Source organism: Mustela nigripes, chromosome 16 (genome assembly GCF_022355385.1).
Source record: "Mustela nigripes isolate SB6536 chromosome 16, MUSNIG.SB6536, whole genome shotgun sequence".
In the NCBI taxonomy this organism is placed as follows: Eukaryota; Metazoa; Chordata; class Mammalia; order Carnivora; family Mustelidae; genus Mustela; species Mustela nigripes.
Window position 1 is genome coordinate 21,632,225 of NC_081572.1, and position 122,032 is coordinate 21,754,256.

The following is a 122,032-nucleotide window of genomic DNA, read 5'->3' on the forward strand; positions in this document are numbered from 1 at the left end:
TCTCTCTCTGCCTTCCTCTCTGCCTACTTGTGATCTCTCTCTGTCGAATAAATAAATAAAAATCTTTGAAAAAAAAAAAAAAAAAAAAAAAAAAAGAAGGGCACCTGGGTAGCTCAGTCGGTTAAGTGCCTACCTTCTGCTCAGGGTCCTATTCTCAGGGTCCGAGAATTGAGCCCCTGGTGGGGCTCCCTGCTCACTGAGGATCCTGCTTATCCCTCTCCCTCTGCCGCTCCTCCTGCTTGGGCTCGCTTCCTCTCTCTCTCCCTTTATATTTCAAATAAATACATAAATAAAATCTTTAAAAAATATCTTATTGAGAGACCTGAGAAGATTTAAATAAGAGATACTATGTTGAAGGATTACAAGACATGATATTGTGAAAATGTCAATTCTTTCAAATTAATTTATGGGTACAATGCAATCCCACCAAAATTTCAATAGTTCTGTGTGAGTGTGTAACTTAAGCTGATTCTAAAATTTAATATAGAAGTGGAAAGGGACAAAATGAGCTATGATACTCTTGAAGAATGAGGTAAAATACTTGCTCTACCAGATATCAAGATGGATTATAAAAGCTATAATTTTAGTTTAGCATTAGAGCAGGGATAGAAAAACAGAAGAGACTGTTCAGACGTAGATCCTCATGCATAAATGAACATTTCATATATGAGAGAAGATTAGTGGGGAAAGACTAGACTTTTCAAGAAATGGTGCCAGGACAACTGGGTAACCACATGGATTAAAAAAGGAAATTTGATCCCTACCTCACATCCCTAATATATAAAATTAATTCCAGGTGGATTTTGGATCTAAATGTGAAAGTTAAACTGCCCTTATATTAACATTAAAAACTCATATTCACCAAAAGCCATCATGAAGAGGTGAAAAGATAAGCCACAGAGTGGGAGAAGATATTTAAAACACGTGTAACTCATAAAACAATAGTATCCAGTATACAGTATAGGGAGATTGTAAAAATCAATTTAAAAAGATGACTCAACAGACAAATAGACAAAAGTCTTTTACAGAAATTTTTAAAAGAGAAAATCCTGGGGCACCTGGGTGGCTCAACTGGGTTAAGCCTCTGCCTTCGGGCTAGGTCATGATCTCAATTTGTTCTTTCTTGGCTACTGAATTGTCAGTTCTGAGGAATGGGTTACTGTTGAAATAATATGGTAAATATATGGTAAGAAAATAATTTAGGAATCTCTTGGGTGGTAAAAGTCTAAGAAGAAGAAAATAATTATTATGAATCATTGAGTCCTGGGATCCAGCCCCGAATTGGGCCCTCTGTTCAGCAGGGAGCCTGCTTCCCCCTCTCTCTTGCCTGCCTCTCTGCCTACTTGTGATCTCTCTCTCTCTGTCAAATAGATAAATAAAATTTTTTTAAAAAGAGAGAGAAAAATCCTAAAATAATAAATAAATAAAAGAGAAATCCTAATGGATATGTTCAGTACTATCTACAATTGCAGGTATCCACTGGGGGTCTTGGAATGTTTCCCTCACAGATGAGGGGGGATTACTGTGTCTATATAATGGAATACTATATAGCAATGGATACAAATGAATTAATTCTATATGAGATTAATCTTTAGAAAGAATCAAGGCATAAAAGAATATATTTGATTCTCTCCACATAATGTTAAAAAATAGAGAGATCCAAAGCAATAGCATAGTATCTGTTTATCCAAACTCCACCTCACATTTCTAGCAGTCTTCATAAAAATGCTGACTCTGGAACTATACTTTGGCACCAGTCATGTTTCTGCAACCTCAGGGGCTTTCAGGCCTGCATAATTCATTATTGTGCCATAGCTGTCTGAAATTATATTACCTCCTAACAGTTACAATTTGTTCTTTCTTGGCTACTGAATTTTCAGTTCTCAGGAATGGGTTACTGTTGAAATAATATGGTAAATATACGGTAAGAAAATAATTTAGGAATCCACACTTGTGTGGTAAAAATCTAAGAAGAAGAAAATAATTATTATGAATCATTGTTTTTGGAGGAGGAAGAGGTGCATGGAAGGTGATGGGTTTCTAGGATGCTAGATTTATTTTTTCACTTGGGTGGTAGGTAGTTCAGATGTTTATTTGATAATTATTTGTTAAACTATACTTTTGTGTGTAATGCATATTTCTGTATGCACATTAGAATTCACAGTAAAAGTGGTAGAAGAATGGTGATGTTTACCATTCTACTTGAAGCTTTTTGTGTGTGCTGCAGTAGTGTAAACCCTTCCTCCATCTGCCTTCCGAAATCTTCCGTAGAGTCTACCACTGAAATAATCAAGGGACGAAGGGTTCTCAGCCACCATCTAGGTTACAATAGCACTTTACCAAACAATACTGTAGTAATCTGTCTCAAACACTAGTCTGTGCCCTCCCTGGTGAAAGAGACAGGCTATTGAGGGTTATGGTAAATGAAAGATTATTAACCGATGTATACACATTATGGTGAAAGCCATGGATTCCTTGCTGTACAGAATCATTTCTTTATCACAGGTTCCGCAATCTAATACAGAACCTTGAAATTGTTGATGTTTTATGGTTTACAAAGTTCTTTCTTATAAATTATATGACTACATAAAGTTACATTCTAAGACAGGTTGAAACTGGGATTAGTTTCCCCACGGCTGAGATGAGAAAATGGTCTTTGTCAAAGATATTACTAGAAAATGAGAGAGGCAGGACTAGAATCAGAAAGCCAGGGTCTTCCCACTGTAGACTGCAGGTTCTTCCTCACTTGTTTTCCATCATTCAGGACAGACATGTCTTGGGAGATGCTTTGAGGACCACTGAATGGTAGATTCAAACAGAGCTTGGTCAGAAGGAAAGAATAGAGAGGCGCAGGCACACATCTCTACCCTCAATTTAGTCATCCTCTGCATTTTAATTTGGTTGACTTTCTTCTAAGTGACCTACATACCAGAAAACTTCCACAGATATGAGGGAGGGTCCAGGAGCTTTTTAAATCAAAAGCTGTGTGATCTCTTTCTGCAAGACACAGACTTCAAGCTCCTTTGGACTGAGGTGTACTTCCCCTACTCTCTGAGTTGTTATGCAACGTCTTCTAATCAGTGGTTGGTGGTTAAAACCACTTTTTCTCTTTTTTGCTTCCTGTTTCCTTATCTCTTTTGTTTTCCAAACACCTTCATTGTTCTCTATTTGTTTCTGGATTCAGATACCAGATATCAATGTGTTACCTTGGGAGGATCCAAACCCAGAGCACACTATCTGTTTATCCAAACTCCACCTCACAGTTGTAGCAGTCTTCAGAAAAAACACTGACATTCTGAGACTACACTCTGGCACCAGTCCTGTTTTTGCAACCTCAGGGGGTTTCAGGCCTGCATAATTCATTATTGTGCCATAGCTGTCTGAAGTTATGTTACCTCCTAACAGTTACAATTTGTTCTTTCTTGGCTACTGAATTTTCTGTTCTGAGGAATGGGTTACTGGTGAAATAATAAGCCTGCTACAGTAAGAAAATAGTTTCCATTCTAAGCCACTGACACCTGCACAAAGCTGGCAATCTTCTGTTTTTTTTTTTTAATCCATTATTGTAACTTAAAAATTTTTTTCTTGAGATCAGGTTTTGTTTGACTGTAAAACTACTTCTACTCATAAAACTAAAGGTAATCATACTAATCTGTCAGTTTATCTACATTCTTCCTTCCGAGGGAATGAAGAAGCTTACAAAACCGAAGGAGGAAGGCAAGAAGGGCCCTGAGAAACATTTATCACATGCATGGGCTGTGGGGTAAGAAGAGCTTGCCAAGGATGAACACAGTTAAGATGCAAATATGGCAACAATCTAAAATGTAAAAGGATACTGGAGGATGAAAAACAAAATGTAAAAGGAGAAAATAGTTTCCTGGCTCAGGAAAAAGAAATTCACAAACTCAAGAGCAGTGCCTACATTCTGTGGGATTATCTAAAAGAGCTGGAGAAGAAAAGTCAAGTCACAGCTCATACCATCAGAAAGCAGAAGGTGGAGGGGCACCTAGGTGGCTCAGTTGTTAAGCATCTGCTTTTGGCTAGGGTCATGATCTCAGGGTCCTGGGATTGAGCCCTGCACTGGGCTCCTTCCTCAGTGGGAAGCCTGCTTCATTCTCTCCCACTTTCCCTGCTTGTATTCCCTCTCTCACTGTGCCTCTCTCTGTCAAATAAATAAATAAAATCCTTAAAAAATGTTATGAATCGTTAATTACTTGTTAAAATAAAACTTGCTAAGAAAGACAGAATAGCTAGTAAATAAGATTCTGGAGACTTCCCATGCCAACTCTTCTACTTACTAGCTGTGTAACTTTGGGCGAATTACTTAACAATTATGTCCTTCTGCTTGCTCTCTATAAAATGTGAATAATGAGTATGTACCTACTACGATGAACATGAGGACTACTGAATAACTACATCAAAAGCATTTAGAACAGCACCTGGCACATAGTGCTATGTATGTGTCAGCTGTTCTTTCCGAGCACATGGAGCTGCCTCCTTTGGTCCCCTGGGCATCTGTCTCTCAAGGATGGTTCTGGTGGTAGTTCCACCTTCAAGAAGTAGACATTTAATTCCTTTTTTTTCTTTTAAAGATGTGTTTATTTATTTGAGAGAGAGCACAAGTGGGGGGTGGCAGGGAGGGGGGCAAAGGGAGAGAGAAAGAATCTGAAGCAGACTCCCCACTGAGGGTGGAGTCTAACATGGGTCTTGATGTCATGATCCCGAGATCATGACTTAAGCCAAACAAGACTCAGAGGACCCTTAACCGACTGAGCCATCCGGGTGCCCTGAGACTTTAATTCTTAAGGTGACAGAGGTTTCCCCTTAGAATTCAGTCATTAAAGTGTTTACACTCAAGGCAGGAATCCATCAAAATCCTTGAGGAGAACACAGATGGCAACCTCTTCAATCTCAGCTGCTGCAACTTCTTCCCAGAAACATCGCCAAAGGCAAGGGAAACAAGGGCAAAAGGAACTACTGGGACTTCATCAAGATCAAAAGCTTCTGTACAGCAAAGGAAACAGTCAACAAAACCAAAAGACAATGGACAGAATGGGAGAAAATATTTGCAAATGACATATCAGATAAAGGGCTAGTATCCAAAATCTTTAAAAAACTTATCAAACTTGGGTCACCTGGGTAGCTCAGTGGGCTAAAGCCTCTGCCTTCGGCTCAGGTCATGATCCCAGGGTCCTGGGATGGAGCTCCACATTGGGATCTCTTCTCAGTGGGGAGCCTGCTTCCCTTTCTCTCTCTCTGCCTCTCTGCCTACCTGTGATTTTTGTCAAATAAATTTAAAAAAATCTTTAAAAAACAAAACAAAACAACTTATCAAACTCACCCAAAGAACAAATAATCCAGTCAAGAAACGGCCGGGGTGGTGGTGGTGGTGGTGGTGGTGGTGGTGGTGGTGCCTGGGTGGCTCAATTGTTAAGAAGCGTCTGCCTTCAGCTCAGGTCATGATCCCAGAGTCTTGGGATCAAGCCCCACATCGCGCTCCCTGCTCAGTGGGAAGCCTGCTTCTCCCTCTCCCACTCCCCCTGCTTGTGTTCCCTCTCTCACTCTTTATGTGTCAAACAAATAAATAAAATCTTAAAAAAAAAAAAGAAGAAGAAGAAGAAGAAGAAGAAATGGCCAGAAGACATGAACAGACATTTCTGGAAAAAAGACATCTAAATGGCCAACAGACACATGAAAAAGTGCTCAACATCACTCGCCATCAGGGAAATGCAAATCAAAACCACAGTGTGGTGAGTTACCACCTCACACCAGTCAGAATGGCTAAAATTAACAAGTCCGGAAAGGACAGATGTTGACCAGGATGTGGAGAAAGGGGAACCCTCCTACACTGTTGGTGGGAATGCAAGCTGGTGCAGCCACTCTGGAAAACAGCATGGAGGTTCCTCAAAAAGTTGAAAATAGAGCTACACTATGACCCAGCAATCACATTACTGGGTATTTACCCTAGAGATACAAATGTAGTGATCCAAAGGGGCACGTGCACCCTAATGTTTATAGCAGCAATATCCACAATAGCCAAACTATGGAAAGAACCTGTAAGTCCATCAACAGATGAATGGATAAAGATGTGGTATCTATATATGATGGAATACTATGAAGCCATCAAAACCCCCGAAATCCTGCCATTTGCAATGACATGGATGGAACTAGAGAGTATTATGCTGAGCGAAATAAGTCAATCAGAGACAGACATTTATCATGTGATCTCTCTGATATGAGGAATTTGAGAGGCAGGGCAGGGGATGTTAGGAATAGGGGGAAAATATGAAACAAGACGGGACCGGGAAGGGAGACAAACCATAAAAAACTCTTAAAATAAACTGAGGCCTGCTGATGGCTGGGTTATGGACATTGGGGAGGGTATGTGCTATGAATTGAGTACTGTGAATTATGTAAGACTGATGATTCACAGACCTGTACCCCTGAAGCAAATAATACACCATATGTTAATTTTTAAAAAGTTCACATTCTGTTTCTCACTTTTATAAAATTCTTTTTCAAAATGAGACAGATTATTACAAATAAAAAAGAATAATGCATTAGTCTGTCTCAGGACAGCATTATATCCATTAACCTGTGTGACTAATTCTTTTTACACTGATGAAGTAAAACTGTCCAAACAACAGACATTCATCCTTACTGGAATAGACACAAATTCTGGGCGTGGATTTGCCTTCTGTGCTCAGAATGCTTCTGCCAGCACCAGTGGACTCATAGGGTGCCTTATCTACCTTCCTGACATACCACACCACATTTTGTCTGATCAAGGAATTCACTTCTTAACAAAGGAAGTGAAGCAATGGGCTCATAACCATGGAATTAAATGGTTTTACCACCCCATCACCTAGAAGCAACTGGCATAACTGAAAGGTGAAATGGCTTACCAAAATCTCAGTTACAGTGTCAGTTGAGAGATAATACCCTGAAACAAAGGGGTTCTGTATATGTTTTGACTCAGAGATTAATATATATGGTGCTGTCTCCTTCATAGCCAGAATAGTCTAGAAATCAGAGGTGGAAGTAGAAGTGGGCCCTCTCAAAATTACACCTAGTAACCCACTTGCAGAATTTTTACTCTCTATCCTGGCAACTGTGAGCTCTACTGGTTTGGAGATCATTGTCCTCAAGTGGGGGAATGCTTCCACCAGGAACAACACCAGTGGTTCTTTCCTGAACTGGAAGATGAGATTGTCACCTGGACATTTAAGTTCCATATACTATGGAACCAACAGGCCAGAAACAAGGTAAGTGGTGTGTTAACTTACTGACTGGAGCGATTATCCTGATTACCAAGGGAGATTTGAGTTACTACATGATGGCAGCAAGGAGGAACTTTTCTAGGACTTAGATGTTCTGGGGTACTACTTAGTTCTTCCTTCTCCAATAATAAGGGTCAACAGAAAACTACATAGCAACAACAATAATTTAAAAAGGCGAACATAAGGACCCATACCCTTTGGGTGTGAAGGTTTGGGTCATTCCACAAGATAAAAAAACCAGAGCAACTGAAATTCTGGCTGAGGCCAAGAAAAAGATGGACTGAGTACTTGAAAAAGGAAGGCAAAGATAACAATTACAACCTCACGACCAATTACAGAAACTGCACATATTCTCTTTGCTTGTTATATTCATTATATTATTATTTTATATTCACTACCCATTTTCTTCTTCCTGATTTTTAGTTTATATTCAAGTTGTTGGTTGTGAATTTTACAATTTAGTCCTTAGGAAATGAATGGGACTATGAATGAACTTGAGGAATAATTAATATAGTCATCGATATAAACAATGACTGTTGGAACTATGTTTCATTGTATTTTTAGGAAATGGTGAATACTTGTATGATGGACCTTCTTAGGTAGAAATATAAAAGCTCTTTGTCAATGTACAAGTGTTCACAGGTAGTAGAAAGGTACATATGGAAGCTGAATAATCAAAGGGTTGCACCTTGTCAGTTATTAATTTATTGCCTCTCAGCTCCAAATATATCCTTCTTGTCTGTTTTATGAAAATGAATTTGGGTCTTGTAAATGTTTTCCTTTACCAGCTGGCACAGAATTAAATTTTGTCATAGATGATGCTGGGGAGATCCTAGAGGAGGAAAGGAATTTTCTTTCTGGTTCTAGATTGTTGCCTTGGCAGCCTCCCGAGACATTTCCAGTGTTCATATCCCACAGTGCATGGTGGCCAGCAATTTGGCAAAAGCCTCTCCTCCTTGTGTGGTTTTGTAGTTGAATGAGAAATTACCCCATGAACAACTTTCCTTGGCATCCCGAAGGGTGGATCTCTGGGAAGTTACAGAGAGTGAATTTCCAGCATCAGTGACTTCTGCCATTCAGTGACCCATGGTTGTGCCCCCTTCAATAAAGTCTGGATATCTGCTCTGGGAGATGGTGGCTCATTCTTGGACACTCTATCTCAGTTCTAGTGGCAGTAGCTGCTCTTTATATCTGCTATTCCTATATTCTTTAGGGTTCTCTTTATATCTTCCTAGTCAATTCCTTGCTATTCTAACTCCCTGTTATAATTAATACTTCTTTAAACTTTTCCTGTTCAAATTACTTCATGTTTTCTGTCCCCTAAGAGGATCATGACTGACTCACATATCTACAATGTTAATACTAATGCTAAATAACCCTATTATTAAAACCAGATAATGATATTACAAGAAAGGAAAACTGCAGACCAATATGTCTCATGAACATAAAAGCAATAATCTTCAATAGACGATTAATAAATCAAATCCAAGAGTGTATAAAAATAATTATATACCATGACTAAAAGAGATTTATTCTAAATATGCTGGGATTCTTCAATATGAAAATCAATTAATGCAATCCATCTCATCAACAGGTTGAAGAAGAAAAATCATATGATCACATGGATAAATGCAGAAAAAGCATTTGGTACAATCCACACCCATTCATGATAAAAACTCCCAGCAAAACTAGGAATAGAACAGAAATTCCTCAATTTCATAAAGAATATCTATTAAAAAAACTATAGCTAGCTGAGAAATAGGATGCTTTCTCTCTAAGATCCAGAACAAGGCAAGGATGTCCTCTCTTACCACTCCTATTCAATACCATACTGGAAGTTCTATTTAATGTAATAAGACAAGACAAGAAAGTGAAAAATATACAGACTGGGAAGGAAGAAACAAAACTGTCTTTGTTCATAGATAAGATGATTGCTTAACATAGAAAATCCCAAAGAATCAGGGCACCTAGGTAGGGCAGTCAGTTGAGTGTCTGACTCTTGGTTTCCACTCCAGTAGGTTTCCAATCTGGTTGTAATCTTGGGGGTCATGGAATGGAGTCCAGAATCAGGCTCCATACTCAGCGCAGAGTCTGCTCTGCTTAGGATTCTCTCCCCATCTCCCTCTGCCCTTCTCCCATGCACACACATGTACACATGCATCATGTACCTTTCCTCTCTCTCACAAATAAATAAATCTTTTTTAAAAAAAGAAAATCCCAAAGAATCAACAAAGAGCATCTTGGAATTAATAAGCAATTACAATAAGATCACAAGATATGAGGTCAATATACAAAAGCCAATTGCCTTCCTAAATACCAGCAATGAATATCTGGAATTTGAAATGCAAAAAATACAATGTAATTTATATTTGCACCCAAAACTTTAAATATTTAGACATAAATCTAAGAAAATATGTACAGGATCTATGCGAGGAGAACTACAAAACTCTGATTAAATAAATCAAAGAAGATCTAAATAAACAGCTATCCCAGGTTCCTTGATAGGAGGACTTGATATATTTGTCAGTCTTCCCCAATTTAACCTATAGATTTAATGCAATTCCAACCAAACTCCCAGCAAGTTATTTGGTGGTTATCAACAAACTGATTCTAAAGTTTATATGGAAAGCCAAAGATCCAGAATAACACAATACTAAAGAAAAACAAAGTCAGAGGACTGATACTAATCAGATTTAAGATTTACTATACAGCAATCAAGATACCATGGTACTGATGAAAGGATAGACAAATTGATAAGTAGAGCAGAAGAGAGAACCCAAGCATAGACCCACACAAATGTAGTCAACTCATCATTGACAAAGGAGCAAAGGCAATTCAATGGAGGAAGTATAGTCTTTTCAACAAATGATGCTGGAACTGGACATCCATATGCAAAAAAAAAAAAAAAAAAAAGGAATCTAGACACACAACTTCTACTCTTCACGAAAAATTAATTAATGTTACACTTAAATGTAAACATGAGATTATGTAACTTCTAGAATATAAGAGGAGAAAATCTAGATGACTATGGGTTTGGTGAAGAGTTTCTAAGTATGATGCCAAAATCATGATCTGTGAAAGAAAAACTGGTAAGTTGGAGTTTACTAAAATCAGAAACTTCTGTTTGATAAAAGACACTCTTAAAAGAGTGAAGAGAAAGAATGGGAGAAAATATTTGCAAAACATGTATCTGAGAAGGAATTTGTAGCTAAACTACACAAAGAACTCTTAGAACTCAGCAATAAGAGATTAAGTAATCCAATGAAAAAATGAACAAAGATCTAGACACCTAGCCAAAGAAGATATACAAATAAGCATATGAAAGATGCTCAGCATCAGATGTCATTAAAGAATTTCAAATTAAAACAACAATGAAATTTTACTACATACCTATTAGAATGGCAAAATCCAAAAAACAGAAAATACCAAACACTGGTGAGGATGAGAGGCAACAAGAACATATTCCTTGCTTGTGCGAATGCAAAATGGTAAACCAATTTGGGAGATGGTTTGGCAGTTTCTTACAATACATAATCTTACCATACAATCCAGCAATCACACTCCTAGATATTTATGCAATTGAAAACTTAAATCCACACAAAAACCTGCACACGAATGTTTACAGCAGCTTTATTCATAATCACCAAAACCTGGAAGCAACCACGATGCCCTTCATATATCCATACAATGGGATATTATTCAACAATAAAAAATGATCAAGTCACAAAAAGACGTGGAGAAACCTTAAATGTATATTGCTAAGTGAAAGAAGCCAGCCTGAAAAGTCTACATATGGTATAATTGCAAGTACATAACATTTTGGCAAAGGCAAAACCATAGAGTCGTTTAAAAAAAATCAGCAGTGTCAAGAGTTTTGAAGCAAGAGGGAGAGATGAATAGGTAAAGCACAAGGGATTTTGGGGGGGTAGTGTAACTATTCTGAATGAAACTGTAATGGTAAACACAAGGCATTATGCATTTGTCAAAACCCATAGAACTGTGTAACACAAAGAATGCCTTAATATAAACTATGAACTATAGTTAATAATAGTATCAACTTTTTTCATTAATTTTAACAAATGTATCACACTGATGCAATAGGGTAGTAGGGTATATTGGGGAGGGGTGAGGGTATACTAAACTGTATGTAGTATGTGCTCAATTATTCTATAAATCTGAAACTATACTTTTAAAACTATTTAAAAAACAAACTAATATCAAAGGGATCAAAAGAAACAACCTTTTTTTGGTCTAATTACGAAGGTAGTAAATATGCCTTTATGTCATATCAGAGTGATTTCAAACAAATTAATATACGGAAAGTATAAAGTTTTTATTATATTATACTTTGCTACTCTTCTTGACCTTAATATAGTCTTAGGTACAGAGCAAGAGATTCAGTCTGTAAACAGCAAAACATATTTCTTTGAAAATCATCCACTAATACACTTTCCTTTGTCCACTGGAGATATTAAATTCCTTCTTAGAAATGCCATGTCAACTATCTTTTTAAAGTTTCTAAAATGTATGTTTTCCAATGTTTTGGTCTTATTGGTCTTACTTAATCAATCTTTGATGCTCCGGGATGTGAACAAATTATGTTATGTTCCCCACCTCCACAAGCAAGTAATAATACTTTCACCTCTAGTCTTCATAATACGATTTTTGTTTGAAGTTTATGTGCAAGATTTAGCTCCATAAACACGGATGGAAACACAGCTCTGACAAGTAACATCAACATCAGGACTAAAAGTCCCAGGACTACAAACCACTGCAGAGGAAAAAACATGGAGTACATTATTATCATTTCGGTTAGAGGTATTTTATACCAGTAATATAAATCTGCCTTCAGTATCACACTGTTTCTATACTTATGTTACACTGAGTAATATTCAGCCAATTAAGTTGTGGAAGATTATTTGTGAGTTTGAAACATTTTAATTTGATGATCTTAAAGGTAGGAGAAAGTTGGAATCTTATTTTTTCAATATCAGCATTTTACAGTATCTTCTGTAATGTCCCATTTATGAGTTCCTATTTCTAGTTTTCTAGTTTCTGTTTCCAATTCTGTTTTCTAGATAGCATTATTCTGTTTTTTTCCGTCGTAGCATAGCAGCTTAACTCAGAACACTATAAAAATGTTTTATAACACAGAAGAGTGCATTAGGAAGAATTAATACACATAAAAATGATTATATTTAGAAATTTGGTCTTTGACGTTTTACTTCCCTTTAACTAAATATAACGTATTGTGAAAGAATCACTACATTCAATTATCTTAAGGGAATTAATAATCTATTCTTGACTATATAACCTAAATAATTAGATATTTAAATTTTATAATTACCGCAACAGCTAGCGCAATTACTGTGTAGACCTTCATTTTTTCCAAAGCCTGGACGACAGCTATCCATACGTACTACTTGAAAACTGTGGTCCACAAAATGCATAGCTGGTATAGTTTTATTAAAGTCGTGGTAGTAAATATATGCTTGGCTCCGGAAAAATTCTTCTATCCGATCTCTTGCCTAAGATTTTAAAATACCAGAAGTACAATTACTGAATTGTGAACCAAATTTATCCTCCAGTATCAGAGGCAATGAAACATAGTAATAAGCATGTCATGCTTTATCCAACAGATGAATTCCTGAAAAGTTGTGTGTTAATACTAAAATTAGTCTAGTCTTGACCTTATCAATTATTGTCAATTCATATGTACAATAGTTAAGAAAAATTAAATTGAGGTTTAAATAATTTGCAGCATGTCTATTTCATGTGTGGATAACGGAGAGTTCATTATTTCTAATTCCAAAGAGGCAAGCCAAATGGAAACCAAAACTGTTCTCTAATCAATATTACAAACCAGTGATGTAAATTTTATTTTTTGAACACAGAGTTTAATAATAACTAATACTAACTTAGTGCTTTCCATACGCCATGCATAATATTAAGGGTATGGGCTCGGGAACTAGGTCAGGAGAGTAAAGGGATTTTTTAGACTATGCCCTTAGCCTCTGAGAATGGCAGAGGGGAAGCAACTATTATGACCAGCAGAGACACAATTTTGGAAGAACTACTGTTTAACCTAGGATTACATGGTTGTGGGGCTGGGGCTGTTCTTCAAGCTGCTGCTTAGTTACCCTCTGGGAAACAAAAACCAGAGATCCATCCTTCCAACATAGAAAAAATACATATTACTAACTTGGGGAGCTATCTATTATTCTAGATGTATTATTCCAAAACAAAACATCTTGATAAAGCCAAGACTCTCTGCTTAAAAAACTGAAATAAAAAATCAATAATACTTTATATTTTTAAAAACAGTAATTTAAATCTACTTGCTTAGAATGTCTACTATTAATATTCACAACATGGAAAAATCAATTTTTGAAGAAATGTTTAATAAGAAAGTATTTACAAAAATTTTTACATAGTTTATTAATTATTTAAATACTTCCCCCCTACATTGAAATTCTCACCTGGAGGATATTATGATTAGTTATATCTTCACAGTCAGCAGAATCATTGCATGCACCTTTCCACCCTGGTGCAAAAGGATTAACTGGAGAGGAAAAAAAATGATATCGTCACAAAAGAATTCTAAAACGTTCCATCCATTCCAATAAAGCTTTGAATGCTGAATTCAGTATGTATGCATGCATGTGTTTAATCTATCTAATCCTAGTAATAAAGTGCACAATTTGAATGACTTATACATTATGATTTCACTCCATCTGGGGGCTAATCAAAGTAACTACAAGGCTTTAAAATAAATGGAAATCAATTTTGTTTGGTTCCTCTCTTTTATTAAGTTCTTCTCAAAAATACAATTTAAATTTTCAGGAATTTATAAGTTAAATATTAGCTGCATAGAATTTATAAAATGATAGTGACTTCTAAAAGATAAACAACAATATTGGGGTGCCTGTTTGGCTCAGTCTGTACAGCATGTAATTCTTGATCTCAAGGTTGTGAATTCAAACCTCACAGTGAGCATGGAGCCTACTTAAAAAAATAAATTAAAAAAAAAGGTAAGTAACAATATATCATTGTTTAAAGTAAATAATTAATATATTAAAATTTAAAACCTTAATCAGGCTGGAACCAACAGTATACTTTAGTGCTTAACAAATATTTAAGGCCTATTTGTAAGATATCTCACATTAAAGAAATGTTAAATTTTTTTTCTTACCTTGAAAGGCTATAAATAGTTCATGTACAAGGCCATGTTTTGGAATTTTAACAAAATGGCATTTATATGATGGTTCTACGACATGGCATGACAAATCAGAGATTAAATTATCCAAGATTTTCTTCAGCACTCTAAAAAGCAGGTCATTGTATCTTCCTTCACAAGACTTTGTGGTAAAACGTACAGCCATCTGATATGAATAATCAGGTTCCCGATAGGCTGTAAAAAATGATGAGAATAAAAACAATTGTGCTTACCATTGTGCTACTAAACAATTTGCAAATAATATGTAATATTAAATCTCATTAATCTTGCAAATTAGCATAGAAACTTATCTAGTAAGTTTTATGTTTGTCCTAAAAATATATACAAAACTAATAACTTTAATGAAAAAAAGTTGTTTTCTGAGAACACAGGCAGCAACCTCTTCGACCTCAGCTGCAGCAACTTCTTCCCAGAAACATTGCCAAAGGCAAGGGAAACAAGGGCAAAAAGCAACTACTGGGACTTCATCAAGATCAAAAGCTTTTGCATAGCAAAGGAAAACAGTCAAAAAAACCAAAAGACTACTGACAGAATGGGAGAAGATATTTGCAAATGACATATCAAATAAAGGACTAGTATCCAAAATCTATAAAGAACTTAATCAAACTCAACACCCAAAGAACAAATAATCCAATCAAGAAATGGCCAGAAGACATGAACAGACATTTCTGCAAAGAAGACATCCAGATGGCCAACAGACACATGAAAAAGTGTTCAACGTCAGGGAAATACAAATCAAAAGCACAATGCGATATCACCTCACACCAGTCAGAATGGCTAAAATTAACAAGTCAGGAAAGGACAGATGTTGACCAGGATGCGGAGAAAGGGGAACCCTCCTACACTGTTGGTGGGAATGCAAGCTGGTGCAGCCACTCTGGAAAACAGCCTGGAGGTTCCTCAAAATGTTGAAAATAGAACTGCCCTATGACCCAGTAATTGCACTACTGGGTATTTACCCTAAAGATACAAACGTAGTGATCCAAAGGGGCACGTGCACCCGAATGTTTATAGCAGCAATGTCCACAATAGCCAAACTATGGAAAGAACCTAGATGTCCATCAACAGATGAATGGATCAAGAAGATGTGGTATATATACACAATGGAATACTATGCAGCCATCAAAAGAAATGAAATCTTGCCATTTGCGACAACATGGATGGAACTAGAGCGTATCATGCTTAGCGAAATAAGTCAAGCAGAGAAAGACAACTATCATATGATCTCCCTGATATGAGGAAGTGGTGATGCAACATGGGGGCTTAAGTGGGTAGAAGAAGAATCAATGAAACAAGATGGAATTGGGAGGGAGACAAAACATAAGTGACTCTTAATCTCACAAAACAAACTGAGGGTTGCTGGGGGGAGGGGGGTTGGGAGAAGGGAGTGGGATTATGGACATTGGGGAGGGTGTGTCCTTTGATGAGTGCTGTGAAGTGTGTAAACCTGCTGATTCACAGACCTGTACCCCTGAGGATAAAAATATATGTTTATAAAAAATTAAAAATTAAAAAAAAAGAAATAAAAATAAAAATAAAAATAATTTTAAAAACTAGTATGGTACTGCCACAAAAATATACACAGAGATCAACAGAACAGAAAAGAACAGAAAACCCAGAAATAAACCCACAACTATATGGTCAATTTTGACAAAGCAGTAAAGAATACGTAAAAAAGAAAAAAGAAAAAGCTTGTTTTCATCTGATACATTATCTACTCAGTACAAGAGAAGAAATGGCTGGATATATAGATAAGTTAACAGTATCAGAAACAGTAAGATGGGGGAATGTCTTAATTTGCAGAAAGTGTTATTGTTGTCAGTATAGTCCAATGAAAAGGATGATCAATTTGCTTTTACAGAATTAAACATCAGTTTTGAATGACCTGGCAAAATTTTGGTAAAGTAGATTGTACTTGCATACCTAGATGGTGGTAAGTGAGAGGTTAAAAGAGGATATTTAGGACATACTATCTAGATGTCAATTTATGAGTTTGCATGGTCAAATATGCCAAAATACTCCGTAAGTCATAATAATTATATATAATAGGCTCATTTTCACTAAATTAAGAAACTATACACTTAATTCTTATCCAAACTAAATGTATAAATTAAAATGTGCCCATATTCTTACCAAAGATCATAAAGTCGTATCTCTGCTTTACTACTGTTTCTTCTTGAGTTTCTGCTTTGACAGTCTTATAAGAAAGAGTACATGAGTAAAGTCCAGACAAAGCCTCCTGAAAATCTTCCATCTTCAGCTTTCCTGTTTTAGTTATATTTATTTGATTATTTTCTAAACAGAAATAGTAAATTACTTGGTTATTTAACATATAACAATTCAAACATTATTTAGTAAATGGGATTATAAATAAACACAAAACTTAAAAAATTAATGGACTATTTAACTTCAAGAATTAAAAAAAATATGGGGTGCCTGGGTGGCTCAGTGGGTTAAAGCCTCTGCTTTTAGCTCAGGGCATGATCTCAGGGTCCTGGGTCTCTGCTCAGCAAGTAGCCTGCTTCCTCCTCTCTCTCTGCCTGCCTCTCTGCCTACTTGCGATCTCTGTCAAATAAATAAATAAAATCTTTTAAAAAAACAAAAAAAATATTAATTCTGTTATCTCTATGGAAAACCACATAAGTACACTTTTAAAATATATTTTGGTTTTCTTTAATTCATTTCTTGGCCTCTAATTTCTTTTTTTTTTTTTAAAGATTTTATTTATTTATTTGACAGACAGAGATCACAAGTAGGCAGAGAGGCAGGCAGAGAGAGAGGAGGAAGCAGGCTCCCCGCTGTGCAGAGAGCCCGATGCAGGGCTCGATCCCAGGACCCTGAGATCATGACCTGAGCCGAAGGCAGAGGCTTAACCCACTGAGCCACCCAGGCACCCCGTTGGCCTCTAATTTCGTTTGCTTTATGCTGGTAATTTAGTAAATGAGATTAAGGCACCCCTTAAAAGATTTTTTAAAAATTTGTTTGACAGAGAGAGTGAGAGAGCACAAGCAGGGGGAGTGCAAGAGGGAGAAGCAGGCTCCCTGCTAAGCAGGGAGCTGGACTTGTGACGCTGGGATCATGACCTGAGCAAAAGGCAGACAGACACTTAACTGATTGAGACACCCAGGTTCTCCAAATAAAAGGTTTTATAAAAACTTTTGAACTAATATAGCTCTGGGACGTAGGATAAAAAAATTATTGCTTCATCTTTTTTAATAAAGAGCAAATAAGGCACAGACCAAAATAGAACATGATTTACTCTAAGTATGGAGCAGGTGAAACTGCAGTTAAAATTAAATTTCAGTTTGTTCATCCTAATAAGTCACAGTGCTTTTCTTTAAATAAAAGTCCCTATCATTTAACAAAATAACTAAGATCAAATAAATTACCTGTTAATGGCTTTTCATTAGGCCCGATCCATGAGTAGGTGGGGTCCACTGTTTCTTTTTTAGCACGTTTAAAATCCATACAGGCAAGGATTGGGCTACTGTGATGTAATTTTACATATATTTTTACTGCGACAAAATAAAATGTAAAACAAAATTAAGAAATACACTTCCTGCCATTTTGTCCCAAAGACATACTGATTAGCTCTTTTTGGATTTATTTTAAAAATCAGCATATCATTATAACACTTAAAATGTTAATATAAATTTCTTCTCCTATAAGTTTTTAAAACTCTAGGCTGATAGTATTCTTTAACTATAGTTTTGTTTATAAAATGTACATAATTATAGTTTTGCTTATAAAAATGTACATAGTATATTTAATTCATTTTAATGTACAAATTCAGAACTCACTTGAATCACAATTCTTTGAAGGGTTAGTAGAATTGATTTAGAGATCAGAAAAGGAAACTATTCTCAAGATAATCACTGTCATCCCTAAGAGGAACTTGATATTTAAGTATAAACCTCCTCTTTTGGGAACAATAATTAAGCCTATGTGGGGGCATACTAGAAAGATTTTCTGCAGTTACCTATTCTGTTCGGATCTGGTAGAGGCACTTTGAACCCACGCAGTCCCACAAGATACTGATTTTAAGTCTACTGAATACCAGTATACAAAGAAGATACAGTCCCACAATTTGGGGGCGGGGGGTGGGAAAAAGGGGAAGGGCTCCAAACATGGAGAGATCCCAAACATGACAAATGCTGTGAACTGGCCCCAAATTATCTAAAGTTAGCCGCGTGACCAATTTTCCTTGGGGAGTGCCGCTAAGTGTCATCACCGTGATAAACGACATTTGAGTTGAGCCTTAAAGGATGTGTAGGAGCTCCAAGTAGAGGGACCTGCAGCCCTGGAAATCACTCTGTGCGGGCCCTGCGCGCTGCAAAGCAGCAGAGACACCCGGAAGTGAGGTGGCATCAGAGAAAGATCTGGATTGAAGCCCAGCTCCTTATGAGATGTGCGGCTTTAGCCCAGGGGATAACACTAAGGCATCCCTGTAAGGATGAAATGATGCGAGGGCGAAGCACCAGGTGGACGGCCAGTGAGCTCTCTCTCCCTTTCCCTTCGCTGGAAGAACACTAAGCAGGTCCACTGCACACCCGGGTCTTCTGATAAGACTCTGCGGGCGAAGAGGTCCTTAGTACCTGGGTGTCCCGGCTTGCCATAAATGAGGCCTTTCCCGGTACGTTCAGAAGAACGCTGCCATCCAGCTGTGGAAGAAAGAAACCACTGACTTTTTAGGTCGAAGGGGAGCGGGGGGCACAGAGTAGGGCAGGGCGCCGCGAAGCAGAGGGGGCAGAACTGGGAAGAGGGGCCAGGCGGGTGGAGGGGGACCGGGCAGGCGGGAGGAGCCCCACCTCCAGTGAGGTACCAGAGCACCGCGGAGAGTAGGACCCACGCTCGCATCACGGCTCAGGGGCTAGCTTCGCGGGAGGCGTCGAGGGTCGGGCTCTTTCCTACCTCAGCCCAGGCCCAGCGCCTCCCCATCTCTCCTCCACAGAGCGGAGCAAACCGCCGGGGTCAGCTCCCCTACCCGTCCGTCGCTACAGCCGGAGCGGACGCGCAGGAGAGCGCGTGCGCGCTCCGCCGCCTCGAGAGCGGGGGCAGGGCGGGCGCGTGCTGGGCCTGATCACTGGAGGCGAGCGCCCCGCCCCCTTTCGCGCGCATGCGCCCACCCTTGTGCGAGTGCCTCGCGCTTGGCGCCATTTTCCCGCGCTCTCTGTGATTTCGTTCTTTGAGTAGCACCCCCCTAGCCCTGAGAGAAGGAAAGAGTAATGTTAAGGAAGACAACCCTTCGCGGTTCGGTTATTTCCTTTTTTGTAGGCTGAAGACGTCCAGGAGAGGAACAGTGTGGATCCCATGTAGGACAATGGGGTAAGGCACGGAAGGGTGCAATTACATTAGAACTGGAGGGAGGGAGAAGCGTGTTAAGAATTTACTCCTTACAGGAAGCAAAGAGCCTGCGGGAATTTCTGGTGCCTTGCTTCTCACGAATTCTGCCTAAAGTTGTGTGCAACATCTTTTCCAAACTCTTCCACCCAATTTTTACCTAACTGCATTTTCTGCCCCCCCCGCCCCAACGAAGAACCTGAAGAACCACTCGTGCGCCAACAAGGCGTCCCCACCCTTTCGCACGCTAGAGGAACATTGAACCTTTAATTTTCCACATCGAGTATGAGACGGCGTTGGGAGACCCCCCACCCCATGCAAATTTGCTTAGGGTCGTGAAGTAACCTTGCCTTTGAAAAGGGGCCCAATCGAAAGGCAAGATTCCCCCAAGTCTGCTTTTCCTGTGGGGACGGATGACAGATGAGTAAAGATCACAGAGGTCGGAAAGAGACCATGCCCGGGTCTTCTATGGTTCTTTCTTGGCGACCAGTTTGGCAGCCTGTTTGTTGTCTATTTCTTAGCAGCGGGACACCCTCAGGGGTGGTTTTGAGTAGGCCGGTGGGTAAAGAAACCAAGGTTCAGACAGGGTGCAGAATGATTATTTTGGGTGAGATCAAGAGTTTTCAGTTTTATTTCCTTTGAGCCAAGTCAGTACTTGGACTATCTCAGATGGTCCAGGAGCAAACTTTGTCAGTGATTTCATTTTTAGTCACTGTTAATTATACCTACGTAGCTTAAGCCATGAGATGTGATTCAGTGAGTCAGATCCACCCATGTCGGTTACTGTGTCTAGATTCATGGTTTAGTCTCAACTGTTCTCTTCCTTCTTGAGGTGGTGATGATGAAGACAAATTTAGGGATTATCTTTAATTCCCTAGCAGTTTGACATTTCAGTTTTAGTCAAAGTACATTATAATCCACAGTGGGTTTTTTTAAAATTAGTTTCCCAGTTATTAGAAGCAATCGATTCTTATAAATACTGTGTAATAAACTTTGAATACTGTGACATGAGACTTAACCAAATGAGTAGTAGTAGTAGTTTGTTGAAAGTACCCCTCCATTCTTTTAAAATAAACTTCTAATTTTAGAACAGTTGGGTGGCTCAGTCCTTAAGCATCTGCTTTGGGCTCAGGTCATGATCTCAGGGTTCTGGGAGAGAGCCCCACATCCGGCTCCCTGCTCAGTGGGAAGCCTGCTTCTCCATCTCCCATTCCCTCTGCTTGTGTTCCCTCTCTTGCTGTGTCTCTCTCTGTCAAATGAATGAATAAAGTCTTAAAAAACAGTTTTAGATCTACAGAAAAATTGTGAATGTAGTACAGAGTTCTTGTGTACTCCCACCTAGTTTTCCCTACTAATGACATCTTGCCATTAGTATTGTACATTTCTCACAATTAATGGACTAGCATCAATACATGGCTGTTAAATAAGGCATCTACTTTATTTAGATTTCTTAGCTTTTACTTAAATGTCCTTTTTCTGCTCCAGAATCCCATCCAGACTCCCACACTACATTAAGTCATCATGTTTCCTTAGGTTCTTCTTGGCTGTGACAGTTTCTCAGACATTTCTTGTTTTTGACAACCTTGAGAGTTAATGACCATTTTGATGCCATTACCTGACCTTAACTAGTTAGGTACTTTGCAGAATGCCTCTCTACGGGAATTTGTCTGACATTTTCTCATTATTTTACTTAGGGCATAGATTTTTGGGTAGATAACTATAGAGATAAGTGCCATTCCCATAAAATTGTATTAAACGTACATACTATCAATGTATTTTATCACTGTTGACGTTACCTTGATCACCTGGCTAAGGTAGTGTTTGTCAGATTTCTCTTCTTCAAAATTACTCTTTTCCCTCCCTTACACACCGTACTGTTTGGAAGAAAGTCACTATCGAAAGCCCACACTAAGGAGTGGTTATTATGCTCCACCTCCTTGAGGGTGGAGTAGCTACATAAATTATTTCATCCACCTACTTTTTATTTATTCCCCTAAGTACCATTCTCTGGAGTCTGAAATACTTCATTTTGAACTAATTATTTACAGAGCAGTAACACGTTCCACTGCTAAGTATAATAACAGTTTTACATCCTTTTAATAACCAAATAACTATTCATCCTTAAACCATCCCTGTGAAATTTTACAGTTCCTCTTCTGCTACTTTTGATGTGCTATTTTTGCTTTTAGAAACTAACAAACAACAAATTTCCCCTTTCAATACTATAATTAGACCTGGTGTTTAGAGTATTTCTCCAAAATTGATATTATCCCACAGAACTCTAAACCATACAATCTACAGAGATACCTCCATGGTGTCATGATCTTAAAACAAAGACAATGCAAGCTGTTTACTCAGGAAAAAAAAAAAAATCACCCACCACACATAAATGTGTATGTATATTGATACACACACATGTATGTTGACCTTCTATACCAACCCATATTTAAAATAAACTAAAATTCATAAATTACAATATAGACACTTTAGTTTGTAAGTGTGGGTTTCTTCTGATATGGTCTGCTGATGCACAACCCGCCAACCTTAAGTCTGAAGTAGATTTGTATGCAGTAACAATGTAATTTTCTAACAAGGGTGGAAGTGACCTTTTTGAGAATCATTCACATGTTGTCCAATTCAACACAATGGATATCTTTATAAGGATTCACTGGAACAATGTCCCTTAGACTTCAATGTGAAGAAAAGTTCTGCTTTTGAAAAATTGTCATCCGGTCACTTCCCCTTTCCTTTTCCTATAGTCAAATTTGTGCTTTACCTCTATAAAGCAAGAAGGATACTAGGAAAAGATGTTGACTGGTATGTTTCTGTGCAGTAACATCCTTTAATTAATTTTACTATCTTATCACACCCTCCCCTTAGCTCTATTTTCTTTACTTACTTTTCTGATACATTGTATGTATGTATATGTATATGTTTTTTGTAAGCTGTCTCAGATCCTACTTGGAAGAAAGCAGAGTAGTAGAAAATAAACACATAGAGTACAGAGTACGTGAAAACAAAAGTGAGAGAATTTTTGCTTCCCGAAATGAAAAAGTTGATAAAAGGGTCCAAATCCCTTTGAACTGTCTTAGAATTTTCTGAAAACTTGGACCAAGAATTATCACGTGAAAAGAAAAACAGGAAGAAAAACACAAGACTTCAAACGGAGTGAGTTCTCTTTGACGATATTCATTGCTATCATCCCCGAATCTAGACCAATAGTTCCAGATCTTGTTAAATTTAAGACAAACCTCTTTGAACTTAAACGTTGAACTTAAGAAAACAATCCAGATCGTCCCTCCCCCACATATTACCCTCCCATCCATTATCCTTCTTAAATAGATACTTTGGGACAATTTACTGATGCCCCATTTCCATCCTATCTGGTTCTCAGGTTTGACATTCAAAAGGGGGCTGGAGGTGCGGAACCTCGGGCTCTCCTTGGCGGGCGTACTTTAAAGCCGCCGCCAGCCAGCGCCGCTGTAACCCCGCGCACCGGCCAGTCGCCGGCTCCTGCCCCTTTCAATCTGCGCCGACTCGGCTGCCGGATCCCGGGGACTCCCCACGCCGGGAATCTCCCGCCAGCTGCGCGCAGCGTCCCGGCGACGGCAGGAGCACGTGGAGCGGCCGGGGAGCCAGAGCGCAACTCCAATCCAATCCAGCCCAGCCCAGCCCAGCCCGGCGGCGAGATGGAAGGTGAGCCTCCAGCCCGCTTCTTTTCTAAGGGGTCTTTGAAAAGTTCGACCGGTGCACGCAGCAGAGAGAGTTCCTTCTGAATCTCGGTTTTGCTTCTATTTATTTCTTTTGTCAAAAGTAAATATGAGGTATTTCAGAAGGCAAAGCGTGTCGGTTCTCATACATCTCTCATACTGCCCCCCCCAAGCCCCCACCTAACTTTGGAAAGTGGTAACTTCTCCTCAGTTTTATGTCTTAAGGGTTGTCAGACATGAGGGGTCAACTCAAAGTCTGCAGAGGAAGAGTACTTGTGGGGCGTCCCTGAAATGGCAGCAAACTAGGTTGGAATCCCTGATCTTTTTGGATGCTTTTTTCCTCCATGGCTTAGTGTCCATTGGAATTATGCTAATCTGAGTGACTTCTTTAGAATGAAACGTGACAGTTTTTTTCTTCTAAGAGTTAATGTTATCATATGGGAAAGGTAAATTTTTATGTGGTTGGCACTGGTGGTTCCCTTGGAACTCTATCTTCTAATGATCTTTCTTTACCCAAAGCAAAAATCAAGCTCCATTTAAAAATTTCATTTGAATTAATTTTGAAAGTCGTGAAACTCCTCGTTTCTCAAAAATTTTACAGTATATACTTACTTGGGTAACTAAAAATTCACACTACTATTGTAAACTTCTCAGTGGTCTGTTCAACAAATGTTTGTAAAACCTTGAAAATGGCAGATGCATTTCAAGTTGGGGAAGGTGATGATATTTCGAAGATCAGAATTTGTGAGAAACATATTCATTGTCTTAATAAATGAGATACTGACATCTAATAAAAATGTTAATTTGATAAATCTTATGAATAACATGGATTTTTTCATAATAATCGAAGGATTTTCTGTTGTCAATTAACCTTGATCTTTGGCAACTCTAAATCTAGAATATATGAAGTTATTTAAATTTGATTAAATATTTTGGGATACAAGGTATAGGAGGTAGAGGTTCTCCCCCCCCCCCACAAACATAATATCATTGAATGCAATATTATGATCCTGAAGTATTTACATGGGTATGCTTACAATTTTTCTAACTGCTGTGGCCCATATAATTTTTTTTTTCTTATAGAATGCCAAACAAGTCAATGCGTTTAGTATGGATATGGAAACTTTTAAATGGCCATTATGAATAATGCTTCAGGTGTTTTCTCTTATGAAAAACTATGCTATTAAATTTTAAATTATTGAGGGTGCTCTAAAATTTGACATTGTGAATATTTAAAAATGGTTTATGAAGTGTAATTGTTAACATGTAAAGGTCTGGTTGTCCAAGAACGGGGAAAAATTAGGTCACTATACATTACGAAAAAATAATTTAAAAAACTCTCATGCTTTCATTATTATAGATGATTTGCTAAATTTGTTTTTGTGAAGTTATAAATTAATATTCAACACCATTTTTTCTTAGTCCTTTCGCTTCTCCAAACTAACATACAGAATAGTGTAAATCTGTGGGAAGGAGAATATTTCCTAGTAAATGTTAATACTCCTGAATTCATTTAATGTGAAATAAATAAATTACTAGCTTAATAGCATAATTTGGGATAGTAATGGCCCTAACAAACTTTTAGATAAGCCTGAATAAAGACTGTCTGAATAAGAAAGGAATGAACCCTTGTATAGAATTTGAGTTAGAATGTACAAACTATAAAGGGAGAAAGATGGGATATAGGATATAGGCAGTGATCAGTTGTATGTCTGGATATCTAGATTAAATTCATAGGTCCATAGAGATGGATAGTATATAGTGTGCTTAATGTAAAAACTTCAACACTTACATCAAAAAATAAAATTTAAAAATGATTAACGATGTGAATTTGGCTTTTCTATCATCAGGTCCTTGAAGATGGAGTAGTCAATGTAGTAAAATATCTAGTTTATTATAGCTAACAGATTGACTAATCTGGCACATGTGCTTGATATTTAAAATATTTTTTATTATCCTGACATTTTGGACTCAAAATACAGAGATTTGAACTACAGTGTATACCTCTCTTTTTTTTTTTTAAGATTGTATTTATTTGACAGATAGAGATCACAATTAGCAGAGAGGCAGGCAGAGAGAGAGAGAGGAGGAAACAGGCTTCCCGATGCGGGGCTCTATCCCAGGACCCTGGGATCATGACCTGAGCCAAAGGCAGAGGCTTTAACCCACTGAGCCACCCAGGTGCCCCTATACCTCTCATTTCTTGGCAGTATAAGAAAGTAGAAGACTTTATGGAATACCTTTATTTTCTGCCTAATTTGGTGATCAAATTAACATACTACAGTTTATTGTGAAATGTAAAGCTGTTTAGTTATTCATACTCTCAGCATATAAAAATTTTTTAATTCATTCTTCAGCAAACATTTATTGAGACATTCTATCTATGAAGATGTCAGATGACATAAGCTTTTGAAATTGAAATCTTGTCAATTTCAATTTCAAAATGAAAAGTTAGTACATCGAATAAATAACTCAGAAACTGTAACTCTTTTCTTTTCTCACAATCTGTGATCTGAGATATTTTCTATCCAAAGACTCTTGATGTTGCTAAATTTTGTTATTTGTGTTGTAATAGCAGTAGTTCTTCTATCTGTTATGGTTGAGAAATGAGGTTGTTCACAAATATAAATTTCATAGGTATTGACATGTTTCTTATTTAATATAAAACTTTTCTATTTTGGATAGAGATCTTTCTAAGTGTATTTATTACACAACTCCCTGTCTTATAAACAAAGTACACAAGAGATAACTTTATCTTGGTGACCCTGGGTTACTATTCTGACCATCAGGTGGTTTATTATTATTCTATAATATAAACTCGCGGGTGTTTTGAACTGTAGAGTTGAATGTCCCCCACACTAAATATTCCAGGGTTATTGAACAAATTTTGTCTTCTTCTTGATGTCAGCTTCTGCTTCTTTCCACATGGCTTTTGTGGAAGCAATTTTTCATTTCTAATTCCCTTTCTATGCTCTGGATGGTTGCGTTTACAGAGATACAGCCTCCAAATGGTGGAGTTTACTGAGCCCTCCATTATGAGCATATGAAGGATGAAATGGTAAAGTTCAAAAGAACAAAAGCTACAGAAAGGCCACAGGATCCTGATAGAACATAATTTTAGAAGATTCTTGTTCGTGGGACTCCTGGGTGGCTCAGTTGGTTAAGCCACTGCCTTCAGCTCAGGTCATGATCCCAAGATCCTTGGATCAAGTCCCGAATCGGGCTCCTTACTTGGCAGGGAGCCTGCTTCTCTCACTGCCTCTGCCTGCCTCTCTGCCTGCTTGTGTGTACTCTCTCTATCTCTGGCAAATGAATAAAATCTTTTTTTTTTTTTAAAGATTTTATTTATTTATTTGACAGACAGAGATCACAAGTAGGCAGAGAAGCAGGCAGAGAGAGAGAGGGGAGGAAGCAGGCTCCCTGCCAAGCAGAGAGCCCGATAGGGGGCTCGATCCCAGGACCCTGGGATCATGACCTGAGCCGAAGGCAGAGGCTTTAACCCACTGAGCCACCCAGGCGCCCCAAATAAAATCTTTAAAAAAAAAAAAAAAAGATTCCTGTTCATGCTTTCTATGATCCAACATGGGATTTCACAGTTTCTTCACTGAAGTCTTCAACCCATTCTGTACATGATTATGCTTACTTGTCCTTCAAGATTCTGCTCAGGCATCACACCCTGAAGGCTCTGCAGATGCCCTCCTTCTGATGACCTTCTCTGGTGCCTTCTGGTGGTCACCCTTCTGGTCCCTCACCTTCTTCCACCTAAGCTAAGAGCCTTTCCTTTCTGTGCCTATTTTTGCCAATTGTATTGAAATTATTTATTGATTTAAATATTTATTCTCCCTGGTCTTTCCTTCTAGAGGGCAGAGAATATGTCTTATTTTTGTGTACTTAGTTCCTGGAATAGTTCTTGGTTCATAAAAGAACCTCAGAGTTTGTTGCATTCAATTAAGAAAATAGTGCTGAGGGGTGCCTGGGTGGCTCAGTGGGTTAAAGCCTTTGCCTTCGGCTCAGGTCATGATCCCAGGGTCCTGGGATCGAGCCCCATATCAGGCTCTCTGCTCAGCAGGGAGCCTGCCTTCCCCTCTCTCTGCCTGCCTCTCTGCCTACTTGTGATCTCTCTCTGTCAAATAAATAAATAAAACCTTTAAAAGAAAAAAAAATAGTGCTGAAAAGCAACTTCTGTTATGTTTATTATGATGCCTTTTATTTGATTAATTGTTATGAGTAGTAGTTTATTGATGATAGCAATTTTTTGATAGAACTCAGAAAAATTTAAAGTACTTAATTAAACAGTATAATAGAAAAGAATGCCAAGAAAACAAAAATGTTATTGGTTTTATTGGCTAAACTATTCCTAAAATCAAATGTATTCTATTAACTTTATATTGACAGATTTCAGGATCACGTATTAGTCCATTAAAATATGGATCAAATATGAATAGAAATTAGCTTTCTCAGTCAGTAAGATATAGATGATACCATAAAATTAGCATACAACTTTCCAGTAATACCTTTTTATACATTATTATAAGCTTGTCAGCATATTAACTGTATATATTCACTTATTTAGGACTAAAAGATTATTCACACATCTTTTATTAGACATCCAGTGTTAATTGGCGCCTGACTCAAGCTGTAGTTCTAGATCATGTATGAGAGGAACTGAGAGATTAATACAGAAACCTGCCTGTAGTAGGTGCTCAATAAAAGGATTTTTTTGTATTAAGAATTCATTAATTATTTTGAAAAGAGATCCTAAACATCACAAGGACATAGAGATCACTCTGCTATCTAGCTTTTTAAAAATACAAATTTTTACTAACTGGTATATTTATTATTTTTTTAAAGATTTTATTTATTTATTTGACAGACAGAGATCACAAGTAAGCAGAGAGGCAGGCAGAGAGAGAGGAGGAAGCAGGGTCCATGCTGAGCAGAGAGCCTGATGTGGGGCTCGATCCCAGGACTCTGGGATCATGACCTGAGCCGAAGGCAGCAACTTAACCCACTGAGCCACCCAGGCACCCCCTAACTGGTATATTTATAAAAATTTAAAACCATAAGGATGACTCTAAGGTCTTTTGAATCTCTAAAAAAGAAATGAAATAATTAAACAATAATTAGATTTCTATTATATGTAGATTATTTTAAATATGACCAATGTATACCTTTTAGTTATTATTACTATATAATTATCAAAACACTTTAATTCCCACGATTTTGAATGAGATAATTTTTCAGCATTAATGAAAATCTACTTTCTGCATCCAAAATTAAAATTCTTAGAGTCCAAAGTAGTGTAGAGTAAATCAAAATAATATGGAGTTGATACTGGATTATAGTGGATATGTGTATATGTGTTCCTCTTAGAAGAGATTAAAAAAGTAGGTGTTTAATAATAGATCTGAAATAGAATAAAATGTGTTTATGAAACAATACTCTTTACTCACTGTCAAAAATTCAAAATCAGTTTATCTCCCAACTTTTTATATCACAAATGTGTTTATTAATATATGTTCTTAGAGCTGAAATTTTTGGCACATCAGATTATTTGTGGGTTTATACAGAAACTTTTTTTTTTTAGATTTTATTTATTTATTTGACAGACAGAGATCACAAATAGGCAGAGAGGCAGGCAGAGAGAGAGGAGGAGGCAGGCTCCCTGCTGAGCAGAGAGCCCGACGAAGGGCTTGATCCCAGGACGCTGAGATCATGACCTGAGCCGAAGGCAGAGGCTTTAACCCACTGAGCCACCCAGGCGCCCCTATACAGAAACTTTTAAAAAATAAGCAAAACTGAATTATTTCCATAGCATCACTGATGAAACAATATAAAGCTATATTTTCTACTTGTAACTCTTAATTATCTGAAGATTATTTAACTAGATTTCTTGCTTATTTTGGTAATTAATATAACTGTAGATCCTTCTAGACTGTCAGGTTCCAAAGGGTAAGTATCTTTTTATCATCAGCCCATTCCTTAGCACATAGTAGAACTATGGTCATATTAAATGAATAAATTAATGAATCAGTTGCCTGTGTGTTTGGTCTTTTGATTATTTGTTCAGCTTTTAGGGTAAAGAAAATAAGGAGAAGAGTGACATTGAAACTAATTTTGCTGGCTAATTTGTCAGTGGAGCTTTTAAAGGTTTGATAGAAGAGTTTAGAATGTTGGCTAAATCCAACAATATGAATACTACCATCTTTTTCTAATCCAATATTGGCTCTACTTTGGGCAGAATAATAGAGTGTCTTCTAACTTTTGGATTTTAAAAAAAATTTTGCTACATTCTTTATTTCAGTGAAGCACTGTACTTTCCACAATAAACTATTTCTTTATAACAAATGTTGTGATTCTTAAAATTGACAACATATTTCTCTTAATTTGAGTTTTCTATTGCAGCACTATCAGCTCACTTGCAAAGTGATACCTATTTGAAAGACTTTTAACTTATCTGAATATTTGGCACATCAAAATAGTTTCCTAAAATAGTCGTCATACAGAGTCAGTGGATATTAAAAAACGATCATGCTCATAAACCTGTAAATAGTTTATAGATGTGGAGTTACATCACAGCTATATATAATAGCTCTGGTCTGAAAACTGAAAGTTACTAATTTTTATGCCTAACAATTAATCATTTTTGTTATCATCTGCCTTTATCTCTGTAATTAGGAAATCACTCACTAATAGCCATTAATAGTTGATTTTATGCTTGCATACTATGTAGACAGTACCACAGATGTGCATCAGAAGCTAACTTGATTTAAATTTTATTTGACTTTCTTGAGTATCATTTACCAAATGCATTGAAGATTATCAATGTATAAATTTATACTTTGACCTCAAAATGAAACTTTTTTTTTTTACCAATTCTTTGAAACTCTTTGAAATATTAACATTTTATAAATGTGACGAGTAAGATTGTGGTTCCACACCTGTATTTTTTTTCCTGTCCATAATTGCGCATGTAAAATTATATAAGAACATCATTAACTCTCCTATTCCCTCTATTTAACTAAGTGCCCATAAAGGCTCAGACTAATGTGCTTGGAACATGCTTTTACCAGTGTAGTAACCAACTGCTCAATAATAAGAATGTGAGCATGGTAACCATGATTCTATATTATAAATTTTTTAAATACTTATTGTAAGGTTGGTTATTTCTTGCTGATTTTTATGTTCATAATTTAAGAGTGTAAAGATTAGATATTTTTAGTGACTCAACTCTGAAAGAAAGGTTATTTTTCCATCCTCTTTCAAATTTCAGGGAATAGTTTAAAAACTATTCTGAAATAATAAGATGAAACACTTGCAAGTGGTAACAGTTTTTATATATAAGCATCTTCATTTCTTTTCATATTGACAAATTAAAAAAACAGTAATAATGTATTTATTTGAAGCTGATATAAAGCTGCAAGTTTCATCTGTATCTATAGATTTTTGGTTTTTGTTTATTAAAACAGCTTATTGTTCTCATTGTTTCACCTTTCAGTAATTATTATATATTTGAATTTAGTGTATTGTATACTACTAAGATACTACTTTATCTGTTTTATGTATGGTAATCTATGTAAGATTTCATTTGAAAAATGAAGTGCTTCTTCAAGAAAAGTTTAAAAACTGCTGGGATAGAAACAGATCCTTTTTAACTAAGTAGTTTCTGGAAGCCACTGTTGTCTAAGATTCAGCAAGTTCTGTAGAAATTATGAGTATTAGAAATTAAACCCCTTCCCTTTGGTTCTACAACTTCCTTTGTTAAGACTAAGTTTCCTAACTTCATTTTGGTACTGTAAATACTATGCTGTATCATTCAGTCCTTGAGAAATAGCTGGCCCATTGGCCTACAAGAAATAGTTGTCTAAAGCAATTGTATGCCAGCAGATTCAAGGGGACCAGGTGAGAGAGATTATTTATAACTGGTGTAAGCCACTGATACTCTTCCTCTCTTGGTTTGAGAATCATTTCAGCAGGACAAAAGACTTCATGGACCATCCTGACCAACACACTTCTGCTTGCCACCATAAAAACAAAATTCCTCAGAATTAATGGGTAAAAGAATTAGGATATGTCACCATTTTAACATACAGGTAATCTAACTTAGGGATGGAGACATACTCTGTATAATGGAACAATAATGACTTAAAAAAATTTATAGTAAAAATTAGTGTAATGCTTATAGATCTTGTGGCAAGTACTCTATACAATGACACTGATATTATATGATGACTCCTTGAGGTATGCCATGGTCCATTCAACAAGAATTGAATGAGACCGGGAGGGAGACAAACTATAAGAGACTCTTAATCTCACAAAACAAACTGAGGATTGCTGGGGGAGGGGGGTAGGGAGTGGATGGTTGGGTTATGGACATTGGGGAATGTATGTGCTATGGTAAGTGCTGTGAAGTGTGTAAACCTGGCGATTCACAGACCTGTACCCCTGGGGCTAATAATACATTATCTGTTAATAAAAAAATAAAAAATTATATTAAAAAAAGAATTGAATGAGACACACAAAAAATGACAAAAATTTATTTTTAATCAACAGAACACGCTTTTATACAAAAATCTTTTGTGGGACAGATGCAAGGGTGATGTTCCAGTGAGATGAAGGAGAGAGAAACAACTACTGTTAGCCCTTTTCTTCTCCTGAAACAGAGTGGCACCTGTGGGAGCCCTCTGCCGTGGAGTTCCATATTCGTGGAGTTCCATAGAACCCATTTTGAAAACTATGGATTCAGACTCTTACATGGTTTTTTTTCTACTGGTAACCCTGTATCTAGACTTACTTCCTTCAATCCATTTTGAGGATTGCTGCCAAAATGATCATCCTAAAATATCAAGTTACTCCCCTACTGAAAAACCATTTTAAGGATTTCTTAGTAGAGCATTTAAGAAAATCCACAATGTAGCTTCAGTATACCTTGCCAGTGGTGTCCTCTGTCTCTACTGTTGGTGGGCTGGTTAGTGGTCTCTGAACATGCATTACTTTTCCTACCCTCTCATTTTTTATTGCTGTTCAAATCCAGCAAGTCCAAAAACGATTTCATCTCTTCAACCCAAACTAACTTCTCCTGACTTCCCATCACTGTTAATAGCATCACAATCTCATTGAAATCTTTGTTCATTCATTATGTTCTATTGCAAATGCCATCCCTTTTAGGAAGCCATCCTTCATTCCAGGTTGGAGTTTTTCCCTTTTTCTGAAACTCAGTAGCTTTTTATGTCTAATGACTGTCAGAATCTAACTCCATTTTATGGATAAACAGTATTTTTGCATCGTTTCAATACAGTCTAAATTGTCTAAGAATGAAATTACTATATAAATGAAGGGAAGATGATTCTTTATTATGTTCAGAGCCAAGGCTCTTTTGCCATTATTGATAGAACCTGTATCCTTCTGTATTTTTAGGTCTTGCATTCATGTTGATTCTACAAATATATATGACTACTTTATTATCTGTTCTAAAATAATTGTGCTGGTATACTTACCTATTGAAATACAGAATACTTTATTATCATTTTTCACCTTTGCTTGACAAATGTGGCTTTATTAAAAGCTTAAAGGAGTGCCTGGGTGGCACAGTTGGTTGAACCTCCAACTCTTGGCTTTGGCTCAGGTCATGATCTCAGCCAAGGATCAAGCCTCCTGTCACACTTCACACTCACGGTAGAGTCTGCTTGGGATTCTCTCTCCCTCTTCTTCTGCCTCTCCCACTCATGCTTTCTCTCTCTCTCTTAAATAAATAAATAAATAAACAAATAATTATTTTAAAAAAGGAAAAATCTTACATGTATGGATGGGCTGTATTTAATTCGTGATGATAAAAGAGGTATTATAAAATATTTTCCTAAAAGGAGGACACTTCTTTCCAGATCATTGGCTGTGTGGGCGAAGGTGGCCTGAACTAGGGGTTCTGTGTTGAGATGCTTCAAAGCCTTGTTAAAAATATTTGGGTCCCATTGAAGTCCTACTATACCCAAGTTTGCCAGATTTGGGTAGGAATGGGGTTGATGGACTTCATCATTTATGAAATCAGGAGTGCTGATAAAAGAAGTAAAGCCTTAAAAGCTTTCAATCCTGCACCTGTTCATGGTCACCATTAACCAGCTTTACTTGGAGTATGCATCAGATGGCACATTAGTCTGGCTATAAATCTCAGAAGCTCTGTTAGATGGGAACATGGAGTATTGCTATACACTTGTAGATGTGTTGTTTCCTTTGTGGTGCAAATAAATATAACCATGAGGTGCAAAAAAATAAACTAAAAAACAAAAGGGGGATACTTGGCCTTGGTAAGGTTGAAAACCGCTCTGAGTTTACTATACTACAAGAGAATAGCCACAGCCTAAATAAGATAATGCATATGAAAATCACCTCGCATAGTACTAGACATAAAGGTGAGGTCCAGCAAATGTTTATTTCAGTTCATAAGTCATTTAAAAGATCCTTTAGACCCTTGCTAATAGAAATAGAGTCTGTGGACCAGCAGCATTAGCAACATCTGGCAGTTGTTACAAATGCAGAATTTTAGGCCAGACATGATGAATTCGAATCTGCATTTTAACAAGTTTTTTGGGGAATTCTTGTGCATGTTGAAGCCTTATAAACATTGCCCACAGTTTGAAAAGTATCAGTGCAATGCAGCCATCAAAAGAAACAAAATCTTGCCATTTGCAGTGATGTGGATGGCACTAAAGGGTATTATGCTGAGTGAAATAATTCAATCAGAGAAAGACAATTATCATATGATCTCTCTGATATGAGGAACTTGAGAGGAAGGGTGGGGGTTCATGGGGGGAAGGGAGGGAATAAGTGAACAAGATGGGAACAGGGATGAAGACAAATGATAGGAGACTCTTAATCTCAGGAAACAAACTGAAGGTTGCTGGAGGGGAGAGGAGTGGCTTGGTGATGGACATTGGGGAGGGTATGCACTGTGAATTTTGTAAGACTGATGATTCACAGACCTGTACCCCTAAAGCAAATAATACATTATATGTTAAAAAAAAAAAAGAAAAACTAATGTTGTATTTTATGGTGACTAATGTAACACAATAAAAAAATTAAATTAAGTCATTCTAAAAATAAAATAAAATGGCTCCTCACTGCACTTTGAATAAAATGCAAACTCTGTCATTGTTTAAAGCAGTGGTTCTAGACCAAATTTTTAGCCTCAAGATTAGATTTTACATTCTTAATTTTTTTTAACTCCAAGGAGCATCTGTTTCTTTGGGTTATATCAATATTTACTGTATTAGAAATTAAAATTTAGACTTTTCTAAAAATAGTTATGTATTAATTCATCTAAAATAATAGCAAATCTACTACATGTTAAAAATATATACTGTATTTGTTGAAGATAACTGTATTTTCAAACAATTAGTGAGAAGAGTAACATTGCTTTACATTGTTTTTTTTAAACCCAACTCTTTAATGTCTGGTTTAATAGAAGATATCTGAGTCTTCTACCTGCATCTCTATTCAGCATATTACAATATATTGTTTTGGTTCAAGAATATAGAGAATGTTTGGTCTTTCCATCTGTGTGGTTAGAAAAAGGAAGAGTGTTTTAATAGCCTATTTGATAATTATAGGTATTCTTTCATTATATTAAACCAAAACTTGACAACTAATAATTTATATAGGTAAATTACAAGGTGGAATCTGAAAGTATATGAATAAACATTAAAATCCAAAAAAAAAAAAAAAGTATCAGTGCAGCCTATCATCAGTCTCATAGTAAATGTTGGTAGATCATTTTTATATATGTATTTAGCATATATTTTTTATTTAAATGCTGATTTTAAAAGATAGTTGAGTAACAAAAAGCTTTATAACATTTGTTTTTTATTTGTTTTGTAATACAATATTTATAACACAACCTAACCCAAAAACCAGAAATCTTCATTCATTATTCATTTAAAAAATATTTATTGAATGCCTATTATATGCCATGTATACAAAATATTGGCAATACAATGGTAAGCAAGATAGGCAGTGCTTTTGCTGCCGTTGAATTTATAGTTGGGTAAAAAAGACAGACACCTCCTCCCAATAAGTAAGTAACAAATGAAATAATTAAAATTATGTAAGTGCTCTGAAGGAAATAGAAAGAGTGCTAACATGGAGATTAATGGTCAGGGACATGGTTGGTGAACCTCTCCTCTAAATAAGAGGTTTGGTTAGAGATAGAAATTTGGTCATCTGCAGCACATAGGTGATATTTAATGCCATGAGAGTAGATGGGATCACCTAAAAAGAGAATGTTTCATAAGAAGGGGGCTCAGGGGGGACCTGGGTGGCTCAGTGGGTTAAAGCCTCTGCCTTCGGCTCAGGTCATGGTCCCAGGGTCCTGGCATTGAGTCCCGCATCGGGCTCTCTGCTCAGTGGGGAGCCTGCTTCCTCCTCTTCCTCTCTCTCTCTGCCTGCCTCTCTGCAAGCTTGTGATCTCTGTCTGTCAAATAAATAAATAAAATCTTAAAAAAAAAAAAAAAGAAGGGGGCTCAGGATTGGGCTCTGAGAAACATCTAATTTAGGTGGTCAGGCAGAAAAGAAAGAGCCAGCAAAAGAGAAAAAGAAAGACAGGAGGAAAACCAGCTGAGTGTAGTGTAATGGAATCAAGAGATAGGAGTGTTTCCTGAAGGAGTAGGTGGTCAGCTATGTTGAATGTTGCTGAAAAATCAAGTAATATAAGGAGGAAAAAGTACAAATTGGTTTTAGCAACATAAAACTTACTAGTGGTCTTAACAAAAGTGGTTTCTGTGGAGTGGTGGGGGTGGATACCAAATTTAAAGTGGTTAAAGGATGGGAATAGAGGAAGTAGAAATGTAGACCATTTCCCCCAAAAGTTTAGCTAGGAAAGAAGCAGAGAAGTAAGCGGAGCTGTTGCTGGAGAGAAATGTGCATCAAGAGATTTTGTTTTTGTTTTCCAAAGATGAATGAGAGTTAAACTATCTGTAGCCTAAGTTTATTACACACACACACACACACACACACACACACACACACACACCAGCACCACCACCACCAACAACAACTCCAGGAGCAAAATTGACACAAATCTTGAAATCTCAGTTCTCAGGGAGGTTTGATTGCAGTATTAGCTGTCACTGAATATATCTTCATATCTACTTGAACACATGCCATGTAAATATATTTCCTCACTGTGAGAATTTTTAAGATGTATGCTGTGCATTTAGTAAATGGTTGGTATAATCTGTACTCTTCTACAAAGAAGCATGAGAAAACCTTGAAATTTACTTTTTTCGAAAGTGGGAAGATAGTGCTATAATGGCAATTCTAAGGTCTGCGATTTTAGGTATTTGAATATGTTTGAGCGTTCAACAGATTTTTTAAAAATTAAGCAATAATTTATGCAATGAAGTACACATCTTACATTATATAGCTTAATTAATTTTTACCTATATACACACTTTTCTGATCAAGTTATGGAACATTTGCATCAGCCCAGAAAGTTCCATTATGCTCATTTATAACTTGCATGACCCCTTAGCCATAAGTTAAATATTATTCAGACTTCTACCATCATAGATCAGTTTTCCTGTTCTTGAGTTCCATATAAGTAGAATCATATAGTATGTGTTTTTTTGGTGTCTGGCTTCTTCTGCTCAACATACTTTTGAGATCTACCCACATTGTTATATTTGTTGGTAGTTAATTTTCTTTTATCATTAAAAGGTATTCTACTCTTGATGGACATTTGATTGTTTCCAGTGTTTATCTGTATTATGAACCTTCATATGCATGTCTTTTGATGGACATACACATTGATTTCTCTTGGATATAGATTTAGGGCTAGCATTTCTGGGTCATAGGTTAGGTATATATATAGCTTTGATACATACTGCCAGATAGTTTCTAAAGTGGTTGGACCAGTTTACCCTCCCACTAGCAATATTGGAGAGTTCCAGTTGTTCCACATCTTGCTAACACTTGTTATTGTCAGTTGATCTTTTAAAATTTTAGCCATTCTGGTGTATGTGTAGTGGTATTTCATTGTGGTTTTAATTCACATTTTCCTGATAAATAATGATATTTAATACCTCTTCATATGTTTTTTGGCCATTTGGATATCCTCTTTCCTAAAGTTCTGTTAAGTCTTCTGTACAATTTTTTAAGTTGGGTTGTCTGTATTTTTTCTTACTGATTTTATAGACATTTAAAAAATATTTTAGAAATATGTACTTTGGGGGCACCTGGGTGGCTCAATGGGTTGGACCTCTCCCTTTGGCTTGGGTCATGATCTCAGGGCCCTGGGATCAAGCCCCACGTCGGGTTCCTTGCTCAGCAGGGAGCCTGCTTCTCCCTCTCTCTCTGCCTGCCTCTCTGCCTACTTGTGATCTCTCTCTCTGTGTCAAGTAAATAAATAAAATCTTTTTTAAAACAACCACCACCACCACAACAACAAAAACAAAAAGCAAAAAAAAAAAAAAAAAGAAAGAAAAGAAATATGTACTTTGTCAGATGTGTATTGCAAATTTTCTCTCCCGGCCTATAACTTGCTTGTTTTCTTAATCTACTTGATAAGTCGAATTCTTAACTGTAATTAAGACAAATATATCAATTTTTTTTCTTTTGGAATTGAGTGCCTCTTACATCCTGTTTAAGAAATTTTTACCTACTCAAAGACCATAAAAATATTCTTCTCTAGAAATTTGATTGTGTTAACTTTCACATTTAGCTTTATTACCCACATCAAAATAATGATTTTTTTAAAAAAGATTTTATTTATTTACTTGTCAGAGAGAGAGAGAGAGAGAGACAGGCAGGCGAAGGGAGAAGCAGGCTCCTGCTGATCAAGGAGCCAATGCAGAACTTAATCCCAGGACCCTGGGATTGTGACTTGAGCTGCAGGCAGACGCTTAACTGATTGAACCACCCAGGCATCCAAAAGAATGATTGTTTTTGACTCCAGTTATTTTATAACAGAAACTATATATTTTGTGGTTATAAGATAAAAATCTTACTTGGAATATGTTGGATTCAATCATTTTAGCACTTCTCTTTTTAAGAAGCAATGACATGAAATGCCCATTCTTCCTTTTCTCTCTACATGTTTGTTTGATGGCACATGATATCTATGGTAAAATAAAATCATATTTATTTTTCTACAATTTTAGAGTAATTGACCTTTTAAAGAAAATAACACTAGATGTTGCATTGCTTATTTTAGCCCTGTGCCCAACAGTTTTTAATTTCCTCATTAGACATTTAATCTAGGGAGAAAATGGGATATTTTATTTAAAAAGAATAAGGTAGGAAAAACTGGAATGGTGATGTGGGTTGTATTTGATCTGGTGTCCCTACAGAAGTAACCTTGCTAGTTCTCAACTTTTACTTTAGCCCAAGGTAGAAAGGAAAGAAGTATTTTGGGGTTAGAGGAATTACTCTCATTTTATATCTTCCTTTCTCCTCGATCATAGTCAACTGAAGTGTTTGCAATATCTGACCTACTTCTAAAATGTATAATTTATATAGAATACTTTAAAACATTGTTTAAATTACTTGAAACTAAGTATAATTCAAGACATGAATCCTGCTTCTCTTCTTAATGTGTCTCTGACATCATACCTCTAGACAATTATGTGACTTTGTATTTTTTTGTCTTTGTGCCTTGAATTTGGTGTGTATAATCAGGAGAATAATAAATGCCACTGCACCTGTTTATCTTGCAGAAATATTGTGAGATAATATGAAATCTCATTTGCACCACAGGACTATGTGCTGAATGTCCCATTTTTGGAGAGCCAGAAGCAAACAAAACCAAGTTCAGAAGAAAGCTCTCACAACATTGTTAGGAACTGAGTGGTAGCATCTGGATGATAATTTATCCTGTATGTTTCCAGAGAGCTGAACTAGGACCCAAAATGGACATTTCAGGAAATTTGAGTTCAGCTATATTTAAGGAGGAACTTTTTAAAATCATTTGAGTTTTTCTGAAATGGAAAGGAATAACATTCTGTATTACTGGAAGTGTCTAAGTGGAGACTGTGCAACTCAAATGGGATATTTGAGGAAATTCAGGGGAAGAAGAAGCCAGATAGCTAAGATAACCGCTCTAAAGCTGATATTCTAATTTCATTGTTTATAGAGGTTATTTTTCATTATACATTATAATACTATACTATACATTATACATAATATTATTCTTGTGGTGTTAAGAATCCAGGAATGATTTTAAGTGGTAGTGTTAAGAGAACTGGTGAAAGACCTTTCAGAAATAGTAACTCATACTTCTGTTGCATTGCCACATTTACTGTACTGACTGTTACCGTTGCGATTGAACATTTTTGTAGTCAGCGTTTCAATTTACAAAGGTTTTAGTAAAAGAGAAAAAGTGAACATTTTATGTAAGAGAGAATATTTTTTTCAAAAGAGGCATGGGGATAGGCAGTCAGTTTACCGTTATGAAGATTAAAAGGAGTGTCAACACTGAGAGACAGCTTTCTGGCAGCTGTCAGGCATCAGTGTCGCTGGCAGCTGGCAAACTCAGTGGAGGAGTTCTCTAAGATTTAACATCTGGCTCTTCTTTAGCACCTCCACTTTCTACCAGGAGAACAGACCAGTGAATAGAAATCTGATTTCTGAAACTAAGAAGAGAATTTTGTTAGCTGGTATTCTTAATTGAATGGTAATTATAATAGTATTAAAATAAAGGCAAGTTTACAACCATTTGAGTTAAAAATAAGATTACAAATTTTGTTGCCAATATAAATATTTGGTTTTGTTCATAGATAATTTATAATAGAGCTAAGCGGTAAAAACTTTCACCCAGGAACTTTGATGAATTCTCAATTAACCGGACTGCTGTCATTTCCAAGTTTAAATTTTATTTGTAATCTACCTGCTTTCATTTAGCAGTACATAAATCGCTAGAATCTCTGAGAAAAATCTCAGTATCTTAACAAAAAATTCTAACAAGTGAAATTGTTTTCAAAGCCATCTTTGTCAATGAGAAGAGAGTCTGAAGGAATAAAAACAAATTTGAAATTGTCATCTCTCAGTAAACATGATGAAGGGTGGTTTTCAATACCGGTAGAAAACTGTTTGGGATTGCTAGTAAAACTTTGAAATTCTAGAGTACTTGGAAAGCTTCAGAAGACAGTCCAATACTTTTGTCAGCTATCTCAGTAATAGAATGGTTATACCTTTTATAAGATTTGTTATTTAAGACATAAGGTGTCAATGGATAACACTGATGATTTAATTAAATTGTATCAGGAGATTAGATATTTAGTTGTGGGAAGGGCAAGAGGGCAAATGATTGGAAAAGAGTGTTTGCTAGGATTTTCTGCTAGATTATAATTCTGGCTTTTATATGAGGTAAGAAGGGCGTCTGGGTGGCTCAGTTGGTTAAACGACTGCCTTCAGCTCAGATCATGATACCGGAGTCCTGGGATCTAGTCCCATATCAGGCTCCCTGCTCAGCAGGGAGTCTACTTCTCCCTCTGACCCTCAACTCTCTCATGCTCAGTCTCTCTCATTCTCTCTCTTTAAGATAAATAAAATCTTAAAAACAAATAAGATAAGAAAAATAGTTTTATCTAATGATAGCAAAATAACCCTAATGGTAATATGATGCTAAATATTTATTTGTACACATACATATAAGTATATTTTTAAAATATTGTATCTGGGTGTTTGGTATCATATAGTGTTTTATTTTTGCTTCATTTTTGTTTTTTACCCTCCAAAGAGTAACATTAATATTTCAAAGAGTATGAAAGGGGCTGTCTCAGTGCTTTGTATCTTTGATTACTGCATTACTGGAAACCATAACTTTTTCCTGAAATTCCAATTACAGGAATTTTGGAAATACTGGTAGGAGAAGGTCATTGTTGTTTCCTGACATAGTATCTTTAAAATTTTGCTTTATATTTAATTTTTATATGCCTTTTTTTTAAAGATTCTATTTATTTATTTGTCAGAGAGAGAGAGCGCACAAGCAGGGGGAGCAGCAGGCAGAGTGAGAGGCAAGCAGAGGGAGAAGCAGGAGCTCCGCTGAGCAGGGACCCTGATGTGGGACTTGATCCCAGGACCCTGAGATCATGACATGAGTCAAAGGCAGACTTAACCGACCGAGCCACCCAGGCATCCATAATTTTTATATGTGGTTTGGTTTAATTTTTCCCGATCCAGAGATTTACTGTTTGTTTTAAAGAAATAGCTTTATAGCGGTATCCCAAGCAATGGCAGGGTATTCTAAAATCTAAAGCAGAATCATTCAGTAGAACTTTCTGTGATGATTGAAATGTTCCTTATCTGTGCTGTCCAATATAATAACTGCTAGCCACATGTTCTGTTAAGTACTTGAAATGTGGCAGGTGTGACTGAGAAACTAAATTTTTTATTTTAATTAATTTACATTTAAAGTTAAATCACCACACATGGCTACTGTATTGGATGATATAGTGTTAGTATTAATAAAAGATCTAGAGCAGAGCTTCTGTAAAGGACCAGAGACAGTGATTGTTTTAGGCTTTTTGACTCATATAGTCTCTGTCACAACTGTTTGACTGCCATTGGAGTACAGAAGCAGCTATAGACAGCATATAAATGAAGGAGTTTGGCTGTGTTCCAATAAAAACTTTATTTTTGGATACTGAAATTTGAATTTCATAATTTTCAAGTGGCATAAAATAGTATCCTAATTTTTTTATCCATTTAAAAATGTAAAAACCAAAATAAGATAAAATAGAATGAAATAAACATGTAAAAGCCAGCAGAGGAGAGGAGGAAAAAAAGGTAAAAATCCATTCTTATTTCACACGCCATGCAGAAATAGGTGGTAAGTTGTAGTTTGCAGAACCTTGATCTAGAGTGTCCATAAGGATAAATAATAGAGATGCAAAAATTCATGTGTTTATTCAATAAATATTTATGGAGTGTCGATCATGAGTAAACACTCTTCTGGGACCTGAAGATACAGCAAAATAGCAATAAAAAATATAGACAAGGAGTGCGTGGTGACTCAGTTGGTTAAGTGTCCAACTCTTGGTTTCTGCTCAGGTAATTTTCTCAGGGTTGTGAGATCAAGCCCCACTTTGGGGTCTATGCTAGGTGTGAAGCTGCTTGGGATTCTCTCTCTCCCTCTCCCTCTGCCCAGCCCCTCCCAAATATGTGTGTATATGTGCCAGGTGGTGACAAGAGATTTTAATGAAGATAAATAAAGACGGGTAAAAGAGAAGAACATAATGGTGGAGGATGACATTTTTTTTTAAAGATTTTATTTATTTATTTGACAGAGAGAAATTACAAGTACACTGAGAGGCAGGCAGAGAGAGAGAGGAGGAAGCAGGCTCCCTGCTGAGCAGAGAGCCCGATGCGGGACTCGATCCCAGGACCCTGAGATCATGACCTGAGCCGAAGGCAGCGGCTTAACCCACTGAGCCACCCAGGCACCCCGAGGATGACATTTTTGTTAAGTTTTTAATTTTAATTCCACTAGAGTTAACATGCAGTGTTCTAGTAGTTTCAGGTGTACAATATAGTGATTCAGCAATTCTCTACATTAATCAGTGCTTACCATGATAGGAGTACTCTTTAATCTCCATCACCTGTTTCACCTACCCACCCTCTCCCAACCCTGCAATTCCTCCACCCATAGAGGACGATGTTTTATATAAGGTAGTTAGGTAAAGCTTGTTTGGTAAGGTGAATTTTGAGCACACACCTGAATGAAGAGAGGAAGTGGGCCCCATGGTGATCTAGGGAAAGAGCATTCTGGCCAGAAGGAAAGGTAAATATAAAGGTCTTGAGGCAGGAGTATGATTTACTTATCAAGTAAGAGAAGAGATGTAGAAAATAGAGGAGTTTTTTTTTTTTTTTTTTTTTTTTTGAGGAGATCTATACTTAAAATTAACCCATTTTGGAATTCTTCCATCATTGGCACCATTTATGTGTAAACATCAGCACAGGAAATTATATTTATTTCAAAAGAAATATAAAGACCCTCCGTTCTTAACATTCTAGAGGATTCTTTTGGAAAATATTTTAAAGCTATGTTGATGGCCATCATATTAAAAAAACCCTAGCAGACCCCATCAAATAGAACATTTCTGAGAGTTTGGACTAAAGTTAAAGAAATTACAAAATGATCCATTAAAAACTGAAAAGTTTTTGCTGTGCTTAGAACTATTTAACAGGTTCTAGTCTTCAGTTGGAAATTCCTTCACTACCCACTACCGGGCTTCATGTTTTTATAAGGACCTTTAAGTTTAGATGGAAAAAATGTACTTCAATCTCTTTTGTCTTTATGTTTTGTGGGGTTTTTTTGTTTGTTTGTTTGTTTTTGGTTTTTTTTAGTGCCTACGAAGAATATCCATGTAGCCTGATTATAATTGATTTTAATGTTTCCTTTATCTGAATACTAAGCTAGTCAGAATCTCCTTTTTCTCTTAGAAACTGTACTAAGTTGTTTCTAGTGTTATTTACAGCATACAAAAGCTGCTTGAAAAAATATTGAGAGCTATTTAAATGCCATTGTCAGAGACTTTAAAAGGTTCAGGGGACTGGGACCTTTTTCCTTTAGGTCACCAAATCAAAAGCCACCTTGCTCTGTAGTAACTAAAAGATATTTTCACATGAAGGTTGTTTATGTGAAACCTTTGAGCTAGTTTTCTTTCTTTTTTTCTCCTGTTACAAATCCCTTTCGTGTGCAGTTAAAAGTTTCACATTTAGGTTTTTCTTTTTTAACTTTTTTTTAAACGCTATCAAACTTAAACAAAAGTTGCAGTGCAGCACAAAAACTATTTTTTCAAGAATTTTGAGGCGTGGGGTGCCTGGGTGGCTCAGTGGGTTAAGCCGCTGCCTTCGGCTCAGGTCATGATCTCAGGGTCCTGGGATCGAGTCCTGAATCAGCTCTCTGCTCAGCAGGGAGCCTGCTTCCCCCCCACCTCTCTCTGCCTGCCTCTCTGCCTACTTGTGATCTCTCTCTGTCAAATAAATAAATAAAATCTTAAAAAAAAAAAAAGTATTTTGAGGCTAAGTTGCTGACATGATGCCCTATCACAGTTGAAAACTTAAATGTACTAAAGTGTACTACTTCTACATAACATAAAACAATGTCCAAATCTGGAAATAAACACTGATACATTACTACCATTTAATCCTCAGACCCTATTCAGATTTCTTCATTTGATTCTACAGTGTGAATTTACTGCAGGAGGAGTCAGCTCAGAATCACACATTGTATTTAGTTGTCAAGTCTCCTCACTCTCCTTCAGTCTGGAACAACTTCTTGGTTCCTCATCTTTCATGACCTTGACAATTTTGGGTATTACAAATCTAGTTATCGTGTCAAATATTCCTCAGTTAGAGTTCATTTTCTCATGGTTAGATTCATCTTATATGTGTTTGGCAGAAATATCACAGAAGTGATTCTGCCTTTTGTTATCAGATGGCACATAACTTTCATTTGTCCCATTCCTGATGATGATCACTTTGTTTAGTTACAGTAGTGCTCTTTTCATCTTTGTAATAATAAGTAATTTGGGAGAAGCGCCTTGAAACTATATAAATATTCCATTCAACATCTGACTTTCAGTTTACTTACTTATTAATGTCAATATGGACTCATGAATTTGTCTTTTTCAATAAGTTATAATCCAGTACTATCATTATTATTTTGATACTTTCCCTGTCTCATATTTGTCCAATAGAAACCCCTTCAAGATGATTTCTGTATCCTTTAACATATCCTCTTTATTCAGAAAGCACTTCCTTGCTTTGCAACACAACAAAATATTCCAGGCCCATCTTACACTGCCATTTCTTCAAGCCATTTCTCCAAGGAGCCTGGTTCCTTTAGGCAGAGAATGATATTTAGAAGTTAATACCTGGATGCCAGAAGTTGTTGTGGTGTCATTGCTCCCAGGAGCTCTCAGTGGACAGGGCTAGGGACTATATATATATATACATATACATATACACACATTTACATCTGTATTTTATATCTGTTATATAGAGTAGAAGTCATGTGTTCACACCAGTACTTTCATTTCCAATACAGTACCACAGGGTTTTTTGTATTTGTAACTCCCTCCTCTGACAGAGAAAAATCTGGCTCTTATCTTTGCTATATTTACTTACTGGATCAAGCCTCTTTGTACAATCAATCATCCATTGCCTCTATCATCCCTTCCTTAGCACGGATGCTTTTCTTACCTCATTTGGGTTCTGACATCCTGTACAATAGCTATGGTGCTATGTAGACATTCTTTTCAACTGCTCAGGCTATGACACTCCACGCAAGGCTGTCCCTAACATGTAAATGCCCTCTTCATTCCACTCAAGTTCTGGTATTTTACACTGGAGCACCCCTCTGCATGGAAGCTCTGCCCACTGTCCCCATGTAGGTGCATTGCTTAATCCACTTCGGCTCTTAAAACTCACACCAGACCACCTCTATGCATAGATATCCTATGTATGGTGCTTAGGTTCTGACTCATGCTAAACTGTCCCTTATCTTAGATACCTTCTTTATCCTTCTTCAACTCCAGCATTCCAGGTCAGGCAATTCTCCTGCCCGAATGCCCTCTTTAGCCTACTCAGGATCTGATTTCCCATTTGTCTGCTTTCCATATAGAATCCGTCCTTACCTCATTCAGACTGCCCATTCTATATGTCATACTCTTCAGGGTAGTTAGTCTCCAGCAGCCTGCCCTGAGCTCTGTCCCTTCCTTGCATAGATATTGCTCTCTCCCATCTTAGATTTTGACACTCCATACCAGTCTGCTCCTTTGCTTATTTTAAAAATATGTGTCTTTTTCCTGCCTTTATGCTTTGCTGCTATCATCTAATGGATACTCTGTTAAAATTTTAAAATTAAAATAGAATATAAATACAGTGACTATATTTTTCAAAACAAAAATTAAAATATGACCAGACAACAGTTTTGAATATTTGAAATTAATACTGTCCTGAACAGTTTTGGGTATATGATCATCATTAAACTAAAGAACAAAGAAGATTTTTCCAGCAATGGAGGAGTACCTCCTATTGACCCAGCCTTCCAACAGATAACAATGATAGATTCTGGACAAAATATGAAAAAAATCTATTACACGAAAGCATTGGAAAACGTCAGAACCAACCTGTTTTTATGTTTGTTTGTTTTAACCCAAGGGTAGGCACCAATTTTAGCCTCAGGGTGACCAAAACTTGGGTAGATAATCTGCAGTTACACTAGCTTAAGAAGCCATAGCAACCATAGAAGGCTGGGAAGTAAGGAGGGAAATCGGTATGAAAAAGGCAGATGGCTTTTTTTTTTAAAGATTTTATTTATTTATTTGACAGAGAGAAAGATCACAAGTAGGCAGAGAGGCAGGCAGAGAGAGAGAGAGGGGTAGCAGGCTCCCTGCTGAGCAAGGAGCCTGATGCAGGGCTCAATCCCAGGACCCTGGGATCATGACCTGAGCCGAAGGCAGAGGCTTAACCCACTGAGCCACCCAGGCGCCCCGGCAGATGGCTTTTTTATCTGTAAATTCTCTGGCTGCTCCAGATCTCTAGCTGATCACTGAACCACACATATATGGGGTCACACTCTGAGCAGCCCATCTGAGGCTAAAATATTGAACAGAGATTTATGCTTCTGCAAGATATCAGCTTGTGCCAATTTCCCTGGGACTATGAAAGTTCTCTGATCTAGAAAAATTCTCAATTCCAGGCATGCTAGAACATTTGGTTACTCTAGTTGCTGCTCACTAGAGACAGAATTTGAGTTTGAGTCTAGGCAAGTTAACTGCATGCTTTAAAAAGTAAAATAAACAAAGAAAAACTCCTATACTCTCCAGAGGAATTTAACAGAATCCAGAAATTCTGTAACATTTCATTTATGATGTCCAGAGTACAATCCAAAATCATTAAGTCATATGAAGAAGTAGGAACATGGGACCCATACTCAAGATAAAAGGAAATCAATGGTGACTGACGTCAAGATGACACAGGTATTGGAACTGGAAGAAAGGATCTTAAACAGCTATGCTAATTATACCCAAAGATGTAAAGGAAAATATGCTTGTAATGAATTAACAGATAGGAAATCTTGGCAAGGAAACTATGATAAAAGAACAAAATGGAAGTTCTAGAACTAAAAGTTATAATATCTGAAATAGAAAACTCACTGGACAAACTTAACAAATTAAGATGACAGGAGAAATAGGAAGTGCACTTGAAGACATATCAATGAAAGTATTCAATCTGAACAACACAGAGGAAAGAAAAGCCACTGGGGTTGGGGGAGAACGATACTCAGGGAATTGTGGGAAAATATTAAAAAATCTAACATACATGCAGTTGGAGTCCTAGAAGGAAAGGAGCAAGAGGATGGAAGAGGAAAAGTATTTGAAGAAACAATGGCTGAAAATGTCTTAAGTTTAGTGGAAAACATAATTTTACAGAAGTTTAGTGATCCTAAGTGGGATAAATTCAAATAAAATCATACCTAGATATATCATAGTCAAACTGCTGAAAATCAAAGATAAAGAGAAAATATTGAAGCATTCAGAGAAAAAGAATACATTATATATAGGAAAAAAATAATACAAATATCACTGACTTCTCATCAGAAACAATAGAGCCTAGGAAGTAGTAGAATGCCATCTTTGAAGTGCTGGAAGAAAACTGTCAACCCAGAATTCTGTATCAAGTAAAAATATCCTTTAAAATTAAAAGCGAAATTAAATAAAAATCTTTAAAAAGGGGTGGGGGCAATGCCTTGGTGGCTCAGTCTGTTGAGCAGCCACCTCTTCATATTGGCTCAGATCATGATCTCACAGTCCCGAGATCAAGCCCCATGTTGGACCCCACACTCAGTGTGGAGTCTGCTTGTCCCTCTTCCTCCATCTTTGTCACTCCCCCCCACTCCTCCCTTGCTGTCTTTCTTTCTCTCTGTCTCAAATAAATAAATAAAAACCTTTAAAATTGAAGGCAAAATAAAGATATTTACAAATAAATGAAAACCAAGAAAAATTGTCATTCACATAGTTCCATGACTAGAAATGCTAATAGAAACTCTTTTGACCAAAGAAACATGATATCAGATGGGAACTCATGTTTTCAGGAAAAAATGGAAAAGTACTAGAAATGTTAAGTACAAAGTAATAATTTTTTTCTTTTAATCTCTTTAAAATACAATTACTGTATAGATAATTCCTTTTATTCTCCTTGAGGTACTTTTTAGGGAGGATAGAGGGAGGAAAGAACAGTCCTGCTCTGAAGAGGAAATCTGCTAAAACTTCCAAAATGGTATCCTTATTAAATGCTCCAAATCTGAAAAAAATTTACTCTAAGTAGCTAATATTTATAATCCTTTTTATTTTCAGATACAAAACCAAATGTGGAACTGAAAAGCACTCAGGAACAGTCTGTGTCCACAGGTAATATCAGGTCTTTCTAGAAATATATCTTTACTGAAATTACCAAAGGTAGAAGAATATTCTGATCACAGTAAAAATGCTATGGAAGTATGTTGGAAAAATTTTGGTTGTCTCTTTCTGACACAAAAATAACTCATCCATTTAGATTACATAAATTCTTTGGCATTATTGGGCCAAATCACACCCTACTTAATGTTGATCACTGTTGTTTTTTTTCCTTAAAAAATTTTTTTAATGGACTGGTTTAAATAAAGACAGTTTTTGTTGAATGGTGTAGTAGCTCCTGTTTTATCTACTTGTGCTTTTCACTATAGATAGAGGTCAGCAAACCTTTTTGTGTAAAGGGAAAGTTAGTACATTTTTAGACTTTGTGTGGGCCATATATAGTCTCTGTTTCATATTCCTTTTTATTTATTTTTATTTTATTTTATTTTATTTTTTCAGTGTTCCAAGATTCATTGTTTATGCACCATCCCCAGTGCTCCATGCAATACGTGGCCCCCTTAATACCTACTGCCAGGCTCACCTAACCCCCCACACCTCTTTCCTCCAAAATCCTCAGGTTTTTTCTCAGAGTCCACAGTATTTCATGGTTCATCTCCCCCTCTGATTTCCCCCAATTCACTTTTCCTTTCTTTCTCCTAATGTCCTGCATGTTATTCCTTATGCTCCACAAGTAAGTGAAACCATGTGATAACTGGAGGAGATTATACTGAGTGAAATAAATCAAGAAGCGAGTTAATTATCATATTACTTTTTAAATAATCCTTTAAAAATATAAAAACCATTCCTACCTCCTAGGCCCATACAAAAACAAGTCATGGCTAGATTTGGGTCTCAAGCCATAGTTTGCTGACTCCTGCTCCAAAACAAACTATAAACATTTAAAATATTTTCCTAAAAATAACTTATATGTTTTCTAGATTGATTAACTCACTTTGGATAAAAATTTATGCTATATTACAAAATTTATCACTCAAGTATCTTTTTGTCAATTATATTATCAATTATAACCTTATATTTTAATTGAACCTGTACCTCATGTTAGTTGTTCAGGTGTGCACTTTATATTAGTCATTTTGAGCTTGAGAAAAGTGAGCTACTATTTAGAACAGTGTTTTAGAGTTCACAGAGTATATATTACAACATGCAGAAATGAGCAATTTAATGTGTTTATAAATAAAAACATGAGTCCATGATAACCATATTTTTAGCACTTCTTCATCATGGATTTTATGAAATATGTTTCCATTTTACTACTGGATTCCAGCAAAAGTCCTGCTCCATGTGTTCAGTCAAGGGTGCAGCTGAAAGGAATGCCACCCCAAAGTTTCTAGTCACTTCTCCTACTTCACCTAGCTTTAAAAGCCATAGGATTCAGTATCTTTGACTATTTGTTGTATGTAATTGTTATTCAATAAATATTTCACTGAACATTAGGGAGGACATTAGGAGTTTGATAGAAAGTGAATGAATTTTTAGTTTATTTCTTTTGATAACATCTTTTTAAGCTACCATGTTTGAATATGAAATAATACCAGCTACATATTCCTTTTTTTCTAATATCTAATATTATCAGTATTTATATAATATACAAATATATTTAAATATAGTTCTATTAAACTTGATTTTTAATATCTTTGCTATTTGTTTAAGCATGCTTTTATTATGTCTGTTCCCTTTCACTTATGAACTCCTGTAATATGTTATATTTCCCTTACTCCTTTGTCTGAGTCTACATTATAGACCTGTATTATCTCTTGTCTGAGTCTTGCATTATAGTTATGATCTTGTCTTATCTACATCTGTAAATTATAAGCTCCTTAAGGACAGGAATTATGACTTACTCATATCTGCAGCCTTGTCTGCATTTAGTAAATGTTCAAGGAAATAAAGGAACACGAGGGTCAATACATCTTCCTCAGAATCACATTTATAATGTGAACAGAAAAGGAAAATAAGTTTTGATATACTGTTGCTTATGGTTTTCTCTCAGGAAAACATGTTTCCCAAATTGGGTTATGCCAGTGTTGTTGAGCTCAGTATTTCTCAACACTACATAAATGCTTCTTGTTCATAAATAGCAGTAGTGTTCTACTGAATATTGTGAGACATCCCAAAAGAGAGAGAATTTCTGCCAGGAAAGAACGTGAATGCATTTTAACTCGGGTGCACCCTGGGCATATTTCTGAACCTCAAGAGTTTTCACATATATTCCACTTGGGGTATATATGAAAGGGATACTGGGTCATTAAGAGATTATGCTAAAATGGGATTCTTCTTAATAAAAATATTACATTTTTACATATAAAAATTTTTATATTGTAAAAATCCTTTAAAGTTGGCCTACACAATTAAAATTCTTTTTATCTCCTAGAAGGCCCAGTGATTTTGAATGACTATGATTTAACCAAACCACATGAAACAGAAAATGTGGACAGTGCAGAAGGCCCAACCAATGAAGATGAAGATCTAGGAGGTGAGTCATTGTTACGGACTAAAAATAGTTATAGATATGGTTGAGGCTTAATATATAGAAGAAATCAGGATCTCCTAAGGAAAACATGGATTTATGGATTGAGTTGGGAGTAATTAAGTTTTCTTCATTTTATAAGCTTAGTATTTAGGGGCTCCTGGTGGCTCAGTTGGTTAAGTGTCTGCCTTTGGCTCAGGTCATGATATCAGGGTCCTGGGATGGAGCCCTACATCGGGCTCCCTGCTTAATGGGGAGTCTGCTTCTCCCACTCCCTCTGCCATTCCCCCAGCTTGTGCTTTCTCACCCACTCTGTCTCACTTTCATATTAATTTCTAAAAAATATTTTAGAGATATTTTAAAATATTTTTTAGAAATTAATATTTAATTATTTGCCAAAGGATATCAGCAAACTTTGAGAATTTGAGGTGCTTATTCAGAGTTCAAGTATACCAACTTCATTTTTAAAATGTGTATTTGACTCTTTTCCATTTTAAAAATAAGGAATGTTCATTAGAGAAAGTTTGGGGTATTTCCCAACACCAACAACCAGTTCTCCAATTCTTCATACAGTAACTAGGCATCCAACAATCCAATTCAATTCTCTTACTAACTCCTGGAGTTAGCACAGAACCCACAGGTTAAGGGCTCAGTCCCACAAGACTGCCCTCACTTTAGACACCAGTTGAAACTACCAGGTCTCCACATTACCTGCACTTCTGTCCAGCTTGGTTATATATGCAGGATTTTTCACAACTACTACCTTCAATTTTAATAAGGTGCTAGAATCTAGGAAAACACTTTACTTACTATTATTAGTTTATTACAAAGGATAAAACTCAGATGGAAGAGATACATAGGGCAAGGTATGAAGTAGGAGGGGATGGAGCTTCCACACCCTCTCTGGGCACACCACCCTCCCATCGTGTTGGTGTGTTCACCAACCCAGAAACTCTCTGAAACTTATTGTTCAAGAATTTTTATAGAGCTCCGTCTTCAGTCCATCTCACCCCATCACTTTGTCTTTCTGGTGACCATACTGTCCTAAAGTTATCTAAGGTCCTTACCCCAAGTCATCTCATTAGCATAAACTCAGACGAGATCAAAAGGAGATTGTTATAAATAACAAAAGATACTCCTCTCACTCAGGGAATTCCAAGGGTTTGGGGAACTCCTGTGCCAGGAACCTAGGACAAAGACCAAATATATTTTTGTATTTTACCATAAGCTACCTACTGGTCTTTGACCATGAATCTCTTACAGCAAAAGGATTGTAAAAGTCAAGGTACTGGTAGAGTGCCTGGCTGGCTCAGTGGGTTATCAGGTCACATTATCAAGATCATGATCTCAAAGTCATGGGATTGAGCCGCTGTCAAGCCCTGTGTCTGGCTCTATGCTCCGTACAGAGGCTGCTTGAGATTCTGTCTCTCCTTCTTCCTCTGCCCGTTCCCCCTGTCCGTGGGCTTTAAATAAATGAATAGATGGATGAATGGATAGGTTAGATAGATAGATAGATAAAATCTTTTAAAAATAAATAAAGTCAAGGAACTGACACATTACTACAGTCACATTCAGTCATTAATAATTATTCCAGCCCAACCTGGCGATTCACAGACCTGTACCCCTGGGGATAAAAATATATGTTTATAAAAAATAAAAAATTTAAAAAAATAATAATTATTCCAGCCCATCATCGTATCATATGAAAATGTCTCCCAGGGTGAGGCCACTTAGATTTGCAGGCTTCCATTTGATTTTGTCAGGTTCCAAAAACAGGACTGGTCTCCGCAATATATAGCTTCCCCTTTTCAGCATCTGGTATAATTGAACTGAGAGACAATATACATTATCATCTTACTCTGAGCCTCTCTTAAAATTTTAATGTAATACTGGATTTCCTTCATTACCCTTTGATTCATTTCATTTTTATTCATTTCATTCATTTTGATTCATTTCTTTACCCTCAGCTACTATTCCGTCTTAATTTCTACCTGAACCTTTCCATGTTTGGAAGGAACTTTAGGTTTAATGGCTGCGCTGGTCTAGATTGCAGGCAGCAATACTAGTCTAGCAAGTGCCTCCCCCTCAATCCATTCTTGTTCCTACAGGGTAGAGGTACTCAGGTACAAAACCTGCTGAATCTTTACACCACTAGCAGCAGAGCTGGTTTCACTGTTATCTTCAGTTTGGGCAAAAGGATTGAAGGTATAACCTGCCCTATCAGGCCTTTAGCTATTCCAACATAAAGATTTAAAACTGTAGTTATGGTTTCTTGCCTGAAAATCATTTTGTTTCCAGCACTTGTTGCAGCCGTATCCCATGACTACTCCAACAAGTAGGAAAGAGAAAGTTGAGGTGATGAAGAAAAAAAAAATTGGGTGAAAGAAAAAGTATGGTCATCAAACCAGTGTCCTCTCCCCTTGGGAAGAATTATAATCATACCAATATATTCCCCCCATGGAAAGAAATTGCATAGTCACATTAGTGCCCTCCCCCAACCCTCTTCCCCAGATCCACCAGAAAAACAGGCATCCATCAGTGAGGATACTCCCTTAGCCCTGCTCATGTTGAGTGTGAGCACACATTCTTAAAGACATACACAAGCCCTTCATGACTACAAGTTTCCCTGTTTTAAACGTTTCAGCTGCCTATTCCAATTCTCTATGAAACTATTCTTCTGAGGACAATATCTCTCTGCCTGTCATTTAATATTATAGGCTATAAAGTGTATTTCTTGTCTTAAAGAAATGTGATTTGGTGGTCCAAATTGGTACAGTATCTTCCAATCCATTTTTTTTGCTAATACTCTGACCATTTGCATCTACCACCAGGTAAGCAATGCACAGTCCAGAATCAATGTCTAAAACCCATTTGTAGCCCTCTACCCTGGTTATTGGCATTGGTTCAGTATAATTTACTTGCTAGTGGAAGGGGCCTTCCCTCTGAGGACCCTTTCCCATAGACATAGGCTGCCTCTGTCTCTCTTGTTGGCATTTTGAGTGCAAAGGGAATATGTCCAGATTCAGCTCTCTGTATTGCCGTGTCCCCAAATGTCTCCTCCTTTTATGAACCCAGGTAGTCACTTCAAATAAGTACAGTGTGATATCCACTTGGTTCTAATGACCTTCCAAGCCTGGAAGGGGATTCTTCTGATGGGCATCAACATGTCCTACTTTAATGTACCCCTCAAATTTCTGTATGGTCATGCTTTCAAAGGGCATCCCTTTAAAAGATCAGTTTTCCGGGACGCTTGGGTGGCTCAGTTGGTTGGACAACTGCTTTCGGCTCAGGTCATGATCCCGGAGTCCCGGGATCGAGTCCCGCATCAGGCTCCCAGCTCCATGGGGAGTCTGCTTTTCCCTCTGACCTTCTCCTCGCTCATGCTCTCTCTCACTGTCTCTCTCTCAAATAAATAAATAAAATCTTTAAAAAAAAAAAAAAAAAAGATCAGTTTTCCTTCTGCCTATCCCTATGGCCAGGCCACTGGCCCTCACCCATGACTCAGGTAAAACCCAAAATGTAGACAGAGGCTTTTGTCATTGTTCTATTCCTCCATCACTGCTAGGAAAACAGCACGGAATTCATCCACTGAGTTGATTTGTTTTTCCAACTTCAGTCAGAGTGGTGGTCTTCCACACAGGACATTTTTCATTTACCTTGGAACTGCCACCCATAAACCAAGAAGCTCTTTGTTGTTCAGTCACAGCTGTCTATCATGCAGCATCCAAGTAATGATATAGCTTCACATTGTTCCGAAGTCGGTCCATAGGGGGAAAGATTCTCTGCTTGTGAGTACCTCCTGCTTGCATGCCTCAGGTCGCATAATCCTGTATAAACCATTTCTGTCTTATTATGGAACTCTCCTGGGCATTGCTCTCCCAAAAGCCTTAGAGCATTTCTGTGACATCACCTAAGACAGTATGTGTATTTCAGATGTTAAGACTGTTTTTGTACTGCAGTCATAGGGGAAGTTTCAGTTAATGTCCAATAGCAGGCTGCTAATAGCCCTTCAAATGGAATTCTCCATCCCATAGTCCTAACAGCTGCTGGGAAGCAATTTCAGGTTTTTTCGATAAACCCCAGTTTATGCTCCACATAGAGCTACCACACAGACTCTGTCCCCACCCAGCACTGCCACTTCTCACCTACACTGTGGACTTGGGCAATCTCATCCATCCCCATTTAGCATTTTGAATTAATATGACAGATTTACATGCCTTCTGTTTTATAGAAACAGTTAATTCCCTAGTCACACACAATATCCACGGCCATAAGACATTCAGGTAAGAGATGCAGCCGCTTCAAACATACTAGCTTTCCTCCAGACTTTTGTCTTAATCCTTCAACCCTTCCGTTCCTAACTGTGACCTATCAACAGGTTTTGGTTTTATAAAATGAGGTAAGGGAGATGTTCCCCAGTCAGACAAATATCCATTCTCATAATACTTTCAGGTAAAGGAGACACAATTTCTTCACATAGAGCCTATTTAAACATTCCTATTTCCATCTAAGCTTCCACCTTAATCCTATCAACCCTTAAACATTTCTATATTCTCTCAAAGTGAATATTCCTGATGGGCTTCACTAACAAGTTGTTTTGTTTTGTTTTTAAATTTTTTTTTTTTTTTTTTTTTTGAGAGAGAGACGGTGAGAGAGGGCATGAGCGAGGAGAAGGTTAGAGGGAGAAGCAGACTCTCCATGGAGTTGGGAGCCCAATGCGGGACTCGATCCTGGGACTCCAGGATCATGACCTGAGCCGAAGGCAGTCGTTCAACCAACTGAGCCACCCAGGTACCCCACTAACAAGTTTTGATACCACAGTGGATGAGGTTGCCATGTCAGGGAGTCCCAGAAAATTTTCTTCTCCACCCCCTGACCATTTTACCCTTTCATGTGCAGAAGGCTTTTCATCCCTAGTGAGAGGCTGAGCCCTGTCCCCTTTGTCATAACAAAGATTAATCTGCCTATTGCCTTAGCTAATTTCAGATCAGATTTCTGTTTGTAATCTTTGTCTTTTGGCTTTGTAAGTTCCTCTACACTGGAATGAATAGAGTGGACTTGTTTGGGCACTTTAATGGAAGAAGTCTGGTCCACCCAATCTTGCACAGTGTTGTCTTAAGATCTTTGTTTCAAACCCTTCAATGTCTGTTTCCTTTATCCTGTTTCTTAATAAAAATCTAAAGATTTTCACCCTGCTGAAATGAGTCCTTTGACTCTCCCCTTTCTTCTTTGTTTTGACCTTAACCAATGTTTCCTTTATTCTTCTTATTTCTTAGTAACCATTTACAATTTTCCACCTTGTTGGGACAAGTCCCTTGATTCTTCCTTCTGCCTTTCTTCATTTTCTCATTAATTAACTTAATGTTTTCATTAGCCTCTGTAAAACCCAAGAGGGGAAGCTAAGACTGCAGATTCACTCTGGTTTCTTCTACTGTTGCTTGATTTTGGAGTAGGAAGGTTACATGGGGTACCCATACAAAAGGGGCTCCCTATTTTGTGTTTTCTTAGATTCTGTGTTTGTCTCTTTGGAATCCATTCATCATAGGACCAGTTTTATTAATTGTATTGTCTTATTTTTGTACGCTTTGATATTTGAGGCTTTTATAGACTGGGGAAAAGACTGCTTTTCCCAGGGGTAGCCAATTCTTACAGATGGCAGAAGGGTTAACCAGGATCATGCTTTTCATATACAAACCAATCAGTCCAGAGCCTGTACCTCCCAACTATCTCCTTACCTATTTCTCATATACCAAGCTAATATTTCCCTGCCCAAAATCATCCCACAGCCAAGTATATCAGGTAACTAAAGACCATTCTGTGTCCCAAAGTCTTCCAGGATTATTCAAAGCAGCCAATCCTAAACTGTTTACTCTGCCTGCCTTGCCTTTTCTCAGAAACTCCAGTAAAAACTCTGGCCTAGGATATCCTTAACTGCTCTTTTCTGCCTCCTGACTGACACTGGTGCTTTCCAGCCCTGTGAGGGCACTACCCCTCTATGGGTCCTGTGAATATAATAAACTTCTTCCTTCCAATCTTTGTCCTCATCTCCTCCTATGGCTTTACTAACTTTACCATACCATATCCAATATGCACATTCTTATAACACCCCCTTAAAGCACAGCATTTATCATGACCTTGGGAACAGGCATATTTAATGAATTAATATCTCTGTTATCGTAAAGCCAGTCCCATATGGCTTACATACAAAGTTTATCAGCTGTTTCATCTGGATGTTCCACTGGCATTTATAGAGGGAGTCAGATAGTCCTCTTCTCAGAGTAAAAAACTGACTCTAACAGTGGCTTTCATCTAATCTACAAGGCTGCTGAGCGTCTGAATCACATACAGCCATCTGATTATTCCATAGTGTGCTGTGGGTTGGATATCAACCCAAACATGCTTTTCTTCTCTATAGAATCAAAACCAAATACACTTCCCCTAAATTAGTCACTCTTTTTTTTAAAAGATTTTATTTATTTATTTGACAGACAGAGATCACAAGTAGGCAGAGAAGCAGGCAGACAGAGAGAGAGAGAGGAGGAAGCAGGCTCCCTGCTGAGCAGAGAGCCCCATGCAGGGCTCAATCCCAGAACCCTGGGATCACGACCTGAGCTGAAGGCAGAGGCTTTAACTCACTGAGCCACCCAGGCGTCCCTAAATTAGTCACTCTTACTGTCCATTTTAGTAATGGTTCTTCAGGAGCTAATGATACTGATTCACAAAATGAGACAGCCCAGCCCTTTCAACACTATATCCCCTCGATTTTGCCCTCCAACTGTGTGAACTATCTTTTTGGTGACCAGAGGCCTTAGAGGTACTCTTTATTGTTCCCTCAAAATTTTACCTTTTGGGGCAGCTTTGAGCTTAGTATCTGAAGCTTAAAGTGACTGAAGTCTGAGCTTGGTCCAACATCAAGGTTTGATCTAACACTCTTTTTTCATTTCATTTTAGTTAATTCAGAAAACAGTAACCAATTTAACTTTTTTCCTGCTAGTTTGCATTTCCTTATGCAGCCAGTGAGCCAGCTCCACAGGAAGGAGATCCATCTCTGAAAACCCTTGGTAATTTTACCTTTAGTCACTGATCATAACACAGCTGCTTTTCCATAACATGGGTGACCATGTGGCCAGGAATCAGAGGTTCCTCCTTCCTTGCTCTTCTTTTCTCTTCCCAAACCACATGTTTCCATGAGCCCAGATTGTTTTAACAAATCCCACCCCTGACACCAATTCTGGGATTTATTTTCCAACACCAATAATTTCTCCATAAACCAAATGGGCATCCAAAAATTCAATTCAATTCTCGTAATAATAACTCCTAGAGTTAGCATAGAACCCACAGTTGAAGGGCTCAGTGACCTCACTTTATTTTATTTTTAAAATTTAATTTATTTGAGAGAGAGAGAGAGAGGAAGAAAGCATAGGCAGGGGAAAGAGGAGGGCAGAGGGAGAGGAACAAGCAGACTCCCCACTAAGCCGGGAGCCTGATGGGGGCTCAATCCCAGGACCTCGGGACCACAGCCTGAGCCAAAGGCAGACACTCAACCAACTGAGCCACCCAGGTGCCCCAGACGGCCCTCACTTTAGACACCAATTGAAGCTACCAGGTCTCCACATTACCAGCACTTCTGTCCTGCTTGGCTACATATGCAGGGTTTTCCACCACCATCCACCCCAGGTTTGATAAGTTGCTAGGATGACTCACAGAATCTAGGAAAGCATTTTTCTTACTATTACTAGTTTATTATAAAGGATACAACTTCATGAGAGCTCCATGCCCTCTCTGGGCACACAACCCTCCATCCTCTTGTTGTGTTTACCAATCCAGAAACTCTCTGAATCTCATTGTTCAAGAGTTTTCATAGAGCTCAATCTCCAGTCCCGTTCCCCCTCCCAGAGGTTGGTGGTTGGAGCTGAAACCTTTAACCCTTAGTCACTTTGTCTTCCCAGTGATCTTCCCATCCTGAGGTTATCTAGAAGCCCCACCCTATGTTCATTAGCATAAACTCAGGTGTGATTGAATGGAGCTTGTTATGAATAACAAAAGACACTCTTAAACCTTGGGAAATTCCAAGGGTTTTAGGAACTCTGTCAGGAACAGGGGACAAAGACTAAGTATGGCTTAATATTTTACCACCTTTTAGAAAGTTCATAGAATGAAAAAAGAAAAACTTACCTCTCTCCCTACCACCCAAAGATAGTCTTTATCAGCACTATGGAATACTTTTAGGTTTTTTTGTGAATTCTGAGCACTATATTTATATTAACATTGCACACGTTTTATGCTAATATTTATGTTGATAAATCTGATCACTATTACTTTATGAACGTCACTCAGATCTCATCTTAGATGTCAATTTTTTCAAAAGATTTTCCCTGACAGCTCAGTCACTATTTTAACACATTCCCTATTTTAATTCTCTGCGTGGCACTTACCATGGATAATTTTGGAGTTTTATTTATTTCTTTATTGTCTTTCTCTATCTTTTATGAGCCAAGGTCTTGGGCTTTTTCACTGCTAGTATTTATAACACTTAGAATAGTACTTGGCCTTCTCAAGATCTTTTTCTTTTGTTTTAGATTCTTAAGGGACCAAGAAATATAGTTCTATGTCTAAAACTTCTGAGATTCAAATCACAGCTTCAACTAACATTCCAGCTCTGCCTAGCTATACATTCATTTGTACCAGTTCTTAACCACAGAGACGAAAAATGCTGCCTGGCACAGGATGTGGTCATTTGTGCTGAGGAAAGGCATACAATGTTCTACCAACTTCACCCTGCAACCTCTTGAAGATGCTATCCATGGAGTCATACTCATAATGAAGCAAGTGATAACTCTGCCTTTGGCTTGTATTTTTCTGAGTTAGGGTTTCTGAATTTTGATAGGTGATGCCATTAAGTTTATGTTTGGACCTTTGGTCTGGAAATTTATAATTATGTTAGAAGTCACTCTGGATTCAGAAGTAGCCTATGCATTTTATGTTTTCAGGTGGTCAGAAAAAAAACACAGAAAATTAAATACTCAGTCATTCCAATTTTAGTATACTTGCTTCTGAAGTAAGCACCAGATTAAATACTCAAATGAATATATTGGGATGCCTGGGTGGCTCAGTTGGTTGAGCAACTACTTCGGCTCTGATCATGATCCCAGGGTCCTGGAATTAAGTCCCACATTGGGTTTCCTGCTTGGTGGGGAGTCTACTTCGTTCTCTCCTTCTGCCTCTGCCCCACACCCTCTGCCCCGGCTTGTACACTCTTTTTCTTTCTCAAACCAATAAATAAAATCTTTAAAATAAATAAATACTCAAATATAAACAATAACAACAAAAAAACCCAAACAACTCCATTTAATAGTAGGAATTTAAAAGAAATATTGTAAAAACCCATGTGATATAGCACTTCCATAGGAATCCATACAATAGATTCCAGGCCTCTGCATTTTGACCCTGTTCCAGGAGTACATCCAAGGAGAAAAAAGAGACATTCAGCCTCTGTGGTCCACTCGTTTTGGATCATCTTTGACTGTTATAGCTTCCAATGTCATTTCAATCTCCTTACCTCCAATTCTATGTCAGTTGATGAATGGAGTATCAGTGTATTTTTCCCAGGTGTTAGGGATCTAAGAGTGTTGTAACATTTCTTGGTAGAGACTAGAAGATATAATCAGTCATTCTAAATAATTTGGGAAAAACAGAAGAAATGGCTTTTTCCACTAACCCTGATTTAAAAAGAAATGAGGGACACTTGAAGGGCTCAGTTCGTTAAGCATCCGACTCTTGATTTCTGCTCAGGTCATTATCTCAGGGTTGCAAGATCAGGCCCCAAGTTGGGCTCCAGCTCTGTGGTCAGTTGGGAGTCCACTTGAGATTCTCTCCCTTTCCCTCCCCCCCCCCTTACATTCTCTCTCTAAATTAAATAAATCTTAAAAAAAAAAAAAGAAAGAAAGAAAGAAAGAAACGAACAGGCTGACTTTAGCTTTAAAAGATTAATCCTTTATTTCACAGTTAAGCTCCAAACTGATTACTATTAATGTTGGCACTTAATCTGAGTCATATACCTTTGGAAAGATTGTTACCAGGACTCTACTTTTTAAAAACATAAAATATTATCAGTAGATACAAGTTATACATGCTAAACTGTAAAATAATAGAACTGAAAAGTAGCATTGGGGCACCTGGATGACTCAGTTGGTTAAGCAACGGCTTTCAGCTCAGGTCATGATCCTGGAATCCTGGGATCCAGTCAGGCTCCCTGCTCAGTGAGGAGGAGTGTGCTTCTCCCTCTGATCCTCCTCCTTCTCATGCTCTCGCTCTCACTCTCTCTCAAATAAATATTTTTTTTAAAAAAAGGAAAGTAGCGGGCGCCTGGGTGGCTCAGTGGGTTAAAGCCTCTGCCTTTCGGTTTAGGTCATGATCCCAGGGTTCTGGGATGGAGCCCCACATCGGGCTCTCTGCTCAGCAGGGAGCCTGCTTCCTCCTCTCTCTCTCTCTCTCTCTCTCTCTCTCTCTCTGCCTGCCTCTCTGCCTACTTGTGATCTTTGTCAAATAAATAAATAAAATCTTAAAAAAAAAAAAAGGAAAGTAGCATTGCCTGGAAGAAGTTATGTGTGTTGCATAATAAAGTACTACTGTTACATTCAGCATAGGGAAACATTAAAACTAATTAGGATTATACTTTCAAAGATAATTAGACTTAGGGGTGCCTGGGTGGCTCAGTCTGTTAAGCAGCTCAGGTCATGATTTCCAGATCCTGGGATCAGGCCCTTCATTGGGCTTCCTGCTCAGCAGAGAGTCTGCTTTTCTCTCTCTTTCTCTCTCCTTCCTTGGACCCTCCCTACTGCTCATTCTCTCTCTCTCTCAAATACATAAAAATCTTTTAAGAAAAGATAATTAGAGGGTCGCCTGGGTGGCTCAGTGGGTTGAGCCGCTGCCTTCGGCTCCGGTTGTGGTCTCAGAGTCCTGGAATCGAGTCTCGCATTGGGCTCTCTGCTCAGCAGAGAGCCTGCTTCCCCCTCTCTCTCTCTCTGGCTGCCTCTCCATCTACTTGTGATTTCTCTCTGTCAAATTAATAAATAAAATCTTTTTTAAAAAAAGAAAAGAAAAGATAATTAGAATTATACCTTTAAAGGAAATTTAGCTATCTAAAAGCATGCTTTAGAGGATCCTATTCTATTTAAGTTTAATGAAAGCATTTTTTTAAGTTCTCCAAAAAGTTTTAGAAATTAAGATCTGTCCTAGAATGTTTTAAACTCAGAATATTGTAATCATGTCTGATTTATATGTTAAAGAAAATGAAATTTCATCTGTATCTTTCTAAGTTTCCAGCTTTTAGAAAATTATTTATAGAAGATTAAAAGTGCTCACTTTATTTTTCTCTTATGGAAAGAAAACTAAATTTTTTAGGGGGAAAAAGTGTTTACCCAGCTAGAAGTATTGAGTGAGAAACAAAAAATATTCAGAAAAAAAAAAACTTCTAAAAGATACTAACATTTAACATAAATTCACTTGTTTCCTATCATCCGGATATTGACCGTTTTTTAGAGTTTTTGTTGTGTTAAGTAATCCCCAGGCCTAATGTGGGGCTCCAACTCACGACCCAGAGATGATTTTTTTTAAAACTATATATTCCTATGAGCTTAGTGCAGGAGTTGGCAATTTTTTTCTGTAATGGGCCAGATGGCAAATATCTTGGGCTTTGTGACCAAATGATCTCTGTTGCAGCATCTCAATTCTGCTATTGTATTGTAAAACAGCATAGAAGATATATAAATGAGTGTGCATGGCCATATGTATACCAGTAACCTTATGTACAAAAGCAGGCAGTGAGTCAGATTTGTCCTTTAGATCATAGTTTGCTGACTCTTGGCCTGATGTAACATTTATTGTGTGATGAGTTAAGAATGTTTTTGCTCCTTGAAGGAACAATGATCATGTAAATATTTCAAAAGAACATCAATGGGGAGTCTAACGCTATTATTTTGTAAAGAGAAAAAATATATATCACTAACAGCTTTGTTTATCTTATACATAGATTAGCTCCTTATGTAAATTAATTGGTCACAAATAAAATGATCTGTGGATTAAATGTGTTACCTCTTAGTTGGTTTTAGTTGGTTCATTGTTTCTTCTTGAAAATTTAAATCTAATAGACTAATACACTGGAGATATTTACATCAATTCAAGTTTATTTCTTCCATGAGACCTCCTTGTACTATCTCAGCTCCCTCAAGTGTAGTCTTAGGGCTGAGTTTTTGGAGTGTGTTTAATTAGTACTTGCTTAAGCACCTAATTATACTGTGTTTGAAACTGTGCATGACAAACTTTCACCCCATTACATTATAAGCTTTTTGAAAAAAAGAGCCCTAATAGCCCACATTTATATCTTTGTAAAAATACCTACCCTATAAAGTAATGTAATCAAAGTGGATTAAAAACACAAGAAATGAAGAGGTTCAGAGTTCTTTTTTAAGCCTGGCCATTGACTCCTATGAACTATTATTATTTCTCTTTTCAGTGACCAACCACAACCCTCATCAGACTAATCTTGAACAGTAGGAAATAACCAAGGATCTCCAAGTCTTTTGGTTTTGTTTAGCAATTTGATGAGTGCAGGGGTACCATAGGCACTTCACTGAATACAAAGGACATTGGGACCTTTGTGTTGGACCTAAAATGTCATTGAGATACCATAAGGTCAAAAGCAGAAGTTAAAGAAATATTTATAACATACTGTAAGAAAGAATATCCCTATTGCTTGTATGGGCCCCATGTTCCCCAAGGAACACAATAAAATATAAGCCACTGGACTTCAGGGCTAGAGGTCAGAAGTCTCAAATCAGGATGTCAGCATGATCATGCTCCTTCTAAGGGCTCTAGGAGGATCCTGCCTTGCTTCTGTCTAGCTTCTGCTGGCTCCCAGCAACCCCTGGTGTTCTTGACTTGTGGCAGTGTGACTCCAACCTCCATCTCCTTCAGGGGCCTTCTTCTCCTTTTCTTATACAGAGAGCAGTCATTGGATTAAGGGCCCACCCTAATCCAGTGTGATCTCATCTTACCTAATAACATCTACAAAAGTCATTCTCAATTTCCTGGCAAACATGAATTTTGGGGAGACACTTCAACAGACTATACTTTTTCTCTCTCATCTTTACAACTATCAAATATGCCTGAAATAAAATAGATGAAATAGATTGCTTTTTAATTATTTGTACAGTGTTATTTTCTATTGTGATACCTTAGATCAAAGATAAATTTAATTAGAAAGTCTGCTGAAAAGAAATTCTTCCCACCTCAGGAGATACAGCTCCTGTCTTCAGTAGCTTTCCATGTCAAAGTCTGTCTCTTCAGAGGTGTACAACATTTTTGCGCTCATGAGAAATAAAAACTACTTTGATGCTTCTGAAAGGGGGAGGCAGAAAACCCAAGCCACATTTGTGGTTTATGGATGCTAATTACTGCTACATTTAGATGTGTGAAGGAGGGGTCTATGGCTGGAGCGAGCTGGGAGAGACCAAGTGAGCCTCGCTGAGGCGCTCACTGAGGTTCCAGTGGTACTGCTCAGCACACGCAAATATATGCTTCAAAAGGAAGTGCCGTTTTTTATCAAAATATTACATCTCTCAAGCCCAGATCAAGACCTGTCGCTCATGGGATGCAGGGGTTATCTTACAAAATCAGCAGTGCTTTGCTGCAGAAGTTCACTCACAGGGGATTTCTGTAAGTGCTCACAATGGGCAGAGGCTTTACCGTTTCTACTGTGTCAAACGGGTATGTTCTTTTGGTGACAGAACACCTCCGTGAATTTTTTAACAAAAAACATCTCTGGATTCTTTTTTTTTTTTCTTTTTTAAACCAAGCTGTGTAGCACAGTGAACTAAAAGGAACTTAATAGGAAAATATTTGGCATCTGCAAAGGAGGAATGGGTAATTGTAATGGTTGACAGAAAAATAGATCTGCTCACTGTCCTTAGTGGGTCCTTGAAGACTCTTTCCCCCTTTCTTTTGTGTGTTTTTTTTTAAACTGTGGAGCAATAGTGTTTGTACCTCCTTGGAGTAGAAACAAGGTGCAAAATAAAATGTAAATTCCGGTCCAGTTATTTAGCTGTGTGCATGAAACACCCATGTGTGCCTGATAATTCTCATAGCATCTCATCTTGCCTTGCAAGTTCAGCTTCTCAAACTAAGTTTGGCACCGGGCATGGTGACCTGGGCCATTGTGTACTCTAGTGCAATTTGGTAATCACACGAAGGCACCCTGCTGAGGAATAAGTGAGGAATCCCAGTGGTGTGCCTGAGTCAGCTCATAATCGCTTATTAAACTTTCAGGAATTTTGTCAGCTGGCTGGCTTCATGTTGGTAGTTTGAATTCAGCCATGGTATTTATACCACTGACATCAGCAAATGCTACAAATAAGCCCTTCCCCCAACTCTGAGTTGGTTTTTGAGCACTTGCTAGCACACCACCAGACTGACTGAATGAAATCCTGTTCTTCCTCCCTAGCTCATCATTTTTCATAATTTGTCAGAGGGGAGCTTTTTCTTTTTTCTTTGGTAAATTGCGTGAAGGAAAACAGTGTTGGAGATGAGAAAAGTACATTTTATCTTTAAAGAATGAGGATCACATTACTGTAAAGTTAATGAAATAATAGGAGTTTTTTGGTAGATATGGTTACAAAAAGCACAAAGCAACAACAGTGAGGTTTAGATTAGACACTACTGACCATACCTTAAACTTACAATGTCCCAAGTAATCATGAATCAGTTACTTCTTTCTGAATCCCATAACATAAGAATTTTAACTTGCTCCTGTACTTTGTCTACCAATGAGCTGACAACATGGCAAGGGTAGAATCTTCTTCAGTGGTACTATTCTTTTATGCCAGAATTTGGGCTATATAGTTAATACTCAGTATTTATCCATTTTTCTTTCTGCCTTACCATCCAGCCATCCATTTATCCATTCATCCCCTGCATTGTTCTAAGTGCTCACTAAATAACTGTCAGTCAGTTAAGCAGAGTAAGGAAGCGCACATGTGAATACATTTTGGCATTGGGTCTCTTTTAGCCATCAAACTGAGATACGGGAAGACTTTTCAAAGATTAAGTGGGTGTGGATAATTTTAAGTGAATCAATTTCCAGGGGTTTCAACTTCAGTATGTTCTCTTTCCTAAATCTGATCTGCCTTGTAAGACTGCTATAGTTAAGTTTCTTCTTCCCCATCTCCCCATTCACAATGATCCTTCTCATTATCCTTCACAATTATCCTTCTTATAAAAGAAGGACACATCATTCACCTATCCCAAACCTTACTCTTTGCCCTAATGTGTAAATATTTCCAAGATGCCACATAAAGGATCAATTAGATAACTTCTTTAATCAAACTTTTGTAAATCCTTCCTCCTCCATCCATCTCATTAAAAGATACATTGCCAGGGTGCCTGGGTGGCTCAGTTCGTTGGGCAACTGCCTTCGGCTCAAGTCATGATACTGGCTGGAGTCCCAGGATCGAGTCCCACATTGGGCTCCCTGCTCAGCAGGGAGTCTGCTTCTCCCTCTGACTTCTCTCCTCTTATGCTCTCTCTCATTTCTCTCTCTGTCTCTCAAATAAATAAAATAAAATCTTTTTTTTTATTTTTTAGATTTTATTTATTTATTTGAAAGAGAGACAGTGAAAGAGAACATGAGTGAGGAGAAGGTCAGAGGGAGAAGCAGACTTCCCATGGAGCTGGGAGCCTGATGTGGGACTCGATCCTGGAACTCCAGGATCATGACCTGAGCCGAAGGCAGTCGTCCAACCAACTGAGCCACCCAGGCGCCCTAAAATAAAATCTTAAAAAGATACATTCCCAACAAATTTTACTTTTTATATTTAATAATTATTCATAAAGATTTGTAACATATCTATATGGTTTTAATCAATTATATGCTAATAATTATAATAACTCAATCCAGAAGAAATTTTTCTACCCCTAGCACTTCATATTAACAAATATTTTTATTTATACATACATATATTGTTGTTGCTGTAGAAAAGTATGATAGGATGAGCAATAAAGATTCAGGCATAAAAGAACAGTATATGGGGCGCCTGGGTGGATAAGAGGGTTAAAACCTCTGCCTTCGGCTTGGGTCAGGATCCCAGGGTCCTGGGATGGAGCCCCGCATTGGGCTCTCTGCTCAGCAGGGAGCCTGCTTCCCTCCTCTCTGCCTGCTTGTCATCTCTGTCTGTCAAATAAATAAAAAAATAACATCTTTTAAAAATAAATAAATAAAAATAAAAGTACAGTATGTGGGGTGCCTGGGTGGCTCAGTGGGTTAAAGCCTCTGCTTTCAGCTCAGGTCATGATCCCAGGGTCCTGGGATGGAGCCCCACATTGGGGGTCTCTGCTCTGCAGGGAGCCTGCTTCCTCCTCTCTCTGCCCGCCTCTCTGCCTACTTGTGATCTCTGTCTGTCAAATAAATTAAAAAAAAAAAAGAAAAGAAAAGAAAGAAAGAACAGTATGTAAGGGGGCTCTTGGGTGACTCAATCAGTTAAACATCCAATTCTTGATTTCGGCTCAGGTCATAGTCTCAGGGTTGTGAGATGGAGCCCCATGTAGGGCTTGGTGCTCTTTAAGGAGTCTGCTTGAGAATCTCTTTTCCCCCCAGTTGCATGCACATAAGTGCAAAGGGGTGTATGTGCGTGTGTGTGCATGCACTCTCTCTCTGTCTCTCATAAATAAATCTTTAAAGAACAGTACCTAAGGATGAAGTTCAATGGGGAAAGTGAAACGGATATAGAAGTTCAGGGAGAAATTTTTCTGGTTTTTTTTTTAAACTTATTTATATATTTTTAAATTTATGATGGAGTAAATAAAATTACTAATATTTATATTTCATTGGAAACATTTCAAGGAGTGCATTAACAGTTTAAATCATTATTATTTATAGTAAACAAAATTTGTATTTGTTTAGAAAATGTTTAAACTATGATGAAAAATTGTAGATGTCAACTTGATTTCCACTTAATATCTGCTGTGTATAAGGAAGAAACATAACTTTTCAAAAATTCTTTTTAGGGTACTTGAGCCAATAATTTGAAGACCAACCCCTGTCATATAAAGTATAGACAGTGTAGCACAGAGGAGCCTTCAGTTTAAGCCTCAGCCTATTTAAAGGCCTAATACAAAGATTCTCAACCTGAAATCTCAAGATTTGGGAAATGTCTCAAAACTATATGAAATTTTGTGTTTATGGGCATGTGTGTATTTTATCTAGGCCAAGAGTACAGTTCTCATAGAAGTCCATAACTCAAAAGATTAAAAAGCTCTGACCAAGGTATATAAGGTCTTACAGCTTCTAGACTTTGTTGTTTTTATAATAGTTCCATATGTAATGGTCTATAGAACAGCTTCCAACATAAAGAATTTTGGATCGGCTCTGTATGTATATAAAATAACATATACTTATTATAAAAAATCATGAAATAGGCATAATCCTCCTTTCTCACTAACCTGAAAGCTATCGTAGGGCAAACTTTTGATTTTATTTATGGGTAAATCAAAGGCCTTTTTCTTAATTTTGATAAAGAAAGTTACAGATGCTTCATCCATAGAAAAATTCCAGATGGAAATTCTGAAAACAGTTTTTTAAAGAATAGATAGACAGCATTTACCCCTGATGATTCTGTTATATGGCATCTAATTTAGCGCCTAATACTCAGCAGTCTAATAATAGGTTGATGTAGTATTCAGGCTTAGAATTAGGAAGTTTATATTTGGAGGTGACTGACAGCACAGTAGTTTGAAAGCTTTGGATTTTAAAGTGTCACACACACAGCAGATGAGTGAAGATGTCAGAGCCAAGCCTAAAGGAGGACCCTGGTAATCCAGCCCTTGGTGTATAACCTTCAAACACCAATAAACAAGATTATCTGGATTTAACATGTGACCTTTCTCATTCTGACTGGTTAGGTCCAGATGTTTTCTCATTCAGCTGTGTGGTTGAAATCTGCTTTTTAACTGACTGCAATTGGATCTAGATTTGAGGCTGTAGAAATGACAGTCTTGAAAACTCTATTCTGCAGGGGGTGATGCTGTCTAAACAGTAACATATGGAGACCGATGGTTTAATAATTAAAAATAATTTGTGACCTTACCCTTAATAGATTATTTAATTATGTCAAGTGAATAAGTAAAAATGGGATCGTGGTAGATATTTCACTATATTAGTCAGTCTGGTGGCATTAAAAACATTGACAAGATTTGTTAGAACCAGGCTTTCTTGCACCTGCGTCTATAGAAGCAGAAATCCTAGTCATGCCTTTGTTACCCTTAAGGAAGTTCATAGCAGCCCTAGAGAAAACAGGAAAGGCTCTTTATTAGCTTCTCTTAAGTCAATCTAAGCTTATGGCCATACTTCTCATTCACCAAAATTTGGACACAATTTACTGTCCCTTTATTACGTCCCTTAATTGCTTGGAGCCCAGGACTATTCCTGGCATTTTGTTATGAACTGTTCCTTACAATCATCTTGATTTTCTGGGTCTAATACTTCAGGTTGTACTAGTTCCGTCTCTGAGATGATATAAAAAAGATTTTTCTTTATTTTTTCTTTTCTCATGGGAGAACTAAACTCTCATATCACTGAGTAAACCCTCAGAGAGCTTCCCCATGTGATTTTATACTACTGCTGACTTGTAGGTCAGGAATAGTGCTCATTGATTAATAATCATAGCCTAGTAAGGCACTAAATTATTAACAGAATAGAAAGTGAGACATGAAAACATAAAAGTACAAAATATGATAAAGAAAAAATGTAATTAGAAAATCAGGATCTTTATGGATTCTAGCACAACTTAGGAAAATAGCAAAATCAGTAGTTACTTAGGTGTTCTCTGAAGTTGATAATAAAATAGTTAAGTATGAGAAATGTCCTGTGAGGCCAACTCTTCGAGTTGGTTTAGAAGTCTTCCCTACTGCCAAGTAACAGATGCACCTTGTGTTTTTTAACACAACACTTATTAATTTCTGTGAAAAGGACATGATTTTAGTTACATGGGAACAAAAGGGGTTAAAGATAGTCTCATGAGGATTTGTCATAAAGGCTCAATCGTAGACCAAAAGCTACACTTGTCACAATGCTTCTTGTAATAGTTGGTAAATGAGTAACTAAACTCTACCCTCTTAAGACAGAGTCAGTATCAGTGTAGCTAAATATCAGTTGTTGGGTTTTTTAAAAATATTTTTATTTATTTATTTGACAGAGAGAACAATCACATGTAGGCAGAGGGGTAGGTGGCGGGGGGCTGTGGAGCAGGCTCCCTGCTGAGCAGAGAGTCCAGTGCGGGGCTAGATCCCAGGACCCTGAGATCGTGACCTGAGCTGAAGGCAGAGGCTTAACCCTCTGAGCCACCCAGGCGCCCCGGTTTTGTTTTTTTTTTTTAATACTTATTGAGTTTTTTCCCTTAACAGCTTTAATTCACATACCTTTAAGTGTTCAAGTCAAGGATTTTTTGTAAATTTACAGAATTGTGCAACTAGCACTGTTTTGGAACATTTCTATCATCCAAAAAAAATCTCTAGTCTGCTGTGAATCCCCATTCTTACTCCCAGCCCCAGGCAACCTCTAATCTGACTTCTGTCTCTATAGATTTACAATTGCTGGACATCTTGTATAAAAGGAATGATACAGTTTTTTTGTTGTTGTTTGTTTTGTTTTTTAAAATATTTATTTATTTCTATACTATATATTTATATATTTACATATTATATATTTATATATATATTTTTTTAATTTATTTGATAGAGAGAGAAATCACAAGTAGGCAGAAGTAGGTAGAGAGGCAGGCAGGAAGAGAGGGAGAAGCAGGCTTCCCGCTGAGCAGAGAGCCTGATGGGACTTGATCCCAGGACCCTGGGATCATGACCAGAGCTGAAGGCAGAGGCTTAACCCACTGAGCCACCCAGGCACCCCAAAAGGAATGATATAGTATATAATCTTTTGCTTATGGCTTCTTTCACTTGCATAGCATATTTCTTTTTTTTAACTTTGTCCATGTTGTTACATGTTTCAGTACTTCGTTTCTCTTTATTTCTGAACAGTATCCTACTGTATTGATAAAATACATTTTGTTTATTAATTTGTGAAATAGTAGGCCTTCTATTTCCATTTTCTTGGCTCTTATGATCCTGCCATGAATATTTGTGTACAAGTCTTTGTGTGGACATAAGTTTTCATTTCTTTTGGGTAGATACCTAGAAGTCAAACTGCTGGGTTGTATGATAAATTTATGTCTAATTTTATAAGAAACATCTATATTGTTATTGATTGCTATATAACAAACCTTAGCAGTTTAAAACAATACAAATTTATTATCTCAGGAATACAGGCATGATTTGTTTGGGTCCTCAGCTTCTTATGAAGCTGCAGTCAAGGTATTGACCCAGACTGTGGTCTTATCTGAAGGTTTGACTAGGGAAGGATAAAATTCCAAACTCACTCATGTCATTGTCAGGATTCAGTTCCTTGACAGTTATTGGAATAGACTTCATTTCCTCACTGTAGGTTGGCCAGGACAGCCTTCACTTCTTTGCCATGTGGATTCCCTAGCGTACTTTGTCAGAGAAGCATACGAGAAGCACCAGGGAAAGAGTGAGAACAAAATGGAAGTCACAGTTATAATCTAACAACAGGAGTGATTTCCCATCACTTTGACCATGTTCTTTTTTTTTTTTTTTTTTTTAAGATTTTATTTATTTATTTATTTGACACAGAGAAAAGGAGAGAGAGCACAAGTTGGGAGCAGCAGGCAGAGGGAGAGGAAGCAGGAAGCACAATGAGCAGGAAGCACAATACGGGGCTTGATCCTAGGACTCTGGGATCATGACCAGAGCTGAAAGCAGATGCTTAACTGACTGAGCCACCCAGGTGCCCCACCATGGTCTTTTAATTAGAAGCAAATCATCCAGGTCCAAACCACATTCAAGGAGCAGAGATTGTACAAGGATACGAATACTAGGAGTCAGGGATTGTTAGAAACATTTTCAGAAGGCTATCAGCCAAATTTTTTTCCAAATGACTATACCATTTTACACCCCCACCAACAGCAGATTACAGTTCCATTTTCTCCACCTCCTTACCAACACTCATTGTTGTCTGTCTTTTTGATGATAGCCATTCCAGTGGGTGTGAAGTGGCATTTCATTGTGGTTTTAATTTGCATTTCTCTAGTTACTAATGATGTTGAACATAATTTCATTTGCCGATTGCTCATTTGTATAATTTCTATGGTAAAATGTCAATTCAAATATTTTTCACGTTTTTAATTGGATTATTTGACTTACTATTGAATTATAAGATGTTTTCATTTATGATTCATGTTTTTGATATCATATCTTAGAAATCTTTGCCTAATTCAAAGTCATGAAGATAATATGTGTCAGCTACTATGCTATATTTCTGTACATTATTTTGCCTAATGTAATTACAGTAACAACCCTGTTAAGGGTAGATAATATCATCATTGCACAAGTGAGAAAATTCACAGAAATCAAGTGACTTGCTGAGATCATACAGGCAGAGTACAACTTGAACCTAGATGTCATCTTACTCCAAAGCCTGTGCTCTTTCATCAGAACTTAAAAAAAAATTTTTTTAAATCCATTTTCAGTGGGCAAAATAAGAGTGAAATACTATACTGTCTTTTCCTTGTAATTATCAGTACCCATTCTGGTGCTATTTGAATACCGTTAGTACAAACCCCTCTATTCGTGATGATTGGAAGTTGCCTTTTGAAATGAAGAAAAACTTATACTCCAGTTTACTGGTTAGATTCCTTCTAGTTATAGTCTTCCAGACAATATTCCCTCCACTGTTTCTAGTGGAGCAAGGATGCATCTTTGCTTGCAGCCTTGAAGTGTGTTACTGGGCAGCTGTTAAGCAGTTGTTAAACTTTACCCCCAGGGACAAGCCTGTTCCAGTGACAAGATAGCTTATTCCCTAATGGGCTTTTAGTGTTATACATTCACCTAGGACAAATCAGTGCTGAGTCCTTCCATGTTTCTTAGCCAGAGAGAAGAGAATGGAGGAAGCATAGAGGAGGAAGAGTATTAATATGTAGCAAATAGTAAATTTTATATTATTTTTTATGTATTCTGTTTTAATTGATTTAATGTTAAAAAAGAGCAAGAATCTTTTCATTATTGATCCTAATATTAATTTTCCTCTCTTTCAAGAACCCTTTATGCCCTTCAGGTCAGGTTGGCATACCTTAAGTTAGAAATACAATTTGTTGTTGCTGTGGCCTAATACGCTAGCCTTGGGCAAAATTGCAATATGTGCAATTTTTTTAAAAAGTCTCCAACCTTAATTTTGTATTTGAAGCAAAGAACAGGATAATCATTCACCCCTTCCTTCCTTCTTGCCCTCTTTCCTGCCTTCCTTCTGTTCATTTGGTAAGCAATTGCTAAATTGTGTGCCTGGCTCAGTGCTACTATATGTTAAGGGTGTGAGTGGAATAATATACAGACATTGATATCAAGCAACCACTATGTAGAGGGGGAAAACAGGGACTATCAGAAAGAGCAGATTTAGAAGAGAAGTCAAAGGGAGAGAAATAATGAGCTAGGTTGCAACTCGTTGAGTGTGGAACAAGTGTAAGAAATTTAAGAAGTGATTGGAAATATCTGTTGGACTGAACAGGGAAGACTAGGCTGGAAATATAGATGTTGGAGTCATCAGCCACAGAAGGTTGGATCAGGAGAATATGTAAAGTGAGAAAACAAAAGGTTGAAGAAACAGACCTGAGGAAACCATTGACACTTAATAGAAAGAAAAAGAGGAGTAGACAGAGGAAATAAGTAAGGTAGAAATGAATCAGGCAGGAATAGAACTGAGGGAAGAGGTTCAAGAAGCAGGAACTGGTCAACCTATTCCAAAGGATGGCATCCTGTTCCAAAGCAGGGAATAGTGGAGATAAAAGCTGACCACCATGGGCAAAGATGTAAGCTAGAGGACTGGTTATCACTATGGGGCTTGTGTCTTTTTCTTATGTACATGAGAAGAAACTCTGCATACTATGTATCAGCCTCAGAATGTTGTAGACAAATTAGAGAATGGTACAGAAAAGTGCCCTATTCCTTCTTCCCTGCCTGGCCGCCTTCTTCTTAAATTGATTCAGGCTGATCAAAGAGTTCATTCATTCATTCATTCATTCATTTAACATCTATTATAAGCCAGTCCTCTGAAAGATTCTGGGGACACAAAATATTATCAAAACCTGGCCCATGGTTTGAAGATACTCCTAATCTATGTGGGGAATAAACTAACTGTCATGTAACACAACACATACTATGCATACCAGGAAGTTATGTTGTAGATATGGAGACATTTTCATTCCTTCCCTAACATATGATCCTGAGGTTGATGTTGTGACAATCAGAATGTTTTTAGCCAATTTAACTGTATTTGGGTGATAATTTTTTAGTTTTTCTAAGTAGCATATTTTAAGGTGCTTTAAATTTTTTGATTGAACTCTGTCAAAAAATAGAATATTCTATACAAAGGAATTATAAAAGAAAAATAATATTTTTCCTCTGGGTTTATAAATGAAGCGTCTACCACGTAAATACCTTAATCTATCTCTAGTAAGTTTGGGCAGCATCTAAAACTGCATCTTTTTTAGATTTTCATTCATTATTTTCTAATGGATTGCTGTTATTTCTCAGAAATACAAATATAAAATAATATAATATATAGGTTACATGATCAATAGGAAGAGTTCATAGTTACAATGGACAGAAATGAAAAAGTCACTACATTTATATACTGTTTCATAGTTTAGAAGGAACTTCCACACATCATATTCTTCAGTCCTCACAACTGTAGATGAAGAGTTCACCCAACCACATATCTGAAGAGTAAAGTTAGGCCAACTGAGCAGTGGGAATCTCACCTACTGCTGATATGTAGTATATTCCTGTCATTAAAAGCAATAAATATCCTCTTGTTCTAATGGGGAAGTAAAGCATTATACTGAAATTATTAAAATTATTTTTATTATTATGGCAATGAATAATCTATTTTATAGTCAGATAATAACACGAAGATTAATGTTATTAGTAAAACGGAGGGTGGTTCCTTTGCAACTGAAACTTTCTTCATGTTTTCATGCTAATGTTCTTGAATTTGAAGTGACATGACTTAGTAATTACCAGTTTAGATTTTTTAAAGGCAAATTTGAAAGTCTGATGAGAATATGTTTTAATGCAAACTTTAACTAAACCAAGTATTACCTAAACTGCTTATCTCTTATTTCACTACTAATGAGATATTAATATTTAATCTCTTAGTGGTCTGATTCACCCTTTCCAGTTTTTTCCCCTAATTTTTAAATACATGTTTTAAAAATTAATGGATACCTATCATTTTAAATTTTAAAAGAAGAGAAACATGACAACACAATGGATCCTGTAAATCAATGCCCAGAAGTTTTGCTTTTGTTGAAGCTTTATAATTTTACGGGTTAACAAATACTAGAACTTTGTATTCTTTAGTTGGCAAAATATCATTGGTTTTCCCCCCTCCTCACTTTACAAATAAAAATGTAAATTAGAAAATGAAAATGACCCATGATTTCAGTGTTCTTATTCCTAATACAAAGAGGCCATTGTGGGAAAGGATTAGAGATATTAATTTTATAAGGAAGACTGTTTTAGTTTATCTATTTCTAAGGTATTGGATGATAGCAACAAATTCTGTAGACTAAATACCTACCATACATATATCTCCCATTTTGCTCTTTAGTGCTTCAAGCTTCTAAATCCTATTAACAGCTGTCAAAACCTGGTAAACTATTTAGATGCTTTCACAATTTGTTTAATTGGATAGTTAGAAAATGGCATACTAGAAAAGCCCACCCACCCTACCCCCCCTTTCTTTTAGCCTGGCTGAACATCTGTAGCATTAGGGCCTCATTATCTCTGAATTGGCATAGCAAATCAGTGGCATCATTAAAATGCCACATTAAGATGATTAAGCTTCTTTGTTATCCAGTTGACTTTTGCATGTGCTGAGGATTTCATGGTTATGACCCCTAATCCTTGTAAAACACTTAAACAACATCACCCTTTTGTGTCTTCCTTGTCTAACAGCCTCTATCTTGTTTTGCCTCTTCTCACAGTATCTCTGGCAAACTTAAGGCTATCACTCTAAACTTTGTCGTTCTTTGAGTTGGATTCTGAGAGCCCGTAATTCAGAGTGGAAATTCAGAATCCCCTCTTTGCACTGGGAAATTCCTACTAACATGTTATCCGGGACACCCAAGTTGTCTGTTCCATTTGCCATCTTTGATAGGTTCTTCTCTCCAACTGAGCATTTTATGTGCCTGTAAAAACAAACTGAGGCACAGTTGGCTGAGACTGCTATTGCCCCTGAAGGATTTAGATTTTGGATCCTTTCCAAGACCCATTGTTTTTGCAATGTCTCAGGTGAAACCAAAAATGTCTACTCTGGAGTGCAAGCCTTTCATGTGATAACCATCACCCCAGGAAATGAAACCATGTGCATCAGCCCCAGTGAGCCAAGCCTTTGTTCTCTTCAGCCTACAAAATTCTCTCTGGGGGGTGTGTGTGTGTTAGTGTGTGTCATCTTCCTAAGAGGTCTCCAGAACATAGACAAAGATGGGAGCAATTGTACCCCAGAGTAGCTCCTTTAGGAAGAAGTTCAGTTTAATCTAATTTTCTATGGGTTAGATTCAATTTAGACATCTATTTCCCCCCTCTGGGAATGTTTAGCAATTACCTTTATCAGCAATTTGTGGTTTGGTATGTTCTTTTCTCCACAAGTTCACTTAGAAAAAATTTACTCAGGAAGCCTTTAACATTTTTTAGTATGACATACATCATACATGCAAAAAGGCAGATATAATTACATGTATACTTTAAAGAATAACAACAAAACAAGCATCCATGGACCCACCACCTGGCTTAAGAAATAAAATATTGCTAGTGCCTGTGAAGATTCTTGATAGTATTTTAAGTGACAATTTAAGTGTCTAAGAAACATGACATGTATTATAGGAAACTGGAATTTACAAAACTAAAATGGGAGATTATTCACATCACAAAAGTTGTATTCGCTTCATAAAAACTTTAGGGTATTTTGGAGCAGTTCACTATATCCAAGTATTTCTTGCCAGATCTTTTAAGATTTTTGGCCTTTATTAACAGTTCAAATGTTGCTAGTCACTGACAACTGAAAATCAAAGAAAAATGAAGAGAAACATCTCTGAACGTGTAATGTAAATCAGTGGAACAATATTATCAGTTTTACATGTAACATTTTATGAACACATCAACTACATTAAGGTGAATCTGTAGAGATTAATGGCATCATGCTATATACATAAAGTTGAGTGAAGTGGGTATAGGAGAAAGAATAGAAATGAGAATTTTTTTCTATGTTAGGATATCGAGGAAGACTGCATGGAGGAAATGGCATTTAAATAGCATCTGGAAGTTTGAATAGAATATTGATGTGAGGGAAGGGCATTTGGATGTTGGAAAGACTAGAAAACAGGCTTGGAAAATTGCCATTAAATTGCTGCTGTAACTTCTCAAACTTTAATGTGCATAGAAATCCTTGAGGATCTTGTTAAAATGCAAATTCTGATCAAGTAGGTCTGGGGTGAGACTTGAGAGTCTGTGTTTCTAACAAGCTCCCAGGGGATGCTGGAACTGCTGATCCAAGGCCCCCATTTCGAGTAGCAAGGTTCTAGTATAGAGAAAAGGTTGATTGAGGAGGAATGAGATGATTGGGTAGGCACAGGGCAGGTTCTGGACAGGCCCTTGAAGGTCTTGCTGAGGAGTTTGGATTTTGTTCTATAAGCAAAATGAAATCATTGAAAGTTTCTGAAAAGGAGTTTTAGTGTTACAGGATGATTAATCTGGAAATAAAATGTATTATAGAGGTCACATACACTGTGAGCCAGTTAGGAGGCTAATGCAGTGGTATATTCGTGTACTAAGTATTTAATGTGTGTGTAGTTTATGCAGAGCATTGCATCAAACTGTAGAGCAGCTGTGCTTTTTTCTGCCCCCATCCCATCCCCCTGGAGTGGCAGTTCTTAAAGTCCATTTGTACCTAAGATTTACCTGCAGAGCATAATTTTAATGCATATTTCCAGTCTCCACACCCAAATTAGTAGGTCTATGATGAGACCCCCAACATTTCTATCTTCAAACCACAAAGCCTCTGGTCTCTACAGATACAGGTCAAGTAGTGTCAAAGGGGATACTGAGTTTAAAAAAAAGGGGGGGAGGGGGGCGCCTGGGTGGCTCAGTGGGTTAAAGCTTCTGCCTTCGGCTCAGGTCATGATCCCAGAGCCCTGGGATGGAGCCCTGGGATGGAGCCCTGGGATCAAGCCCCACATCAGGCTCTCTGCTCGGTAGGGAGCCTGCTTCCTCCTCTCTCTGCCTGCCTCTCTGCCTACTTGTGATCTGTCAAATAAATAAATAAACTCTTAAAAAAACAACAACAACAACAACCTGTGTAGCTTCTGACCTCAGATAGCTTATATGATCATATGGGAGATGAGGTGAATTTATAAGTAACTCAGAGAAACAAGAAACAGATTATTTTGCACCTGGAGGGGATGGAGGGTGGGTAAGAAGTAACATACTAGTATTGGCTTTAAAGAATCTTTAGGTTTTGGACCCACCTGTGGCAACATTGGGGAAAGACCTTATAGGCAGTGGAAATAATAAAAGCAAGAATAGGGGCCCCTGGGTGGCTCAGTCATTAAGCATCTGCCTATGGTCATGATCCCAGTGCTTGGAATCTGGGCTCCCTGCTCAGTAGACAGCCTGCTTCTCCCTCTTCCACTCCCTGCTTGTATTCCCTCTCTTACTGTCTCTGTCATAAATAAATAAAATCTTAAATAGATAAATAAATAAATAAAAGCAAGAATATTTAGAAGTTGTTTAGTTTGGTTAAAGATATATGAGTATTCAAAATAAACATTACAAAGACAGGTTGGGGCCAGATGCTGAAAGGCCTTTTTTTTTTTTTTTAATATTTTATTTATTTATTTGACAGACAGAGATCACAAGTAGGCAGAGAGGCAGGCAGAGAGAGAGAGGAGGAGGAAGGCTCCCTGCTGAGCAGAGAGCCCGACATGGGGCTCGATCCCAGGACCCTGAGATCATGACCCGAGCCGAAGGCAGAGGCTTCAACCCACTGAGCCACCCAGGCGCCCCGCTGAAAGGCCTTTTAAACTCGGCAATAGAGAATATTGAAGAATTTTGACAGGGTCATGATATGACCAGAGCTATAGTAGAGGAAGGATAGTATGGTAGTATAGTATAGGATGAACTGGGAAGGAGAGAGAAAGGGAGCAGGGAGAACAATGTGGAGGGTAATCAGAGATTACCTGAGATCCAGGATACTGGGAATACAAAGTAGTGGGGAGGAGAAACAGATTGGAGAGAGGATAAAAAATAGAACCAATGGGTGATTAAGTGGGGCGCAAAAATAAGACGAAGGAAAGATGATTGTAAGGAGTCTAGCCTGAGTAACTGGGGAGATACCTATGGAGTCCTTTGGGAATGAAGGACTGAAGAAGGGGAGAGAGATTACACCTGCATATGTGTGTGTGTGTGTGTGTATCTGGATCAGGCACACACATTTAGGAATTAATCATATATAAAACAGTAGTTGAAGCCTGAAGAGTAGATGAAATTACCACAGGGGATAAGATGTCAAGGGAAGGAAAAAGAGCATTACAGGTAGTGTTTAGGAGGCAGATGGAGAAAAAGAGATAGAAAGAAGCAATCAGAGAGGTAAGGAAAGAAGTTACAGTTTCACTGAACAAATAGGAGTATAGAAGAGGAAGGAATGATGGTCAGTAGTATAAAGGGCTACAGAGAAGTTGGGGAGAATAGCACACAAAAGGCCATTTGGTATAGGAATCAGGAGATGACTTATAATCTTCAGGGGAGCAGATTCAGTGAATTCAGTGAATTGTGAAAGTGGGAGCCCAATTAGAGGGAATTTTACATGAGATTTGAGAATATGGATATAAAAAGCATAGCTTACTTTTGTAGTAGATCTGTCTGGAAAGGAGTGTTGAGACAGGATGAGTTTGGGTATGATGGGATGAGAGGCTAGACCAAATTGCAATAGGAAACAGAAAAGAGGAATTGTCACCAGAGAGCCTGAGGAAATAGAATTTATAGGTCTTTTTTTTTTAAGATTTTATTTATTTATTTGACAGAGAAACAGTGAGAGAGGAACACAAGCACAGGGAGTGGGAGAAGAAGTGGCTTTCTGCCTCAGAACAGAGAGTCCAACATGGGGCTCGACCCCAGGATCATGACCCCAGCCGAAGGCAGATACTTAACAACTGAGCCACTCAGGCACCCTGAATCTGTAGGCCTTGAAGACTGATTTGATGTGGAGATTTAAAGGAAAAGGATTCCACTTTTAAGACTTGGAACGGGAAGAAGGAAGATGCCACTTGGAATTATAATGAAGTCATAAATTAGAAACAAGCTGGGACGCCTGGGTGGCTCAGTTAGTTAAGCAGCTGTCTTCGGCTCAGGTCATGATCCCAGGGTTCTGGGATCGAGTCCCACATCGGGCTCCTTGCTCGGCAGGGAGCCTGCTTCTCTCTCTGCCTCTGCTGCTCCCCTCCCTACTGTTCATGCTGTCACCCACTCTCTCTCAAATAAATAAATAAAATCTTTAAAAAAAAAAAATTAGAAACAAGCTTGGGTTCAAACATGACAAGTTTGATTTTAGACATACTTTTAATATTTTCAAGGGATACTAAGTAGTAGAATGCTCCCCTTTGATTCCAATAAATCTTCCCAAGAGAAGGAGATTAGTGTCTTCGCTGATCTTTGTGGTGGGCTCTGTTTGGAGGCTAAGTGCTACACCCAGTAATCTCTCAGAAATCCCATGTGTATCTCAGTACTAATGTATTCTAATATTCAATTCTGTGTATCTTTACATGGTAAAGCATGATGAATTGTTCATCCCCAGTAACCATACAGAGAGGCCATTCAGTTCTTTCATCTACAAGTAGTACAATTCCAAAGACAAACCAACAACTGTCCGAAGAATTCTTGGTTAAATACCAGGGACTTTTCCTATATCCTATCCATGTGTCTCTTATCTTTCCCTCAGAGGTCTGTGTCTCAAATACCATCTTTTTTGTTCTACAGCTAAATCCTAAGGGACAAAATCCAAGATTTTCTCTTGAGCCGGGTCGGTATAGTATTTCAATTTGATGTCAAACCCATTAAAGACCAAGTACTGAGGGAAGGAACAACTCTCTTTTGTCCTGTGTTTTCAGAAAGACCTCACACATTTATCTTCCTAGTTTTTAATTGTCATTGTCCATGGATTGGCCTGGGTCTGTTCATATTAACATTTTATAACCAAAATGAAAAGGATCTTCTTTCTGCTGGCCCCTATCTGCTGTTTTTGGTTTTCAGTAGCTGAAGTTTTCCGTTGAGGTTCTTTTAAACGCCTACATGCAAACTGAAGAGCACTCAAGCTTTGGTGGGATATCACCCACAGCTGGAGTGATGAAGGAAGGGAGGAGGGTACAAGCCTCAGGTGCATCCTTCTTTTAAATTTTTTTTCTTAAACAAAACCTCTTAAGCAAACAAATTCTATCTGAAAGGCAGGCAAGACCTATCCAGAGAAAGAAGGGAATGAATCTCTCTCCATGTAGGAAATGGATATGAATTCATATGTGACTCAGATGCATTAAATGGGCAAATTTTAAACATGTTGGACTGATCCTACAGCCCTACATCTCTTCTAAGCAAAGAGTGAAATGCTATGAACCATGAACCGTGGTGAGAAGCAGAGGAACAGTGTTGCAGCAATGGCTCCTCGGTTGGTGGTTAGGCCCTGTCTTGCTCTATTAAGCAAACACAGTTAATATAGATAAAAGGTAACCTTGATAGAAGTGAAAATTGAAACTTGAGTTGAAGGTAGCAAGCCAGGCACAGCTGCAGTTGTACTTCCTCCTATGTGGCAACAGGAGCTGCACTTACTGGTGTTTTTTGGAAGGGATGCAGTTTTTTAAAGTATCTTTTGTTCAGTGTTTTGGTTTTTAATGTCTACACCACTGATGGGAGAGTGGAATATGTTAGTAAGAAGCCACCTAGACTTTCTACATCTAGTGTGTGAGGTCAGCATTCTAATCACACACTGGCTGTTAACTGACTGTGTAACCTTGGGCAAGTCACTGAAAAGATCTCTGGTGCCAGATTTTCTTACCCAAAACACCAAAGGGTTGGACTAGGTGATCTCTTCCAGCCAAAGACTCCACTGATTTATGATTCCTCATGAGGAAGCATAACTTCCAATTTCTAAAAATAAATGTTGGGAAAAAGTAAGCATTTATACAGCTTATTTTATATATGAAAATCCCTGGCAAGTATTTATTATGATTTTATCAGGCAATTATTTAGGTGTTATTAGTGTCACTACATAAATTTGCCTTCTTCACTTCTTATTTCTTCAGCTTAAGAGTATTGCAGCTTTTTGTAAGACAGTGCCTGGTCAGCTGAATCATGTGGGCCAGGCCCTCCTCTCCTGTCCAGTCCTACAGTTCTAAGATTTTGAGTTCCACCTGCCCTGCCATGGGTGTAGGTGTGCTTCCCCTTGCTTAGGCTGAGCTCCATTTACCTATGTCAATGAAAGTGACTCCTTAGAAGAGTATGTTAAAGAATTACTTCTCTTTTTATCTTTCTCAACAGTATTTCACTAGTACAGCCAGCTTCCTCTATATACAAGGTTGTCTCATTATCAGTTCCAAGAGAAACAGAGAGATAAGACTCATTTTAGCAGTGCATATACATGGAAGGGGAAGAGGCAAAGCATGGCTCTTAAAATCAGAAAAACCATTTTAAATATTCAAACCTCACTCTTAGTTGCTTAAATTGAATGCATTTAAAGGATTAAAACAGTATTTTCTTCTTGAAACTGAAGAGCTCCACCACCTTGCCTTTTAACTGCAGCCACCAGAAAAGGTACTAAATCTGAGAACCTTTCTTCTCCCCCAGTACTGGAGAAGAGTTGCTCAGAATGTTTTTTTCATGGTCGCTTTAAGCAGTGACGGCTAAATCCGTTCTCTCATTTTCTGGATGGTCTAAAACTCTTATCTATTTGTGTGTGTGTGTGTGTGTGTGTGTGTGTGTGTGTGTGTGTGTGTTTTCCACTGACTGTGGTTCTGAATTCAAATAATGAATGCTCATCCTAATGGTGGTTTCTTGTATTATATTAGCTTCATTTGGTATTTAATTGTCAGTTGTGGGTCTCTCTCTTTGAGCCGCTTTGATAACTCCAAAAACAATCATTGTTCATTTCTTGCATTTCCTTCCCTGCAGATGATTGCATGAAAGTGAAAGATGAATACTCTGAAAGGGATGAGAATATTTTAAAGCCAGAGCCCATGGGAAATGTGGAAGAGCCTGAAATTCCATACAGCTATTCAAGAGAATATAATGAATATGAAAACATTAAGTTGGAAAGACATGTTGTCTCATATGATAGTAGCAGGCCAGCCAGTGGCAAGATGAACTGCGATGTGTGTGGATTATCCTGCATTAGCTTCAATGTCTTAATGGTTCATAAGCGGAGCCATACTGGTAAATAGTTTTCTTTATCATTCTTCTGAAAACTGTCCTAATGCAACCATGTGAGAAGTGAAATGGTGGAATTTGGGATTTTTGATTACTTCCATTGATTTTTGCTGTAATTCTGATGTATTGCTCCCTCTCTGCCTTTTCATTTACCCAGTGATTTTTATTCCTGTTTTACTATCCGTTTGGCAAACATTGCAAATGTCATGAATAAAAATACTGTAGTAAGCTGAGTGTTCTAGGTCAGCCAAATATTTTTCTTCACTTAATAAGTAAAAGTTGAATTGTGTGATGTGCTTCCTAAGCATCATTCATACATTTTTGCATAACTTTTTAAAAAGCAGACAATTTGGGTTCAAATTTGATAGCTGAAACGATATAGTTTTTATTACCAGTTTAAAAATTTTATTTTCAGACAATAAACAGCCAGCCTGTAGAAATGCATACAAACGCACAGTCCCACTGAGCCCAATAGACTCCATCTGACATCTGAAACTTTAAAAAAGAAGCACTTCTGGCCCTCCATACCTTATTAAGATTTGAGTCTGTGATTCTTTTTTTCTCAGATTGAGATTATATTAAAAAAGAATGGTAAGTGGTGTTACAAACTTACATCTGGAAAGCACTTCCAGAGCTACTCTTGTTTTTTTGATGGGGGGGGGGGAATGTTGGTTCTTTCTTTATTTATTTTTTGCTGTAATCCAAGACGATAAGTAAAATAGTCTTGCTATTTGGGAATGGAGGACTGAAGAAGGGAAATGTTTTTTCTCTCCTACAGGGAAGACTCCAGAAGTAAGTTGTACACTTGCCTTGAAGTATAGCTCCAGCTGATCCCAATATGATATGAACAGATATTATCTAAAAGATGAGCTTTTGCCATAGGCATCTAATCTGTGCATATGCTTTGCCACTTGCTTGCTGGGTGATCAGAAGTCTCCTTTTTGTCCTTTTTAAAGGTGAACGCCCATTCCAGTGTAATCAGTGTGGGGCATCTTTTACTCAGAAAGGTAACCTCCTCCGCCACATTAAACTGCACACAGGGGAAAAACCTTTTAAGTGTCACCTCTGCAACTATGCATGCCAGAGAAGAGACGCACTCACAGGTCACCTTAGGACACATTCTGGTAAGTGAGAGCAATGAGCGTTCCATATCTAGTAAATATGTGTTCCTTGGTGCCCACTGAGGAAACTAGAAAGAGTTAAGTATGGAGGTTTCAATCCGTCATTCCTGTTCTGAAGGGTTACAACAGCAGAGACCTCTAGGGCTAATTACACTTCCATTAAGGCATTAATTGCTCTCCGTCTGGCTCAATGGGGATGATCATCTCCTTACCATCCTTGCTCCCCTAGAGAACAAGACAGTGAGACAGGAAAAGTCTGCTCTATAAAAATGCCTTTTAAATTTTTTGTGAAAAAATTATGGTCATCAGTATTTTCTTATGGTAAACTTTATTAAGAGATTACTTTCCTAAAAAACACACAGACACACTTTTCATTCAGAAGTCTGGACAAGCACATGATGTACATACAGTCTGTAAGTTACATAAAAGTGTAAATGGAGTATAAATCATTGTCAGAGGGTTCCTTTTGGCCATTCTGGGCTAAAAATTTTTAAACTGGGATATAATTGACAGTATAACGTTGTATTGGTTTTAAGTGTGCATCTCTTAAACCTAACTTTCTTCTTGGTCAGCCTATTTATTTTTAATCTCTAGAAGATGAGCAGCAAAAGAATTCATAAAAAAAAAAACCCAACTATGTTCTATTTTGATGTTTTCACTCTTTATTTTAACCAAGCAAGATGATAAAACTTTTTTCAACGTTTAGAATTTCCCTCCTAGAAAAATAAAACTGAGTTTATTTTCAAATTTGGGACCTCATGTTCTTGATGTTATCTGACAAACTTTTTAATTGAAGAAAAAAAAAAGGTTTGTTTTTATGTCAATCCACATACTGCTTTGACTAAAACCCAGCCCCAAACCCACAACTGGTCACAATTCAGAGACTAAGGATTAAACAAGTCAGCCCAAGCAAAACCCACCATGAGAGACCATAAGTAGTGAGAGAAAGGTTTCTTTTATAGTTCATTGTTCAAAGTAATGAATTAAGGATGAATTTGGTCCAAATAAATTAGAATAGTTCTCTTTTGTTGCTTTTTTCAAGTAAGATCCAAACATAGTGGTCACTTTTTAGATAGATTCTCAAGGACCCCACTATGCGGGTAACAACATTTTTAGCCCTAGCAAACCTGCATTTATTTTAATTTGGGATTCGAGAGGGATCTTTTAGTACTTTAAGTCCCAAAACTCTGTTTTAACCAGAGCAGCAGGATTAGAAAATAAAAATCTCAGTTCCTAAAACTCTGACATATTCATAGGGTACATTTATCAACAAATCAGAAAGGCCAGCCCTGGACACAGAGTTGAAGTTATTACTTATAATTAGCTCAGTTTTTTTCAAGCCCAGACTTCACTATAACCACTTAGCAAGGATAAACTAAATTTATCCAAATATGTCAGAACTCTGAAAAATCCATCAGTTTCTGGCTGAATGTCTAACTCCCAGCATTCTTTACTTACAACCAGATGGATGTCACAAAATAAGGGATTTCTTTCTATTTCATTTTTAAGCCACACTAACCTCCTTGAGGAGAAAAAAACAAACGAACAGCCTTATATTTTTTCCTAAAGAAATAACATTTCATCTAGAACCAAAACACTGTGCTCAGTGATAGTCATTAAATCCAAATCCTTCCACATGTGAAAGGAGGCTATTCTTTTAAAGAAAACTTAAATATAACAGTCAATTGAAGATTATCACCTTATTTCAGTTTACTAAATTTAAAAATAATATAGCTGCATAGGTATCCAAATACCCTGACTTCTTTCAGCAGCCTCATTCCTAAAGGACAATTTGCACAGAGCCCCACGACACCACTTGTTCTGTAACCCCTAAAGGTCACTGAGTGCCCCCTTGTGCTCTCCTTATAGTTGAGAAACCCTATAAATGTGAGTTTTGTGGAAGGAGTTACAAGCAGAGAAGTTCCCTCGAGGAGCATAAGGAGCGCTGCCGTACATTACTTCAGAACACGGACCTGGGTGAGACTGGTGAGTTCATTCGTTCTACACACATGTAGTGAGCATCTACTCTTCTAGGTGATGGGAGACATAGTAAACAAACAAACAAACAAACAAAAGTCTGTCCTTGCAGTTTATATTTTAATGGGGAAAGGCAGACCACCATAAGCAAAGTAAATAAGTAACATATACAGTATATTAGAAGGTAGTAAGTACTATTAAGCAAAATGAAGTACGTCCTGGGGGGAAAGAAGGTAAGTCAGGGAGGCAACATTTGAACAGACTTAAAGGGATAAGGAGAAAACCCTGCAGAGAACTAGGAAATAGCAAGTGCAAGGGCCCTGTGGCTTGAGTTTGAAGAAGTATAAGTAGTCCTGTGTGGCTGGAGCAGAGTGGGGAAGGGAACATGAGGCCAGAAAGGAAATGGGAAACCAGATCTTATCAAGCCTTGTTGGCCATTATAAAGGGTGGCTTTTACCAAGTGAAACTGAAGATCTTCAAAGGGTTTTGAATTGAGAGGTAACATAATTGGACTTTTCATTTTAGAAGAATCACTCTACTTGGCTATTAAGAAGAAATTTTTATTTGCAGCAAGATTGGGATTTGGAGAGTCTAGTTAGAAAGCCATTATAGTAATTCAAGTGGGAGAAGACTGTGTCTGGGGTAGTGGTAGAGGTGATGAGAAATGTTCTAATTCTCTAAACATTTTAAAGGTAAAGCCAACAGGATTTCCTAACAGATTGATGTGGGATGTGATGAAGAATGCAGTTGCCATTCCCTGAAAGAGCAATTAAGAGTAGAGCAGGTTGAGGGCTGGCTGAGGCTGAGTCAGTTAAAACTACAAGGATTTTCAGAATGCCTGGGTGGCTTAGTCAGCTAAGTGTCTACCTTTGGCTCAGGTCATGATTTTGGGGTCCTGGGATCGAGCCCCACATTGGGCTCCCTGCTCAGCAGGGAGTCTCCTCCCTCTCCCTCTGACCCTCCCCATGCACATGCTTTCCCCCTCCCCACTCTCTCTCTCTCATAAATAAATAAATAAATAAATAAATAAATAAATATCTTTAAACACTGACAACAACAACACTACAAGGATTTTCTTTGCCCAAAGCCCTCAAATCATATACTTGTCTACTCATATGATTTATTGTGATGTCTGTCTTTGGCTTCAGGAATATCATATTTTATTCAGTGTTTTGAATTATATGCCTAGGGGCAATTGGTTGAAACACTAGATGCTTTTCATATATCAATTGTGGTTTTATTTCCTTCTCACTCTACAGTTGAAACAGCATGAAACGTCTTTGTGTCACATCTTTGCAGTTGTCCTTTGTCCCATGCAGGTGACTGTTATTCTGGTTCCATAGATTGGGTTGCCTGACATTTTTATTTGGTTAATTGGACATGTTGTGTATTCCGAGTATTGAATCCTTAGGGGATGTGTTGTTTGCCAGCAGTAGGTGCTGTTGAATGGTTTGAATATTGTAAAACAGAAAGATTACAAAAATATGAAAAAAAATAATGTGAAACTCAGGGAAAATGGAGTGGAAATCATTAGTAGCCTAGCTGTACTTACTTTGAGTGAGAGGAAACTTTTCTTTTAGATAAAGCCTATTTTATGGTGTTAGGAGCTGGCCAACTGAATTCTGTTGTTTGCAATGCTTCTGCTTTTTATCCTGATGGCATCTTTGGTTTTATCAAAGAGTTGGATTTCCTCCTTATTTCTAAAGAGAAATGTTTGCAATAGAGCTCTTTCTGTGAGACATTCCCAGGTTATAAAAATCTATTATATTCCAAATAAAATTATTAATATTTAAAGCTAGAAGTTTAAAGACAGCATCTAATCCTACCACCTCATTTTAGAGGTGAGGAAATTGAAACTCATAAAAAATTGAGTGACTTGCTTCAAAATCACTGGAAGTTTTGTTTTTTTCATGGTTAGCTATATTTATTTTCAAAAATTCACTGCAATATAATACACCTACCATAAAATTCACCTTTTTAGGGGCGCCTGGGTGGCTCAGTGGGTTAAAGCCTCTGCCTTCAGCTCAGGTCATATCCCAGGGTCCTGGGATCGAGCCCCGCATCAGGCTCTCTGCTCGGCAAGGAGCCTGCTTCCTCCTCTCTCTCTCTGCCTGCCTTTCTGCCTACTTGTGATCTCTGCCTGCCAAATGAATGAATAAAAAGTCTTTAAAAAAAAAAATTCACCTTTTTAAAAAGTGTATAATTCAGTAGTTTTTAATATATCCACAAAGTTATACAACCATCACCACTAATTCCATAACATTTTCATCACCCTCAAAAGAAACCTTGTACCCATTAGCAGTCATTCTCCAGTTCCCTCCTCTTTAGCGCCTGGCAGCCACTGATCTACTCTCTGTCTCTATGGATTTACTTATTCTGAACATTTCACATACATAGAATCATACAATACATGGCCTTTTTTGTTTGGCTTCTTTCACTTAGCATAATGTTTTCAAGGTCATCCATGTTGTATCCCATATAAGCACTTCATTATTTTTTATGGCCTAATAATATTCCATTGTATGGATTTAGTGTTGTTGTTGTTTTTTTTAAATCCGTACATCAGTTAATAGACATCTGGGGGGTGCCTGGGTGACTCAGTTGTTAAGTGTCTGCCTTTGGCTCAGGTCATGATCCCAGGGTCCTGGGATCGAGCGCCATATGGGGCTCCCCACTCAGTGGGAAGCCTGTTTCTCCCTCTCTCTCCCTCTTTTTGCGTTCCCTCTCTTGTTGTCTCTCTCTGTCAAGTAAATAAATACAATCTTTCTTTTGACAATTTTTTAAAAGATTGTATTTATTTGTCAGAGAGAGAGAGAGCGAGCACAAGCAGGCAGAGAGGCAGGCAGAGGCAGAGAGAGAAGCAGGCTCCCCACTGAGCAAGGAGCCCGAGGTGGGACTCGATCCCAGGACCCTGGGATAATGACCTGAACCGAAGGCAGTGGCTTAACCGACTAAGGCACCCAGGCATCCCTAAATAAATAAAATCTTTTAAAAAAATTACACATCTTGGTTTTTTTCCACTTTGGGAAAATATGGCTTGATTAGTTGTTGTTTAAAGTTATATATTATCTGGTTTGTGAAAGAAATAGAGAAGCACACACACCAGTAGACACATATGCGTGTATGTGTATTAAGTTCAAAATACTGATTTCAAAGTGAGGTTACCACCTTATTTCCCATCCCCATAACGCTTTTTTTATTTTTTTAGGAATGTCAAATTAGGAAAGTATGAAAGAAATATTTTAGCTATCTTCAGTGGTTTACGGTGATTCAGGAAATGCTGAAATACAGAGGTTGAGTTAATTTGCATTTCATAGGGTGGTTTGATGCGTGCAAATTCTTTAAGTCTCAGCAAAAAATAAAGGGTTAACTAAGTCAGCAAGTTTTGATTTCTTTGTTTAAAACAAATATTTTGTAATGTTGGTTTCATGTTATAAAATGTATAAAGTCACAGTTTAATCAAGTAAAATAAAAACAGCATGTCAGTCGATATATTACTCTTTTGTATTTCAGATAGTTCCCATGATTTTTCCTGAAATCCAAAATGTAAAGAATGTGGTTTTTTTAGTTTATTATTTCTTTTAGTCATCTCTACACCCACCATGGGGCTCCAACCCATGACTCCAAGACCAAGAGTCATGGGCTCTTCTGAGTGAGCGAGCCAGGTGCCCCTAAAATGTAAAGAATGTTCAGTTCACACAAGCCAAGCCTTTTGTTATTGCCACTACTCCTGATGTGGTTTTCATTTCTGTTTTCTTCTTTAAATTGGGAGTCCCAGTCTGGATATCATGTTCCATTCTGAACCTGACCAACCTGACCAGTGGTACATCTTACCCCTTCCTCCCTTGCTTTTAAAGAGATGACACTCCATTGCTACTGTGGCTATGGCACTTTATTCATCAAGTGCTTATTGTCAATTAAGTGCAGCCTAGTGTAAATCCCTAGCTTTGGGTAAGCAGGTCTTTATGGAAGCAAAAGAGAAAAAAAGCCCTGGGCTAGGCACCAGTCTACAAAAGAATGCTGTGTTAGGTAATGGGACTTCTGGCCTTACTAATAATTTTTATTTCATTCAGATAGCAGTCGTTGGATTCTCTGTGTGCCAGAGCTGTTCATAAAAATGAGTGAAAGTTTAGCCCCTACCCTTGGACAACTCGCAATCCAGCAAGGCAATGGGTACTTGATCTGTTAATAAACTACCAAGGTCTAGTAGAGGCACATGTGATATTGCTACATCAGTCCAGGTTTCTACTCCAGACCTCACAGATGATGTCATCCGATGCTCCAATTCTGCAGTCTTAATGGAGTACATATGAAAAGAATAGAGATGAGCACGAACTTCATTTTCACATTAGCTTGATTCTTATTCCAGAAAGGGACTGGAATAGAGATTCATTTAGCCTAATTTCACACACATTATGAGTACTTGAAGTGGGACATTTTTTGACCGTGAGTTCTAGCAATAACAAGATTTTTTTTAAGTAATTGGGATGCCTGGGTGGCTCAGTGGGGTAGGCTTCTGCCTTCGGCTCAGGTCATGATCTTAGGGTCCTGGGATCGAGCCCCACATTGGGAATCTCTGCTCAGTGGGGAGCCTGCTTACCGTTCTCTCTCTGCCTGCCTCTCTGCCTACTTGTGATCTCTCTCTATGTCAAATAAATAAATAAAATCTTTTTAAAAAAAGATTTTTTTAAGTAATTGAATAATTAAATTTCTTTTTTTTTTTTTAAAGATTTGTTTATTTGACAGAGATCACAAGTAGAGAGGCAGACAGAGAGAGGGGGGGGAAGCAGGCTCCCCGCTGAGCAGAGAGCCCGATGCGGGACTCGATCCCAGGACCCTGAGACCATGACCTGAGCCAAAGGCAGCGGCTTAGCCCACTGAGCCACCCAGGCTCCCTGAATGATTAAATTTCTTTATGAATCTTTGAGTCACAGCCTTTTATCTTCATGCTCATTGTTTTGGCTGAGCCAATACAAGCACGAGAATTTTCAAATAAACTTACATTTTTTGCGAAGTAAGAGGCCAATGAAAAACTTTAAAATGTTTTAAAAGTTGATTTTCCCAACTGATTTTTCTTCTTAAAAAGTGCTACCATCTGACAGGTAGTATTTATTCTACTTGCTCAAAAAGGCAACAATTTTATGTAACTTTTTTGCTAGAACCTGCCTCAATCTTTGATAGCAATCTTTTGTTAGACAATTCTTGTTACACAATAACACCCCTTTGTTCCACTGTCCATCAGCTACCTACTGACCACACCAGAGAAGAGACAGGAAGCAATGCCTCTTAGTTGAGCTCCATTTAACACTTCAAGATCAAATGAAAGATTCTGAACAAACACAAAAACACAACCAATTACATGGTTAAATCTGCAGTCACTTTGAGATAGGAATTGCATCATGGAAATAGTTAACTGAAAACCAGACAATTAAGACTTATATGGAGATGAAAGATAGAAACCGGTTCTGTAATTATGGCTTCATATTAGTTTTATTATTTATATCTTCAACGTGTGTTTAAAATCATTTTGCTAATGAAAATTGATACATCCACTATATAGTAGGCAAGTGACATGAGGAATTGATCCAGAATTACAGCCCTCCTCCAAGGCTCTCATGAACCAAGTATGTAAATTGTACTCCTGGCCACTATCCGTATTCCACACCCACCTCTTGCAACATTAAACTGCCAAACACCACCCAGGAACGGATTTCCTATTTCATCATTTAAACCCATTATCTTGTCCCGTTGCTATCTTGCCAAACTGGTTTCCCTCCACTTACATTTTTGAGACATGATGTGGCAAGATAACAAGTCTAGACTATATAAATAGACAGTTGGGTCTTCAAGTTGAAGCAGAGGACCAAAAGGCAGAGGTCCTCTGCTGAAAAGAGTACTGCCTAAGTTTATAATCCCGAGAGATCCTCTAATTCCAGAGGACTTCCTTTTGTTTTAAAGCGTGCCCAAGTAGTAGTAGTACCCAGCAAGCTGTCCAACTGACTGCAAGGCAAAAGACCAGCAGTTTGGGGGAAAAAAAGAGTGCAGCATATTCTGTTAAAGTTGGAACTTTTGCCTAACTTGCCAAATAAAAAACAGTTAACTTGGTAAAGATGAACTTAATTTCTAGAGTGTGTTTACATGTCCAATGACAGTTGGGATCTTGGAGTTCATATTTTGAGTGAACAAACCAGGGAGAGGGGGTGGGGTGGGGGAAGCCCTCTCGATTCGCCTCAGAGGACTGAGGCTCTAACCAGAATTGTGGAGATGGGAAAGTCTCCACCCATGCCCCCAATTATCTGTCCATCCAAACACTTCAGAATGTTATCTTTTTAAATGTCAGGCATTTGGCCACTGTTCTACAGAGTAAGATTTATCTAGAAATGACTTGTCAAGACAAGCTTGGTGAGTAACCAGGGATAAAAGGTGATGTTATCTCGAAGGCTGCCATTTAGTGACATGCCCTCATTATGTTATTTAGGTCATGCATCCCCGCTCTAGCATCCTCCTGAATATAGAAGGTATTGAGTATGTGTCCTCAGAAAGCTGCTAGTGGTAATTGATAGTGACTTGGTAAAATGTAGACAGTGACTGCAGAGAGCTGAACGGGAAAAGTAGGCTGGTGATATAATGCTTGGGGTGAGTCCTGGGGCTTAAAGGGACAGATTTCTGGGGGATGATTAGCCCATTAGAGGAGTGACTGAAGAACCAATATGAATAGTGGTAAAATGGGGGTGGACTTAAAAATTCCCACAGGACTGTTTTTCATTCATGTTTCGCTGTAAAGCTTTCTGATAATAATACAGAGTTGGAAGGGGAGGTGGGAGGGGGACAGGGGGGTTAACCTGGATTTAATCCCCTCAAAGTTGCTCAAACCAGAATGACTGTTCTCAGTCAAAGCACCACTTCACTGCCTCTCAGATGATTCTAAGAAAAAGTGTCTTTGTAACAGCCTCAGGAACTGATTTCAAATCCCAGGCCTTTGTCTTTCATCTCTCTGCTCTTGGGGCTCTGGGTAGTGCCACATCTGGTGGTGGTTTGTGTGAAAGGAAATAATATATATATAATAGTTTCCTGTTTGGTCATTTAAACCTATCCCTGTGCTGGACAGAATTTGACCCACTTCACTCAGTAACAAAATGTCCTGTCTCTAAAGTGCCCATTATTTGCAACAGCAGGTCAGCCAAAGTGATAGTGCTTTACCACCAAGCCCAAAGCTGCCCAGGCCCCCTATTCTAACCTTTACTGTTTTCATTTACACAAATAGTATTGTTAGTAACTGAACCCGGAGCCTGGGACTTACTTCTTTGAAGCATATAATTACATTTGACAAGAAACTCCCAAAGTCTAGTAAATATGGTCATTGTCCTTTTAATCCTTTTTGGAGCCAGATTTCATTTTATTCCTGAATTTAAAAACCATCAGCTTTATAATTTATTGTGCAATGACTGGGAACACAAACAAAAACATGCTAATAATAAAATAAAACATATTTAATATTTTGAATTCTCTTTCTTTAATTTGGCTTTAGTTTTCTTGCCCTGACAGTTTTCTTACTTGACAGTCTTGCCCTGGAGGTTTTTCACTTGTTTACTTGCAGAGGTGACTGGTTTTTTTTTCCCTCTCTGGACATGTCAGTTTGTGGTACTGAATGTCTGAGAGGACCATAGAATTCGTGACATTATTTCTGTATATTAGAATCTCTTCACACAGCAAACTCTTCAACTACAGAATGATCACTGACCATTCCTAAAACTGTGCATATGTTTGGGGGAAAAATCTATTCTGCAACCATCACTTCTTTTTATTCTAGTCTCTTAAGCTAATTTCAATTTCTTCCTCCTTAGAGATGTTAGAAATGTATGGATACATCATTTTAGTTTGGTTCTGCTGAAATGTTTATGTTAAAACAGAAAGAAATGTTTGTAGTAACACAATATGAATGTGTAGGACAGGAGTGAGCAAACTGTGACCCTTGGGCCAAATGTAGGCAGCAGACAGTGTGCAGAGGTTTTTACATTTTTAAAGGGTAGTGGGTTGGGGGAAAAACCAAAGAATATGGAACAGAGACTAGATGTGTCCCACAAAATTTAAAGTATTTACTATCTGGCCCTTTACAGAAAAGTTTGCAGATCTGCAGCTTGGGCTGGCATCATGTGTTCAGGTTCAAAGCCTTAACATTTAGAGCAGCTGGTATCTCTTTGAACTTTAGGCTTGGACTCTTATGGACTACTGCCTGCTGTACCAGGGTAAATTATACTCTATTTATTCTAGTGTACTATTTAGTTGACTAGATGTTAGTACTATTTATATAATCTAGTGGTTTCCAATTCTGGCTGCATTTTAAAATCATCTGGAGAGCTTTAAAAATACTGTTGCCTAGGCGCCTACCCCAGAGATCCTGATTTCAGGATCTGAAGGAGAACCTGGGCATAGGTGTTTTCCTACATTCTCTTCAGAAAGATTGATTCTAATGTTCAAGCAGGTCTGAGAACCACAGGCCTAAACCGCTTAATGGTCTATTCATGGATTAACAACTAGACCATATTCTTAGGCAGTTTTTATTCACATTGTTCATTAGAAATATAATAAAGATGAATTATACAAATTGCTCTTTAATTTCAAAACAGAAGTGTTGCTCAGGGAAATTTTAGCTGAGACAACTTTGAAATGTGAGGAGCATATGAAACAGATAATGCAGAGCCCAGAGAAATAGAATTTAAAAGATAGGAACTGAAAGGAACATGCCGGGAAAAAAAAGAAAAGAAAAGAAAAAAAAACCACTAAAAATCTCAATACACAAATCACTGAGTAGATTTCTTGCTGTCTGGGTAAGTGTATCTATTTTCAAAAGTGCTATTAACATAAACAGAGCAGTAAATCTGGGGCACCATACTTTTTTTTTTTTTAAGTTGTTAAGAAGAATTATATCAGTCTGCAGGTGTCACACGCAGTTACTCAGAATCAGAAAGAAGGCTGATCAGGGGTTAGAAGATCTCCATCTATCTATCTTTTTGCAACCAACCACGTCCAGGCTGTTTATTTAATACTTCCTCTTGCTAATGAAGATACTCGTTGGGGATGGGTCGGGCTTTTCCATCTCAGCATAAGACTGCAAGATTTGAACGTGCCCTGGTGCTGGCTTCACTGACCACAGCAGGTACCCCAGGCAAGAATCTGAGCAGTTAATAACAGGTAACAACAGAGTGTGCATCAGATCTCTGACACTTTTCCTTCCATTTTATTTCCTTTTTCTCCCTCATTTACCACCGTGTTCTTTTCCCTCTTCTTTTTACATTTTTCCAAACCAGCAAGTGCGGAGGCAAGACACATCAAAGCAGAGATGGGAAGTGAAAGAGCTCTCGTTCTGGACAGATTAGCAAGCAATGTGGCAAAACGAAAAAGCTCAATGCCTCAGAAATTCATTGGTAAGAATACGAGCCTTTTTCCTGCTGTTGTTAGTAGATAGTTTAAATGAGATAACGTAGGATGCTTATATACTACACAGGCCCTTAATCTCTGTTAAAATAAGATAATTGGTTTTCCATTATACACGTTTATTCTTCGTGCTTCATTTTGATAACTAGGGCAAATAGAACAGAATACTTTAACTGAATAATCTTAACTCCTGATGGTGGGAGTATTTGACATCCAATTTCCTAAATGGAGTTGGTGTTAAAAATGCTGTTCCTTCCTCTTTATTCTGAATGACATATGTTGCATGAGAGAGTTTAGGCAATTGACACCAGTAAGATGTTTGAGATAGCATTTTTGTAATCTTTTGTAATTATATTTTACAAGTGGGTTCCGTAATCATGCCCCAACTTTTTTCACGTTCTAAAACTAATTGCCATACTTTCCCTTTTTCTTTTTTCATACTTTCTTGAATTTAATTGAAGATTGGCTTTAAGAGAAAGTTGGGAAAACATAGATTTAAATAACAAGTCTGGATTCAATCATTTGTCTCACTGGAGTTAATTTTTTTGCCACCGGTTTTCACATTGTCAAATAATATAGCAGAATGAAATGGCAAAGAAAGAATTATATTCTTTAAAGTGTTCAGGCTGCTGAACGGCAGAGATGTTTTGCCCAGCTCTCCCAGATGTTTACATGAATGTGACCATGGTATTTAAAATAGATTTGTATTTGTAAAGGGGGCAGCTGAATTGAATGTATCAGTTTTGCTATAAACTGAAATTTGGTGATATCAAACAAAAATAGTTATCACACGAAAATAGATCTCCCTCAAAACCAGTAGAATTTTAGAAACCTGTCAATCTCTTTTTCCAAAGCTATTTGGTGCTGCTGATGTCTTACTACAATCCTTTTGTGCTTAATTCTTTTCAGTAGCTTTTATAGATACTAAGTACCTGCCTAGTTTTTAAATCTGGTTAAATTTTATTCTGGTCTAGATCTTTTTTTACAGGCAGATATTTTATATGCATTATAGAAAGAACTAATATATTTTTAAATTACCTAGGTAAATATTTATGCTTGTTTAAGTGCTTATGCCTTATTTATTTTATTGTGATTAGCTGGAGAGTTTTGTATCCTTTTAATCACTTAAAGAATTGTGTCAGACTGAATAAAGTTGGTGCATTTCAGTTTAGAGAGACACACCCCTCCACCCCCCACCCCTGTTACCATCTTCCCCCTCCTTTGTGAGAAATGTCAGGGGGCGTGTAGTGACCTTCATTTGGGGTTTAGGAGCAGTGGATCAAGTGGGCCAATTGTGATTCCAAGACATGATCTTAAGACATTGCTCATACATCTTTTGATTTCCACTTCTGTGAAGAAGTTCTGACTGGAGTCAGAACAAAGCAAAGTAGAGGTTTTTATTCTGTAAGTGTAATTTACTTTGTAATTTGATTTGGGGACAGTTTTGACTCTAGAAATGCCTGTACTTGATGTGGAGAGGGACATGGGGAGAAATGGGCAAGGAAAAAAAATGTGAAGTGACTCAATTTCAATGGAATTATGGTCAAGGCTCTTTGGTCTAAGAGAACTAACATAAGAAAGAAGATGCTTGGTTCCTGTAGCTGTCCTACACCTATATAGTTGCTTTGTTGTTGTTGTTTTGTTTTGTTTTTTTAAGACTTTGTTTATTTGACAGAGATGCAGCGAGAGAGGGAACACAAGCAGGGAAAGTGGGAGAGGGAGAAGAAGGCTTCCCGCTGAGCAGGGAGCCCAGTGTGGGGCTCCATCCAAGGACCCCGGGATCATGACCTGAGCTGAAGGCAGACACTTAACGACTAAGCCACCCAGGCACCCTGTTTTGTTTTAAGATTTATCCATTTATTTGATAGAGAGCACAAACAGGGGGAGCAACAGGCAGAGGGAGAGGGAGAAGCAGAGAGCCCTGATGCAGGGCTCCATCCCAGGACCCTAGGATCATGACCTGAGCCAAAGGCAGATATTTAACCAACTGAGCCACCCAGACGCCCCTGTCCTAACCTATAGTTGAGCTGAAACCCTACTTAATATAATAAAATTTGCTGTGATATTTTCATGGGTTTAAGAAAACACATTTCCTGGGATGCCTGGGTGGCTCAGTTGGTTGGACGACTGCCTTCGGCTCAGGTCATGATCCCGGAGTCCTGGGATCGAGTCCCACATCGGGCTCCCAGCTCCATGGGAAGTCTGCTTCTCCCTCTGACCTTCTCCTCTCTCATGCTCTCTCTCACTGTCTCTCTCTCAAATAAATAAATAAATAAAACTTAAAAAAAAAAAAGAAAAGAAAACACATTTCCTGTGTCCAAGTCCATACCATTCTGCTTGTTGCATCAGGGATCTGTTCCATTTGTTACCCTTGTAAGCAGAGGATTTTTACTCCTTCATTTCCAGACTCAGGAGAGATGCTTACAGGTACTGATGTCTATCATCTTCAGAACCATTATGTTCTCTCTATGCTGGAATCAGGAAACCTAGTAAGAGTTAGCTCTTGATTTAAGCTGAGGTAGCAACTTCAGGGCTTCAGGGCCCTGAGTAACCAGGGGAAATTTTGTTTGGTAAATTTGGTATTGCATAGTAGGAAGAACACTGGATTTGAAGCCAAATGACCCAGGTTCCGATTCTAGCTCAGTCATTTCTTAACTGTGTGTGTTTAGACAAATCACATAACCTTTCTGGGCCTCTGTTTACTCATCTGTGAAATGAGGAGACTGAATAGGTGATGAGGTGATCGGGAATGTCCCTCCCAGCTCTCTCATTCTACAAGTCTGCACGATGAATTAGCAAAGGCTGCAATTATGAATACCATTTTGTGTTTCTAAGCCCATATGTGTAGATTCAGGTAACTGTTTTCTCAAGGTTATACAGGCAACATGTTTATGTTATGAACCATGTCATATACTTTAGGTTTTTTGTGGGGTTTTTTGTTGTTGTTGTTTTTTAGGAAGGTGTGGTTAAATCTGGGAATCTGTAAAACAGCTGCATTAGCCCAACATTCATCTCTTTTACTGAGGCCATTCATTACTGCTTGTTCATTTGCTCTCTCACCCACCCATTCATTCCCTTCTGGAAGTGGCGACAGCGCTCCTGCCATATCCACGATGTTCTTGTTCCTAAGCCCTGTTCTAATCTTTTGGAATTAGCTTATAACCTGAACCTCCCTTTTGGAGATCGTTTTCAAATAAAGGAAACCCCTTGAGTCATTTAATAGAATCAACCTTTTCCAGAGAAAACAGTAATACTGGGGAGAGAGAAGGAGCATTTTGACCCTGAATGGGATGAAGAGCTGCAGAACATACAGGGCTAATGTTTTCCCTCCTCTTCTCTCCTGTCTCCTGTATTTCCTCTCCACGGCGCCGTCTTCTGAAAAGATTCAGCTGCCAGAGAAATGGCAAAAAGTAAAGTGTGAAGGAAGAATGAGTCACTCCCTTTAATCCTTGCTGACAGTTGCACAGCATTCAGACCAACCTTGGCTTCCCTGACCTCTTGAACTATGAGGGTAAAGGTGAAATTATGCCTTCAGGGCAGCCTGCTACTTTTTCAGCAGGCTCAAGAGAACTACCAGTAGGTAGCATTTTTCACACATTAGAAGTGAACTGAGGAAGAGAGACAGATTGGGTTAAGTCTAAGTGCATTTAGAAACACAAAAACACTCCTCTATTGAAGAGTAAAAGTACAATTAAATTGCCCATGTAGATGAAAAATAAAATCCTTTCTTTCTTAATTCTCCAAGAAATTTTGTTTCATTCTCTGTGTTTAGACATAAATTGACATACCTTCATTAGAAATCAGCATCTTTACATCATCAAAATAATTCTTCATTGCTCTTTTAGCACCTAACCCTCTTAAAAGTTGTCCTTTCTCTGCATCTTATTCTCCTATTATAAACTTGTTTGACTAGACTTCTAACTAGGCCATCTTCAAATACTTGGCTCAAAATAGAGGCCAGATTTCTCTCCTGGAGGGAGGAGGAAAATGACTACATTTCTGCATATTTCTTTTTCTGATTTTCATTCTTTCTCCAAAAACAGATGTGTTATTCCGACCAAAGTGGTTACCATAGCATCTCCTTATTATTTTTAATTTTATGTATTATTTTATTAAAGGAAGTTTGCATGTTGAAAAGAACATGAAAAAAGATTTCACTCACCCGCGGTAAACATGTTAGTGAGGTTTTGACACTTCAACAAACACCATCAATTCTCCCTGTGAAGTAACTAATGAGAAATTGTCTGCTTTGGTTAACAGAGCGGCAGGAAGCAGTTTGAATACCCGTTTCTAACAGCAAAAAGTATCTTCTACTACCCCTTCCTGAAGGGCTGAAATTATAATCCTATAAGTACTACAGAATCATAACGTTTTAGAGCTTGAAGGGATATCAGGAACACCCAGCAGAGGTCTTTTCCCAGGGAAGGAGAGAGGATTGGAGAGATGGAGAGATGCACCTAGCGGTGACAGAGCAGGGTAAGGACCAAAGGCCTACGACGAGCTACAGTCCAAGGCCTTCCTGCCCTGGGAGGTCACCCTGAGCAGCGTGTGTCATGTGTGCTGCACCAAGGCTCTGGACAGAGAGGAATGTAGTCACTGAAAGCTGGTGGAAGAAAAAGCCCCTGAAGAAGGGTGGTCATTTCCCGCCCAGAGGGTGTATTTTCTTGAGAAAAGTAGTTTTCCCCTGGTGACTCCATCGGAACTGGTGACACCCGAATAGCTTGTCTCGTAGAGGACAAGGCTTCTGCCCCAACAGAACATGGTCTTCACCTCAGTTTTCCTCACCCCACGCCACCCCATGGCTCTCTCTGTGTTTGCTCTCCTTCCTGCCTATTCTGTGGCTCCCTTCTACTTTCCTCCTCCTGAAAGAAATGTTAGTCACTTTACTCTCATTTAGCTTGAGAGCAGAGCCATCACCTCACAGATATTCCATTTACCCTCCTGCCTGGTCCCCAACTCTTTTGTAAGCGTTAGTGCACATGGGAGATGGCATGAAGGTACAGTTCAGGGATGCCTGGGTGGCTCAGTGGGTTAAGGCCTCTGCCTTCGGCTCAGGTCATGGTCTCAGGGTCCTGGAAGCAAGCCCTGTGTCAGGCTCTCTGCTTACTTGTGATCTCTCTCTCTGTCACATAAATAAATAAAATCTTTAAAAAGAAAAAAAAAAAGAAAAAGAAGGTACAGTTCAGTGACTTGAAGAAACTTAAAAAGAAAACCCAAGTATTTCCCATCACCCCTCATGGTGCCTATAATAGTGGAAATGTGTTATATTTCTAAAGTTCAAATCATCCCCCTCCCCTTCAAAAAACCTTTCAGTGGCTTCCCATTGGAATAAAATCTGAACCACCCAGGTGTTCTGAGCCTTGCACAATCTGTCTCCAAGTTACCTTTTCTAAATTTATCATTTCAGCCAACTAATCTTTTAATTCAGCCACAGTGAACTACTTGCACTTCTGTGTAATACTTTCCCTTTTGTATGTAATGGTTCTGTCCAGGCTGTCTGTCTGGAATGCCCTCCCTCCCATCTGCCCTTAAAAGTACACACAGAAAAAAAGAAAAAAAAAGCACATGTGGTTGGAGTGCCTGTTAGGCATCCAGCTCTTGGTTTCGGCTTAGGTGGTGATCTTGTGTCCTGGGATGGAGCCCTGCTTGAGGCTCCACACTTGGTGACAAGTCTGCCTAGGACTCTCTCTCCTCCCTCTGCCCCTCCCCCTCTAAAACAAATAAATAAATCTTTATTTGTTTTATTTTTTAAAATATTTTATTTATTTTGAGAGAGAGGGAGAGAGCAGAGGGAGAGGCAGAGGCAGAGGCAGAATCCCCACTGAGCAGGGAGCTCGACATACGGCTTGATCCCAGGGCCCTGAGATCATGACCTGAACTGAAAGCAGACCTTTAACTGACTGAGCCACCCAGGAGCCCCAATAAATAAATCTTTTTTTAAAGATTTTATTTATTTATTTGTGAGAGAGAGCACAAGCAGATAGAGTGGCAGACATAGGCAGAGAGAGAAGCAGGCTCCCCGCTGAGCAAGGAGCCCCATGGAGGACTGGAGCCAAGGGCAGTGGCTTAACCGACTGAGCCAACCAGGCATCCTAAATCTCTTAAAAAAAAAAAAAAAAAAGGATTCCCCGGGTGGCTCACTTGGTTAAGTGGCTGCCTTTGGCTCAGGTCATGATCCCAGCATCCTGGGATTGAGTCCCACATCACACTCCTTGCTCAGCAGGAAGCCTGCTTCTCCCTCTGCCTCTCCCTCCCACTCTGTCTGCCTGTGCTCACTCTCTCTGACAAATAAATAAATAAAATCTTTAAAAAAAAAAAAAAAAGTACACGTGGTCTACATTCCCATAGTCTCCTGAGTTCTCTTTCTGCTCTGTTCTCCCACTGTACTCAGGATGAGTTTAACAGTTTGTTGTGATGTACAGAACTGTCTCCACCACCACCACTGCCACCTCCTCAGATTACAAGGAGAGTTTTAAAAATAAACGTAATATTTGTCCCACATTACTTGGCATATTTGAGAAGCTGTATTTTTCTCTCTTCACTTTGTTGACTATACTTTGTCCCACCACATAGTTTTAGGGGTACCAATTTGTAATGAAATTGTGTAAATGCTGCATCTCCTGTTGGACTGTAGTTCTGTTTGTACTCCTCAAAGCACCTAACATGGTGTGAGGCTAATAATAATAGTAATAATAAAAGATCTAGCACTTACTGAGTGCTTACATATGCTAGGCACTCTGTTAAGCACATACAAACACCACAGCAACTCTGTGCATCATAGATATTTCTTGAATGCACGGTGCTGGTCCACATGGAACAAAGCACAGTTGCTTGTCCACTGCTTATGGGACGATCCCAGCAGAGAATCTGAAGCCACTCCCAGTGGTGAGATTGTGCAGCCATGGTAGCAGCCAGGAAACATCACTTAAAGCTCAAGCACAGGGGCACCCAGGTGTCTCAGTCAGTTAAGCATCTGACTCTTGAATTCAGCTCAGGTCATGATCTCAAGAGACGTGAGATAGAGCCCCACGTCCGGCTCCACACTGGGCATGGAACCTGCTTAAGATCCTCTCTCTCCCTCTCCCTGGTAAGACACAGACAGATTATATATATTGGCCCTTAGGCTGCATCCTAGTTCTCCATTTACTAACTAAGTGACCTTGGCAAGTTAACCTGTTTGTAGGTTAGGCTTTTCATCTGACTCAGAGATGCTAATTCATTTTATGCAAGAAGTACCTAGGACAATACTGGATATATAGTAAATGCTCAATAAATCATAGCTGTTCTTGGTAGCAGTATATATAAGGCAGAGTGCTAGATAGCGTGAAGTATAAAAACCAGAGGTAAACAGATTAGGGTGGTGGATCTTGTCACTCGGCCCCAAAGGCAGAGGTCTGAATTCACGTGCTCAGTTAAGGTCCCTTTTAGCTCTAGGTGGTGATTCTGTACTTTCAAGTTGGCACTTGGAAGCCAACAACCGTACATCCTCTCCCCAGTGCAGCTCTTCGGGTCAGCCAGTTACTCGGTTTAAAGTTACCAAAGCCTTGGGGCGCCTGGGTGGCTCAGTGGGTTAAAGCCTCTGCTCAGATCATGATCCCAGGGTCCTGGGTTAGGCCACATATTGGGCTCTCTGCTCAGCGGGGAGCCTGCTTCCCCCTCTCTCTTTGCCTGTCTCTCTGCCTACTTGTGATCTCTGTCAAATAAATAAATAAAATCTTTAAAATCTTTACCAAAGCCTTGATGGTAGGGATGGACACCTTAAAAAAAAAAAAAAATAGCACAGGTAAGGAATGGTCCTGGTTCTTAAAGTCAGGACTTGCTGTTGCCAGTTGTGATCAGAAGGAAACCTCTAATTCAGCCTGAAGCTGCGATCATTAATCATTCAAAGGTGTGGTATGATTCTGACTACAAGCTGGACTAGAGGCTCCGTGCAGGTTTGGGAGAAGTTATACTCTTGTGGTTTGACTAACCTTTTTTATGAGTGTGTTACTAAAGAAACGTGAGCTGTTGGCTTTTCAATTACTGTAGCTTACCCCTTCTGGGTTTCATACACATTGAGTCATCGTGTCTACAGGTGACTGATAATCATCTGCACTACTCAAGTTACCGTAACTCAGAGATGAGGGGATCTGATGATTGCAGGTTGCATGCACGTGAAGATCTGAGGCTCTCCTGTCTTCACAATGAACAATGGTCTGCCTTAACCACAGAACTCAGTCACATATTTCCACTCATCCAGGGGTGTATTTTCCTCTTACTGTTTTGTCTCTTACAACTTGAGCATTCAGCTGTCTTCTGACATGTGCTGCAGGTGGGAGAGACTGTGAAACTGTAGGTCTAGTTCAGTAAAGCAAACTCTTGGGAGAAAGGATAAAAGCAGAGTTTGTGATGTGCCTGCCCCACCCCGGAAACTTTCTGGAACCTCTCCGTTAGACAAAAAGATAAAAACATTCTCAGGGGACCCTGGTATTTGAGGAGCAGAGTAGAGCCAGCCACACTGGGAAATCATCAATGACCTCGAAAAGGCCAAGAAACCAAAGTTCATTATTTCTGTGTCACTTTCAGGGGAATGAATATTTGTGACCTTAGCTGGCTTTCATGTTCTCAGCCTCACTCTTTCAAACACCTTTGATCAAAGATATATCCAATCTGGAAGTTGAAAATAGGAACCACTGGTGACCTTGGAAAAGGTCTACTTTCCTGTTATTTTTCATTGAGTTGCTAAGGCAGGGTATTTTTCTTTGCAGATTTTTTTCTAGAAACTGTCAGGTTGGCCTTAAGATAGTGTGGACACAGGACAAATCCATCTTACTCGATTAGATCTTTTAGCTGGTCTTTCTGGCTCCAGTTCCTCATTGTTCTGGTCTTACACTTGGTTCTTCCAGTAATATTTGGAAAATAACATTTTGATGCAAGCCTACCTTGCTTAAGGGCATGAAGCGGTTTGCTCTTTGTTCAAATCTAATCATATGGTTGGTCATTCAGAATGCCCATCTTTTGGTTCTACCACGTGTTAACTTTTTTCAATATCTCCCTAAATCTGGGATGCAAAGTGCCAGGAAGCCCACAGGGCAAGAAAATTATTTTGTTTTTAAGTTCTCTCTCAATCTCCCTGATTATACCAAGGAAAAAGATTTAGACTTAATTTGATGTTAGTCTTCTTTCAAACTGATCTCACAATTGGTAATCTCTGTTTTTAACAAAGAGAGGGGTTCTTTGTGTCCAGGTATTCACAATATATGATCAAAACTTAAATAAATCTCTCTGTTTCCTTATCTTTCTTCTTTCTTTTTTTTTTTTTTTAAGATTTTATTTAGGGGCACCTGGGTGACTCAGTGGGTTAAAGCCTCTGCCTTCGGGTCAGGTCATGGTCTCAAGGTCCTGGGATGGAGTCCCGCATCTGGGCTCTCTGCTCAGTGGGGAGCCTGCTTCCCCTTCTCTTCTACCTGCCTCTCTGCCTACTTGTGATCTCTCTCTCTGTCAAAATAAATAAATAACAATTTAAAAAAAAGATTTTATTTATTTTGGGCTCCTGGGTGGCTCAGTTGGTTAAGCCTCTGCCTTCAGCTCAGGTCATGATCTGAGAGTCCAGAGATCAAGTTCTGCAATGGGGGGGGGGGGGGTCCCTGCTCAGCGGGAAGTCTGTTTCTCCCTCTGCCCCTCCCCCCTGTTTGTGAGCTCACACATGCTCCCTCTCAAAAATAAATTTTAAAATGTTTTTTAGGGACGCCTAGGTGGCTCAGTTGGTTAAGCAGCTGCCTTCGGCTCAGGTCATGATCCCAGCGTCCTGGGATCGAGTCCCACATCGGGCTCCTTGCTCCGCGGGGAGCCTGCTTCCTCCTCTGACTCTGCCTTCCACTCTGTCTGCTTGTGCTCGCTCTCTCTCTCTCTGACAAATAAATAAATAAAATCTTTAAAAATAATAAAATAAAATAAAATTTTTTTTAAAAAAAGGAAATTTATTTTAGCCAGAAAGAAAGGAAGGAAGGAAGGAAGAGAGAGAGGGGGGCAGAAAGAGAGGAAGGAAGAAAGAAAGGAAGAAGAAAAAAGAAAGAGAAGGAAAGAAAGAAAAAAAATGTGAGCTCACTGCAACAAAACAAAACACTGTCACATTTACCAGGTGCTTTCTATATATCAGGCATTGTTCCATGCACTTCTCAGTGACCGTGGGAGGTAGATACAATTATTATCCCATTACACATGAGGACACGGAGCCACAGACATGTCAAATAACTAGCCCAAGGCCATCCAACGAGTAACTGATGAGCCAGTGTCAGATCCAGTCCACGTGATCCAAGAACCCAGGCATTCAACCACCACATTACCCTGAGGTGTCAGTATTGCAGAATGTGAAGGAATAAGTGAAGTTTGAAAATTCTGTATTTCATACTTCCAGATACAGCTACAGCCAGACTCTCTTACTCTTCCCTGGTCATGTGCTATGTAGTCCCACTTCCCTGCCTTCAGTCAGGCTCCTCCCTCGATTGTCTTGTTGACCTCTCTGAAAATCTAAGTTGTACTAGTAATATTGACTCTTCTCAAAATCTCGGTTTTCTAAGAAATGCTTTCCCTGTCCCAGGTACTCCTGAATTTTTTGCACTTCCTTAACACTTAAATATGCAATTTACACCAACCTGCTGTAATCGTGCCTTATAATTCTTTTTACAGAAGACATGTTACTCCCCTGCTTAAGTGCCTCAAACATGGCATTTAGAATAAAATCAGGGGTTCCTGGGTGGCTCAGTTGGTTAAGGGTCCAACTCTTGATTTCGGCTCAGATCTTGATCTCAGGGTCATGAGATTGAGCCCTTTGTCAGACTCTGCCCTCAATGTGGAGTCTGCTTGAGATTCTCTCTCTTCCTCTGCCCCTCTCCCCGTTTGCACCCATGAGTGCTCTCCTCCCCACCTCTCAAAATAAATAAAGTCTTAAAAAAAAGTGAATAAAATCAAAGGTCCCCACAGAGCAGGACAACTCTTTCACAACTTCTAACATTTATTTTTTTTCCAATTCCACGGATACAGGTCTTGTTTCTCTCCCACTAAGTTGGAAATTCCTCAAGAACAGGAACTGGTTTTTCCAATTATTTTGTTTCCTTGTGTTCTTTCATTATTGGACCCTTTACTGTGTGGCAGTGACAGGTCTGGGAACCATAACATGCCTAGGGAGTGTGGCAGAAGAGAGGATATGGTTCAGCAAATCTCTCCAGAATCTAGTGTCTGCAGAATGGAAAAGCATTAGCAATATGGTAGCCTCACTTTCAGTACCTGACACATCCTGCTTTCTCTGCCTTCTACCAGCCACTCACCACCGAGCACATCTGCCATCACGGCAGACCCTGCTCCTGCCTTCCCTGTGGCCAGAGAGCCTCTGTTTTCTAACAAACACCCACACGCCCCAAAGGTGGCTAAACTCTGTTTTCAGAATTTCTCAGCAGTTTGACATGAGCAGTAGGAGAGGGTGACCACAAATAAATTTTTCAGTTAAATGTGAGATGGGCCCAGGGCGCCTGGGAGGCTCAGTGGGTTAAAGCCTCTGTCTTCGGCTCAGGTCACGATCCCAGGGTTCTGGGATCGAGCCTTCCATCAGTGGGGAAGCGAGTCTTCCATCTTTGCTCAGCCGGGAGCCTGCTTCCCTTCCTCTCTCTCTGCCTGCCTCTCTGCCTACTTGTGATCTCTGTCTGTCAAATAAATAAATAAAGTCTTTAAAAAAAAAAATGTGAGATGGGCCCTAATGATCACATGTGTATCAATGATACTGTTTTTTTTTTTCAAGCAAAATAATAATGTACTTTATAAAAGGGACAAAGACCATGATCTTTCAAGAAAACTTTTCTAAAACTTTCTACATTTGAAGTTCTTTTACTAAATCTCGGTCTGGTGACGATGTGTTTGGGGAGTGATAAGTTGGAGGTTTGGGGGCTATTTTTTCTGCCTCTGTAGCTATTTAAAAAGCTGCCGAGGCCAGTTGCTGAGTGTCTCCACTTCTTGCAGCACTTCCGTCCCCCGAGCTCCCTTGTATTACAAGCAGAAAATAACAAGCACAATAATAGTTTGGGAATTGACTGGGTGCTGAGAGGCCATGGACAGTCGGAGTGCACAGGTGGCCACGCTCCTGCACAGGGACAGCTCCCTGGCTCCCTGGCACCCTGCCCTGTTGTCCTCTTGTTTCTTTTTCTCTGCTTTTCTCCAGCACACCCCTCTGATGTGAGCGGTAGAAACAGCTCACATTGTAGCTTCAGCTTAACAACATCTCTGACTTCCCCCTTTTGCCTACTGGCTTAGTTCATTTTGACTATCCAAATGTGTGCTGTCAGCCACTGTCCCTTGAGATTGTCCCCAGCTCCGAATGGAAGCATCCTGCCTGGGCTGGGTGTTCTTAAGCAAGCCGCATGTCTTTCCTCCCTTTTCAAGGATTCCGGAAGATTATTGAACAAGCTCTGCCTTTGTGTTCTTCCTCTTATAATTCTTTCTTTCACTTCTAGGTGAGAAGCGTCACTGCTTTGACGTCAACTATAATCCTAGCTATATGTACGAGAAAGAGAGTGAGATAATCCAGACCCGGATGATGGACCAAGCCATCAATAATGCCATCAGCTACCTTGGTGCTGAAGCCCTGCGCCCCTTGGTCCAGACCCCACCTGCTCCCACCTCAGAGATGGTTCCAGTAATTAGCAGTATGTATCCGATAGCCCTCACCCGTGCCGAAATGCCAAACGGTACCCCCCAAGACCTAGAAAAGAAGAATATCCACCTGCCAGAGAAGAGCTTGCCCTCTGAAAGAGGCCTCTCCCCCAACAATAGTGGCCATGACTCCACGGACACTGACAGCAACCACGAAGAACGCCAGAATCACATCTACCAGCAAAATCACATGGTCCCCGCTAGGGTCCGCAATGGGATACCACTTCTGAAGGAGGTCCCCCGCTCTTATGAACTCCTCAAGCCCCCACCCATCTGTCCGAGAGACTCCATCAAAGTGATCAGCAAAGAAGGGGAGGTGATGGATGTGTATCGGTGTGACCACTGTCGAGTCCTCTTCCTGGATTACGTGATGTTCACTATTCACATGGGTTGCCACGGCTTTCGTGACCCTTTTGAGTGTAACATGTGCGGATATCGAAGCCATGATCGGTATGAGTTCTCATCTCACATAGCCAGAGGAGAGCACAGAGCCATGCTAAAGTGAACATCTGGTCCCAGAGATGATTTATGCCTGAGGATTCAACATAATTTGTAAAAACCGACACCCCGCCTAACAAGCTATTCTCCAAACAAACTCAGTTCCAAACCCCTTTCCATACCACTTTTAGTGTCCAAAGGGTCAAGTTCACATGGACAACAGAGAAATGCTGTCTTCATTGAGAAATTGTTTGCTTTTATATCATGTTATCATTTTTGTGAGACCTTTGTTTTCTCATCGGGGACTTGAGTTTTTATGACATTTAAAAGCCATTGAAGTATTTGGTCATTACCTTTTGCAGCAATAGAACAAGCAGTCCTTGGAGTTTGTTGCCAGTCAAAAGAGTCCCCCAGCTGTGCTGCATGAGACATTCTTTCTGAGATACAGTGCCATATGTGGAAAAGTCATACACCCAGGTCCATAAGAAGAGCTCACCAGCTAACTTCGGTGGGAAGACATGCCCTTCTGCACTTAACAGAGGCTGAAAGTCTAGGATATAATCTCCTCATCCCTAATTAGAGTCTAATAGTAAGGAAAAGAACAGTGATAAAATAAGTATCTGTTACCAGTTCCTGAAGACCCCAGTCTCCAAGCAGCAGACCCATTTCTTATCACACAAGGAAAAAAAAAAAATCAAGTTATTCGATGATACTTCTGCTTCTAGCCTCCCATACCAATTAAAAAACTGCTTTGGGTTAAACCAGTCCTGTATAAGAGAAATTCTATACCAGAAGAACTAATGGTTTTAAACATAGACTATCATTGAAACTTCACAAAGTTGTCTGTTAAGGCATACATTTCCTGTCGTTGAAATTGGCAGAACTGGACTCTGAGGGGGAAATAGTTCAGCAGCAGGAGGAGAGGGGCAGCTCTGTGAACGTTCTTGGTCTCCTTCACGGAGCATTAGTATACAGACCTAAGGCACACTTGCCGATAATTTTTTTTTTTTGACAGAAAATAGACAATCCAAAAAGCATGACTTAGTCTCCCCTTTCCCACAGGAGATGAATGAGGGACAGATATCATGAGTATTGTCTGGTTCAGTGTTAAGCTTCCTGAAGAAGTGAAGAGAGGCGTACCCCTGCTAACAGGTTCTCCTTCATCAAGGCGGATAAGGTTTTCTCCCTGTTTTAAGCTGCTGTATGCCAGGAAGATTCCTGAAAGTCTGCTCTTGGCTCTGCAGATCTATTGGCCAGCTTTGTCATTAATTATGAGAGATATGCTATCAAGGAAAAGTGCAGGGATAATTGTAAAATTAGTACTGCAGTAGAGGTCCCAAGATCTGTTTGCAAATTCCATATTGGCTGCTAATTAGCTATATGACTTTGGGCAAATCACTAAACTCTTAAAACTAAGTTTCTTTAACAATAAAGAATTGGGCTTAAACGCTCTCTAAGGTCCCTTCCAGCTTTAAATTTATGTGATTATGCTGTAGCTTCAGTTATCTTTTAAGCCTTTTCATGTATGGGTACTAAGCAGGAGAATATGTATGTGAATACCTGTTTCACATTTCTTTGGTGTGAAAATGGTAGTGTTAAATTTTTCCTTTAACTACTGAGTTGTGAATGTGAAGAGGATGGTGGGGAGGAACAAAAAACAGGAAGGTATTTTGATCTTGCCCCAAAGTGTACACACAAAGTGGCACCTGCAGCTGCTTACCAAAGCCTTTTTTTTTTTTTTTCTTTTTTAAGAACTGGTGTTAGAATAAATTCTGCTTCCAGGGACAACTTCATGGAATCTATTTACAAATCGAGAGTAGTTTTATGCACACTTCTACCAGAGTCAAGAATCCCCAATTCCTGTTAGATTTGCATTTTACGTATCTGCCTTGGTATTTCAAAAGGGCTTAGGCATTAGATTCAAACTCAACTAACTTATGTGCTGCCAGTAATTAAAATGTTCCCCCTCAGACTGCACAAATGGCTTAGCCTTCTTTGTAGCATGGTGTCTGTCTCAGGAAAACAGATTTTGTGAAATTCCATGGTAACAGTCCCAACATGTTTGAGATTTCGGCTAAAAGACTGGATGTATTTCAGTTCGTAGTCCTCAGCATTTCACTGTATTTCCGTAATCCTAGACTCCAAGCTACGCCAGATTACTGACACGCATTGTGGCAGAGTTGCTCCTTGTTATACTCTTGAAATGCCACACGTCCTGCTGACTCTTCAGGGGACAAAAGAAAGAGAATTTGGTTGGAGAGAAAACTGGGGAAAGCAAGCATTTCCAACAGATTAGTGGGAAAGTCTTTCTGAAGAAACCAGTGTTGGCTCCTTAAGATAGTGAAAGAGGCCCATCCCACTAAGCTGGGGACTTTTTTTTTTTTTTTTTTTTTTTTGAAGACATGCCTCATTTTCCCTGTGACTAACAGATTTTCTGAATGATTTCCATTCTTCTGAGGTCAGTTTTCTAAGCGCAGTGACCACTCACAAATGCTACTTTCATTGTAGCCTTCTGGGCCTAGCTGGGGCACACGGAGTGCAGAGAAAATTTGTATATGCAAACTGCACGTTTGTAAACCATCAAGTTGAACCAGGTAGTATGTAGTGGCTATCACCACACTGGTAAACATGTCCTTCTGTAAGGCACCGCTTATGTCAATAAATGCCCTTTCCCTGTGCTGGGGGTCGGGGAGAGGGTGAAGGACAATCTTAGCATGGTCGCTTAAAGAGAAGGGCAGAGTCAGGATTCACATCCAACCACATTGGACAGTGAGGTCCTGCAGCAGCCTGTAGATCTGAGCTGTCTGTCACTTCCCACCACACACCCAGGGGGCCACAATCCAGGGAATAACCAACCCCACGAAAAGTTCCCTTGCAGCCAAGGTGACAGAATTGGGATGAGGGGGGAAGGGAAGGGAATTGGCTCTCCAGATGTTCCTCATCACTCCTCTTGAATTGCTGCACAGGTACTTCCTACTGGCAAGAACTAAACAGAAGTGTCTCCCCCATTACTTCCACCACCACTACCAGGGGAAAAAAAGATATAGATAAATCCACCAGCCTTTAGATTCCTTAAGTCATTCTCCCTAAAAGATCCTTGCTTGACACAGATAAGCTAACTAATCTTTTCCCTTATTACCGACTCTGAACTGTTCCTGACGCAGCTTCTGACTTTGTCAGTGACAACTTTTCTCACCCTTTAAATGCAGTGCTTAACATTTTGCTAGGCCCATATTCACAGTGGCCCAGATATAAAGTGACCTCAGATTTCTTTTGCAAAGAAAAAAAGCACAAAATTTTGCTCAGTTGAAACACTGTGTTATGAACAAATCTCACACCAACATAGTTTTTCCAAGTAGTCTCTGTATCACCATTCTTACTCTCCTCCTCTGCTTTTTCCCCTCTGCCAAATGTGAGGTTTAGCATGTTTTAAAGGAAAAAGCCCAACACAGGCAGTAAGATCATAATGGAAATATTAAATGGTTAGTGTCCGGGGCGCCTTGGTGGCTCAGTGCGTTAAACCGCTGCCTTCGGCTCAGGTCATGATCTCAGGGTCCTGGGATCGAGTCCCGCATCGGCCTCTCTGCTCAGCAGGGAGCCTGCTTCTCGCTCTCTCTCTCTCTGCCTGCCTCTCCGTCTACTTGTGATCTCTGTCTGTCAAATAAATAAATAAATCTTTAAAAAAATAAAATAAAATAAATGGCTACTATCCTAACTTTAAAGTGTACCCCACAGATAACAGATCCATTGGTCTCTAGTGGAGATCTAGAAACCAAACCACTCAAGATTTGAACCTTCAGAGACAGCCAAGTTCTTTCACAAAGACTTGGAATTGAGATTTAAGAGCTAAAGACAAGAAAGTGGAGTGAATGGGGCGCCTGGGTGGCTCAGTGGGTTAAAACCTCGGCCTTTGGCTCACGTCATGATCCCAGGTCCTGGGATCAAGCCCTGCATTGGGCTCCCTGCTCAGCAGGGAAGCCTGCTTCCCTTCCTCTCTCTCTGCTTGCCTCTCTGCCTACTTGTGATCTCTGTCTGTCAAATAAATAAATAAAAATCTTAAAAAATAAAAAATAAAAAGATAGTGGAGCAAGGTAAATTTTGTCCTAGAAAATACCATCAGGCTTTGCAGAGGAAGATAAGAGATACACAATGATGTCTCTTCTCTTTTAAAGAATTGGGAGCTATTTTTATGCTCAGAGAGTATAGATCAGAGAACCTCTCTCTATAGGCAGAGTTCAGAAAAACAATGGATGTGGGACTTAAGTGCCTGTAAAGAAGACAATTTTGGCCTGAAACCAAAGGCTAGACCTGGGCCACCCTAGGAAAAGGATTCTGTTCTCTAAAGCTGAAGGACTGAATGGTTCTCTGAATGATCAGTGAAGCCAGGGCTGGAACCATTTTCTCTAAGGACCGTGGACTCAGAAGAGCCCTCAAGAGAAGTGTAGGCTTCAGACTTGCATGAGCTCAGAACACAGGACGGTAGCTCCATTCACCCAAGCTGTAGATAGTGTGTACCCCACCATGCCGTCAACATGATAACCAGGTCTTTGGACTTTGAAAAAGCTGAATGCAAGTTTCCTCTGAATATTACAAGACTGGACTATTGTATACATTGATGTTGATTGAGCTGACGTTTGAAAATGGAATGTTAATGTTTTGATTAAAAAATGTAAGGATGTAGTATCTACCTCCCGAGTATGTTATGAGCTCTTAGGTAATTTTGTCTAGGGGATGGTGTTACTGGGCAGGGGCTGTTTGAGATGGTTACAAGTTTTCTACTGTATGCACTATATGTGAATTGAAAGACATGGAGATATTCAAAGGCCATTCTAGGACTATGATTCAGTAATTCAGTAGCCAGTGGAGGCCTTTAATCTCAAACACAGAGTTTCCTTCATGTTATTTTAATGTGTAAGAGTAAAGAATATGCTGACAATTAGAACCAGTATAAGTGAACTTCATGCTAAAGATACTTCATGACATTGTAGCCAGGGAAGTAGAATGGCTTTGCTCCCTCCCTGTCTCATGAGCTCTCGACTATCGACTCCCCAAGTAACTTAGAGTTTCCTCAAATGGTCCTCACTGTCCATCTCCCTGTTGACCCTACTCTAGAAATCCTGGAGAGCATCCCAAAATGTCACCCACCTCCTCTCAAGCATGTGGGACCTAGCTTCTGAAGTTACTTTGCTTCTTCCTCTCCTAAATAGACTGAGAACAGATATTTTAACACTTTAGGAAAATGGGGCAGCATTCAAAATGATCCCAGTGCCAGTGACTCATTTATACAAGGACTTTTCCAGGTTAGCAAACAAAAACCCTTTTTGGTGGGCCTGCTTCTGTGGGTTCACAGAAACCAAATTACTGTGGGTTGCAAAGAATTAGCAGGTCATTTGAAAAGCAGACATCTCTTCACCCAGACTGTGGTTTTGCATGTTCAGGTTCTCAGTCTATGAGCTTTGGTGAGGGATCATTTTGGCTACTGGAAAAACCATAGGTTATTTTTAATTTCTGGTTGCCAAAGCCACCACACGTGTGGTCTGTGGATGACCCTTGTCTGCAGAATGGCGGAGGAAGAAGGGAACCTGGTTTGGGGGTTCAAAGGGGCTCAGGGTGGCCTTCCCCCAGGGAGGAAGGGAGGGAGGCCTTGCCGAGTGGTTTTGACACGGCCTGTGCTCATAACATTCTCATCTGGGTTTCTCAGAAATGCCCTATCTGCCCAGCAGTGACCTTCCCTCTTAACTCCTCTTGAGTTTTACCCAGAGTCCAACCATTGGGAGCACTATAAGGTGTCCTACTCCTCTGTAAAGACTGTTTAAAGAAAGTCAGCTTCTGAAATGTAGCAATGCTAACCTTGCTAGAACCATAATGAGTGCACAGTCACATTAAAAAAACAAAAACAAAAAAACCCTGCTGATAGATTTCAAGGTTTCTGTATCATGTTTGATTTTTACACTGAGAAATAAAAAATACTGGTGTGTTTAAAATTAGTCATTGTGCATGCCTATCATTTGTAGTTGTCAGAAAATGGAAGGGTTTAATTTTGCCTCTAAGACTTTTTTTTTTTTTAAAGATTTTATTTATTTATTTATTTATTTGACAGAGAGAGAGAGAGAGAGAGAGAGACAGTGAGAGCAGGAACACAAGCCGGGGGAGCAGGAGAGGGAGAAGCAAGCTTCCTGCCAAGCAGGTGCTTGGCCGGATGCAGGGCTCCAGATCCCAGGACCCTGGGATCATGAACTGAGCCAAAGGCAGATGCTTAACTACTGAGCCACCCAGGCGCCCCTAGGACTATTTTCTTAATTTAGCCCCTCTGGCTATTTCTTAGTCCAAGTACCAAGGTAAACAAATTACCACCAAAATAAGGCATCTGTTCTGATGCCTTGCTGAGCCTGCCATTGGCATCCTCTTGCTGGCTCCCAGCCCCCTAGAGTGGGATACTGGTTCCACTGGCCCTTAGCTCTCTAAGGGGGCCCGAGAAATTTGGGAACTGGATTTAGCAGGATCAACACCGCAGTGTCTCCCAGTTCCAAGACACAGCTCTGCCCTTGCTCTCAGCAGAGGCTATTTCTAGAAGATAGACATGTCCTGGCTTTTTCATCTCTGGGGTCTCAGAAACATCCAAATTTCTTGGGAATCTGGGAAATTCAAGCGCCATCACTAAACTCAGCCACACTTACCTTTTTACTTTTTTTTTTTTTTTAAAGAAGATTTTAAGTAATCTCTACACACAATGTGGGGCTCAAACTTACAACCCCAAGATCAGGAGTCACATGCTCTACTGAATGAGCCAGCCAGGGGCCCCAGCTGCATTTAAATATAGTCTTAAGATACTTGGAGGCCTAAACCTAAGGCACTGAAGACAAAGTCCTAGGAGAATGACATAAAAATTATCCAGCTTTCTCCCTGACTTGCTGTCTTCTGTTCTCTCTTAGAACATATCAGTAAAGAGTCTAGGAGATGATCTGGCCTTCAGCTCAGCCTCTTCCAAAACATCTTCCCTTTCCCCTCCTTTGTGAGCGAGGCAGGAAGAAGCCATTTCTGAAGTTTAGGGTTAACAAAGATGGGGTCGGGTTGGTGGCAGCCTCCTCCCACAGGGCCAGATTGTTGGGAGGTCCTCCAGCAGGTTTTGCAGTCCCAGCGCTCAGGGCAGGGAGAGAGGAATTGTGTTGCTGCCTGCCTTTTTAGTGTAACACTAAATACATTGCAGAGTGGTCTATGGGTGGCTAAGTCCCAGCCTTAGAGAGAGTGGTATGTGGCCCTCCTCCTCCCCACTCCCTTCCCAAAGCAAAAGCAGCTCCAAGAGTAAGCAAGACCGGTAGACCTGTTCCTAGTTGCCAGTGAGCAATGGAGACAGCCCGGGGACTGGCTGGGCTTCCAGCCTAAGGACAGTTTCCTTTCCTAATTCTTGGGAACTCATGTGACACTTCAGAGGGTAGTGGGCCTAGCAGGGGAGGCCACCCCACACCTGCACATTCTTCCTCCTCCTCCCCCATCCCTCAACACAACCAGGCCAAACCTCCACCTGCAGGCAACTGCCATCCAAGGGCAAGCAGGGGGACAAGGACCTGTGTCTCTTCCCTCACCTCCTGTTCCCTAGCACCCGGAGTTTGAGGAAAAGCCAGAAGAGAGCTCAGGGAAGGCCAGGAATGCTGAGGGCTGGTTGGGGAGTGAGCGGCGCTGGGGATACCAGTTCTGGCTGGGGAGCATTCCCGGTCAGACAGTTGTTTGCATAAAAGCCAAAAGCCACTGCACCTGGGGTGGGGAGGCCCTCTGGGGAGGTACTCCCTGGCTTGGGGGAGAGGGGGAAGGAAGGTGTCATGGAAAGTCCCTGAAGGACACGGGGTGTTGAATTTGCTGCGGTTTTGTTTTTAACTCTGTCCTGACCCGTGAAGTAGGCAGCTGCCTCCCTGCCCCCCAAATAACAGATCTTCCCCCAGAAGAACATGAATTTACCCAAGGAAAGAGCACTGCAGTGGAAAGTATGGAGGTTAGAGGACCTGTGGGTGATGTAGGCTGCCCCCGTTCCCCAGGACTGAAGGGGCAGGAAGCCCTCCAGCAGTCTTCCCCATCACCGCCCCACCCCACAGGCCCCCCCCCATCACCGGCCCACCCCGCAGGCCCCCTAGAAGAGCTGCCTAGTCAAATAAACCACAGCCCTGGGGGCGGCTGGTGGGAACTAGGGGGGCAGATGCCACCTCCTCCCCAGACTTGTCCTTCCACCAGGTCAATCCCCATCCCACCCCCACTGGATTAATCTCAGCACCTCAACCTCCCTGTCACTCACAGGCCCTAGCCACCCTCCCGAGACTCTTGGGGTTGGGGAGAAGGGTACAGGGTCAATGAATAAAGCAAATGACAACCCGGTGCAGACTCCAGCTCAGTGTCTGGACTCCTGGCTTCCAACCCCAGCCTTGTCACTCTCTCGGTGACCCTGGACACTTCCATTTCCCTCTCCCGGCCTTAATTTTTCCCTGGAACTGGATCTTCTCAAGTTCCTTCCAACGGAGACTAAGCCTAGCCTCGACCCCATGGCTCCAGCCAGGCCCTTCCTCTAACTCCAGAAAGAAGAGGAGAGAAAGAGGGTCCTGTGCCCTCTCCCTTCTCTCCCCATCACACTCAGGCACTGAGGGAGGTGGGGCCCTGGAAGCAAGGGTTATGGCGGCCTATGATCTCCCCAAGTGGCCACGTTGTAAACCATTCTGTGAAAGTCCAATCCTGGCCCACAGGAGTCTGGGGGACAGGGAGGTGACAGTGGAATTGTGGCCTCGGAATATGGGCACGGAGCCTGGGTCTTAACTCCCGGCCCCGGCCTCTCTCAGGTTCTCTGAATTCTGCGTGGACTCAGACACCAGATTCCCGGGTTGGGAGTGCCCAGGCGAGGATAGCGAAGGCCAGGCGGAGGGGGAAGGGGTGCGGTGCGAGGTGGGAGCTGAGGGGGGGTGTGAGGGGAGGGGCAGCTGCACTTCTGAGAAACAGCTCGGCGTCTCAGCAGCCCGCAGCCTAACCCCCTGCCTGCGGCTTCACAGCTCGCTCCTCCTGCCGCCCACGCCGCTCGGGGCCTCTCCGGGGGTCGACAGCCCCCGCGGAGGCGGCTGCTGGGGAGGAGCGGTAGCTCCGGGGACAGCGTGGTGGAACCCGTGGCGTGGGGTGGGGGTGGAAAATGCAGGGAGGCATGGGGCGCGTGACACCCGGGGGTGAAAGGCCATCCCTCCTCCGGGGTCCTGAGCGCCAGCCCTCCGCACGCCTGTGTGTCCCCCCCCTCTCCTCCACCCCCACCCCAGATGCTGTCCCTTCACACCGGGGTGGGATCCAGAAGTGAAACTGCTCCGGGTCACAGCCCAGCGCCGCCGCTGCGCCCCGCCCCGCCCTTCCGGGCACTGCAACCCCGCAGGATCTCCCAGGGCTCGGGCGACTGCCGGGGAGGAAACTGGGGGAGGGGAAGGGGAAGTGCCCCGCGGGGCAGTCTGCAGAGCGCGGCCTTCTCTCCTGGGGGTGCCCGCGCGTAACCACGAGTGGGAACCTCGAGAGGAGTCGACCTGCGCAGCGGGAGTCAAGGGGCGGCGCCTGCACTTCCCGCCACGGCCACTGGGTGTCACTGCCGCCGCGCGGCTGAGAGGCTCGGACGCCGTCAGGAGGCGGGGGCGCGGGTCCCGAGGAACCAGAGCGTCCGGCCCGCGGCGCCCACCAGGTCCTGCCCCGCCTTCGCCGTTGAGGTCCCGAGAAGCTTGGCTGCGGCGCTCAGGCCTCCCTCCCCGCCTGGCGTCCGGAGGCCCCCACGCAGCCCACCAACTCGAGTGAAGAACAACCTAACTCCTTGCCCCGAGACGAACGGGCCTACGGCTGTGGCGCCAAGCGAGCCTCCTTCCCTGGGGACCGGGGACCGAAGCGCGTACTCTGCGGCCCCCGAGCGCGCCCTCTGGAGAAGCGGGCCGGACTTACCCAGCGCGCGCAGCCCCTAGACGGCTCGGCGCCCTTCCGTCCAGCAACCGCGCGCAGGCCGCGGGAAGAAGGGAGCCCAGGGGCGGGCAGCGGGGGCAGGGTGGGGGACCTGAGCATTCCGCACGTGCTGGGGGACCAGAGCGACGGCGGGATCCTCACTCCGACTCCTGCCTCGTCCGACTCAGGTCTCGCCTTACTCATGCCGCTGCCCTTCCCACCACCACCGCCAGCTCGTTCCTTAGCTGTGGTGGGACGTGGTGGTTCAGCTGGGAAGAAGAGAACCAAAAGGTGGGAACCTGTATCGGGACTGATGGATGTAAGAGGGCTGGGAGGGAGGAGATGCCCTGGCATCCTTTGAAAAATCGCGCTCGTGTCTAGTGGGAATACCAACTTCTATCACGTCCTGCATCTACCTCGGGGCCCGAGGTGTTCAGGTAAACGTAGAGGAATACTGCCTCGGCAGCAGTTCTGTGGAGGTGCAGGTAACCTCCCAGTCTCCCTCAGTCGCCCCTAAACCACTCCAAGATAAACCTGATCCAAGTAAAAACAAGCTTCCCACCATGAAAACGCAACTCCAGCTAACACCCCTCCAGGTACCCAGCAAAGAAAAACCTGCCTCTTCCTCAGACCAGATGCAGCAGCCCTCCTCCCATAGGGCGCTAGCTACCGTCACAGCTCACCCCACAAGGGACTGAATTTCAGACTTCCTTAAGGCCGGGTAGAGCACAATCCATCTCAGCCCAGATAGTACCCCCACTTCCCAACACCCCTACCCATATGGAAATCATGGAGAACCCCTGGGGACCAGCCTCAGCCCCCAGGGACACCCATTCTGTGGCTCTAGACTCTGCAACACCAACTTCCCCAAGATCCTGATGTCTTTTCCGTCCTTGCTCAACTCCCTGCCCCAGCTGGAAGCTGAGAATCCTGTCCTAAGAAGCCACACTCTGCATCTCACTCCCAAGCCGCAAAGCTAAGGTTCTGCCAACAGCATGGGACAGGAAAGCAGACTCTGCCACAGACCCCACCTCTGTGCGATTGGGCCCTCTTTTCTGTCTGCTAGACCAGACCAGTCCTATAGTCATGGAAGCCTTTTTTTCCAACTATACCATGAAGCCGAACTACCATATACAAAGGCAATGCTCTCCCCAACCCCACCCCAACCTGCCTCCCAACTCCTGCTGGAACCTTTGGACTGAAGAAAGGCAGTAGAAAACTGCTTATGTAGATGTTTTGGAAGAAAGGATCCTTCTGAATAGCCTTGGTCTCTCTTGCCTATCTCCTTTTCTTCTTTCCTCTCTCCCTCCTCAGGGTGCCTGGCACTGGGCACAAGGAAGGAGCCAGGCAGGATCACTGACCCAGTGTTGAACCCACCGCTGGCACCAGGATGCCCTCCACCCATGAACTTGGAGTCCGTGTAGATTTCACTGAACAGGATATCTGGGGATCAGTGAAAGCATCAATTGTCCAGAGCTTTGTCTGTCTGGATGTCCCACCTAGGGCATCCTGGGGGAGGTGGGCTTCCCTAGAATCATGCTCACCTGTTCTCAAAGTCCAGAAAGTTGCCAGCAGCCCTCCCTGCCCTCCACACTTGACCGGGCAGGGAGGTCAGCCCTGTGGCCACGTCCTCCTATAGGCCTGGGGTGAGCCACATACCCCGGCTCCAGGCTCACACCAGTCATAATAGCCCTAAGAGCTGGTGTCCAGGATGTGCTACAGACCATTTTGGGCCAGCGCCTGGATAGGGACCATGTGTCACCCCCTGTCAAAGCCTGGCTCCCCCTCAGGGAGATGACAGGGAATCTTCTTTTTTCTTTTCCAAAGTCTTTTTCTGATTTCTGAAATGTTCTTTAATAAGTACATATATTTTTTGGGCACTGGGGTGGCTCAGTGGGTTAAGCATGTGACTCTTGATTTTGGCTCAGGTCATGATCTCAGGGTTGTGAGATCGAGCCCCGCATTAGGCAGGCTCTGAACTCTGGGCTGAGTCTTCTTGAGATTCTCTCTCTCCCTCTCCCTCTGCCCCTCCCCCTGCTCTCTCTTTCAAATAAAATCTTTTTTTTTTTAAGCTTTTGTTTATTTATTTGATAGACAGAGATCACAAATAGGTAGAGAGGCAGGCAGAGAGAGAGGAGGAAGCAGGCTCCCCGCTGAGCAGAGAGCCTGATATGGGGCTCGATCCCAGGACCCTGGGATCATGCCGTGAGCCAAAGGCAGAGGCTTTAACCCACTGAGCCACCCAGGCACCCCTCAACTAAAATCTTAAAAAAAAAAAAAATCACATACACTTTTTAAAATCAAACCCAATAGCTTGATACTGAAAAGACAGTTTGTTAGGTGCTGGTCTGTACGTTC

At 39.4% G+C, this 122,032-nt stretch overlaps 3 protein-coding genes across 4 annotated transcripts; 2 read left to right on the forward strand and 1 right to left on the reverse strand.

Moving 5' to 3' along the window:
* Positions 1-11,956: 11,956 nt before the first annotated feature.
* Positions 11,957-19,374, reverse strand: ZPBP2 (zona pellucida binding protein 2). The gene is made up of 8 exons (XM_059380860.1): positions 19,326-19,374; positions 19,113-19,178; positions 17,907-18,032; positions 16,651-16,812; positions 14,473-14,691; positions 13,760-13,842; positions 12,628-12,808; positions 11,957-12,051 (listed from the first exon to the last, which is right to left on the reverse strand). Exons 1-8 carry the CDS (start codon positions 19,372-19,374, stop codon positions 11,957-11,959), a joined length of 981 nt encoding a protein of 326 aa, XP_059236843.1.
* A 3,934-nt stretch (positions 19,375-23,308) lies between these two features.
* IKZF3 (IKAROS family zinc finger 3) lies at positions 23,309-115,725 on the forward strand. Of its 2 annotated transcripts, XM_059380808.1 has the most exons (8): positions 23,309-23,553; positions 48,920-48,973; positions 51,351-51,452; positions 83,832-84,092; positions 85,043-85,210; positions 87,077-87,193; positions 96,493-96,609; positions 109,102-115,725. In XM_059380808.1, exons 1-8 carry the CDS (start codon positions 23,547-23,549, stop codon positions 109,803-109,805), a joined length of 1,530 nt encoding a protein of 509 aa, XP_059236791.1. In that variant the 5' UTR covers positions 23,309-23,546; the 3' UTR covers positions 109,806-115,725. The 2 variants fall into 2 exon arrangements, with proteins under 2 accessions (XP_059236791.1, XP_059236792.1); XM_059380809.1 differs by lacking the exons at positions 23,309-23,553; positions 48,920-48,973; positions 51,351-51,452; ... (1 more) ...; positions 85,043-85,210; positions 87,077-87,193 and adding an exon at positions 95,768-96,376.
* On the forward strand, positions 33,500-33,679 carry LOC132004521 (ATP synthase subunit ATP5MJ, mitochondrial-like). The gene has a single exon (XM_059381042.1). It carries the CDS (start codon positions 33,500-33,502, stop codon positions 33,677-33,679), a length of 180 nt encoding a protein of 59 aa, XP_059237025.1.
* Positions 115,726-122,032: the final 6,307 nt, after the last annotated feature.

Coding starts and splice junctions, on each gene's coding strand:
- IKZF3 (XM_059380808.1), top strand. Junction 51,453..83,831: donor TGAAGATGAAGATCTAGGAG/GTGAGTCATTGT, acceptor CCTTCCCTGCAG/ATGATTGCATGAAAGTGAAA. Junction 96,610..109,101: donor AATGCCTCAGAAATTCATTG/GTAAGAATACGA, acceptor TTTCACTTCTAG/GTGAGAAGCGTCACTGCTTT.
- LOC132004521 (XM_059381042.1), top strand. CDS start 33,500: ATGCTTCAAAGCCTTGTTAAAAATATTTGGGTCCCATTGAAGTCCTAC.
- ZPBP2 (XM_059380860.1), bottom strand. CDS start 19,374: ATGCGAGCGTGGGTCCTACTCTCCGCGGTGCTCTGGTACCTCACTGGA. Junction 16,813..17,906: donor TAATGAAAAGCCATTAACAG/GTAATTTATTTG, acceptor ATTTCTGTTTAG/AAAATAATCAAATAAATATA. Junction 14,692..16,650: donor ATACGACTTTATGATCTTTG/GTAAGAATATGG, acceptor CATTTTTTACAG/CCTATCGGGAACCTGATTAT.